The following is a 120,166-nucleotide window of genomic DNA, read 5'->3' on the forward strand; positions in this document are numbered from 1 at the left end:
TAGGTAAGAGATGAGCTCGAGCATTTGTTAGATGATGATGTGGACATGGCATTCTTGCATTTGTCAGAAAAACTCGCGTATCAAGCTTCTGTTGGCCAATCATCAAGATTTGATTTTTACAAACAACCGCCACAATCCGACGAAGAAAGGTGCAATGTGCTATATTTAATATTCTCTTTTGCTATGTTTAGTATAGTTCTAATTCTTAATATGAAAAAAGATTATGGTTGTCAAATGAAAATTGCAAATATTTTTCATCTTTAATGAATCAACGTTTATTAATATTGAAAGACTGGCAGCATTTAATTTTTTACCGTGGGCCTTATTTTTTTCTATTTTTTTTACTACTGGAACTTGTCTTAGTGACGGATCAGGCCACGACATAGAATCAGAAGTACTAACAGAAAAGGATGAAGAAAATGAGAACGAAACTGTGATTGGTTTTAGGCCAAACTTAGATGAACTGGAGATGTTATTGGAAGCCTATTTTGTCCAATCAGAAGGCATATTGAACCAATTGACTACAGTAAGTCTTTCATTGTTTTACATAAATTTAGAAATTTGCATATGCGTTATGTACTGGTATCATACCCTCTGAAACAATGTGCAAATAATTACTCCAGTGTCATACCCCAGCAATATAAAACTTTAGGCTGTTAATAATTTCACCAATGTATTAGATTTATTTGTTTGTTTTAACTTGTGAATTTGCAAAGCTTCGTGAGTACGTGGATGACACGGAGGACTACATAAACATAATGCTTGATGACAAGCAAAATCAATTGCTTCAAATGGGAGTAATGCTCAGCACTGGTACATTAATTATCTCTTACTTATGGACTTTTCCACAAAAGACCAACTGTTGAATTATTATTTGCACAAAGCACCTGACATAAGCAAATAAAGAATTATTTTTTAATTGGAGAAAGAATTTAAATTCAGAGAAAAATAGCATGCTTTCATCTCTTTGTTTTTAAAAAAAATGGTCGTGCCTTCCATTAATTTTTCATAAAATCATCATACACAGCTAATTAAAGCCACCATATATATATTGAAACAATAATTAGTCTGTTAAATTTGGAACATATACATTTCACCCAGCTCCCTAGGTCTAACTAAGAAATAGTCATTTAACAAATCAATTTGTAATGAGCTGATAAGATGGATAATTAACTAATGAAAATCTAATAATGTGAGAGCTCATCATCCGGAGTGTAGTATAATCAGATGCTTGTTTCAATAGTTGTTAATAGGCAGTGTATAGACTGGTTATAATATAAAACATTTATTGATTATAGATAATTAGCATTGCAATTGGTTGATATGAACTTATGATGACATGGCAGCTACAATGATAATAAGTATCGGCATTACGATTGTGGGATTACTCGGCATGAATATACACATCTCTCTTTTTGAAGTGCCGCCATCAGTGACGTTCTGGGAAACCGTAGGAGGAGTCATTGGGGGCAGTATTGGTCTCTTTATCATTGTCTTGGCTTACTACAAGAGGAGGAAGCTTCTTTAGAATTTCTAATGCCTGTAAAGAGAAAATTCCTATGTACTTAGTTTCAAAGGCACCGTTTGGAAGGGGATAAGGATAACTAAGGAATAGAGTTATCACCACCTCTTATATGGAATGACTTTATTCTTTAGTTATTCGTAATTTATCTGCTCTCGAACGGAACCTGGAGTTTGATTTTTTTTTTTATATGATTTCTACAATTTTCACTACTTTTTTTTTTATTTTTTTATGTGAATGTATGCAATTTGTTAATTATCTATGGACAAAAGGAACGTTGGCTAATTTCAATTTGTACTTTTTTTTTTTTTCTTTTTGACCGGAGCAGAAGGAACTTTCTTTTATTATTCAAACCTCCATTAATTCCATCATTAAATAAATAAAGAAACCATCGATCATGACATTTTATAATGGTCGTCTCTGCCTGGTATTTCCATATTTATTAGATGAAAGTGATCAATAACACCGTGTTTGTATGGAGAGTAGAGGAAGGAAGGGGATGTGAATAATAGAATGGAAGATTAATATATTTAACTTTTTTGTGTTTGGATGATTAATGAGAGAGAATAAATTTAATTTTTTTTTCTGTTTTATTTCTTGTTTGGTTGATTAAAATTTAGATTGTTAATGAGAAATTTGGTGGCTATTGTAGGTTTGTAATAAAGAAACTTGTATGAGAATTATATTGTTTAAATTTAGGGTTGGACATTTGTGTTATTTTCTATAAAACTATTTGTAACAAAATTTATTTTCATCCGTTACACTCCAAATTGGAAGGGTTATTGATTCTATTGATTACAATGATACAAGGTTAAACCATTCACCTCCTGTACCATTCACCTTCAACATAATTTTGTCAACCAAACATGATTTAATGGAAATTTCTTTCCATTCCCTCCCTTCCTCTACTCTCCATCCAAACAAGGTGTAAGGATGATGACAAAAACAAAAAATGTATTAGCAACACTAATAATATTAATACAAGGGTCGCTTGTGTTTACCAAAAGAACTTGAATTTAATTTTTTGGTCATCAAATATAGCTCAACCAACGCATCCAATTTATTCATTTTGGTTAACTACATGAGTACTGCATTTCCCTTTGAAATTATACATTTTTTCTGCTAGTTTTGCACAAGATTAAGAGGTTGATTTTTTTTTTTTAATTTGATCCTTTATTTATTTTAACAACTTTAGTATTTTGATCTTTAGGAACAAATTCAAATTTAATAAACTTGGAACGTCCATCTATAACTTATAAAATAGAAATTAAAATCCATATATGTCGTTTGACTGGCATGTACAGTAATTTACAAATTAAGTGCATCTCCTTTCTATTATTAAGCACGTTGGGTGTCCGATCCGCCAACGGCTACGATTGAAAGATGAAACTTCGGATTTAATCTCAGCTCTCCAATTACATGATTTGTCTTATTTTGATTAAATGCATATGTTTTATGTATAGAAGTCTAAATTTAGTTGAAAACATACTCATTACATGTGTTGCCACATGATACGTTACAATTAAAATTGAACAAACTATGAAATTTAGCGATATATTTCTCCGTTTCCTTATTTCTTTGTTTTTATATTTCTTATCTTCAATTGAGCAGACTTCACCTTCCATTTTTTTTATTTCTTTGTTTTCTTACTTCTTCTTTGTTTCTATACGGATCACAATGGAAATCAACTTTTTTTTTATTTTCTTATTTCTCTTTCTTTGTTTCTATACATATTGTTGTGAGCAATTTAGAATATATCAATGTGTTTGTATATATATTATAAATTGAAAACAAAGAAGAAAAATATAAATTGGAACGTGTGTGTATAAATATATTTCTCTTATAATGTGTGTGTGTATTCTATATACACACACGATAACACTTCTTTTTTTATGTTTTTCGATATCATATTATATGTCGATATTGAATTGTTGTACGATATTTGATAGATTCGAATCGAGCTATTATTTGATATCATTGGTACTTAAAAATAAAGAATCATCACATCATCAAATTATTATCAGAGATCACGATTCAAGTTAATTAAAAATACATAATCATATAAATTCTCTATTAACAATACATAATCATATAAATTCTCTATTAACATGTCTCTTAATTTTTGAATAATTATTATTTTTATTGATATATTTTTTTATAATTTTTTTTCTTCTTATAATATGTCTCCGTTGCAATGCACGGGCACAATACTAGTTTACCTTTTAATGAGCTTGGACACCCAATGCACCGAAATTTTTATTAACATCCAAAAAAAATATGAAATTTCAGAAACTATCCAGGTTTTTGCATTATTTTGAAATCTACTCAAATCGCAAAAAAAATTACGGTTTAAGACTAAATTACCGTAAATTTTTTTTGCTGTTTTGGAATTCCAAAACCGCAAAAAAAATTGTGGTTTTCTAAAGCCAAAAAAAATTTGCTTATAATTTATTTATTTTTTGTATTGAAATAGTATAAATATTTAATATATTTTTTGAAAATAGATGGAATATTATATAATTTGATTTATTAGAAAGACTACTACAAATAAGCCGGATCAACATTTTTCATGCCGGATTTTTTGTGGCTGTAAAAAAATTAATATATTTCTTTATGAGTAATTGGAAAAAAAATAAAAATGCTTGGATTCTGAGTTATTGATCCTAGTTTAAAAGTCACTTTTAGGTAATACAGAAAATATTGTGATCCTTCTAATACATTTAATTCATAAGAAGTTGTATCTATTTTGAGAATTCTTTTTAATAGCAATCATTAAGTAACTTAAATTTTTTGTTTTTTTTCAAAAATATATACAACTTTTTAAAAATTAAATGTACTAGAAGGATGATAATATTTTCTGTATTTATTTAGAAGTGACTTTGGAATCGGGATCAATAACTGAGAATCCAAACATTTTTATTTTTTTCAATAACACATAAAGAAATATATTGTTTTTTTACAGCTGCAAAAAATCCGGCATGAAAAATATTGATTCGGGTTATTTGTAGCGATCTTTCTAATAAATCAAATTATATAGTATTCCATCTATTTTCAAAGAAATATATTAAATATTTCTAATATTTCAATAAAATAAATAAATAAATTATAAATATTTCTATTTAAATAAAAAATCTGAAAAATAAAAAAATTGAAACTGCAAAAAATTCCAAGACCGCAAATTTTTTTTTGCGGTTTTAGACTGAATTTTTGCAAAAAAAAATTTGCAATTTGGATAGATTTTGAAAAAACAGAAAAACCTAAATAATTTCTTAATTTTCATATTTTTTTTATATTAATAAAAATTTCGGCCCAATGCACCCTTGAAAGATTATAAGGAGTTTGCAAATAATTTTTTTATTAATACAAAACGTTTGGTAGACTGTTAGCGACCAACCTTTAAAAAAAAGTTATAAGGAGAGTGCTATTTTGAGAGTAAAAATTGTATTATTAAGCACTGTGAGAAAAAAAAAATCCTTTGCTGTCCAATTTATTCGTGATTCTACACACTTAATACACACTAATAAAAAAAGAAAAACAAATATGCAAGAGTGAGGCTATGATACCATATATGTATATCGCATATCGGTCCGTACTTTGAATTAATATTTTCATTTATATAGTCTAAATAGTCGATTTGAACCGTTCAACACAATCATCATATGAAAATGTACTTATAAATTAAAATTTTACATCCTTCAAAAAAAAAATTTAACTATTTTTTAGATAGGTAGAAAATTACTTAGATCTAAAAATACTTATTACACTTAAGGAATTCACAAACACGTAATTGAGAAATTTTATTTAAGCTGCAAGTTTAAATTACAAAAATAGGTACAGCACTAAAACATTAGATTTTTTTAATATTAAAAACCATGAAGTGTATATTATGAATAACAATCAAATATCAAATTACTAATAAAATAGATGTAAAGAGTAGGGCTCACAAGTCAGGCTATTCTTCAGCAAGATGTTGAGTGTGGTGCTTGTTTTATTTTATTTTCTATGTTGTACCATTTTCTAGTTAATATCAATGTCTGAATGATTTAATTCTGAATATGAATTGATTGCAAGTTTAACAATTTGATTATGTTAAAGAATCATCTTTTTGTCTAGTGGCAAAATCAAATAGCTTTCATGTAAAAGATTATGGGTTCGAAATCCATAAAGTAAGAAAATCCTCTGTGATACAAATATGAGTTTGAAAGAAGCTGGTAAATTAGACCTCTATCTTTTATTTTATTTTTTTTAAATCTAATTATGTTAATTTCGTATTAAGAGATAATAATAATATTATTATTATTATTATTATTATTATTTCTCAGCAGCTCATTTTTTAGGGTTTTATTGGGTTTGATATATATAATCTCGAAGCAGCACGCGAATAGCAGGTCTTTATGTATACATGTAGCTATGATACCATATTAGTTTTTTTTGTTTTGGTTACTACTAGAGAGATTGTATATTATTTTGTTGTTCATTTCTCTTAGTCATACTCTATATAGTTAGTATCCTTTTAAAATACAGCTTCTATATATATTTTAGTTTTACCATACCCTTTGTATTTATACTAAGACACTTTGTATTTATACTACTGAAATAACATGTAATGTTACTTTTATAGTTTTATTGCATAGAGAGCGGAATAATTTGTGAATTGTGATATATAAAGATTCGTAGCTAGCAATATAATTTTCTGTCCATTCATGTAAATCAAGGGTTTTCCGGCCACGCCAGTTTTGCCGATTTTTTTTATTATATTAAATAGAAAATTATAAAAATGTTCATGTCTTTTGAGTATTTTTAAACGTGCTCAAACCGTCGACTAGAAATGCGAAGAAAATGTAAGATTGCTGATGTTATGAGTATTTTTAATTTAATAGAAGATGTTATAATTTTTGGAATCGACTAACGGTCTCTCTACTTTAGTCCTCTAAACGTCTCTCAACTGATGCATAAAGTGTGATGGGATCACTAATTATATGGGGGACTACTAACTACTTGGGGACCACTTATATTTAAAAAAATTTACAACTGTCGCGCGTATGTATGAATACTTACACGCACAAGTATTATCATATAATTTATTAAATATTCATACCTAAGACAATAAGTATTAAAAAAAAAAAACTGGTGATCAACTTTCTTTTACACACTCATCTTTTACATGTTTTTAGAAGTAGGTTTTTTTGTCCGTTTAATCTCGTCAGTATTTCTAACGATCTGTGAGTAATTTTGCGAATCTAAAACCACAAACATTTTTTATGTAATTTTCTCTTTCAAATGAGATCCATAATGAAGTACTTTCGGGTTCTTCATCGTTCAAGTATTCATACCTCAGTGTGCAAATATTCATACCTTGTCAAGTATTTTTATCTAAAATGCCGAGTATTCATACTTACTCAGTAAAATGTGAATATTTATATTGTAAAGTATTTCTGAGAAATCCACAGACGTGTCTTTAGCATTAACTACCCGGGGGATCACTACCGACTTTGGGGGACCGCAAACGTCGCTTGAAAGCGACTACGATAGGGACCACATGCAAAAAACCAAGGACAAGCGATTGCGTAATGACCATCTCAAGTGTCAGCATTGTAATTGTTGTAAACGTTCATTTTTAAAATATCAAGTATTCATACTTACACATTAAAGTGTGAATTTTTATGTTGTGAAATATTTTTTAAAAATTTCTAAATGTGCTTCGTGAAGTAACTACCTGGGGGACCACCACCGTACAATCACCAGCACAGTAGTTTTTGTAAAAATATTAATATATGAAATTTCAAGTATTCACACTTATGCATTGAAATGTGAATTGTTATGGTGTAAAGTAACTTAAATCAGTAAATCAGTTACTCTATTTGGTACTTGAATGTATTGATAGGTACTAAATAAAGTATTCATACTTATGACTAAAATATGAATTGTTTACATATGACATTTGTATTTCTAAAAAAATATATAACATATCAAGTATTCATATTTACACATTGAAATGTGAATTGTTATGTTGTAAAGTTACTTAAATTAATTAATTTGTTCGGTGCTTAAACATATTGATAGGTACTGAGAAAAATATTCATACTAATAATTGAAGTATGAATTGTTACATTGTAAAGTATCTTAATTTAATATTTTTTTTAAATTGACAATATTCAAACTATTAATATATGAAACAGTAAGTAACAATAGTTAAGACAGCAAGTATTCATATCTACTTGGTCAAATTTTTGTGTTACTACGATGCATATGTTTTACTAATAGTTAAAATATGAAGTATTTGTATCTAGTTATTTATGTTATTATTCTTTTCATGCATATTTTATCTGATTTATTGATATCTAAAACACTTAGTATTCATACTTAAGCGTGAAGATGTGTATTGTTATGAAACAATATTCGACTTTATTTTTTTGATATTTATAGATAATAGCAATCATATTAACAGGTGTATTCATACCTATGAATTTATGTACGAATATTAATTTTAAAAAGAAATTTTAATAAACCTCAACCATCTCCAATATTTATCAACAAATTTGTATATGTTGGTAATAAGCACCTGGACGCTCCCAGTTCTTTTTTTTTTCTAGTTAAAATCTATACAGGAATAATTCAATGCAATAAACAAAGTAAAGTACATAAAGTACATAGAAAATCTAGAACAATTTGAAATGCTAAAACTAAAATATAGAACACTTGAAATATTATCGAACCTAAGAATGAAAGCAAGCATGACACTTAAAAAAAAGTAACTTTGCTGAAAATGCCTCCCTTTATGTACAGGTACCAATTCTTTTGTATTGTACCGGGACACCTTCAATAATACCTCTGCCTCGGCTTCAATAATACTTCAAAAAAGTAGCACATGTTATTTCAACAAACAATTCAAGATCTAAGTTTATTGATAAATTAAAGATAACTAACGATCAGTCCAAAATCAAGATCCAAGTACCTGCTCGATCACCATGAAATTGATACCTGATTCCAAGAGTTTATTATTGTAGTCACTTTCAAGCGACATTTACAACCCCCAAAAGTCAGTAGTGATCCCCAGGTGGTTAATGCGAAAGACACGTCTGTGGGTTTCTCAGAAATACTATACAACATAAATATTCACACTTTACTGGGTAAGTATGAATACTCGGCATTTTAGAGAAGAATATTTGCACTTTGAGGTATGAATACTTGAACAATGAAGAACCCGAAAGTACTTCATCATGGATATCATTTGAAAGAAAAAATTATGTAGAAGATGTTTGTGGTTTTAGATTCGCAAAATTCCTCACATATCATTAGAAATATTGATGAGATTAAACGGACAAAAAAAATCCACTTCTAAAAACGTGTAAAAGATGGGTGTGTAAAAGAAAGTTGATGTCCATTTTTTTTTAATACTCAATATCTTAGGTATGAATACTTAATATATTATATGGTAATACTTGCGCGTATAAGTATCCATACATGCGCGCGCCAGTTGTAAATTTTTTCAATTATAAGTGGTCCCCCAAGTAGTTAGTAGTCCCCTCATATAGTTAGTGGTCCTCATCGTACTTTATGCATCAGTTAGTTAGGGGGGTAATTAGGGGACAACATCTTTACTCATAATTTTTTTTATTTTCTCTATTAAAATAGTAGAAATATTTTTTAGAGAAATTTAGATATATGCCCATCATAACTTCATCAATTAGATATTTACCCATCAAAACTTTAAATTTAGTTATTTCCCCATTCAAATCCATTCATTTTATTTATATCCCCATTTTGTGAAAAAAAAATTAAAAACACTAATTAATACTGATAAAAAGAGTAAAATGACATTTTTGTCCTTGTCCCTTCCTTCCCTTTGTTAGCAACCAGGACTATCATTTCTCAATAACGAGTGGTGAAAATTTTGATCGTTTGAATGAAGAAATGACGCTCACTTAACCCTTGTCAGCTCTTTATCTCTCACTACTGTATTTAGTTATTATGTTTTTTAATTTAATTACATGATCTCTCAGGCAATGAATGCATTAAAGTGTTTTGTACGTACCATTACAAGAACCATATATCATGAGTAAAAACAGAGAAGAATTTTTCAGCATTAAAATGCATTATATTAACATAGTAACCTGAATAGCAATATTTCTTTGATTATCAAAACATACCCTCATGGCCTCATACAGTACAGAAGACTTGTTGAATAAACAGCGCAGAAGAAGTTTTCAGCATTGTTTTAGCCTAATGTTGTAGTGTCTGTTCTGTTTAACAATTTTCATTTGATTTAATTTCATATTGTTATCATATTATATTTCTAATCATATTTTCATATAATGTAGTTATTGTACAATACCGCACTAGAGTACAATAAGATCTGAGTTGTTCCTTTCAGTTTGTCCTGAATCCCCCCCCCCCCCCCCCCCCCCCACACACACACGCACACAATGTTCTAAATAAGCACTTATGTGACTTTGATCCGGCTGAGAGTATTGCAGGGCATTCTATACTGTAGAGTATATGTACTGAATACTTGCAGAAATTTCTTCCGTATGTAACCAATCATTGTGAAATGTTGATATTGTAAACAGCGCTCTTCTCTTTTCCATCAAAGAAGTTTCCTATTGTAAATTATGGAAATTAATGTTTTTCCTCAATGACATACAACTTCCCAAGATAAGTTTTTCTTTAATGCAAAATCCAGAGTGCTAAAAAATTCAAATGTATGAAAATTGCGGCTGAATGCCTTGAAGTGTCCTTTCAAAATAACTAAGTACCATGGAGAAAAAGAGAAATGAGAAGGGTCAAGAGAGCGTCCTTTCTTCATTCAAACAATGAGAGGACCGGTAATTAGCAAACAGAATGAAGGGATGAGGGTAAAAATGTCCTTTTATTTTTTATGAGACTTAATTAATGTTTTTAATTGATTAAATCATAAAATGGGGATATAAATAAATTGAACAAGTTTGAATGGGGAAATAACTAAATTTAAACTTTTGATGGGTAAATATCTAATTGATGAAGTTATGATGGGCATATATCTAAATTTCTCTATTTTTTATATTTCTTTGAAAATAGATTGAATTTTCTAGAAAGACTGCGACAAATAATCTAGATCACCATTTTTCAGTGAGGATTTTTTACGGCTGTAAGGAAAATTAAAATATTTCTTTGTGTACTATTAGAAAAAAATAAAAATATTATATTTTCAATCTGAATTATTGATCTCGATTCAAAAGTCACTTCTGAGTAAATAAAAAATTATTGTGGTCCTTCTAGTACATTAAAATTCTAAGATACTTTATCTATTTTTCTCAAAATTATTATATATTTTAATTTTTCATAACATTAAAAATATTACATTTTCTTCTCATCTCATCAAATCAAAATGTCAAATAAAAAAAATTATATATATCCAGAACCGTCAGGATTAATGGCGTCGTATTCCTTTCAGAACTGTCAGAATTTTTGACAATACTGAAAGTGAAAGGAATAAAACCGCTAAAAATTTCAACAGTTTGGATATTTTGAAAAATACTAAAAAAAACATCGGCATTTTTATAATTTCTATTTAATGTTGAATATTAATAAAAAAAAACAATCGGCCAGTTTTGCGCACCAGTGTACAAGCCGATTTTTTTAAAAATACCCAAAATAATAAATATTTTATTTAAAATGACCAAGTTTTGAGGGAAATTTTAAAAATGCCCAGGCCGCAGATTTTTTCTGCGCTCCGGAATTTTTATTCCGGAGCGCAGAAAATATTTGCGCCCCGAAAATTTTTTTTTTTTTTTTTTTTAGAATTTTTTATCCCGAGCGCAGATTTTTTCTGCGGCCCGGATTTTTTTTTTTTTTTTTTTTTTTAGAATTTGGAGAAAAAAAATCCATGGTTTGGTATATGTATAATATGTATAATATATATATCTATAATATAATATATGTATATGTATAATATATGTAGAGTGTGGCTAATTTGCTATCGGAAGCACTTTGACCGAGGTGCTTCCGGGGCTATATTAGCATATGTGATGTTCAAACAACAAATCCAAACCGTTAGATATTTAATCTATATTAAAATCTACTTGGGGACTAAATTTTACATTTTTTGAAATTTGTTTACTATTTATTAAGATGGTTTGAAAATCGCTGTTTTTATTAAAATTCTGCACCATAAAAAACAGTGATTTTCAAACCATTTTAATAAATAGTAAAAAAATTCCAAAAAATGTAAAATTTAGTCCCCAAGTAGATTTTAATATAGATTAAATATCTAACGGTTTGGATTTGTTGTTTGAACATCACATATGCTAATATAACCCCGGAAGCACCTCGGTCGAAGTGCTTCCGGTAGCAAATTAGCCACACTCAATATATGTATATGTATATATATATATATGTATATGTATATATAATATATGTATAATATATATTACATATATTATATATACATATACATATAATGTATATATAATATATGTATAATATATATTACATGAGATAGGCTACGGTGAGTTGCGAAGTAAAACGCGTTTCTACTTCACGCCGTATTTTTATTTTGAAAGCCCAAACGACCGATCCGAACCATTAGATGTTTAATCCATATTGAAATGTGCTTGGAGACCAAATTTTACATTTTTTGGAATTTTTTTACTATTTATTAAGCATTTTTGAAAACTGCTGTTTTGCTGTGAACAGTAAAAAACAGTAAAATTTTGTGAACCCTCAGATCAGCGGCATTCAAAATTGCTTAATAAATAGTAAAAAAATTCCAAAAAATGTAAAATTTGGTCTCCAAGCACATTTCAATATGGAGAACAAGATGAACGGTTCGGATCTACGTTTTGAACTTTAAAATCACAAAATATGAGCGTGAAGTAAAATAGTCGCTTTACTTCGCAACTCACCGTAGCCCAGCTCTGTATTACATATATTATATATACATATACATATATTATACATATATTATATTATATACACATATATTGTATTATACATATATTATATTATACATATATTATATTATACATATATTATATTATATATACATATACATATACATATACATATATTATATTATATTATATTATATATAGATATACATATATTAGAGTTAGGCTACTATGACATTGGTGTTATTTGAAATTAAATAACACCAACTTTTAAACCCTTAGATCTGCCTTGAGATTCGTAATATCCGCTTTTACTGTTCAAGCACTTTATTTTGTACGAATCTCAAGGCAGATCTAAGGGTTTAAAAGTTGGTGTTATTTAATTTCAAATAACACCAATGTCATAGTAGCCTAGCCCCATATATTATATCATATATACATATACATATACATATACATATACATATACATATACATATACATATACATATACATATACATATACATATACATATACATATACATATACATATACATATACATATACATATACATATACATATATTATAGATATATATATATTATACATATACATATACATATATTATATTATAGATATATATATTATACATATACCAAACCATGGATTTTTTTCTCCAAACTCTAAAAAAAAAAAAAAAAAAAAATCCGGGCCGCAGAAAAAATCTGCGCTCAGGATAAAAAATTCTAAAAAAAAAAAAAAAAAAAAATTTTTCGGGGCGCAAATATTTTCTGCGCTCCGGAATAAAAATTCCGGAGCGCAGAAAAAATCTGCGGCCTGGGCATTTTTAAAATTTCCCTCAAAACTTGGTCATTTTAAATAAAATATTTATTATTTTGGGTATTTTTAAAAAAATCGGGTGTACAAGCACCACAGTTCTCTTTCACGGGACAAATCCAGTACTTTTGAAAACGTAGACCGGCCGCTCCAAAGTTTAGGAGACGAGCGACTAGACTACAACCTACCTCCAACAGATTTGCCAATGATATACCGACACGTGGGGTGCCCAAAAAGGAATCCTACGGTAAGCTCAACCCGCGTGACACACCACCTCTTTCTTCTTTCATTCCTCCGCAGTAAAAAAAAATTATTTAACAAAACAAAACAATTGGGCTGGGAAAGAAAAAAAAAGTAAAAAAGAGGATATTTCATATCAGGCAGAGAAATCCCCAATTCCGTGATTAAACGAAACCACTCGGACGATCGATCAACACAAAACTCTATTTAATTGCGAATTAAATTCGATCGATTAGGTTATTAGGGTGCTTCTTCGGAGCTAGTACAAATCGAGCTGAAAGCTTGAATCTTGAGATTATAACATAGCTCAACCTTGTAATTATAAAAAAGAATAGGTAATTAATACCCACATCCTAGTTTTCCACTGATGTTGTTGTTTTCTAAGATATTTTCTTTGTAGTTGGATCAAGGGCTAAAACAAATTGAGCTTGGCAATTTAAAGAAAAATAGTAACATCAAGCGGGGATTGAAGCAAAGGAGATGCAATCAAGAGAGCGGATGAGACCTGGTCCAGTGGCTCCGGGTTACTCAGGAGGTGGTGGCTCTGCTTCGCCTTACAACCGGAGCCACGCACAAGGCCACATGGGCTACAGCCGCAGTAACTCAAAGAAATTCTACTCTTCTTCTAGAAAGTACGAGATTTTACTCGAGGCCGGCCGACTCGCAACTGAGTACTTGGTCTCAAATGGAGTTCTTCCTCCAAACTCAACTCAGAGAAACTGGGCAAGTGGTAATTTGCAGGATTTTAAGGGACCTAACGGTACATTTCAAGATTACAAAGGATCAGTCAATCAAAACCCAGCTTACAACGATCCAAGGGGCCCACAGGAGCGGAGGAGGAGATTTAATGATGATCATGATAGGTGGCGGCCAAGGAAGGATGGTAGGGGGAAGAAGAAATCAGGGTATTATAAAAAAAGCTATTCTGACTGGGACCGAAATAGGGGACGGAATAGTGGTAGATTTTATTCTGATGATGAGGAAGAGGAGGAAGAGGAGTATGGGGGTCCCAGTTACCCCAGAGAGAGAAGAGGCACGAATTTTGATGAAGTTGGTAGTAGCGTATCTGGTGTTGCCGGTGAAAGTGGGTCTGTACCCATTAAGAGAGAGACCCAGCGTGAATCGGGTTCGGACTTGGAAGATACAGGATCCAAGGCAAGTTCTTGTAGTATCAGAAAGGACACACAACCAGAGCCTGGAGAGGTAAGTAATGCTGAACATGGAGAGATCAGTAATGTGGAGAAGGTGGATGCGGGTTCTGGTGATAATAGTATTAACATATCCGAGAGGGGCCTGCATGTCAGAGATGGTGAGAATGATGGTAATGATGATAAGAATTTGCTTAAATATTGTGATTATGCCAAGGCGCCAACCAAACCAAGGTCTATTCTGCCGCAAAGTAAGGCACAATTAATGGATCCAAGTGTAAATGAGGGTATTGCAGAAAATGCATCCAATAACCCAGTAGAGTGTTTGAGTAGTCAAACTGTTGTAAATAGAGAAAACCAAGATGTTGAAATGTTTGTAACAGCATCAGCACCAACACCAGTAGAAAGGGTGAAAGAGGAGGTAAATAGCTACGCACAGCCAATCATTCTAGAAGAAGAACAAGAGGTTAAGAAAGAGATTTTATCTAAAAGTGATGAAGAAATGGTTGAGGTCCCTGTTGAAGACAAAACTGGTACAGTTATAGTTTCTGATCCGATGCCGGGACCAGATGTAAAAACACAAGAAGGACAAGAAAGGGGAAAGGGGATAGAGTGTGCATCCTTTAAGACGTTGGATCTTAACCTTTCTAATAATCCGGAAATTACTGAAATACACGACGACCCAATGCCCAGTTCAGAGCCTGACATGGAGAAGATGGTCAACTTTGGAGCTTGCAGTGCAGGTGGTGAGGTAAATGTGGGCCAGTACCAGAAAAATGAGGAAAATGATGTAGTACACGTTATTCACATAGCTGATTCACCGGTGGCAGAGATGGTTGGATCTGATCAAGTTAAGCCAAAGTATGTTAATTATTTATTTGTTTACATGGCAAGTAATTTATTAATATGGAACACTATAACAAGCCTGTGCCTTCGTGTCTCTTTTGTTCTGTCATACTTTTGTAGAATGCGTATGGTTCTATGAGTGAGACTACGGTACTATGCATAGCGCATATTGGTCTGTACTATGGATCAATAATTCCATTTTTAAAGTCCAAAGAATAAAATATACTTGTAGATCAAATTTTATATTTCTTAGAATTTTTTTACTATTTTTTTAGATAGGTAGAAAATCACTTGATCTAAAGATTCTGGACCATTCTAAAGTAGTGATTTACCTATCTAAAAAAATAGTATTTTTTTTAAATGTAAAATTTAGTCTGCAAGTGTATTTCATATGAAATTTATGTTGAATGGTTCATATCAACTATTTGGACTTTGAAAACGAAAATATCGATCCATAGTATGGACCAATCCACGCTATGCATAGTATTGTAGCCTCACTCATGGTGGTACTGCAGATTAGTAATGTTTTTACTGTGATAAAGAAAACATACATGCTGAGAAACTTGAATAACCCAGTATATAAAGTATGGCTGCTATATAACGGAATTGGTGCACAAGGATTGCACGCACAAATATTGGTCTGGTAGTGTGTACACATCAGAACACTAAGTTCTGCCTCATGTGCAATCATATTAATTGCAGGTTTAGAAAATATTTTACTAAACGATCTTAATTGTTTTTTCTTTCTCATTTGGGACAGGGAAAGTGGTGAGGTATCATATGCCAACACAGAAAATATGTTAACAAACATTGGAAATGTGGATGTAATGCCCGTTATGCAAGACGGGTTTAATTTCACTATTTCGGAATATCTCGGATCAGATATTTGCTACCAACCTGATCTCCAGCCTGGTGTATGTCATGAAACTGTTCTCTTCTTTTCTATACTTGTTTTTGTTCAAGATTTGCAGATAGTTTTACGAACTTTGCAATTACTACCATCTTTTTAACATTTTAAGATAAGACTGCATATTTCTCGTATTTATAAATGACTGCCTACTTCTTGGGATATTTGCAAATAACAACCAATGTTTAGATCAGAATGATTGAATGGTCTAATGTCAAATGTTGAGAATAACAGAAGTTAAATTAAATTGGGCTAAAGAATCAACCAAAGAAGATAAAAGTTGGGTTTGAAGTTTTGGTGGAGTCAGGATAAAAAAAATTTGGCGCAACTTAGTCATTTTATATCAACTTAAATGTACTGTTAACAGTTGGGTGTTAGTTGCAAAATAACTGATGTTGGGTGTTAGTTGCAAGTATGGGAAATCACATGTGCCTTTTTGAAATACAGCCAACTGCTGTTCATGATTTGCTAAAAATTCAGTAACATGTATTATATTGTTTTTAACTTTTGCTATTCATTATACTCCAGGGTATGGCTGGTGTGGATGATTCCATCTATAGTTCACTTGGAGATATAGGTAAAGTCACCTCATCTTTTACTCGTCTTTTCTACTATTCATTTCTTGGCAGTTTTTACAATGCTGAACCATAAACTTCTTTTCCAAGTTAACTCTCAAATCAATCCTTAAAATGATTTTGATTTAGTCATTTCGCTTTTGGGTTTTATTTCTCCATTTCCACTTATTCCCTCTGAAAAATGCAAGGGACATACTTATCTTCTTTTTTAATAGTCTTAACTAATGAAAGGACTGAAGGGTATAAAAATCTCTTTTGAGTAACAGAAAGCGGGTGGTAATTGATGACTTTGAGCAGTATCAAATAATTTGGGGGAAGAAAGCATAAAAAGATCTGTACAGGGTCCAATCCTGCAATTTAGACCTTTTTTTTTGACATCTTCTATTTAGGAACTTGAACAAATGTAGAATGGTGGACAATGTTACTGTCTTATTAGCTGGAACATAACACAATCATAATTAAAATATTAATTTGTTAATAACTATATTTGTATAATACCATTTTTTTTTAATGTTGTAAAGTGAAAAGAGAAAGAGAGGGATGCAGGGAAACATGTGAAAAATCAAAACTTGGAAATTTTCAAACAATGGATGGGAACTACCCTTTTGGTTTGCAGACAACATGTGAATGTTATAACTAGGAAGTTTGCAAAACAATGAATGAAAACGTCCTTTTTTGTTTGCATGGAGTGTCTGTGAGCTATTTTGTGTCATATACAACATGTTTGTAGATATGTACAACATGTTGGCAAGCATTGTTTGCGAATAGGTTCCCACAAAATAAATCGTGAACTTTCTAGTTTTAAAAATTCTCAGTTTAGTAGGCAGTTCTTCTAACTTTTTTACTATAATCTAGTATCTACTGTAACGGCTGCAATCAATGCGTTGTGGTGCTTATTTATTCTTCTTATTCATTTGTTTTCTAATTAATGTAGGCTTCGAGGTGTGGGACCAGCAGAACCCAGAAGATTATGAGAGGTTTTTTTAGTGAAGTTAGGGTTTATGCAGCATGTGTGAGACCAACTATTTTCGGTTATCTACTGAAACCCTGAATTTATTAATTTATAGAAGGATCTTGTAATTCTCAAGTTAATCTCAAAATGTCACTTGAGAAGAAATGTCGTATCTTTTTTGTCTTTTGTTTGTCACCTTTTTTGTGATATGACAAGGGGAATAAATAACCAGCTTATTAACTCGCAACATTTACTCCTAGTGATGCACGTTATGGCAACAGTAATTGTGTTTTGTGGCTTTTCTTATGTGCTGAAAATATTATTTTTTGCTAAATGGTTTTTTAAATGTCTTGACTGAAGCCTATGTCATACCTTTATTTTCTAATTTTCTAATAATATATTTTTTTTAATTTATATGCAAAATAAAATGGTTATATGTGATCTACATTATTATTTTTACATGCATATAAAAATATCACTTTTTAATTTATTTTATATAAATCAATAAGTTAAAATATCAATGTTCAAAAATCAACTACATCAATATATTTTTACAAAGTTTTCGTGATAATTAAAGCAAAGTTAAAATATTATAATTTTTACACGTAGTAAAAAGAATGATATACATTATATCTAATAATATTTTTATTTCAGTCTTAAATTAAAGTTTTAAAAATAAAAGCACGAGTCATAATAAATGAAAGACACGTAGGGCTACTAATGAGCCAAGCCGATTCGTAAACCAATGAGTTGAACAACTCAATATTCCATCTTGAATCAGACCCTTAATTTAAAAAAAGCTCAAATTCAACTCGACTCAAATTTTAATTTAGAACGGAGCCAAATTTCGAGCCAAGCCGGAGCCGGTTCATGAACCCATCGAATTGAGTCTCCTCTTTGGCTCTTTCGTTTTGTTGTTCTGTCGCTCTTTGACTTGAGAAACACAGCTACCGCGCTATCAGTCCTTTACGAGAATGAATTACTACTCGGCGATCGTCAGCTCCAAGCATAAAACAATTAGACGAATGTAAGTCACTACTTGCTTTGTCATATGGAGGGAACAGTGCCGACGAATTTAGAGATCAAGAAAAGCTGCCCCAATAAATTGCGAGAGAAATCAGCGAAGAATTTGCAAGTTGGTACCAGTAAGGGCTTCAGTAGGGTATACAGCACCACTGTTACTAATCTTCATGGAGCACACGTACAAAAAATCAAACTATACTCGGATTTAGCCTGAAGCTGTTTTTTTTTTTAGTTCCTTCTATTAATTTTTAAAATTTTATATGGTATGAGCTGGGCCAAATATGGTATGAGACGGACCGAGTCGAGCCACGCCTGATTTTTTCTTTCAAAACTGAGCCGAACTGGAGGAGCCATTTTGCTTCTCTTTGAGCAAAACCAAGTTTGAACCAAAACTTGATCATTAGTAGCCCTAATTCCTAAAGACATGCTTCGTTGCATTGGATGTTGCACTGCAGGGACTTGTGTTTATCCTAATATGCATTTTAATGTTAAGCTGCCTTCATATATGATACCTGTTTACTTCCAATTTTGGTGACCACCTCAATGAAACCAAGTTAAATTCTAATAGAATGTGCAACAATCTGTAATTTATGAACGAGAGAAGCTGTGTTCCAATAATGTTTACAAAATTTGGAAATAATTCTGAATACAAGCAACAAAATCATTTCCTACAAATTAACAACAATTCCAAAAGGAAAGTATTGCATCAAAAAATAATGATAAAATATCAAAACTTTCTCTGGCCCTGTTAGGATATTGATTTCCCCCCACCTTTGCCAAAGTCTACATTGATTGATTTCTCTAACTCTCTCCGGACTCAGTAGCCACATCAGAATTTTCGGTGGGCTGGTCCGAAGCGGGTTCAGATTGTGTGTGGCCCGAACCATTGGAGACTTTGACTGAAGCGGGTCTAAGAAGTCGATCTTTAAGGAAAAAACCACGCTGTACTTCTTCTGAAACTATCCCTGCCTTAAATTTATCTGATTTTTCCCTTGCAACTGCCTCATGTACCTTTCAATGAAATGTAGTACATAAAGTATTAGCAAGAAGTCTCACAACACTATGGAAAATTTTTTAAGGGAAGATAACCCTAATGCCCCCTAAAAAAATTGGAACATTTATCTTCCAAGTTATAAGACATTGAACTAATGCAAATTGCTTCTGCATCTCAAGCTACTCCCCTTTCAATTTATTCATTATATGAGAACTGAGAGAAATGCAAGGAATAAGGCATAGTTGAGACTTCGCATGAAGCATGGGTGCTATGAAAACCATACTTCTGAGTTCTGATAAAAGCATTGTAAGGCATACATAAACTAGCCATATTTAATGGGGATATATTATTTGGTACTTTTTTTGTTCAGAGTTTGTAAAGTTCACTACGAGGTAAGGGCCAAGGACAAATATAATGCACTGGTTGGCAGAGAAAAATGTCTATACTATTACATGTTCATTTTGTGAATTAAGGTAAAAAGGAAAAATGTATGGAAGCATTGACTTTATTAGGCTATTTGCAATATATGATTTAATTTTTTTTCACCATCACTACATACCCGTTTTACTCCATCTATAAATAAGCTAAACCCATGTCAGACTTCAAAAAACAAAGCAAAAAATTGTAAATTGAACTTACCGCAGGATCAAAAGGCTTGCCAACAGTCTCTACAATATTCACACCGAGGCTCCTCAAAGTCTCCACAAATTGCTTATAAATCCCTTGATAACTAGTACCAATATTCATCTCTTTCTCTGTTTCCAATACCAACTCTTCCTTGATCTTCTCAAAACTGTCAACTATTGGTAACAAGCTCTGTACCACATCCAATTGAATATCTGATGACAATCTTGATTGATCTTTTTCAATTTGTTTTCTGAAATTCTGAAAATCAGCATTCAAACGGAGAAACTTGTCTTTTCCGGAAGCTATTTCAGATACCATGCTTGTAAGCTTGGATGCAAGATCATTCTTTGCATTTTCAACAGTGCAAATTAATATCTCCATTTCAGCGACAGACTGATCGTTTCCGGTCAAGATGGCATCTCTGTAGGATTCAATGATGGATTTCATGCTCGGCAAGTCTTCTAAATCAATCTCGGTTTTTTTACCTCCATTTCTTGTCTGAGGAGAAGAGCTGGAAATGTTTAGCAAATACTTTGTTGTCTAAATAAACCACATGAATGCAACAGAAACAAAATACATTATATGATATATATATGAACTGAAGCTTCAATTTCTCCAAACTAAGCAATTTGCTTTCACTGGGGTCACACTTTCAATGTACAAAGTGTAAAGTAAACACGTGAAAAGAAAAAATTGCTACCTTGCTTGAACTGAGATTTCTAGGTGATCAATTATAATACGCTAACAACAAATTCTGTCTAAATTTTGCAAGTCTAGACCCAATTTCAACATTTATTGCTTATCCTTCCCATGAAATATTAAATTATCCAGATATTAAACAAAATTTCTAGGATTCCGGCTATACAAACAACACAAAACCTAATATTGGTCCATGATTAACTATTTAACTTCTACAATTGGGCAATAACAAAACGAACAATATATCAGATAAAAAGGAATTAAACGGAAAGGGTAAAAGTGTACCGTTGGTTCAGTCTCCGCAACTTTGACTGTCGCCACGAGAGATCTCCTCCAATTCTCGGAGACCGCCAGCCGAGCACCTAACCAAACGAAGTTAGAGCTTTGGCGCGTTGGAAGGGATGCTAGGGTTAGGGTTTTATTCATCTGCGTGTTCGACCTGCTAGAGAAGGGAAGACGTCCCAAGGAGATAGTGCAGTGGCTTGTTAGAGCAGTCGACATTGTCGCAGTACAGAAGCTCCCGGTCGCTGGCTCGCTCTCTCGCCTTGTCTCCGCTCTATCTAACCAAATTTTATCGCCTCACGGGACAGCAGAGAATTAAATGGTGGACCTGGTCTATTATTTTTTTGGAAGGAAAACTAGTCACTGAAATATGGGCCCACAGGATTCCTTCATATTCAAATTCCCCAATCAGAACTCAGAAGAGTTTGTTTAGTTTAGTAAGTCGGGTTGGTTCCGTGGAACCGGTGTAGCACTGTAGGACTTGTATGGATATCTCGGATGACTGAAGGAAGATTCGAGAAAAACCTGAGAACAGAAAAATAAAAAGGGAAAGTTTCATGTATACCCTCATAAACCTTGAAATTGTGTATAAAATTTTAATATCATATTTATCCTCTTAAATTTTAAAAACTTACAAATGTATCTATTTTATTGACTATTTTATTCAAACTTATTTTAAGTTTATAAAATATCTATTTATTCCTTATTAAAATAAAAATTAGTATATTTAATAAAAAATATTCAATCTTTTAATTGCTCAATTTTAGGAGCAAATGGTTCATCTTCTAACTTATGACACATAAATATTGTGTGTATGTGTCACAAATAGAGAAACAAATTATTTGTCCTCAAATACATATTAGTTAGAAGATATTTTTCTTAAATATACTGCATATTTATTTATTTTTAATAAAGAATAAAATAGGTATTTTATAAATTTAAAAATGACTTTTGATATAAAAATCAAGAAATTAAATAACTTTGTGAGCTTTTAGATAGATAAATATATATATTATGAATTTTAGATGCAGAAATACATAATTAGAGTAGAACTAGGGTGTTCCTAAGTTCACCAAGCTTCTTTGTGAACTCAATTCTAAAATTTATTGGATTGGCTTTAAATGACTAATCTAAACTATTGAAATTCTTCTACCTTATGAGTGATGTATCTACATGTGAAAATTTTAAAGTTTCAAATTAATTTAGTATAAAGTCAAGTGGTCAAAATTAGAAGGTTTATAAATTAATTTTAATGTATTCATTTTTTGGATGTCTTTTGACCACTTGACTTTATACAAAATTAATTTAAAGTTAAATTTTTTTTTGCATGTAAATACATTATTTGTAAGGTAGAAAAATTTTAACAGTTTGAATTCGTTATTTAAAGTTAATCCGATAGATTTTAATTTTTAGAGTTGAGTTCACAAAAAAAAAATTAATGAACTTAGAAACACCCTAGTCTACTCACATATTTACGATATTTTTAGGGTATAACATGAAAATCCCGTTTTCGGATGAACCCGAGCATATACATCGGAAAAATCCTCCATTTAATCTCATCCGTTAATGCTTCATCCATCGGCTCTAATGTTAAGAGAAAGTCATTAATTTCTATCCTTACGTCCATCCAGTAGTAGAAGAAGAAGAAAGGGCTGTTGCATACTTGCATGCACATGGAGCACATGAGGTGCTAATCCGCACCACAACTCGACCGAGTAGGACTAGCATTCCTGGGTTGTTCTCTGTGAACCATGTTCTCGTAATGTTTATTTAGTAAGAAGAGAGGATCTTCTAGCCTTGTACCTTGTTATTAAGCTGTCGAAGAAGAAACCCTCCCAAATCTCCTGTTGCTATGGCGTCAGGTAACCTGATAAGTGATAACCTCCTAACTTTTGTCAATTCAAATTATTTTAGTTTACGACGACGAATTAAAGTCACCAGGTTGCAAATTGTTTTCTCCTCTCAGATGATCATTTCTCCCTTATTAGTTCGCTCTATTGATGAATTAATATTTCTCTAATATTTTCCTCCCATGAATTATAGCACCAAATTAGAGAAGATTGTTTTTGTGCAAATAAAGAAATAGCATTTTTCAGGCTTTAATTCTCTACCAGTTACTCAGCTTGCAAAAATGATACCAAATTACTGCAGATGTGTCAATAGGAGTTCCATCAGAGCTTGATCTTCTTTCTCATAAAAGAAGCATGCAATACATCATACCAGATAGGCCATGGTTAAGTAAGTGCAAATTAATAATTGAATCAATTTTGTTGCAATTTTGTTGGTTCTGTTGTTGATTACCCTCTAAAAGAAATCTGTTTGAAATTGGTCAACTTGCTTTCGTACCAGACCTCTATGGGATCAGAGTTCAGCCTATTGCACCATTTGGCAGTGCAAGCAGTCAGCCGTTTTACGATCCTGCCCTCATTCATCGAGTATTACCCGACGAATTGCTTTTCGAGGTGTGACTAAAAGTATCTGGTGATTTCCTAAGTTGGATCCTATTTTAAGCCATTTTAAGCCATGTCCTATCAGAAATATAAAAAGTATCCTTTAACAGGTTTTCTCCTGGATGAAACCATTTACACTTGGAAGGGCATCATGCGTGTGCCGCAAGTGGAAGTATACGATTCGTAACCCATGCCTATGGCGTGCTGCATGTCTCAAAACTTGGCAGGTTTAAAGCAGATAATATTTAGTATTCCTTTTTTGTTTTATTTTTATTTAGCCACACAAATTTGTCCCTGTCGTATCACGAAGTTCTCTTTTTGGCCCTTCAAGTTTTGAATTTCTGATTTTGTTACTAAACATTCAAAGTTGGTCAATTTGATCCTTCAACCATTTTTCAGTGAAACGATGCAAAAAATGCATGCACGGGAAAAAATTCCCAAATAACTTTTTGAAGACAAGCTTTGACTAAGAATTTTTCCCATTTTAATGATAATTGATAGGTACGACCAAAATTGGTGAAATTCAAATATTTAGAAATCCTAATGGGAAATTGAATCTTTGAGAACAAAATGGAAATCATTGGTACGTAAACCATTGTGTAATTTTTTTTTCCATTACTTAGTTTCTGACTCTTTGAGGACTTGAATTCTAGAATTCGGGGACAGAGATGAACTACCATATAGTGCAAACATTGTTTGATGGATCTTGGAGAAAAATGTGGGTTTATAGACCCCGCATTTGCATGGATGGTAGGTTTTCTGTGAAGACGTATATCTTTAAGTTTTGAAGGGTTATTAAATAACGTTGATTCTATTAAATTTCCAGGTTTGTATGTCAGCAGAAATACTTACATTCATACTGGGATTCCGGAGTTTAAGTTTACAAAAACTGTCCATGTGGTATGATATCATCCTTTTCTAGCCTGAACGTACCTTTTGTATTTTAAGATAAGAAAGAACTCTTCACTTATCATTTCTTAATGTTATAAGAGTTATTGATCTTGTTCAGGTCTGCTATTACCGCTATATCAGATTTTATCCAAGTGGCAAGTTCCTATACAAGGTTTGTATTTTTTCTAAGGATCTGCATGTTTCTTTATTAATGTATATGCCCATTAGACATAGGATCACCTCTTGAAATATTATACCTCGTATATATTATTATTCGGTCACCGTAGAAAGATGGAGCTGATTGTCTGTTTACAAAAGCATCCTCTGAAAGATTTGAATATGTTAAATTTAAAGAGCTGTTTTTCTTATTTCTTATTCTAGATATCTTCTTCAAAACTTAGAGAGGTTGTGAAATGCATGCATTTTCGTGCAGCCAAATCTGATTGTGTTTTCAAGGGTGATTATTTATTAACTGATGACGAGGTACTTCAAAAGTCTTTGGCTTCTATATTTGTTCAGTTCTTATTTATTAAATTTTGTTTTAATTGCTTCATTTTTCTTATTACTTAATCAGGTAGAATCTGCTCTAGTCTACCCAGGCATGCGTTATACTCTCCTTAGAATGCGTCTTAGGTATTATTTTGTTTCCAATGCTTCCCTTTGCCAAAGCTTTGACGTATTCTCTTTCAAAAAAAGAAGAAAAATGTAAGAGAAATAAATAAAAAATAAGAAAGAAGGAGGTTTTTGGTTGTGGACTAAACCTAATGAGGCCTAATTTGGTTATTTCAACTTAGGCCGACCTAAATTATTCATGTTTGGTTGATGCCTAAAGGTATACCTTAACTTAAGCTATTCCTTGTTTGGTAAGAATTTGGTGGCTTAAGTCATGACTTAATTTGTTTTTGAAATGGAACTGTAACTATTATGCCCCTTGTTTCTTAAAACCTTTACAAATTGGTTCCTGTCATTTTCAAAACCCGTACCAGTACGCCAAGCTCACTGGTATCGACCAATACTAGTAATAGTATTACTTATCAATTACAAGGGGGGCATTTGGCACAGGTACGGTGCATTTCTCACTAGGTACAAGCACAAAAAGGTAAATGAGAAGTACAAGTGGCAATCAGGTTTGAGTCCGATAAGGGCTTAATCTACGCGCAATATTATTTTGTCTTACAAAATTTATAATATAAGTAATAAAACTGTTATTCGTTTTTTTTTTATTTATTTTGATTGAAAGGAGTGGTACAAGAAAATAAGTTTTGTACTTCTGTACAAATTAATTCTTCTTAGAGATGCACATGGCATTTAGCGAATCTTGTTTAATTCTAACTTATATATATACCAATTTATTTTGTCAAAAATATGTTGGTTTGATGAACAAAAAAATTATTTATTTGTAGTACATTTTCATAAAATGCTTTATTTAGTTATTTTCTAGCTTGCATATTTTGTTAATTTAGTAAGTTATGCCTTTTTTTAATTTTTTTGGTTGATTCTATAATTGATAAAGTTATAATTCTTGTATGCATAAATGGAAGCAAAATTAATTGTTTATTTTACATTCCTTAAAGAAGTGACTGAAGATAGTAAAAATAATGAAAAGTTAGGTCCCTGGAGAGGTGGGTTTTAGGCCATCCTAAAGGTCGGCTTATTCTATCTTAGTCCGGCTCAATTAAACCACATGTGGCGAAATAATTGAGGCTTAAAGCCCTTATTCCACTATTTAGTCAACAACCAAACATCACCGAAAGGATTAGCATTTTTATCATGTTTCATAGATTTTTTTTTTTTTAATGATGTTCCACCAAACTGATGTGGAAAAAAATGATCTACCTTAGCTTGGAGTAAGCAATTTAATTCGGAGTAACTTTACTCCACAACCAAACATGACCTTTAGCCGATGGAAGTTTCCATACAAGCCTACAAGGTGAAACAAACCCGCATCACTGCTTTGCAATTGTGTAAATGAACAAGTTTAAAATTTTGCTCCAACAAAAACCCTATTATGCCCTTTCCCATTCACACCTCTGCCCCAAAGAAATGAAAATAAAATAAGTAATTATTTACTAATGGTGAATTTTGTCTTTAGATTGAGAGGGACGGTAGTTGGAGCAAACAATAGATTGGATTTGTTGAAGATTCTAACAACTGGAGTTGATAAGAACGAATTGAAGAACAGAGACAATATTCTCAGTTTAGTTGACGGATGGGAGGAGGATGAATCACACGACCCTGACGTGCCAGCTGTATCGCACAGCCGTGGCATGACCCCCTTTGTTTTTGTTCCCTTTGAGGAGGTATAGCATATAATCATATAAATATTCAGATCTAGCCTTCTTGTTTAATGCAATTTTCTTCTATACTACATCCAGCATCAATTGGTGCAAGGGGCATTTTATGTACTTGCTTAAAGAAAGAAAGTAAGAATGAGAAGAAAGAGGAAGAATTGAGGTATTTTGGTACATTGGATCTTCTGATCCGACGAGCATATAACTATGTATCGCCAAAGATTTTGGTGGGATGTACATGTTATGGTGCTTTGGGATTTTTGACATATCTTTCTTTATCTTCTTTTGCCTTGTTATTGTTTCAGGCTGAGACATCTGTGTTGAATCTCCCAGTGGAGAAGATGGACTACTACGTTCCTGGTTGATTATTGTAATGCTTTGCTGTATTGTGTACATAAACTGTTCTCTTTGTAGTTTTATCATTCTTGTCATTGGTGGCCTTATGTGACTCGGATGTTGTTTTCGTCTTAAGGTATCATGTAACATCAAGCTGCAAGGGATGATTTGATTGTATAATATGTCGTGTTTGTTAATGTTACGGAACAGCGTGTAATGTATCAGCTTTTATCAGAATGAACTAATTATTTGTGTGAGACTAATGGCAATAAATTGCTGACAAAATATCGGACCAATTTGATTGTTAGGCGTTCAAAACAGCATAATAAAGAAAGAATTTTTCCTTTTTATCGATAAAGACATGCCTTCATTATTTTAAAAATCTTTTCCAAACTTCATGCTAGCTGTAATCCTAGCATAAATTACTAAATATTTCAAACTGCTTAACGCGGTTCTGCTTTTATTATGTTAAAAACTGAAACAGCTAAAACACTTTTCTCGCATACACGAATTACAAGATAGAATCACTATCAGTCTATCACATAGATGATTTGAGTTCTTCCTTGTAAACCAGAGAGCTCCAGGCCGGGTTCTTAGGAAGATAAGTATCCTGTAAAAATTGACGAAAAGTAAAAAAGAAATTAAGATCGGTTAAGCAATTCAATGGTGAAGTAATCAATGTCAGAAACGAAATGGGGAGACGAACTCAACACGTACAGAGATGTAGGAGCAGGTGGGGATAACGGGAAGCGAGAGGCTCCGAGCGTGCACAAAGGCGGCGTCACAGAGCTTGGCCGCGATGCCCATGCCGCGCTTTGAGCGGGGAACGAAGGTGTGCGCCATGTCCATGGCGGTTTTCCCCTCTCCGATCTGCACCAGGTGGTACTGCAGAAACGCCTCCCTGTCCTCCGTCTCGAATCTCTCCGCCTTCTCGTTCCACTTTATCTCCGCTCTGCTCGCTTCCTCCTCCTTCCCCGCCATGTTTCGATTACTTATTTCTTCTCTCCTCTTTTTCTTTCCCTTTCAAGTTAATTTATACTCTTTCCCTTGAACGGTTATGGACAAGTGCTAAACCCGTAAATATTCGGATTTGCTTCCTGGGATTTGGGTAGATATGGCACGAATCTTGTCGTGAATCTTGATGCGTATCGATCGACTTTGACTTGAGATCGGACAAAATTTGATCTTATATGATATTCGGTTCGCCCCTGTTTTCTTCACAAATTCGGATTCGGTCCCTTGTGTGAGATTTTTGACTCGGTTTCTTAACAAATTGGGAAACATTCATGTGTACCTCTCTCAAAAACCTCGCACGTATTTCTCCTCCTAATTTGTTCGAGATGAATATGAGATTATTCAGGACATTGTCACCCAGCACATATTTTGAAATCAATTGTTTAATTTTTCAAGCAATATATTTTATTCAGTTAATGCTATGTGCAAATGACAACATAATACAGAGTTTTTTTGGTAGAAAAAACAAAGAGTGATTCTATGGTACTATGCATATTACGAATTGGCCCGTAATACGGTTCAATATTCGACTTTTCAAAATCCTAACGGTCGATTCAAATCATTCATCTTGTTCTTCATATTAATGTGTTTGGAGACTAAATTTTATATTTTTTGAAATATTTTTACTATTTTTTTAAATTTATTGAAAATCACTGTTTTTGGATGGTCTAGAATTTTCAGATTAAGTGATTTTTTAAATATCTAAAAATAGTAAAAAAATTTCAAAAAATGTAAAATTTGATCTCCAAACACATTAATATGAAGAACAAGATGAACGGTTCGGATCGACCATTAGAATTTTAAAAACTCGAATAATGAGTCATAGCACGAACCAACCCGTGCGTGATATGCATAGTACCATAGACTCACTCAAAAACAAAATAACATCAGCGACAAAAAGGAACGAGCAAACCAACCTACTAAACTCCAAAAGCAAGATATGCTTAGAGCATCTACATCCGTGAAACTCTTGGAGTTTCTAAATAACTGTTAACTAATTTTTAAAAATTTTATCTTTGAAAGTTTCTAAACCCCCACATCCTTGAAACTAAAATTAGAGTTTCTTAATTGCCACATCAGCAAATAAATTACAAGAGAAAAGAATTTCAGCGAATTATTTGGCCACGTCAGAGTTTATAAACGGTTTCTTATTAAGAAACTTTGGAGCAAAGTTGCTAAATAAGAAACTCATCTGCATCCCTGAAACTGATTTAGAAACTGCCACATCAGATTAGAAACTTAAAGAGTTTCAGGGATGTAGATGCTCTTAGTCCACCGAAAGCAATCCAACAAACAGCCTTAAAATAATGCTCTTGTATAAAAATAAAAAGGCCAAGCCAATAACAGATTAACAGAATAAATACATTCATTTAATTTAATCCGTCTACCGTGAAACTAAAGATCTTATTCCTCCCAAATAAACACCATAGAAGTCTTATAACCATTCGGTCTGTTCCCGGCAATAACAAAAAGCTTCAAGCTTTTGAACAGCTCATCATTGCACTCTGACAAGGCGAACAAACAATAGAATATATAGAAACACAAAACAGAAAGGTAGCATTGTACAAAAGATCATCGTTTAGTGACAACAAAAGGACCTCTTATAAATTGAGGTGAATTTTTAGTCGGCACGAGATTGGCCGGCACGGGATGAGAGGATGATGCCAACAATGAGGCCATAAAGAGCAAGCGCTTCAGCAAAGATGAGGATCAGAATCATCCCCACAAACAGTTTTGGTTGCTGTGCGTTAGCCCTAAAAATTACAGCAAATAGTTAGCAAAATAAAAATTAGAAATATATTCTCTAGTGCTAATACAAATAGAATTTGTGTTTCTATAAAAAAAATGATAACAAGTAGCCCTATTGCTTCACAAACAACCTAATTCAATTTAAACCCAATGAGTATAAATAAGTGGAATTTAGAAATTGAAAACAGTATAGGTATTCCAAATATTTTCCTGTGGTTCTATAAAATCTCATCAAAATCTGTTGTGTTATTCCAAATATTTTTATTGTGGCCCTAATAAACATTGCCCAAGATCTTAGTAACCAAATTAATGCTTACAAATGGTTCTCCTTGAGATTGTTTTATCAGTGATCAGGCACAAATTGCCCATTTACATTAAAAACTATCAAAATGTTGTATCCCAATAAAATAAGACATGGTATGGACTACGCTACAAAAAATGTACAATATCTTATGTAACACCCCCATAAACCACACTTACTTCAAAAGATACTCAAATTACACCTTACCATTGATCACTCAAGGATAAACAAATGGAAGGGAATGATCAGTATTTTAAGCATTTAGACCCTTCTTTTGTTCAATATTATATGAGTTATTATGCATCTTTCAGGAGGATATATGACATTTCCCTGATGGACACTCATTAGAAAAAGCAAACACAAATGCGAACTGATACAGACAAAGTTTAAAAAATTAGCAACCAAGATATCTGATCTTCTCATAATCATATAAATCTAGCAAAATCTGGCCAACACATCCACATTCCTAAAGCAATTTGTCGATTTCGACTTTAAAGGGTTCAAATTACATAAGAAGAGGGGGGGGAAAAAAAAATCAAACCTGACACCAGCGTCACCAACAATACCAATAGCCATACCAGCCGACAAACCAGCAAGGCCACAGGAAAGACCAGACGAGAGGTGTGCATAGCCATCAAAAAGGTAGTATGACTTGGCCTTGGGGTTAATACCGGTACTGATAATGACAGCTATGATGAGGCCATAAATACCAAGCACACCAGCCATGACAACTGGTACAATCGATTTCATCACCAGCTCGGGTCGCATCACACCCATTGAGGCCACACCGACTCCACTTTTCGCTGTACCATATGCAGCCCCCATGCCTAAAATAAAGAAAATTCTTTGTGAGAGAAGTTACAACTCATCATTGCTACTTATACATTGCCCATCTAAGTTTTCAAATATACAATATTAAATTTGACTTTCAACTGGAGCTTCATCTTCTACAAAACAGATTATTTGCATCTTTCGTTTACTTCATTAATGTTTGATCTAGTTATTCAAGTTCCACGAGATATGACAGGATAAATATTTTTTCCCCTCTGAAATCACACCATATGGACATCCACGAATTATTTTCTAACTATTACAAAATAATACTTCATCTACCAATAGATTAAATATATTAGTTTTGACAAAAACATTATACTTCCAGTAATATGCCTATAAGGAGGTCCAATGCATTTTTTTAATTACAGTACAGCCTACCAAAATTTTGGGAGAGAAATAGTAGACTTGATTATTAGAGTTCAGTCCAGAGTATATAGGTAAATACTCTGCGGAATAATGTCAACTCTACGTATTATAGCTGCCTCATTCCATCTGTTAAATGCTATGATCTGATCTGTCATGATGCTTATAAACTATTTTTCTCGACAAGGATTGCTTTGCCTTTTCAAATTAATATCTCTTGGTATATACTTCATTTCAAAAGTCGCTCTTCATGACTGCAGCTTAGGATGTATTCATACAATTAAATTGTATAGATCCGAAATTCGGCTTTCTAAGAACAAAACGACAAGAAAAAAAGAGACGAAATTAAACTAATGTGCAACCCCCCCACCTCCTCCTGAAGATAATTTCGATTCTCTGGTACAGTTCATTACTCGCGTCTACTATCCCGTCTCACGTAATTAACCAAACAAAATCACAAATTAACGAAAATTGCAAGGTTTAAAGACAGTAATAGAATAAAGTAAAGTTGAAAGAAAAAGGGAAAATACAGGAAAAGACGAGGGCAGCCGCAGCTCCGAGGAATCCAAAGAAGGGGGCAGTCTCATCTCCGCTGAAAGTAGACGACATCTTGGCAATTAGATCGAAGAAAACCTAGATCGATTTGATCCTTAAAACGTGCAACCCTAGAATTGTCAATCCAACAAATTGGGGCGAGGAAGGAGAGGCAGAGAATTTCGATTTATATTTTCTATTAGACGAAAAAAATCGCACGGCGATGGTCAAATGGGACTTGGGAAGAAAAGGACAGGATCTGAAAATTAATGGCTGACCTCCGTTTTTAACCCTGAATGGACGTCTCCTTTTCCCTAAAATCTTTTTTTTTTTAAAACTTGACAATGGCTGTCATGTATAATTTTTATTAATTAAAACATAAAATACATCCATCGTTCTACATCCAAAACATCATTCAAACTACATCAACATCTAAAAAAACATCCACATCTCACAACACAAACAACTTAAACAACAAAAGAAATAAATCATATCCTTTAGTGGTAGACGCCGATAACCTTCAGTATTGGCTGGCTAGCGACCAAAGGAAAGGAGATATTTTTTTTTTCTATTTGGGTTACGGGCGGAGAAGGCAGGGTGCCGCGGTGGTGGGAGTGCAAAGAGAGAGGAGAGCTGACGACTAGGGCCATTACCGCCAACTGTCCTTAGTTCTCCCAACAATGGTGAAGAAATAGAAGGTGCCGATAGACAAGAGAGATGACGACTAGGGCTATTATCGTCAACTTTCTCTTTTCCCGACGGATAGGTGCTGGGGTAGGGGGCAGGAACGAGTAGCGCTTGCTAGCGGCTAGGATTTTTTGAAGAGAAAACGAGATGGACGAGAGTAGAAGAGGGCGGATGAGGTAATAGAGAAGGCAGAGAGGAAGAGGAGAGGGTTGTTAGTGCGGATCCCTCGCTCCCCCTTGGAAGGCGAGGATGGGGCTAAGGAGGCTTGCTAGCGGAGAGATGGGAGGAAGGAGATGGACAGAACTGAGGAGGCTTGCGGCTCGAGTCCTTTTCCCTAAAATCAACAGCAGCAATATAAAGGAAAAATTGTGAAAATGCCACTCCAAAACCTTCAAATTGTGAAAATGTTATCCTGAACTTTGAAATTGTCAAAATGCCACTCTAAAATTCATTAATTCCTAAATTTGTCATTTATACTGTATTCTTATACTATTTTTATTTAAAAGTAGGGAAAATTGATTATTTGCCACTTCAAAACCTTCAAATTTAAAAAATGTTACTCTAAACTTTGAAATTGTAAAAATGTTGCTTTAAACTTCATTAATTTCTAATTTTGACATTTATACTATATTAGTCTTTTTTTTTCTTTTTCTTTTTTTTTAAAAATACCTAAAATACCCTTATTAGAAAAACACTCAGAACAGGGTGTTTCTCTCCAAATCCCGTGCTTCGGTCTAAAACACCCTAACCTTAGAACCTTTATCAGAAAATCCCGTCTCTATCCTGAAATATCCAACGAATCTCTTACGAATGAACCTTTGGTAGGGTTCCAAAACCATGACCAAGGAAAGCGTGCTGAGCCCGAAGTTCAGATCAGCAGTCGCCATGGCCGAATGACACAAGGAGGCACTCCTCCATGCCAGTCTTGTCGTAGATGACACTCATGTGCGTGAATCTCACCACAAAAGGCGCATCAACCCCAACTTCAAGACTCCTCATTCCTCCAATAACAGTAGATATGAGTTAATTCAATCCTCGTCGTTTTATGAATTGTTTTATCTTGAAAATATTTTATGCCCCTTTTGAATGGTAAATATTCACAACCCCCCTGACAATTTTGGTAATTTGCCAACAATTCCCTCAGTTTCTCAGCCAGGAATCAATGAAGAGGACGGGGTTTGTATGGATTAGTAATCGGAAATACATGGAGGAGAAGGCGAAGGGTATACATGAGGGTAGAATCGGAAATACAGAAATATGTATTTCAAAACAGTATTTTTAGTTAACTTTTAATAAAAATAGTATAAGAATTGAGTATAAATGACAAAATTAGAAATTAATGAAGTTTATAGTGGCATTTTTATAATTTCAAAGTTTACAGTGACATTTTTCAAATTTGAAGATTTGGAGTGACAAATAACTAATTTTCCCTTAAAAGTAATTGAAAAATACTGTTTTGGTTTTTGTATTTCTATATTTTCGATTATACCCTTCAGATTCAATTAATCCAAAAATAAACCCACGGCATGCCTCCATTTCCAAATCGCCTCCTCCTTCGATTGACCATCGCGCCTCCTCCTCCTCTCCAGACCATCACGTCAGTAACAAAGGTCATATTCTTGGAATTGTTTCAAACTTCATAGGCATTTAATCTTTGTGCAGTATTAACAAAGTAGATAGCCATGTCCCAATTTCAGAAGAATGTTTGAAATGACTCAATTCTAGTTTATACTTTATTTCTTTTCTTTTCTTTATAAAAGGCATTGAGCCCGTTAATTCTAATTTATACTATGTTGCTCTGCTTGCGGCCATTTTTATTAATATCCCTAAAAAAATCAAAATTTTAAAAATGCCCCTGTTCCCCATTTTTTTTTTAAAATGCCCTGACCGCCTGGGCCCAGGGCGGCCCAAAATTCCCCATGGGGCGCCAGCCCCTGGGGCGGCCCATAGCACAAGTGAGGCGCCAGCCCCCAGGGCGCCTCATGTGTGTGTGTGTGTGTTTTTTTTTTTTTTTTTAGAGAAATCTTAGTATTTTGATTTGAATAATTTTGTGAAAAAAGTTTAGGGTTTATGTATATGTGTATGTGTATGTCAAAAAATAAAATATTATGTGTATGGCTACCGGAAGTATTTCGGCCGAGGTGCTTCCGGGGTTACATTTTAGTGTGTATCAAACAACAAATCTAAACCGTTAGATGTTCAATCTATTATAAAATATGCTTGGAGACCAAATTTTACATTTTTTGGAATTTTTTTACTATTTATTAAGATGGTTTGAAAATCGCTGTTTTTATTAAAATTCTGCACCATTAAAAAATTCAACATAATGCGCGCCAATGTAATACAGCAGTCCCATGGTAAAAATGCTACAGTCAGAAATATATTACAATAAACAAAAAAGTTCACACAAGCAAAATAGCAAGTTTATCTGCCCCTACCACGACGTCTCAATAAACCTAACAAACGACTAGTTGTACTGGTATGAGCTGCAGGTGCGGCATTACTTGTAGAGGCTTGGCAACTAGATGATTGGCTCGGAGAAGGGGGGGTTGTGTTCTACCAGTTGCTTCAGCAACAACTCTAGCATTTTCTCTTTCGTTGTGCGCGTTTATGGCATCTGAAAATAAGAATACAATTCAGTTAGTAATATAATAAAATCATAAATGAATTTCGTACAATGCTACATACCTGCCGTGCGCCTGTCAGAAACAGAACGGCGAGCCCGATTTCCCGACGGTCGCCTACCACCCATCTCGTCCATGGTCATTACAATACGCTTGTGTCTCCTCCTCCCCTTTCTTATCCATCCTTCTGAAGGGAGTATTCTATCACCGACATATGCAGGCCACTCGTGCTGATCGGGATAAGAATGGAAAGATCCACCCCAAGTGGAAGCAAGGTAATCGGTACGGTACATGTCAGCAACATAGTGATCCTCGCAGTAGTTCCTCACTCGGCATACCGCCATCACGTGACTGCAGGGTATGTGACTTAGTTGGGGTCCCTGGCATGTATAGGTTACCGCCCTGGCATCTCCGAATTTAACCACGTACTTGCAAGCCCTCTTGAAAAATGCCATAGTCCCATCTGGTTTACGGCTAGTAGGAACGTACTCATTTGGATTTTTCACTTCGAATTCTGTTCCATCATTACCCATCGGGATAACGGTCATAGTTGCACCTTTGTCCCTGTGTCGTCTTAGTTTCTCCTCCACCCTTGTTGAAAATGACTGGTTCATCTTTATTAATTCTGCGGCCTTAGCACGCCGTTCCTGAAACCAGGCATTTAACTTGTAGAATGTGTCCTCTACAATTGCAGCCACAGGCAACATCCGGCTCTGCTTGAATACTGCATTCAGCGACTCGGACCCGTTGGTTGTCATAATTCCCCAACGCCAACCTCCATCACGGGATTGATATATTTTCTCGTATGCTGGATCTTCGTTGACATCTCGGGGATTATTTTTGCCCACCTTCATTAAGTAGAGATTTGCCTTTGGCATGTACTACATAAAAAATAAGGAAATAGAATAATGTAAGTAAACAATTGTAGTAAAAAAATTTGTTTTCTTAAAGTACAATAATATATGTAAACAATTGAAATACATGTACCTTTGCAAAACTGCTAGTCATCTCTACCACCCATCTCGGCTTTTTCTTTCTGCAATTCCATCTAAATGTATCAGTAACCCACTTGTCGCCCCCGGTTGCCTTGGAAAGGTTCTCTGCAACGTGTTGCATACACAACCTGTGCACACACTGGCCAATACGGGTTGACCAACCGTAATCTTCACGATCAAAAACATATTTTATTCCTTTGTGCTGGTCTGATATCACACAAAAAAATTTTCCTTCCCCAATCACCCGTCTTCTTAAAAACTGCATAAAGAATCCCCAGTTCTCGCCGTCCTCTTTATGAACAATTGCAAACGCCAAAGGCAACAGCTGGTTCTCAGCATCATATGCGCATGCTATGAGTAGCCTCCCCTCGTAATGGCCAGACATGAAGCATGCATCAATGCTGATAACGGGTCTGATGTATGGCACAGCTTGGATACAAGCACCAAAAGCCCATGCTATGCCCTTGAATTGTTGAGCTCCCTCTATTAGTACTCCGTCTTTATCAAAAAAAGGGCCATGCCATCGCTCATATACGGTGCCGACATTTGTACTTGCCATGGCCTGGAGCAATGGTGCCAGATAGCCATACGAATCCTTCCAACTACCGAATATCCTGCAGATAGCAAGTTCACGACCTCTCCACAGCCTGTTGTATTTTGGGATTACATATTTGTATTTGTGTCTGACGGTCATAGCCACCGCCTTGATGCTCATCGATGGATCCAACTTAATGTCCTCCTCAATTGCATCGGCAATTAGTGATGTCGTCAGCTGCGCATGGTCTGTCCTTGTGGACGCAGACTTGCATGTATGAGGTGGTTCACACTTCTTAATCATCCATGCTTCCCCTGAACCCGCAGGGGTTGCAAAAAGGCAGAACTCGCAGTGCGGGTGAGTTTTACACAGCACAACTAACCTTGTTCGGTCCCTTTTGTGTATTATACATTCCCAGTTGCCGTGAACATGAGTCTCATTTATTTTCTTTACAAGTTCGTCTATGTTGGTATAAACTTGCCCTGCGGCAAGTTCTTTATTGTATTCAACACGAGGACCGAAGAAACTAATGTCTGCCTCTTCGAAAGCTGTGGTGTCGTTGAATGTGGCGACCGGATGCTTACTTCCCCGACCTGTAATCGGGAATTTTTCTGCCCTGGATAAACCTTGTACATTTGCATCACCATCTAATAAGTCATCAGCTTCCCAAACCCCTTGGTATTCGTCCCCCATTTCCATTTCCCTTTCTGGTATGGCATCAATAGCATCAGCATCAATATCAATATCATTTCGATTAACGGGTACCGGTCCTGACTCTGGCATAGTTGGAAATCTAGGGATTATGGGTGTCTGTCTGGGTGGTGGTGGCAACTCTTCAGTATTTTCTGGGGAGTTGTGGTACCCCTGGTTGTCATAACCGAGGCTGTGGTACCTCTGGCTGTCATAAGGGGACTGCTGGTGATATCCCTGGTTGTCATAAGGGGATTGCTGGTGGTACTCCTGGTGGTCATAAGGGGAGTGCTGGTGGTACCCTTGGTTGTCATAAGGGGAGTGCTGGTGGTACCCCTGGTTGTCATAACCCGAATTGTCATAACCTGAAGGTCCGGCCCTCGTTCGGGGAACCCTCTTCGAATATATGTCCATTACCGTGACCCCACAAGCTACAAATTGAGTATACACAACTCTCCACAAATTGGCATCTGTTATTGGAAACTTAACAAAGTAAGGTCTACCCCCCCCCCCCGCGTGAGTTGTCAATCCGTGTAGCCAATTCTATTTCATACCTGTTGGGGTTTACAGATGTCTTTTCGTATATTAGCTGCTTCAGTTCCTCAAATGTGGTATTTTCATTAATCTCGAAGCCAAATGCGACTTCTTTCGTGTAATGCACACCATCTTCATCCCTTTCTAGTTTGCTGCCGACATACAGTGCAACTAACATCTCTTCTTTAACAAACTACATTTTAAAAAAAAAATTACAAGTATTAACATTATACATGACATAATAATGGGTACAGTAATAAATGACTAATTGAAAAATAATTAAAAAAATTACAATTTTGCTACAGTACGATACAGTAATTACAACAGTCAGATACAATAAATGTACAGTGCGCTACAGTAAATGTACGGTACGCTAGAGTAAATGTACAGTACGCTACAGTAATTACAACAGTCAAAATTAACTACAGTAATGACTAATTATCAACAGTAATGACTAATTATTATAATTAAAAAACATACCTATTCACTCAGTTTCTCGCCTCGAGCGAAATTCTCAAATCGGGAAGTGACAGAGGCAGAAAACGAAGGATTTAAATCAAATTAAATATGAGGCGCCCGACTGTGTGGCGCCTCACTTGGCTTATGGGGCGCCCCAGGGTGTGGCGCCTCATTTATCTTGTGGGCCGCCCCAGAGACTGGCGCCTCACATGGTTTTTGGGCCGCCCTGGGCCCAGGCGGTCAGGGCATTTTTTTTAAAAAATGAGGGACAGGGTTATTTTTAAAATTTCTATTTTTTTAGGGATATTAATAAAAATGGCCGCTCTGCTTGTGCTGCTACATTTTTTTATTCTAATTTATACTATGTTGCTCTTCTGTTATATATGCCATCACATATACACATTTATGCCAAAAATGTTAACCTAATTTATGGAACTCATCATGGATTGTTGTCAGGCATAATTTGATTGTTTTTATACTTGGTCACATATACACTTTTTAACTCATCATGCATATGCCAAAAATTTGATGCATTGTTTTTATAATTGATCAAATTAAGCTTTTTAAGTTAAGTGGATTTTTAAGTTAAGAATTTTGGCGAAATTAGGAATTGTTAATTTGGAGCAAATGAATAGGTCTTTTAAGTTAAGTGACTCTTTAGATTTTATAATTTTTGAAACAATTTGACATGTGGTTTTATTTTATTTTGCAGAAGACATTTTTGTGTAGGACTACGAGGCATATCTTCGTAACATTGGAGTTGTGAGCATGCGGAGTAACATTGGATTTGATAATGAGATTGGAAAATTGAAGAAACAAAACTCTTAAATTGTTGCATTAGCGGAAAAGATAATATTCTTTCTTGTTATAAATGCTGTTGTGATAATTAATATTTTGATTGTAATTATGTGCAAGTAGTGTACAAGTGTATTTAGGAAGATAATGGTAATGGTTAGAGAGCCGCTGGTACAAGCTTCTATTTTGATTATTTTGTGGTTATATGGTAATGTAGTACCGTGGTTAAATGGTTAAGTGGTTAAATTCATAAATGGTTAAATAGTTTAATTCAGAAATGTTGAGATAATTTTGAATTTATAATGCCTTATTATGCTATAGATGATGATGATACACAATTGCATTTGCAAGTTATTTCTCACAATTGCATTTGCAAGTTATGATTTTTTGAATGAAATTACCCTTGGCTGGAACAAAACAGCTTCGGCATTGGATAAATCTTATTTTTAGGTGATAAACAGTTATTTTTCACAATTTCATGCCTCTAAGTCTAATTGGGTTACTTATATCTTACCAACAAGATAACAAGATGAATTTGCAAAAATATACTACAATCAAAAGTAGTGTTGTAAATAACGGTATGCGGTGGTCAGATGGACAGGGTACCACCAAATGATTAATCGGGAATAATCGGCCATAATCGGGAATAATCGGTCAATTAGTCGAAAAAATCCATGACGGTTTGGTCACCGCCAACGACTAATCGACGGATTAATCGGCCTAAACGGACGTTTTTTACAACACTGATCAAAAGCTGCAACAAATAGATAAAAGTACTACAAGTGATTAGGAATTTTGGAAAATTAGAGATCTCTGACTATGACACGGTTATGGTTCACATAGTTTTGTGAGTGAGAGGGCAATTTTAATGTATGTGCTGCTAATTTTAATGTTCTGTGCTGTTATGGATTCAAAGAATACTTCCTCAAAAGAGAGCCACTGATGGGAATATATGAGAAGGGATTTGAGAGGCCTTCTCCTATTCAAGAAAAGAGTATTCCCATTGCTCTTCCTCAAAATACATAACAAGTACAATTTAGCAAAAATCTGAAACAAAAGCCCTAAAAAAAAAACACAAATTCAGTTCAAACTCGATACTAAAAACCTAACAAATATTACAATTTTGCAAAATAATCCCTTCCAACTGTTAATATCCAAAAACTCCCAAAAGCACTAAGCATTGCTTGATCTTCTTTATCTTCACTTTAGCCATATCTCACAAGCATTGAAATAGGTCGTATCAACAAACTTTGTTATCACAATTTTATTTACTAAACCACCAATTTAAGAGATGAGTGTATTTTTTTTATCAGTTGGAGCCATACAAAAATTAATAGATTTTAAAACAGTATGAGTAGCAACTAAATCATCAGTATTTGATGCTGAGCAAGTCCCTGTTAAATAGTTCTATTCAGTGTTCTAAATAGCGCGCTATAGCGGCGCTATAGCGTTTTTGGACCCAAAACGCTACGCTATACAATTAAAACACGCTATTTGAGCTACAGACGCTATAGCGGTAATAGCGGTCCGCTATAGCGCATAGCGTGTAGCGCAAATAGCGCATAGCGTGTAGCGCAAATAGCGCCCGCTATGCAACATGCTGTTTTTTTTTTCTTTTCAATTTATATGGGCTTTAAATAAAGGCTCAGATTGGATTTTAACCGTGATTTTTTTTTTTATAATTGACATACTAAGCTTTATATTAAATTATTAATTATTATTTTGATAAAAAAAATTATTAATTATTAAATGAGATCAAATAAGGAAGCTACAGCGCGTTATGCAACATGAGCTGTTTTTTTTTTTAATTTATATGGGCTTTAAATAAAGGCTCAAATTAAATATATTAAGATATTTCTTGAAGTAACAAAATGATACTTACTATATGGTAGTTTGAATATTTTGAATAGATTAAGATAATTAATTATGCCATGATGTCTAGGTTATTTTGAAATTTAAATAGAAAAAAGATAGATTATGTCATGATGCTGAACATATTTTGAATAGAAAAAGATCGATAGTTTATGATATTAGTAATACTATGGATATTTTGAGTCGCAATTTGGACTTTGTATTGGTTCAATATGAATACTATAATTTTTTAATCAATTTGATGTTATTTATTATTCTATGAGACTTAGATAATGTTGATATTTAGTACAAATATATGATATAATTTTTATAAAAATAAAAAAACGCTATGTGGCATAGCTTTCGCTATAGCTTTTTTTTTCGGCTTCCCGCTATGACGCGATAAACGCTATTTAGAACCTTGGTTCTATTAAACATGGGCCAGTCTTTTTTTATAGTAAGTATATTGCGTTCATATCTAACTATATAAGTATTTATAACTAATTAATGTAAATATGAAGTATTAATATCTAACAACATGAAGTATGCATATATAACTAATGAATGATTCATATCTAATTAATGAAGCATTCATATGTTGCACTCGGACAACCTTCGTTGAGCTACCATGGGCCCCCTCCGATTGTGCACCACGTTCTCCCCGCCGGATCTCATCGGAGACGAGGTAAGATTGTGCCAGAACGCACTGGATCTCCTCGCTGGATCTCGGTGGTGCACCACGCTCTCCTCGTCGGATCTCAACGGTGCACCACGCTCTCCTTGTCGGATCTCGACGGTGCAACACGCTCTCCTGTGGTCGGCGATGAAGGAACTTTAAGATCGGAGAGGAGATCGCAGAGGAGAACGGTGAGGCATCGATTGTTAGAAGTAGTGGTGCAAACGTGTTGGATATTATCCGACCGTATCCGACTCCGTATTTGAAAATTTAATACCGATATCCGATATCCGAATATCCGTGTGGATACGAATACGGATATGGTTTTGAATTTTAATTATCCGTATCCGAATAGTAGATATATATTATATAATTTAATATGTATTTTGAAAAAAATTATGTCATTCACTATTATAAAAAGCGGATATCTGTATCCGTATCCGGAAAATAAAAATGGATACGGATATGATTTTACCACTATCCGATCCGTTTGCACCCCTAGTCAGAAGTGATTGGGTGGGAAAGACGTGTTCTTTTTTTAAGCTACTTGTTATTTTGGATATAGATAAAGTTTCTTAGATAACTGAGTTGAAACGAGAGACTGCTAGAAGACTAGAAGTAAGAGGATAATATCTTTACTCTATTTTTAATTTGAAGTCCAACGAAATGCAAATCATTGATCATAAGCTAGTTCCTCTTTTAACTACGATCAAGTAATCGAGGTTAAATGCTCTTTAAGTACTGGGCGTATTCGCCGTCTCTAACTATTTGACCTAATAAAAGTTCCAATTTATAAAAAAAAGAAGGTCCTACCGGGATTCGAACCCAGGTCGCCAGATTCAAAGTCTGGAGTGCTAACCACTACACCATAGAACCTTTTTGTCCTCAGCACTATTTTCTAATATATATAGAAACTCTCTGGGTTGGTAAAATGATGATTTGAATTTTGAAATATTTATCCCCACGTGTACTTTAAATTAAAAGAGGGTTTCCATTTACTCCTCGTTATATTTTTTGTTTGACAATTTAATTATGGTTTAAATTAATTCATCTTAGACAGTTCAAAATATAAATTAAATTAATTTTTTTAGAAAATAAAATATTAAAAAATGATTTTTTTTTTCCTTATAGAGTGAGTTCTATAGACCAAGACCAAAGATTAGAAAATTTGCAATATTAGAAAATTGAATACTTAAATTATAAATTGTTGATAATTTTTGAATAATTAAAGACTTGATGATTAATGCAAACTTAATGAGAGGAAAAAACGTGGCATGCCACATGCCACTGTGCATGTTCACCCAGCCAACTACCCCACTGTATTTCTTAACCCATCTTTATCTCTATACAAACTCTCTCATTAAAAAAAAAAAAACCAGAATTAAACCAAAGAAAAAAAAAATACCACATATGGAAAGAAAAAGGAGAAAAGATAATAAAAGAAAACTTATCAATTGAAATTTCGATCTTGTGTTGCGGGTGATTTGTAACCGCTGTTTGTAATTCGATTGGAAAATTATGAAATTCTTGCTATCTATCAGGTATTCAGACTTTTTTATGATATGAATTTCTATTTTGATCTAATTGAATAATGAATTTTCAGGACATATATAACGGAGTAGAGGGTCTAAGAATCTGAATATGTTTTAAAATTTTTGAAAATCACCTATTTTGTAATTCTGAAACATTCCAACTATATGATAAAACCATTTTTGTTTTACGAAAATGCACTCGAGGGTGGTTTTATGTTTGCTGATTATCATTTTTTTTTTCTATAAATTTCTTAAGCTAGCAGACAATAAAACAAGAGAAAAGGTAATGTCTCCCGGGCTACAGTCCCTCAAAAATCCCCGTGTATAAAAGTCTTTCATTTTTAGCTTAGTTCTGATGCGCTTTCAACTACCACAACTATTATAATTTCAACTGCCATAATTTCAAGTACAATATGTATGTTTACAGGATAATATGTGTATGTTTACAGAATAATATGTGTATGTTTACAGGATACTATGTGTATGTTCACAGAAGGTGGTTCCCAACAGCTGTCACGCGTTTTCAACAACTGTCACGCGTTTTTAACAGCTTTCACGCGTTTTTAACAGCTGTCACGCGTTTTTATGTTCACATGATTTGTTGAATTAGTTTACAGGATTTAGTATTGATGTTTACAAAATTAGTTGAAAATATCCGGGAATTTTTGGAGGACTGGAGTTGGGGGACTGTTAGCTGCTTCCATAAAACAAAGTAATGTATGTTTTGTGTCTATATTGTTTTTTTAATCTCAATAACTAAATCATGTTAAATAAAACTAAATTAACTAAACATGGAACCAAACAACAAAATTCAAGTGCAATTGCTGAAATTACAACACCTAAAAATGAGATCTCTAATTATACAATTGAACTAAAAAATACAGAGAAACTGCTAATTATTTTTTTTCTGTTTGAAATAAATTTATGTTTCTTGTGACTGATAGAGTTTTCAACAAAATTTAATCCAAAAAAAATATAGTTGGTCAAAATACATAATTTTCATCTTAGTTACATCAAAATAGAGCAATTAAATAAATTTTACAGGTGTGGGTGTCGCTCATCGTGATTCGGTAATTTCATATAGAAGGAATCATATTATCTGTGGCAGTGGCACTGTGCTATCATGCGTGTGGTGCAACAATTAATTTGTATTGCAGCCTAAAAGAGAGCATTTTTATTTTAGTTTAAATTATGTTAAAAATAATTTGAAATTATACATTTTTTTTTATCAAACAAAAAATTATGATTACTCAGATTTTTCAGACTATTTCAATATTTCTAATATAGCCCTCTTCTTGTCGTGTAGCAAAAGTTGCTAAATCGCAATTATTTTTTGCAATTTTTACAACTAATTAAGAGTGCATTTTGATGTTACTAAAAAAATAGCAAGAAAAACTCTAACCTGATGTTAACGTTATTCTATTGTTTAGACAAAATTGAAAGCACATGATGTAAATCACAAAGTCTCAAATAGAAATTTAAATTTTCTGCAGTGATTATGTTAAGCGGATCTTACCTTATTAGTTGCTTCGTCTCCAATTCTCTTTGAATCATAACAATGTAAATCACGAGGTCTTGGAGAGAAATTTAGATTTTCTGCGGTTATTATGTCAAGCGGATCTTACGTCGTTAGTTGCTTCGCCTCTAATTTTCTTTGAATCAGAACAAAAGTATAATAAAAATTCAATTCATTTTAATAAAATAAAATTCAAATGGAATGATTTGAAATTAAAATTTAATAATCAGAATGGTTAAATAAAATGGGATACATATACCCCTCAAAAACTTCAAAATTACGTACTTTTTTCTCTAAACTTTAAAATTATGTATTGTTTTTCTTTTAAACTTTCAATACTTACAAATTTATTCATTTTATTATCTTTTATATTAAAATTTATTTATATTTATAAAATATCCATTCTATCTATTATTAAAAGTATATAACGCCACTAGACTCAAATTTTATTCTGAAGGATTTCTCGATCGTCCGATTTGCTTTAAGATCCGTGCGCATTAAATCAACATAAATTTTGAAGCAAACATGCACATATATTAAAATGACATGTATAAATCTTAATGCGATGCGCGCGAATCAAACGGTAGAAGAATCCTTCGGATTCAAATTTGATTCTAATAGCCATTTTATTTTATATTTTTAATAAAAGATAAAATGTATAGTTTATAAATTTAAAATGAGTTTTAATACAAAAGACATGAAAATAGATAAATTTGTGAAGTCCTAGAGAAAAATAAATAATTTGAAAGTTTAGAAGGACAATACTTAATTTTCAAGTTTTTGAGGGGTATACGTGAAATTCCCCCTAAACTGAGAAGAAATAAATAAAAGAGAAATTTAGATATATACCCATCATAACTTGTTCAATTAAATATTTCCCCATCTAAATTGAAAAATTAGTTATTTTCCCATCTTAACTTCACAAATTTATAAATATGCCCATGTCTGAATATTATAACTTAAAATTATAATTTAATATTAAACAAATGTTAAATGTACTATTTTGCCCCTTCTTCAATACTGTGCATTAATATTTCTCCCTCTTTTGCCGCCACTCTTTATCTTCCTCCCCTTTCAGGCCATCTTTCCCTTCATGTGATCATGTCCCTTTCCCGATACTTCTCCCTGCTGCCCAATTCTCTCTCTTCCACCTAGTTTTTTCTCTTCCTTCCAACTCTTTAGACTGTCACAATTCCAGACTGATTTTAGATAATTGAATTTGAGTTTGAAAACTCAACACTCAAATAAGAGAACTATACAGCGTCCCATTTGAAACTTCACATTACGATCAGCATTCCTCTGAAATGTGGATTCACAAAAAATTAAAATTATTTGAACAAATTATAGGAAACAAAAAATTACCCCAGAAACGAAAACAATAATGTGTCTTGAGGAAATGCAACCCAACGATAACTTCATGGGTCAAATCAACTATTAAAATTCATGAAGCATACTTAGAGCATCTACATCCCTAAAACTCAAAAGGATTTCTAAATAACTGTTAACTACTTTTTAGAAATTATGGTATTTAAAGTTTCTAACTCTCACATCCCTGAAACTCATTTTAGAGTTTCTATTAAGCCACGTCAGCAACAAATTAAAAATGAGAAACAATTTGAGCCAATCATTTGGCCAACATAGAGTTTATAAACAGTTTCTTATTAAGAAACTTTCCTGCATAGTTTCTAAATAAGAAACTCTCCCACATCCCTGAAACTGGATTAGAAACTGCCACGTCAGATTAGAAACTCTAATAGTTTCAGAAATGTAGATGCTCTTAGAATAAAAAAGATAAAGCAAGAGTTAGTTTTTAGTATTTTCTTACAATTGTCATTTCAAATTTTCACTTGTAAAATTGACACTACTTGTGTCTGATTAATGGAACTTGGAGGCTTGACCTCCATTTTGGAATGCATACAATTATTACTCAGCAAGTTTGGGAATTACAATTAAATTTAATAAATTGCAAGGAACTGAAAAGAAATTGGGGGATAGCTGTGAAGGCTAAAGCCACCTTCCATCAACTCAAGGAAAGCATGGCCTCAAATGCAGTTGCTCTAATTCCATGTCTTTGTTAAAATTAGACAACGAGACAGAATATTTACAAACTGGTCCTTCATAAATGTTGAGTATTGTGCCGACATGCCCGGACCACCAGCTACTATCATAGAAAGCCTCTACAACATCATTCACGCAAAACGTATCAACACTGGTATGGCCGCAGCACGGCCTATCATGTTGTGTATCGACAATCTCTTTGTACAAGCTCAGTGAGAAGGGAAATGGGAATGCTGGACTAGGTAGTTGTTCTTCCAAATTATCTTGTCAACTACGGCTGGAGACCAGGCAGCTACAGTTTCGGAGTCATCGTCTTTGAATCGAGCTACTTCTATTCTCAAGGATTCCTTGTAAACGGACACTGGCATTCCCTGGGAAACCAAAGGAACCATTTTGTTTATCTGTTTGTTAATTAATTTTATCAATCCTTGTTAACTCTAGATGAGGCGATGAAATCAAAGTGAAAGGAAAATAAGAGGAGAGGAGAAGAAAAAGGAAGCAGGAGAGTGGGCGGGACCCAGCTGCCAGAGAGCTACTGAATTATCCCAAATTACTCTAGCTAGGCCAGAGTATTGAAGAAGGGTAAAATAGTACATTTAACTTTTGTTTAATATTAAATTGTATTTTTAAGTTATAATATTCAAGTATGGGTATATTAATAAATTTGTGAAGTTAAGATGGGAAAATAGCTAATTTTTCAATTTAGATGGGACAATAACTAATTGACCAAGTTTTGATGGGTATATATATCTGAATTTCTCTAAATAAAAAGAGAAAAGGTTCTTGTCCACTGGCTTTTGTCCACCATCTGTCCACAACGCTATTTCTGGATAAGTCTTCTGACGGTTCTAACTGTTATCCCAAAATACCATATATAAAATCTTTCCTTCGTTACCAATTTCTCATTTAAATTGGCGATCTCTCTTCGTCCTTTCTGTTATTGAAATAATCTTTCCTTCGTTGTCAATTTTCATTTAAATTGGCAATTTCTCTCTCCGTCACTTGAAAATAGCGATCTCTCTTTCTCAATTATCTTCTCCGATTAGTCATGGCTCTCTCCAGAATTCAGATTCATCGTTTCTTTGCTCGATCCTCCTTCGAGCGACACACAGTGACGGCAGCAACGGTCGCAACGGCTTCGATTAACCTGGTTCGATTTGCTTCAATCAAGCCCTTCGCTCTTCATTTGTCTCTGTCATTCATTTGCTTCAATCAAGTACTGGTTCGATTTCGACTCGCTACTCCGAACAGTGAATGCATTGTTTCAAGCTTTGGTAAGAAATATTGTACATTTCTGATTCATTTTTCCTTTGCAATGTCGATTTTAATTGAGATTACTGACTCGATCTCGTTTTTTATACATAATCGCAATGGAACCTTCAATCATGGAGCGCGATCGAATAGAAGTTGTTTTTGGTGAAGAGCACGGCAAAATTCAAATCTAGTAAGTTATTTCTGTTGAATTTGTTGTTTTCGTTGTATGCAGTAACAGATCTAGCATTTCAAATGAAATCTGGAGAAAAGAGATGATAGAGAGGCGATATGGAGTATTGATCTGTTAATTTTACTGTATTGCCCCGTTAATTTTACAGTATTCATCTGTCATTTTACAGTATTCATCTTGTGGAAATCTGGAGGAAATAGATGATAGAGAGGCGATATGGAGTATTAATCTGTTAATTTTACAGTATTTCCTTGTTAATTTTACAGTATTCATCTTGTCATTTTACAGTATTCATCTTGTGGAAATCTGGAAGAAAGATATGATAGAGAGGCGATATGGAGTATTGATCTGTTAATTTTATAGTATTGTCCCGTTAATTTTACAATATTCATCTTGTCAATTTATAGTATTCACCTTGTGAAAATCTGGAGGAAAGAGATGATAGAAAGGCGATATGAAATATTTATTTGTTAATTTTACAGCATTTATCTTGTAATTTTACAGTATTCATTTTGTGAAAATCTGGAAAAAAAGGATGATAGAAAGGCTTCTTACTCATCCGAACAATATTCAATTGAAAATTCTACTGTATACAAGATTCAATTTTACAGTTCTGCTGATTCAATTTTACAGTATACAAGATTCAATTGTAAATTTTACTGTATAGAAGATTCAATTTTACAGTATACAAGATTCAATTGGAAATTTTACTGTATACAAGATTCAATTTTACAGTATACAATATTCAATTTTACAGTATATAATATTCAATTTTACAGTATACAATATTCAATTTTACAGTATACAAGATTCAACCCAGTGCTAATAACCGCTAATAACTAACTCTAACTGCCAATAACTTCCTATAACTGTAATTTCCGAAAGTACAGTTTGAAAGTACATTTATTTTGTTATGTTGTGCAAGTTGCAATCTTTTTCTAACTATCATGAGACCACTTCAAATAGTTGCTGGATGTTTTGTGATTAAGTGATATATTTTATGTGATATATTGTATAATTATACAACATGTAGAAGTAATTTTACAGTATTCGCGCAAGTCAAAGCTGTGGACAAATGGTGGACAAAAGGCTGTGGACAATTAGACGCTTCCAAATAAAAAAGTCATAATTTTCATGAAAAATTACGTTACATGCTATTGAAAATAAAGCTTCCCATTCGCATCAATTTCTTCCCGTCTCTCTCGCTCTCGCTCTCGCTCTCGCTCTCCCTCTCCCTCTCCAGTCTCTACTATTCCCCAGCTCCGACGCCCAGTTCAGATCTCCCTCTCCACTGCTCTCCGTCCCAACGCTCATTCCCCAGACCTTTCCCCCTCTTCACTGCTCTCCCGTCCGTCCAGATCTTTCTCCCTCGCCACGGCTCCCCCATCACAACACCCAGTTCAAGACATTTCTTTATCGGAGAAGAGAAGAGTAAAAGGAGACTTTTCACGTTGACAAACCGAATTCTCGCCAAAATACCATCATTTTTCCGGTGATTTCATCGAAATCCCGTCGAATGTTTCTGTTCTCGTTTCTCTCCGCGTTCCTATCAGTTTATTGAGAAAGAATTCTGATTCAGTTTCTCGTTTGAGCGTGAGAAGGTCATTCCGATCAGAAGATTCAAATTAGCGTGAAAAGGGGATCTTCCTATTTTGTCGTCAAGTATTCTTTTATAAGTGGCGAGTGCTAATTTAGAAGCCATGGCGTTTATGAAGTCTAGGAGGAAGGGATCGATTAGCGAGGACGATGTCTCTCTGATTCTTCAAAGGTATAGTCGATGCACTAACTGCTATCTGTTAGTGTAGATTTTCATCTTGGTTGCATTATTGTATTGTTGATTGAAGTTAGGGTTTAGGGTTTTTGGAGGAGAAACATATGGGTTGGTGTCTCTCTTTGATCATCGTTGGCTCTGTTTCTCCTGAATTTCTTCATACATTTTTGTTCTTGATTTCGAGTGGCTAAGCATTGTATGGATTATATTACTGTACAGCAAATATAATTTTGTTTTTGTGCTCTTTGCTATCTATCAGGAAAGATATAATGAAAGGTTTAGTTGGATGAAGTTCTATGAAATCCCAGATAAAAAGTTTATTGGTAGCAGGTATCACCAAAGCTTTATCAGCACGAGGCACTGGAATCCCTTTATATTTTTCCCTCAACAGGTACCCAGCAACAGCAGTTGTGGCACTCTTACAGGAAGTATCACAAGTTGCGTCTTGTGCGCCAAAAATTGACTGGAAGAAACTTGTCAAAAGAACCGCAACAGGAATTACATGTGCTCGGGAGTATCAGATGCTATGGCGACACCTGGCATATCGGGACAAGCTACCTGGAAAAATAGAAGAAAATGCAGAACCCTTGGTTTGTTCCTTGATTTCTAGTCTCTTTGACTTATGGCAGAGATAAATTTCTTACTTGACCATTCAATCCGATCCATTGTTAGTAATTTATTAAAATCAACAAATTCTTCTGAAATAACGGTAGGATGATGACAGTGATTTGGAATTTGAAGTAGAAGCTGTACCTAAACCTAATGAGGAAGGCTTATCAGAGGCCAAAGCTTGTGTCAAGGTATATATTTTCCCCAGTAGCTCATGATTTGTATAAAATTATTCCATTTTATCATTATAATTTGTTACATTGAAATCATGATTGAAATAAACTTTTTTTTATATATCTTAATGATTTACCAGATTATATTGAATCCAACTGGCACAGATCCTTCTTCAACCCACAACAACACCACAGCCAATGAGAACACGCCACGTGTCCCATTTGACAAACAACAGCCAGCATGCACCTTGCGTGGCACCTACAACAATTTTCAATCCACAGATCAAAAACCAAACCAACAATCTATTATGGGATCTTCTGTAGATGCTACTGATATAGCTGGCTCAGCTCCACCTAAGAAGAAAAGAAAACAATGGAGCAAAGAAGAGGATGCCGACCTAACAGCATTGGTTCAAAAATATGGTGAAAAGTGGGAGATTCTGAAAGATAATTTCAAATATGATAGAACACCACATCAGCTTTCTACTGTATGTCCTTCCACACCTAGACTTTCTTTTCTTTAAGTAGTAGGCAAACAGCCTACTAATTTCCATTTAATGAAAGTAAAAAAAAAAAAAAAAAAAAGAGATTTCACTGTTTAATTATAAATTTTGGGGTTACTTCTTGTTATGGATAATGGATTGAAGATTTCTGTTTTTGGATGTCAGAGATGGGTCTTGATTAAAAAGCGGCAGGGTCAAACTGGTCAGGGTACTGTGGCGAAACCAACCCCGTCAGAGGATATGAGGAAGATGAATGAGACGGTTTTAGATCAAATAGAACGACGCATTAACCCACTATTTGGTTTGTTTATAAACACTGTTTCATTTGATTTTTTGTTTTCTGGTTTGGGTGTGAAAAAACTATTGTCTGGCTTAGAACGGTGCAGTAACCCACTATTTCCTTACCGTACCTGCTGTTAATGGCTGTTCTATCGGTGATAATAGGTTGGCTGGGGTTGGGTTGGGGTCATGTTTCCATAATTTTATTATTTTGATAGACAACCAGATCTGACCTGCATTGTACTGAACCTTAGGAAAGTTTAAGTTTGTGTTTAATCCATAATTTAAATTTGCACAAAACAAATGATACCTTAGATGGTCTAGGTTGTTGGCTCCATGCTGGGGTGGCATGGGCTCAGTTCCCACCTTAAATTTCGGTTCTCTACTCTGTAGATATATGTAGTTCCAGTAGTCAAACACTAACCAATTGGGTCATGATGTGTTAACCCAAATCTGACCCGACCTGACCTGTAGAAGGTAACAAAGTTCAGAGCTGCACCTGGAACCACATCAGGTTGGGTTGGCAACTGTCAGGAGTAGGTATAATTTATTGGACTAATACCAATTCATTATAGGGAGAATTTCATGTATACCCCTCAAAAACTTCGAAATTACGGGTCGGCAACTGTCAGGGGTAGGTATAATTTATTGGACTAATACCAATTCATTATAGGGAGAATTTCATGTATACCCCTTAAAAACTTCGAAATTACGTATCTCCTTTAAACTCCATAATATTATATTTATCCTTCTAAATTTCAAAAACTCACAAATTTATCCAATTAATAGCCTTTTTGAGTAAAACCCATTTTAAATTTATAAAGTACCCATTTTACGCTTTATTAAAGAAATGAACAATTAGGAGTGGCAATGCGTCTACCACTTCATTTTACACAAGCATATACCTAAATGACAATGTTAGAGAAATGAACAATTGGCCCTCAAAAACCAACAGTTAGAAAGGGTAAATTTTTTTCATTACATTTTTTTATTTTTAAGAAAGGGTAAATTGAGAACTTTATAAATTTAAAATGAGATTTAAAAGAACAGGCAATAAATTGGGTAAATTTGTAAGTTTCTTAAATTTAGAAGGATAAATATGATATTATGAATTTTAAAGGGTAAATTACGTAATTTCAAAGTTTTGAGGGGTATAGGTGTTGTTCCCGCTTAGTTATAACCAAAACAGGTGATTTTGCTCTAATAAGAAACCCAAAGGAATATTAATTGTTAAACAAGTTAAAATAACTTGACCTCCTCTCTAATATATCACAGGAGCCAACAATGTCCGCTTAACTGCTCAGAACAATAATGGCAGCGTACCATCCAGCACGGTTTCCGATGCAAGACCCACTTCTGCTCTTATTAATCCCTCTTCCAATCCAAACCAAACCCTCAAATCTCTTCCAGCTGTCATCCCCAAACCCGCTAAACCGGCCCCGAAGAAACAAGCAATGATGGGCCCTCTACTTCAACCCCAACCTCAATCTCAGCCCCAACTCATAGGTTCAGTGGGCCCCTCGGCCCGGCCCATTTCAACACCCAGCCCTAATTCAATTCAGGCGGCAGCCTTTGCAGCTGGCGGACGCATTGCCACTCCTTCCACTGCCCGATCCCTGCTAGAGGCTGCCAAATCAAAAAATGTCGTTCACATAAGATCTAGTGTTTCTCTCTCTAACAAACCCATTGCACATACCACCATAAATCTGTCAATACGACCCTCCAGTTTGAGTGTACAGACTTTGAACCCAAATCAAAATTTAAATTCGAGCCCAGGAAGTGGCGTGGTTCAAGTTTTGGCTCACCCAAAGAAGGTTAAAAGCGTTGCTGCCAATGGTGATGAGGTTGAAATGGAGGTAACAGAGGCAGATGGCAAGAAGGATGTCTCAAAATTAAATGGAGACAATAAAACAACAATAAATAAGGAGAATTTGAAAGGTGAGGAGAAGAATGATGTGACTGGATGTCTGCTTGGTGTTGAAAAAACAAATGGAGGGGTTATTTCAAGTAATGTAAAAGCAGTAGTACCTGAGATAAATAAAAAAGAGAACCAGAGTGTGGTTCGGACAGAGAGCAAGGAGAAAACCGGTTTGTAGGGATTATGCTTTGATTAGATTGTTTATATTTATAATAGAAAAAATGTATTGGATTTTGTACCTTTGTTACCCAGAAAATTTTATTCATGGTAAATAGAAAAAAGAAAAAAATTGGAAAACAGGAAAGGTATTGAGGAATTCTGAAAAAATTGGAAGACACATTCGGTAGGGGTGTCCAACCTGGATCGCCATTCCAGACAGAGGTCTTGGCCGAAAAAAAGGAGGTGAGGACGCCATTCCAAGTGGAGGCTAAGTGAAAATAAAAATAAAAATAAAAATGTGAGGATGCCTTGTCGAGGTCCATTTCAGCTTCTTCTCTTGGCCACTTGGCCATTTATCACCTGAATGAAATTAATTGCTAAGGTTATGTAGTACAGGTATGTAGTGTCAAGTGTCTCTCATATTTACTGCCTTGATTAAATTCAGTCTATTGTTCTCTTTTGTGTTATCTCTTGCCATAAAACTCATATAACTTAATCAAATCATAATTGCATAATAATTTGTCTAAATACAAACTTTTTTTTTTTGATTGATTCATGCCCTTAGGCCATATCTTTACATCATTCCTTACTTCTGCCACTACTAGAATCTGTACTTTTTCCGTGGATAAGTTTAGCTTTTTTCAAGAGTAGGAGAGACTGTCAGAAATAAAATGGTGTTTTCTGACACACTTAAACATTTCCAACAGTAGGTCGACATAAATAGTTGCGCATGGAAATCCCTGCTGTATGTCATTGGAAATGTCTCATGTCTGTCATTGAAATATTTATGGATGACTCATAACCCGTCTAACAAATCAAATACTATTTTTTATTGATAGCCCATAGAAATAGTTGACTCCATGTCCTTGGAAATATTTTGGAAATTGTAACACGTATTATTTTCATGAGCTACTCTTGGAAATGTTTTGGTTATTATGTTTATATTATTTTATAATGAAAGATGATGCTTGCTCCTCTTTGATTGAGTTGCTTCATTAGTGAGATTAAAAATGCTTACTCCTCTTGTATTAATAAGTTTATGAGTTTTGATTGTAGTGTCATTTGTAAGATGTCATAAACAAGTTATGTAAATTTTTATGTTGCTCGTAATGTATTTGACGAAAAACCTATGTGAGAATCATTAAAACAAAAAAAATCATGTTCACTCTATATATGTACTTGTACAGATTTGTTGTTTATAGAATCGTTTTTTTATTTTAAGAAAAGATGAGATAGGGAATGTCTCTTTCTCATTAACAATCAATAAAAGATGTTTTACAATAAAAAAAAATTTAGACTTTTGGACACTGAGCTCTGATGAAACGGCTTTGAATTAGTACAAAAAATTCTCAAAAAATAAACAAGTCAATTCTACAATATTGAAATTTACAAATGAGTGGCAAAAATGCATTCATAATTGTAAGAATTTCCAATAAGCACTAACATCTATTGCATGGTCCATCCTTGTTTTAAGATAAGAACAGTAAGCTTTATAAAATCATAAGCACTAATAAAATACACTACAACTGTTTCCATATATCCGGTACACACAGTTTCTAAAGATAAGAAATGCATTTTCCGCTAATGAAATATATAACTTGCGTCATGGCTTGGTCTAATGCCGCAGTAACGATCACCAAATTTTGCATCAAGTGTTGCCAAATCAACCTTTGAGTTGATCCTCACTTCATTTTCATACAAGTAAACCAAAGCAAACATAATGAAAACCACACATTCATACCAGTATCCAATCTTCTCTTACCAGTACCCATCACTTTTACAGTAAACTAAAAAAAAAAATAATATTACCTCTTTCGAGCCAGACTGCAAATTCTCTAGAACATATTCTCAACCATAGTGTCTCTTTCTTGTGGGTTTTGCATTGTCATAACCTATAATAATGACCAATATCTGACAATCATAGGCACATTTACTAAAAGAGTGTAATGAAAAATTAACAACTCCAAAATGACCATCTGTATTTAAAAGAGAATAGAAAAGGCAGCTTCAAGTACTGACCCATACCAGAGAGGAATTTTTTTTTTTTTTTTTAAATGTTACATTTTTTTGGCCATGGTACGGTATGCCCTTGGGCTTAAAAGAAAAGAACCGCATGTTAAAAAAATGTTACTTTTAGTGTGCAATATCAAACCATCTAAGAATAGATCATGCTGATACCGTATTGGCCAACGCATCATTTTTTTTTTCTTAGATACCAAATGAACAGTCCTCATCATGAAAAGACTCCTTATATGTGCATACTATAAAGAAGCACCAACAAATTATTAGTAACCAAAGAACTAATGAGATTTATCTTTGTAATAGTAATAATTTAAAAGGATCTCAATTTTATTGTTCCCTTCATACCACTGAAAGAGGCCTCCATGACAAAAAGAAAATGTACAAATAAATATAATATACATGCAGTTTTTATCATTTAATATGTAATTACCTGGAATTCGTGTTCGACATATACACCTGGCGACAATTGAAGCGCTCTATCGCCGGCATCAGCAAAAGCCCATGTCCGAGACATGTTGTGTAGGCCTGTATATGATTTAGAAAGTTTTCATATGATCCTATCCGATGATGTTCAATTATTTTATTTTCCCAATTTATAGCAGAAGGCAATAAAAGCCCAAAAAAGGCCTTATAAATTCTGGAATTTTAGGGAGAGACTTTAGAAAGTCCGGCCCATTACCTCCACACTCCATCCTGGACCCCCTTTATATATATCCCTTTGAAATGAGTAATAAAAGCCCTCATTATATTGAACTTCAAATGATCTGAGGCGAATTGGGTTTTTCCTTCGAAACCTAGCCGAATCCGAGTTGGGCTTTTAATAAGCTAAAGTCCGCTCTGTGCTAACAGAAATTTTGTATCAAGGTTTGAGTAGTAGAGCATGTACGTTGTGCTCCAGGCGCACGCAACTTAATTTCACGCCGTCCCGGCGTTGCCTAGCTTCGCCTCCAATTCCCTCTGTGCTTCCCATCTTCTCCAAAATTGTAGCAGAACATTCAAATTAGTCGAAAAGTTAAAATGCAACCACGGATATAAGGGGGATCTTTCTATTTTGTCGTTAAGTTTTCTTTTATTAGTGGCGAGTGCTAATTTCGAAGCCATGGCGTTTATGAAGTCTAGGAGGAAGGGATCGATTAGCGAGGACGATGTCTCTCTGATTCTTCAAAGGTACAGTCGATGCACTAATTGCTACCCGTTAGTGTAGATTTTCATCTTGGTTACATTATTAAATTGTGGATTCGAGCTAGGGTTTAGGGTTTTTGGAGAAGAAACATATGGTTTGGTTGTCTCTCTTTGATCATTTGATATAGTCGGTTCTGATTCTTCTGAATTTCTCCATAACTTTTTTGTACTTGATTTTGAGGGGCTAAACATTGTATGGGTTATATTACTGTACAGCAAAGAGAATTTTGTTTTTTAGCTCTTTGCTATCTATCAGGAAATATATATTGAAAGGGGAAATTTTAGTTTGACAAAGTTCAATTAAGTCCCAGCTAATTGATAGCAGTTATCACTAAAGCTTTATCAGCACGAGGCACCAGAATCCCTTTATATTTTTTCCCTTAACAGGTACCCAGCAACAACAGTGGTGACACTCTTGCAGGAAGTATCACAAGTTGCATCTTGCGCACCAAAAATTGACTGGAAGAAACTTGTGATAAGGACCACAACAGGAATTACATGTGCTCGGGAGTATCAGATGCTATGGCGACACCTGGCATATCGGGACAAGCTACTTGAAAAAATAGAAGAAAATGCAGAACCCTTGGTTTGTTCCTTGATTTCTGGCCTCTTTGATTTATGACACAGACAACCTGACCATTCAATCTGATCCATTGTTAGTAATTTATTAAAATCTACAAATTCTTCTCAAATGACGGTAGGATGATGACAGTGATTTGGAATTTGAAGTAGAAGCTGTACCTAAACCTAATGAGGAATGCTTATTAGAGGCTAAAGCTTGTGTCAAGGTATATATTTTCCCCCAGTAGCTCATGATTTATATAAATTCTTCCATTTTATTATTATAATTTGTTGCATTGAAATGACTTCTTTTTAATCTTAATGAATTACCAGATTATATTGAATCCAACATGTGCAGACCCTTCTTCAAACCACAACAACAACACAGCCAATGAGAACATGCCGCGTGTCCCATTTGACAAACAACAGCCTGCACGCACCTCACGTGGCACCTACAACAATTTTCAATCCACAGATCAAAAACCAAACCAACAATCTATAATGGGATCTTCTGTAGATGCTACTGATATAGCTGGCTCAGCTCCACCTAAGAAGAAAAGAAAACAATGGAGCAAAGAAGAGGATGCCGACTTAACAGCATTGGTTCAAAAATATGGTGAAAAGTGGGAGATTCTGAAAGATAATTTCAAATATGATAGAACACCACATCAGCTTTCTACTGTATGTCCTTCCACACCTAGGCTTTCTTTTCTTTAAGTAGTAGGCAAATAGCCTACTAATTTCCATTTAAAGAAGTAAAAAAAAACCAGAGATTTCACTGTTTAATTATAAATTTTGGGGTTACTTCTTTTTATGGATTGAAGATTTCTGTTTTTGGATGTCAGAGATGGGTCTCGATTAAAAAGCGGCAGGGTCAAACTGGCCAGGGTACTGTGGCGAAATCACCCGTGACAGTGGTAATGGAGACAAATAAGGCGTTATTAGATGCAGTAGGAGCCTTCTCGGGTCCTTTCCTATCTGGTTTGTTTATTAACACTATGTTTAGTTTGATTTCCTGTTTTGTGGTTTGGGTGTGTGAAAACTATGGTCTGGCTTAAAACTATGTTTAGTTTGATTTCCTTACTGAACCTGCTGTTAATGGCTGTTGTATTGGTGCCAATAGGTTGGCTGGGGTTGGGTTGAGGACCCTGCATTGTACTGGACCTTATGAAAGTTTAAGTTTCATGCTTAACCCTTTATTAAAAAATAGAAAAAAGATGCAGTTTGTTTAAGAGAAATGTTTTAGTCTTCTGATTGGCTGGTTGTGAGGGCAAATGACTCATTTCCTTGTGATGCACACACAAGCATATACCTAAATGACAAAGTTAGAGCAATTAACAATTGGCCCACAAAAACTGACCAATTAGAAGACTGAACATTTTTCACTACATATTTTTATATTGTAATAAAGGGTAAACTGAGACTTTATAAATTTAAAATGAGATTTAATAGAAAATAACAATAGATTGGGTAAATTGTTAGTTTTTGAAATTTAAAAGGGTAAATATGAATATTATGAATTTTAAAGGGGGAAATTACGTAATTTCAAAGTTTTTGAGGGGTATACGTGAAATTCCCCCTTAGTTATAACCAAAACAGGTATGTTTGCTCTAATAAGAACCCCAAAGGAATACTGATTGGCAAACAAGAAGTTAAAATTACTTGACCTCCTCTCTAATATATTACAGGAGCCAACAATGTTCGCTTAGTTGCTCAGAACAATACTGGCAGCGTACCATCCAGCATGGTTTCTGATGCAAGACCCACTTCCACTCTTATTAATCCCTCTTCGAATCCAAACCAAACCCTCAAATCTCTTCCAGCTGTCATCCCAAAATCTGCTAAACCGGCCCCGAAGAAACAAGCAACGATGGGCCCTCTACTACCTCAAGCCCAACCCCAACCTCAATCTCAGCCCCAACTCATAGGTTCAGTGGGCCCCTCGGCCCGGCCCATTTCAGCAGCCAGCCCCAATTCAATTCAGGCGGCAGCCTTTGCAGCCGGCGGACGCATTGCCACCCCTTCCACTGCCCGATCCCTGCTAGAGGCTGCCAAATCAAAAAATGTTGTTCACATAAGATCTAGTGTTTCTCTCTCTAACAAACCCATTGCACATACCACCATAAATCTGTCAATACGACCCTCCAGTTTGACTTTACAAACTTTGAACCCAAATCAAAATTTAAATTCAAGCCCAGGAAGTGGCGTGGCCCAAGTTTTGACTCACCCAAAGAAGGTGAAAAGCGTTGCTGCCAATGGTGATGAGGTTGAAATGGAGGTAACGGAGGCAGATGGCAAGAAGGATGCCTCAAAATTAAATGGAGACAATAAAACAACAATAAATAAGGAGAATTTGGCAGGTGAGGAGAAGAATGATGTGACTGGATGTCTGATTGGTGTTGAAAAAATAAATGGAGGGGTTGTTTTAAGTAATGTAAAAGCAGTACCTGAGATAAATAAAAAAGAAAACCAGACTCTGGTTCAGACAGAGAGCAAGGAGAAAACTGGTTTGTAGGGATTATTGTTGGATTAGATTGTTTACATTTATTATAGAAAAGATGTATTGGTATGGTTTAGAACTTTTTTATATTTAGCTGTCTTGATATGATGATGTGTAGCTAAGTGTTAATTACTTAAGTGTAAAGCTTGTATCCTTGTTTACCTCTTGTTTAGGTTGATTTTTCTCTGTGCAAAGAGGAAATAATTCCATTTCTAAGATTTGGGTAATAATTTTTTTTTCTCACCTTGTTATTAATATTATTTCTCTTTCTTTTGGTTGTTCCCCAAGAATAGAAGAAAAAAAAAATCACCACTTCAGATCACTGGAGTAAATCTTGTTACAGAACCACTGAATTATCTGAGTAGATAAATATGTGGTGGATTATTCTACTGCATTCTATCATGCTTCAGCAGTGAGCAATCAATACAATGTCGTTCTTATCCACAAGGTTTTCATGGTTATTGTCTTTGATGATGATGTTAAAATGTATTCCTTCATCCTTTTTCTTTTCCTGGAAGTCCTGCTTCCAAGTTCTTTTTCTAGCTTCCATTATGGCGGCTCTCCGTAGGATGAAATGCATGCGTTATATATACTCTTAAGATATTTCCAGCAGATCCTATCACATACTTTTCTTCGGAGATACACTTCTTGTAGAAACTATCCAATAATTTTCACAGAATTGATCACTAGACCATTCCGCATGGACTAACCGTGCAATCCATGTGATCTTATTACGTGCAATCGAATTTGGCAGATAGATAAACTATCTTTTCAAAAAATGTTTGCTAGTTGCTACACGAACGAAGGAAAAATACTAACCGGAACTCCATAATCTATAATTGTATAGGAAATAACTTATAAACAGATAAAAACCCTTTCAAGCGGCCATTTTGTGCCATGTTACAAGATACCCAGATCCATTAGTGTACCAAAGAAATCAAGCACATGTAAAAATAAAAAAAAATATAAATAGTACTCATTTGGTGATAAGGTGGACCCTAATCTTTTTATTGGTGATAAGGTGGAGAATTTATGATTGCACATGCAAATATGATAATTAATGAAGCAACTCATTTGTCAAACACATGGGACAAATTTCAGGTCACATATAAGATATTAATAAACAGTTTAAGAAATAGGAATCATGTAATACCATGCTCCATGCATGTCGCAATTTCATGATCCGTATTTTTCTTAAAAAATAGAGAATATATATATACTTGTTATCTGTTTGGTAAATTCCTTCGACTAAAGTTTGCCTCGTCATATATTTTTATATTTCTCTATTAAATCAATATTAATTTTTGATGTTATGTATATTGTAAATTGTAGAGAGAAAAACAAGATCATACTATCGTGAATTGATTCTTTTTATTGTCCGATTTTGTCATTTGTAATATGTCTTAAATCCTCTCTCACGACTTCACATTCTCTGTAAAACTTTTTTTCTTTTCCTTTTAAAAAAAAAAAAAAAAGACTTATCTCAAATCCTGACACAATGTTTCTTGCACAACCAGAGAACTTCAATTCCTCACTTATTGCATGTGTTCTTGATAGTCAATATACACTTTGGTTCAGATTTGAGCTGAACTAACTTCATAAATATTTCACCTCGTTGTCTCTCTAAAATAAAATCAAACATTTATTATTATTAAATGAGTGAGGCAACACGTACGTATTTGATATATTTATTATTTTGAAAGTCTAAATAGTTGATCTGAACCGTTCAATATAATTTTCATATAAAAATATATTTGTAGATCAAAATTTTTATATTTTTTTTTTTACAAACTACTATTTTTGGGTAGGTAGAAAATCACTATTTTTTATGCTTTCGAATAGTCTACAATCATAAATCAAGTAATATTTTACTAATCTAAAAATAAAACAGTAAAATAATTTTAAAAAAATATATAAATTGGTTTGCATGTACATATTCACATAGAAATCGTGTTAAACAATTTAGATTTTAAAAACACATATATTGATCCGTAATATAAACTAATCCATGCTATACATAATACTACTGTAGCCTCACTCCTATTAAATTCATAAATTAGTTAAATTTTATATTATTTCCGATAAATTTCAAAAATAAAAAATCTCATAGTGGGGAAGATAAAATATTAGAGTTCACCTTGAAATTTTAACATCATGAGATATTGTATTCTACAAGGAAGATAAAATATCTACTTTAATAGACAATATCATTACTCTTCTATTCGAAGGAAGCAAATGATCCCTTTGAGCTCAATACATATCCCTATAATTCCGATCACTCCTCATATACTCACCATCACTGTGTACATGGTCAATTATGACGCTGACACTTTTTTATACAGTTTATTTTTTTCTAGATTTATGCATTCAAATTATAAAGAGTGAGGATATGCATATTACATATGTTCCGTGGATTTATATTTTGTTTTCAAATTTAGATAGTTGATTCGAATTGCTTAACATAATATTCATATGAAAATATAATTAGAGATTAAATTATATATTTTTTTATTTTTTTTACTATTTATTTAGATATGTAAATATTACTACTTTTGAGTAATCCTAATTTTAAATCAAGTATTTTCATATATTTAAAATGGTATAAAAATTATAAAAGATGTAAATTTGATCTCTGAGTAGATTTATATATATAAACAATGATATAGAACCATAGCAAGGATTGTTGTATAATATACATGCATATCACTCTAGCCTCAGTCAATTATAAATAACTCAACCATATTCATAATAACATTAATCACACGAGACGAGATGGGCTATGGTGCATTGCAATGCATGAAGGGGTTTGTGCATTGGACCATAAATATAAAATTCAAAATCCAAATGGCCGATCCAAACCGTTCATCTTGTTCTCCATATTAATATGTGCTTGGAGACCAAATTTTACATTTTTCTGAATTTTTTTACTATTTATTAAGTATTTTACAAAATTGTTGATCCAACGGTGGCTGCTGATTTTACTGTTTTGTTAAGCCACCGTTGGATCAACAATTTTGTAAAATACTTAATAAATAGTAAAAAAATTCAGAAAAAATGTAAATTTGGTCTCCAAGCACATATTAATATGGAGAACAAGATGAACGGTTTGGATCGGTCATTTGGATTTTGAATTTTAGATTTATGATCCAATGTACAAACCCCTCCATGCATTGCAATGCACCATAGCCCATCTCTTAATCACACAACATATATATATAACAACAATTTTAACAAAAAAAGTTTCCAACCAGCACAAGATATTCAAAATCAAAGATCACATCCATATCTAGGCTCTTCTTCCTCTTGCCCTACTTCAACATAATATAATTCCATAAATAAATGATCATAATTAAAATCTAAAGGAGAAATTGACACTACTTATGAACAATAATATTTGAATCATATGCCATTTCAAATAGTAAAGGATAACTTGTGCACTGAACTCGACCTCTAGCCATCTAACATCAAAAGATAAAATTGTGATACCATTTCCTACCATTTTAGTAATACAAACATCATAAGATATTCAGGGGCGGACGCAGGATTTTTGTCAGGGCGGGGTAATAATCGGATGCAAATAGCTTATTGGGTTCAAACTCAATAGCTTATCGGGTACAATTCAACATAACAAAAAAAAAATACCAATCAATATAATAAAAATCCTAAATTACTTGAAAAAAATCAACAATTCAACATTTATAGGAAATTTAAAATCAACATTTTGGTTCAACTTGGCAGCCTCTGCCTTTGAATTCAAAAAAAAATAAAAAATAAAAACATTTTGGTTCAACTAATTTTCGCTATTTGGGATCAGCGCCTATTTGGGCTCCGCTAATTTGTTTCGCTCAGAGTTTATATGGGCTTCGTTCCGTCTATTAGAATTCCAAAATGGGCTACAGGGGGGCAATTTGAATTCCAGGGAGGGGCAGAGGTCCGAAAAGCAGATTTTTAGCACTATTTTTGAAAATCCAGCGGGAGGCAGCTGACCCCTGTGCTACAGTAGATCCGCCCCTGAAGATATTTTCTCTTTACACACTCCTTGCCAAAAGAAAGAACAATCAACTTGGAGATATCCGTCTCCCATATCTAGATTTCATTATATATATCTTTCCACAATCCATTAATATTTGGATCATAATATCTTCAAGAGATCCTGCTTAACCCCTAATCCAAACAATGTCATCTGAACCAAAAGTGCCTTAGAAGAATTAGATTCAAAAGTACTTGCTTAATTCCATCAATATTAAATGGAATTTATAAAGTCAAATTTCATAATATCTGTTGACTGTTCACTACTAATTAATTCCGGCCCCATACGTGGTATGAAACTATTATGTCAGAAGTGTCTCAAATATTTATAAATAATTTGTAACATGATTTGTTTAACACAAGTGGATCGTAGACAGTAATACCATTAATTTCTAAGAAAAGAATAATATTTTTTTGTACCATTAGTTGTTGCATAAAAGTACTTTGCATTTCAATCTCCCTCTGTAATTATTTCTAACGAGCTCGTGTTGTCAATATATACCTCCTCTAGGGGTGGAAAAAAAAGCTCGTGGCTCACTTAGCTAGGCTCGGTCTGAAAACAAGCAACCACGAACCTCTCTTTTTAAACTCGAACTATTATGTTGACTCACCTGTTTTGAAAACGAACAAATCGCAAGTTAAATCTGAGTTGATTCAGCTCAGCCTCTTTATATATACATCATGTCTAAATCTCTCAAACTTCGTGAATTAATTATGATTTATATATATAACTCATCTAACGCCCTTTTTTGTTTCTCTCCTAAAAAAATTCTTTCTTTTTAAAACTAACATTTTTTGAGTTCTTGACGCTTAATCCATTAATCGTAAAGAAATATTTTACATCCACTTTTTTTTCACACAATTTTAATGTCCGTAAGCCTGAAATTCAATCTAACCATTTAATCATGAATATATATATATATATATATATATATATATAAATACGGGGTAGAAAAAGAAAACAATTTGGTAATCTAGAAATACTGCAAAATCGAATTAAGGAGCAAAGAGGGAAATCATGTGAGCCTCCATTTCATTTCTAAAGTCGGCAATGCGGCAAACATCGTATTATCTTTTGTTGCGATCCCATGAACATGGATCCCCAGTTTTGTTAAGAACCGAGGTATTAAATTGTGGCGGTCACATTCCTGATTAGTGATTGATTAGTGATTACTGCGGTTTGATATTCTAGGTGTGCTGCTCCAGGAGCAGCGACTTGTTTATATGTGAAACTGGAAACTAGGTGCCTACTCTTACATAGATGCCCTCCTCTTATTTGAAAATAGAGCTTTCTCACTGAAATTCTTTTCATATGTACTTTTTAATTTGGATAAAATATCACCTCCATTCTCCCAAGTCCCAACTTTTTAAGACTTGCAATAGAAAACAATTTTAAACTTAAAATTTTAATAATCACTTCCAAATGTAATCAATAAATAACTATAATTAACATATCATATTGTTGTTTTTGAAAAAAAATGTCACAAAAATTTGGGAGTTCCCTCGGAACAAAATAAAACTGTTCAAATTCCAACAACAAACAATGAAGAGGATAACTAGTCCAAAAACTCAATACATGATAGTTGATTTGAATTGTAAATTTCACACTAACACTATTTGTTTTTGGATATTTAGTACTTCAAATATTTGTGATGTTATAATATATAAAATTTATGTTTTTCAATTTGAAGATAAAAATTATACTTATTTTCCAAGAAGCTTTTACAACAACTTTACAACACATAACTGTCTGCAACATACTTCCACAATTAATTTTATACGTCGTTGAATTTCACAATTTCACAACATAATTTTGTAACAAAATAATGGTTTTGATTTTTAACTTTTATTTTTTTTCACAACAAAATAGAGAGTAAGTTCAATTAAATGTCTAGCACTCTTTTACAAAAAAAATCAATACTGAACAGAAATAAGGTATTGTGCTTATTTCTCTTTACAAATGTCAATGGTAAATGATACTAATTAAATTACAAGCTGACGGCTAATTATCACAAATTAAAAGTTTGTAGTAGCAATTATTAGAATTAGATATATGACATTTGTTTTTGTCACGAGGAAAAAAATTGTGAGAATGCTGAAATATTTTTATTATATGTTTAAAATTTTAGATCTAAAATTACTACTACACATGAATAATAAAATTTCAAAGGAAACATCTTTTTAGATAGATCAAAAGTGTTAAAACATAAAATGCATTCATTAATTAAATTTAAATAAGTCTACAATTTTATTCTGTGAAGTAAATTTTGAAATGCTTCCGTGATCAGTGTCTAAACATTTTGCAGTGTTATAACATGTCTTCATAGATCTTTGAAAGTTCAGCTTTTATCATTTTAACTAACAATAAGAGGGGAATTCTTTTATTTCAGAATGTATTTTAAAAATATATATAATGACTAGTGGTTATATATGAACAATAAGAGTGAAACAGTTTAATTTTTCAGAAATATATGAAGAACCATTCAAATTTGGAGTTCTGATCGTTATATTCCAACTTCTCATATTAAATCAAATCATACATTATAAATTGACATAAATTTGGAAGTTGCCACGCTTCTTATTAATCATCTCTATAAATTTCGAGAAGATCTGAATTCTTCAACTGATTTAAATTTAGACAACCTCATCCCTCATAGAATACTCACTATCAAATTCTTTCAAGTTCCAAGGGTAAAACTGAAAAATGTTTTACTTATTATTAAGAAATAGATGGAATTAGACATTTGCTAACGGGTAACGGGTAGGACGGGTAAAGAGGTAGGTCGGGTATGGGTAAAATCCGTAACGGGTATACGGGTAATTGGGCCAAAACCTATATCCGGTCCGTTTATTACCCGTACCTGTTGCGGGTTGACGGGTACGGGTATCCGGGTACGGGTCCGGTCCGCACGTTTTTTTTTTTTTTTTTTTTCCTGTTTTTTTCAAAAAAATTCAAATTTTTTTGAAGTGAAACGGGTCGGGTACGGGTAACGGGTACGGGTATGCGGGTAGATGGGTACGGGTAACGGGTACGGGTAGGCGGGTAGATGGGTACGGGTAGGCGGATACGGATTGGCGGGTAGACGGGTACGAGTACAACGGGTTATTTTTTAAATCATGTTATCCGGTCCGTTTATTACCCGTACCTAGGGGTGAGTAAATCGCTCATAACTCGTGAGCCGCTCATAACTCGCTCATTAAAAGCTCGTCTAAACTCGCTCATTTATCCGCTCATTCAAACTCGCTCATTAACAACTCGCTCATTTACTTAATGAGCGAGCATGAGCATGATCCAACTCGCTCATAACTCGCTCATTAAGCATTTGCCATATCTAATCCTTGCCACATTTAATCCTATGTAATTATGTCTCATTAAGATTGATAAATAGTAAGCATAGTTTCATATTTGATCTTGTGTAATATAGTGAGCACAATGTAACATTTAATCGTGTGTAATATACTAATATTCATAGTTTCATATTCATTTTTTTTTGTAAATCGGCAGAACCAAAACCTCCGCCTAAATCTCAAAACAAGTAATAGTCATAACAACTCACTCATTTAAATGAATTATGACAATTTGTTGGATTTTGTTATGATGACTTTTAACAAATTTTGTTATGCTTGGGCACACTATATAATTTTGTTATGAGTGATAAGTCATAACTCGTGAGCCGCTCATAACTCGCTCATTAAAAGCTCGCTCATTTAAACTCGCTCATTAACAACTCGCTCATTTACTTAATGAGCGAGCATGAGCATACCCTAACTCGCTCATGCTCGCTCATTAATCACCCCTACCCGTACCCGTCTACCCGTCTACCCGTTTGTACCCGGGCAACGGATACGGGTACCACGGGTAACGGATACGGGCCGGACAAAACGGGTTCTACCCGTTCCGGGTTTAGCAAATGCCTAGATGGAATCAAATCCCATGGGACCCACACGACCACACTTCTTTTTAATTATATAAAAGGAGAACACTCTTCGTGGTCTACTTAGTCAAAGCTTCAAGTCTACGTATTCTCCTCCTCCGTCTCTCCTCCTCGCTACTCCCTACACCTCCTTGCATCTTTCACTGTTGCTCCCTCCCAAAACCTCAAATTACCCTCTGGTCTCTTATAAATTTCATCGATTTAGAACTAAAGAGGTACCCATGGAGAAGTACGAGCTATTGAAGGACATCGGCTCAGGCAACTTCGGTGTTGCGAGGCTAATGCGCAACAATGAGACCAAAGAGCTCATTGCGATGAAGTATATTCCCAGGGGCCAGAAGGTAATTAATTTTCTTCAAATTTTCCCATATATTTCCTTTCATTATTATTATTTGCATGCATCTGATTTTATTGATAATCTCTCTCTCACACACACACTCACTCTCTCGGCGCAGATAGATGAAAACGTGGCAAGAGAGATCACAAATCACCGTTCATTAAGGCATCCAAATATAATCCGCTTTAAAGAGGTTACTACTTAAAATTTCAATTTGTACCATTACCATACAATTATCACTTTGAAAGTTTAAACTTTAAAAAGCATAATTATTCTTTGTTCTTTTTTTTTTTTTTTTTAATTCTAGGTCGTGCTAACACCGACACATCTAGCAATTGCAATGGAGTATGCGGCCGGTGGTGAACTTTTCGATCGAATATGCACCGCTGGACGATTTAGCGAAGACGAGGTTTTCATAAATTTTTATTTATTTTATATTTTTATATTTTTTTTTTCTGAATTACAGTATTTTATGAAAATTTATTGTTTCTATCCAGTCTAGGTATTTCTTTCAGCAGTTGATTTGTGGTGTCAGCTACTGCCATTTCATGGTAAGTAAGACTGAAATTAATTAAAGAGCAAAACAAAAAATGTGTTGCTATAAAAAATTGATTACGCAAATATAATAAGTACCTGGGTTTCTCAGAAAATTTGCCACAGAGATTTAAAGCTTGAGAACACGCTGTTGGACGGGAGCCCAGCGCCACACCTCAAGATATGCGACTTCGGCTACTCAAAGGTTAGTTATTTTCCAATTATAACCTCGTAATGTCGTGTGAAATTATTTAATTAGATAATCCGTATCAAATGGTGCATGCACCTGGCTTCATTGTTTTTTTTTTTTTCCTCTCGTCTTTTTTGTAATAGTCGTCTCTTCTACACTCCAAGCCGAAATCAACGGTGGGTACGCCCGCATATATCGCGCCGGAGGTACTATCTCGACGCGAATACGATGGAAAGGTTAGTTTCGTAATTTTACCATGCTCCTCTTATCTTCTTTGCACTTTAGTTTCTCTCTTTCTCTGCGTGCGCGTTCGGATCTGTTTGTGGGGTCCGATTGAGTTTGATTGCCGGGTCCGTTAAGTCTTGTATCGTTGGGCTTTGGCTGTTCACACGTGTGGTGCTCTTAAGTTTGCACCAAGAACACGTGGATGTTGGAGAGGTTTCAGGTTGGTGGGTTCCACATATAGATGACGTAATGCTATAGTACACTGTACACTTGGATTGCCACGTCATCCAATGGTCAGAAATTGAGGCCCTTCTGACCTGGGATTTTGGTTGATGCCTGGTGGCAAATGAAAAAATGTATACTTAAAATGAAAAAGAAAAATCTATTGATAGGTTTTCTACAGAATTTTTTTTTTCTTTTTCCCCTCTTGAAGTTAGTCCGATTTAGACCCAAAAATTTCCAGCAATTGATGTAGTTCGCCCCCTTTAAACTTTTTTTTTGGTTTAATCAATGCGTAAGATTACTGCATTTGCATTTGATTAAGTTGATTTTTAATTTGGTTCAATTAGGTCCGATGAATATTTTGTAATTTCCAATTGGTCGCATGTGCATGCTGACTTGTCTTGTGCAAAGAAGGGGATATTGTTAAAGGCCATATTGAATTGCATACTGAAATTCCATGGGCTTATTTATTAACCCGATAAAAACTACGAGCAATGTACAATGTTAAGGGGATGATTGAAGTCAGAAAAATAAAAATAAAAACGAAGAAAAATGTTTGACAATGTAAATGGACCAAGTGCAATAATTTTAGCAAAATATCATTTTTCTCTGATTTTTTATGCAAGGGTAGTTTCTGTTATCTTTAGAAAGGGTTCACATCTATTGGAATGATTTTATTTCTGGCTAATTTTGAAAATATGATATGCCACAGCCCACAAGTATCATGCATAACCAAAACTCCCAGATTATTCTTCTCTGTTTTCTTTTTTGTAAGAATATAGTAGGGAAAATCTCATCAATTTACGTAAGTAAAGATCATTTGAACCAAAAAGTTATATAAAAATGCAATATATATATTTGATGATAATGCCTAGACTATTTACTAAATCATCATACTACCTTCATTTTTTTTTCCTCTTGTTTGCGTTGCACACAAGAAAATCTTTAACACCCTAATTCAAAATATATTTTTTTGTTTTGTTTTTATATAGATATGTAGATGCAGTGTAAAATGCTGTGTGCAGGTCTAAAAATTAGATTTGAAGTAATTGAAAGCTGTTGGTACCTCCATACCACTTGTTCCCAAAAAAATTAAGTTTCTGTTTTGCTTTACATAGAATAATCAAAATTTATAAAATTTCAACTAATAAAACAAGTGTTTGGGAGATAAATTGAAGGGCTCTAATTGAATTTTCAAAAGCACAAATGATTGTGGGGGTAGAAATTGAGTCGTGGGGAACTTGAAGGTTAGCTGTGTTTCCATTTGAAGTGTCATTTTCAAACTGTCTTTATCAAATATGAAATTTTCATTCTTCTGGAATGCATGAATCTACCTTGTATTTTCTATTTGTCTGCGTTAATTAGCACACATTGATTTCGCAAAATCATGATAAGGTGATAATGTGTGAATATTTCCATTAAAAGCTTGTGTCATCTAGTAGCATCCTTATCATGTGTGTCATTTCAGGTTTTTATTGCACCTGGTTTATTAGCCTACCGTTTTCCAGGAAATTCACTAGTTTGTGTATCATTATATTTCGTTAATATGGTGCATTTATTCAAAGAAAAGAACTGTTTGTTTGTCCTTTTGCCAGTAGGTGATCAATGGTGAGCATCTTAGCTAGTTCCTGTTGAGTTGATAGTTATTTATTCCTAAAATGCACCATAATTTTTTTTCTTTCCTTGTTACTTTATTTGTGACCTCATGCATGATATGTTTATCGTTCATGAATAGATGGCAGATGTGTGGTCATGTGGTGTAACCCTTTACGTGATGCTTGTCGGAGCATACCCATTTGAGGATCCAGATGACCCGAGGAATTTCAGGAAAACAATCGGGGTATGTAATGCATCTGACATTATTATTCTTGTTCTTTTCACTCTTTTTGTTATGTTGATCGGGTACGATTTCATAATTGTCTTATAATTTCCAAATCTTATTGCACGTGTATATATTGCATTTACAGAGGATAATGTCAGTTCAGTATGCAATTCCTGAGTATGTCCACATTTCGCAAGATTGCAGGCAACTCCTTGGTCAAATATTTGTTTCAAAACCCACAAAGGTACTGCATGATTTAATTAAACCTTTATTCATCAATAATTCCTCGATGATCCTGTTGTAAAATTGTTTGGAGTTATTTATTTTCTCCATTTGACAGAGAATAACAATAAGAGAAATAAGAAATCATCCCTGGTTTCTGAAGAACCTTCCAAGAGAACTGACTGAGCCGGTACAAGCAGTGTACTACAAGCAAGACATTGGGGCGCCAACCTACTCACTCCAAAGTGTAGACGAAATCATGAAGATCATCGAGGAAGCAAAAGAGGTGCTGCATTTGTCAACCCGCTTATCAGGATTTGGGATCATTGAAGAAGGGGAAGAGGAAGAAAATCAACAAGGGAATAAGGAGGAGGAAGAAGAAGAAGTAGAAGAGGATGAGTATACTAAGACTGTTAGAGAGGTGCATGCTAGTGGAGACTATTCAATTATGTGATGTGCTCTTGAAGGAAAGGTGTCTTGAGAATTAGACTAGTGGTGAAAATTGCAAGTTGGGTACCTTTTTTTCCTTTTCTCGTTATTTTTTTTTGTTTATTTTATGGGAAGTATGAAAATGTGTGCTTGTGTTAATAGATTTTTTTAAAAAAAAAAAAAAAAAATTAAGAATCTTATTGTTCAGCTGGTTTGGATTACTATCTACTTCGAGCACAACTAATTCGAAGGACATGTAGATTTTCCATGAGAATTTCAATTTAATGACCATCTGTAAAACAGAAATATTATCAATCCATGACAAAAAAGTATTATGTCGAAACAAAACTATTTCCACAAAACTGAAGTTATATTGTAAGTAAATTACCACACTTTTCATATTCTTCAACATGTGACCATGGATCACATTATGAGATTAACAAAACAACATGTGGCACTGAAACCTCTATTCAAATTAGCACTAATAAATTTCAAATAAATCTATTAGTGATATTCGAGAAAAAAAAATTCGTACAAAAGATCGAGTCGAGGGCTCGAGGCCCATTCACAGCCCAATTTATGAATAGATTATTAGGAATATTATTGCATCTTCATAACTTCTAAATTTGAAAGGGAGGCATATAATTAATTCCAAGTTGGTCTATTAAGAACTCTGATACGGTGAGTAACTTTATATTTTTTATTTAAAAAAAAATATGATTTCAATTTATTTCTAGCATAATTTAGACTAAAATTATAAACTTAAAATGAAATTTGCTCTGTCATGCTAGTCGCATCACACACAGGATCCACAGTGCCACAGGTAATCTGATTCCTTCTAAATGGAACCATCGAAACAGAACAAGCCGCACCCCACAGATGTAATTTAGATTGAAAAAAAATATATATGTTTTTGACCAACTAAAGAAAGATGCTATTGAACGGATTTTGGAAAATGAACATATATAGTATATGCGATTGGAAAAGAATAGAATACAATCAGGGACTGATATGCTTTACATATTGAATATACATATTGAGTCTAGTGTTCAGCTAGATTTCTCGTTAATGTGGCATACTAGAGGTGTTTTGCGGCCATGAATTTAATCCTAAATTTTTTTAGGCTTTTGCTATTATGGCGACCACCATGTCTAAGTTGCTTGAGTTTCGCTCTTGAGATGACAATCGTTAGTAGAGGAAAATGAAAATGTGAAATGAAAAGGAAAAAAAAAATGTTTTTGAATAAATAACTAAATTGGCGCATTATTGGATAGACATCAATATTATCAGTCATTGATAAAAAGTATGTGTGAGAGATAGAATGATAGCACAGTTAGTTAGAAAAAAAAGTCATAAAATTATGATTTTATCCAAAGATCGAGAGTTTGAGATTTTGCTCATGACTTCCAAGCTTATGTGAAAAAAAAATTTAAGAAAAAAAAAGTATGCGTGGAAACAAAATATAAGATTGACAATTTCAATAACTTAAATTAACTTTAGATAAAGTACACTTTTCATATTTATTCAACACAAACTCATTCCGGTCATCGGCAACATGTGACATTGACACCTCTAATCAAATTTGCACTAATTAATTTCAAATAAATCTATTTTAGTGAGAATTTAGAAAGAAATAAAATATAACTGGGATAATCAATTATCGATTTCTTTGTTCCAGAAGAAATGCATAAAATAGAAAGAATCATTCATTCAACAATTATTTTCACAAAATAATATTACAATAATAAATTGAAAACCAATTTACAAGACTCAACTTTCTTAAATGCACCTTTAATTGAAAACCATTTATTATTACATCTACATGAATATTTCGATATAAACATTCTTTTGAGTGAGACTAATATTCACTTAGAACATCTACATCTCTAAAACTCTTGGAGTTTCTAATATGACGTAACAGTTTCTAAATCAGTTCCAGGGATACAAATATGTTTCTTATTTAGCAACTTTGCTCTAAAGTTTTTTTTAATAAGAAATCATTTATAAACTCTGACGTGGCCAATAATTCGCTAAAATTCTTTTCTCCTGTAATTTATTTGCTGATGTGGCAATTAAGAAACTCTAATTTTAATTTTAGGGATGTAGAGGTTTAGAAACTTTCAGAGACAAAAATTTTAAAAATTAGTTAACAGTTATTTAGAAACTCCAAGAATTTTAGGGACGTAGATGCTATGTAGAAATTGAGTTTGAGAAATCTCTTAATAACTTACTAATTTTAAAAGGGGGCCTGTTAAGAGCTCCGCTCCTGTGAGTAACTTTATTTTTTATTTAAAAAATAATAATTTCAATTTATTTCTAACATAATTTTAACTATATATTTTTTTTAAATTTGCTCTCTTTAAGGCTAAAATTAATATCGCGCCTATGTGTTGCAATGGAAACATATTATAAGTAAACACAATAAAAATTCTTATAGAAAATACCATATTTTCATGAAAAAATATAGACCAATAAAAGCCATAATTATTCATCAATATCTATAAATGATATTAAAATAGATTGAAACAAAGACATACTATAAGAGAGAAATATGTTCAAAATTCAGAATTCATAGAAAGTAAGTTGGAAGACTTTTAATACATACATACGTTGATTTTGTGTGGTATTTTCTGTTACAACAAATACTACAATTTGTTATTTTACTATTTTAACAATCTATTATTTTACTATTTTAACAATCTATTATAATCTTATTGTATGAAAATTTATATAATTTTTGCTATTGTTGTAATCCTTATTGCTATTAATGTGGATCAGTAAGAGGTGAAGTAAACTCCTTATTCCACACGTAAGTCCCAAACAAGAAGTAGAAGAGAAGGAGTAAGGTGGAGTAAGAAGTGAGTTAATCTGGAGTAAGTTATTCCACCTCTTTAGATAGATTAACTTACTCTACACTTACTCTGCCTATAGGGCCCACAATCATAGAAAAAATTTCATTTTCCAACATCTTACTCTTTTAGGCAGATTAATTTAAACTATGAATTAAACTATCAAATGAGGTGTAAAATACAAGAAGTTAGATGGAGTAAGCAATTTAATTCTCATTAACTTTACTCCATAACTAAACATGACCTATTGCTTTACGCGTGGCTTTGTATCCTAAAATGACATACAACGAAATCAAGAATTGCAATGAATATTGTGGATATGTATCCTTAAATGACATTATAATAATGGAAATAAATAAGAACCAATAAGAAAATTGAGTATTGACAATTAAATAAGGGGATACAAAGAATGTTTTCGAAACAAAAATAGAGAAATAATGACATCTACATGTGATACATGTGGCGAGTATGTGTCTAAATAAATTTAGACTTTTACTCGTAAAAAACATAAAAATATACATAGAATAATAAAAAAATAAAAATAAAAACTATTTGATTGGCTGATATTAAAACTAGAAATTTATCTTTAAATCACAATCATTGGCTGATCATTCAGGACATCTAGGTGCTTAATATACTGTTTTTCTCACCACACACAGTATCATACAGTGCCACAGAAAATCCTATTAATTCTAAATGGATGTACTGAATCAGCATGATCCGCACCCACACCAGCCCAGAGCCCAGTAGCCCACATCTCTCCTCTCCTCCCATCGCCTTCTCCCCCCTCCTCCCGTGCAAATCGCAACTATTCTCCTCTCTTTTCTCTTCGGAAAATCGCAACTCAAGTAAGTAATCTTCTGACTTTCCGCCGCTACTGGTTGCCTGACTTTTGCATTTATGTATTACTTTCAGTTAACACAGGATTTAGAAATTGAGAAGTTAGATGTAAAACTAGAAATTAGGTCAATTAAGTTGTTATCTCAAGAGGTAGATTTAGAGATCTTTTATATCAGGATAAGCCTTCAAATGAGCACATAAAATAATTTACTCCGCTGGTACAGATCCTGGACACAGTTTACTTCATGAATAGCCCCAAGAGTTAATGGAAGTACATTATTACATAGTCTATATTATGGCTTAGGAGAAAATAAGTTCATACCAGTGTATTCTTGAAGTGTTAAATAGATTCAAACTCAAATCCATTAAACTTTTTGCAATTTCATACACAAAAGATACCATGCTCGATCAGTGAAGACTTATGGTAGCATCATACTGTTACCATGTTGATCAATGAAGACTTATGGTAGCATCATACTGTTACCATGTTGATCAATGAAGACTTATGGTAGCATCATACTGTTACCATGTTGATCAGACTTACCATAGCCGCATGTGAAAAAACTAATGCTCATAATTGAATTTGTTCATAATAGTTCACTATTTCTGTAACATGAGCTTAGAGGAGGGATGACTTTTTTCTGCTTCAATTTTTCTGCCTGAATTTTTTTTTTTCTTTATATTTTTCTTTTTAATTTGCATTTATAGAATATTAATTACTTCATTGTATAATTGAGAAAAGGAGTACTTATGTTGTTAATTATTTTCTCAGTAATTACAGCAATGACCAAGGCCATTGACATTGAAGAACCAACTGGAAATCAAATGATAATTGAAGAAGAGAGGAATGGAGAAGATAATCAGCCAGCAGAGGATGCAATTGAAGAGACTGCTCAAGAGGCCGAAAGAGATGAAAGTACAAGCCAAGATACAGCTGAGAAAGGTAATGAGACCCCACCAAGAGAAGAAGCCATACCGATCGAACAAAAGGATGAACCTGCAACACCTATTCATGCCCCAAAAGAATCAGATGAAAATGATATGATGAACAAATTAGTGAAAAGCGAAGAAGAGGCTCATAGGCTATATTGTGAATATGGCCACAAAATGGGATTTAGTGTCCGCAAAGGAAAGCAATACTACTATGTTGGTACGAAAAATATCTGTACCAAGGATTACTACTGCTCAAAGGAAGGGGTAAGAGATGGTGACAAGTTAACTGAGGCTGATTATAAAGACCCCCATACCCGTACCAATTGCAAGGCTATGGTACGATTTCGGGTAGATGAAGAAGGGAATTGGCGAGTGGTACACATGGTGAAAGAGCACAATCATCCCTTGGTTAAACCTGAAGAAAGGCATTTGTTAAGGTCTGCCAGGTCCCACACAGCAGGCCGGCAACGGCTAATAGACTTGATGACAAGCCCTTTTTTCCAGGCTATTAATTACGGGTCGTCTCCATCATACTCTGTGCAACAACCGACCCAACAAGAGGTGAAGCAAATTGTAAAGCCGGTTTTCATTGAAGGGTCTGAGTCACAAAGTGTGGTGAATGTGTTTAAAACCAAAGCAAATGAAGATGGCATGTTCTTTTGGGATGTACAGTTAGACCAAGGTGGCCGCATGTGTAATTTCTTCTGGAGAGATGGTAGGAGTAGGATCGATTACGATTCTTTTGGTGATGTAGTCGTTTTTGATACCAGTTTGAGGCTTAATAAGTATAACATGATATGTGCGCCTTTTATCGGGGTTAATCACCATTGGCAAAACATAATGTTTGGCTGTGCGCTACTATTGGATGACAAAGTTGAGTCATTTGCTTGGTTATTTAGGTCGTTTTTGGAGTCGATGGGGGGTCGTGCACCGAAGTCAATATTTACTGATCAAAATCTGAACATGGGGAAGGCTATAGAAGAGGTGCTTCCCAACACCCGGCACCGGATATACCAGCGGTACATACACAAAAACCTCATGCCTCGTCTTGGTTCTCTAAATCTAAACGACTCGAAATCTTTTCACAAAATGTTTAACAAGTGTTTGCATGGGTGTGACTCTGAGGCTGAACTTGAAGAGACTTGGTCCACCATGCTCAAGGAGTTCAAATTACAAGATCACAAGTGGCTTAACAACTTGTACAAGATGCGAGCCAAGTGGTGCACAGCTCTTAACAAAGATGCATACGATGGAGGCATTGAATGGGACCAGCGCACTGAGACCATGAACAATGTGTTAGATGGAATTACTGACAAGGCAGGCCCACTGGAGAAGTGTGTTCTCTCTGTTGACAAATTGACCGATGACTGGAGAGAGAAGGAATATGAAGAGGACTTGCACAATGCTCAGAAACCTATAGTGTGCGCAATTCGGCATAGTGATGTATTAAACCATGCTGCTAAGGAGTATACCTACAAGATATATAAACTGTTTGAACTTGAGTTTCTGGATGGTTGTGGCGCCACATTTTTCAAGGAGACACCACTTGGTGGTACATTGTATCGGTTTGAGTGTACCAACCAGGGACGGGGGTCGAAATCGTACACTGTCATGCTTGACATCTCAGAGCTGGTAGAAGTGTCATGTGACTGTAAGAAATTTGAGACCATGGGTATACTCTGCTCACACTCTCTCAAGGCCATGAGTGTGAAAAATGTACGTCACATCCCGCAGAGGTATATCATAAAGCGATGGTCGAAATCTGCAAGAAAAAGGAATTACAGCCAGATGCTATTTGAAGAGAGTGAAGGGGAAGGTGAGGTGGCATATGCTAGCAAGGTGATGAGGTATGCATATGATCTAGTGCTGAAGAGTCAGGGACATGCAGAATTGAGAGATCAGCTCTGGACTGCACTGGAGGGAGGGGAGCAGGCACTGGAGAAGTTTGGTGAAATAACAAATCTGCAGGCGCATTCCTTGGCGATCAGATAGATATCATGAAACTGGTAATATTTTTATTTTGGGAAGAAAATTTTGAGTTTCAACCCCTAAAATAATAGCACTTCTAGCTTTCACATTTTGCAGGGAAAAATGTCTGTAATGCTCCCCAGTATTTATTTTTTAAAGAAAAAATAGATTTCTGATTTCAATGCCTATATAGTTTGGAATCGAGTACATGTATTTATGTTGTTTAATTTGTTAGTTATCAATCCAATTATTATTTTCTTTGTTTCTTTTTAATTTGAATAATAAAATTAGCTTCAGAAATATGGATGCTATGTTTTATCTCTATACAAGTATGGTGTAATGTTGTCACAGAGCATAGTGTGTTAGCTGTTGATTGCTTGTCAGCATACTGTCTGATAAAAAATTGATGGCAATATCACATATTTATTTGAATGGAAGGTGTAAAATGTCATGGTTAATAACTACTATAGTTTTTCTCAGGTAGAAATTTTTGTTTATTTGAATATGGGTCGAAATTTTTGTCTTTTCATTTGTATTGTATATTATCATTGAAAGCCTTTTGTTTTCTTAACACAGGACTGTTAAGATGTTGAGGGCCACCTGCATCTTTCAACAAAAATGGGGCTAGAAAGAAGATCATGTAGTGATGTTTGTGTTACTGTTTATATAATGTAGTAGTGGGGATATCTGTCTGTTTAGTGTTGTGAACTCTCTATGTATGTGCGGGTCTTGTATCACATGGTTGATTTATGTGTTTGGATAGCACATTATCTAAGCTAATCTTAAGTGTCTACTGATTATCTAGGACCTTTACCATGAACAATCGATTAGTTGTTGATATTTAGTTAATTTTTGCATGGGGCAACATTACTTCTAGTACTGTTTAAAATATTGTTCACTATGCCATATTTTTTTAGTGTTGTTGCCAGAGTCTAATGAGTGATAATTATGTAACTTGGTGTCAAACTTTGGTTCCATGACCAGAATATATTAGACCTATCCTTGTAAAAGAAGTATCAGTTGTAAAATGGCCTTATGATTGTTACTCGGTACAAAATAGAACAGATTGTTGAGGCGATTAATTTTAATATGAAGGCAGTCGATTTGACAGCATGATTAGTTAAAGTAAATTGAAACACTTGAGACGTAATAGGTCTAGTCTAAGCTTTTCTCAGCAATTGTTCTTATATGGAACGCTCCTTCCCGGGTGATTTAAGTGTGAAAAAAACAGATATTACTTGAAGTAATTACTTTTTCAAATAAAAAGGTACTTTGATGTGAAAATCTGGTTCCAATGTGAAGAGAGTAACAAGTTCAAAATCTTAGTACTATCTGAAATTTGGTTTTAGTTTTGTATTATTTTTTCTTTTGTTACTGGAGGGTAGGATTGATTAATAATTAAACTTAACAACCAGATAGGAAATAAATGGAAAGAAAGACAGGCAACCTAGAGACGGTACCACTCATGGTACCGGTGGAAATTTGCTGCCGCTCACTGCCAATTGAAGCTAAATTTACCTTAAGACGTTTACACAAGAAGATGTTCCTTCTGCAAGTGCATGAATTATAAAAGTATAGGGGATTAAGTGAGTAATGCAGAAACTGCTTACCGGATCGGATATTTTCTTGGGCGTAACATTTATTATTTGTTTCGTCTTCTTGGGTGAATGCAAGCGGGGGGCTTAAATTATTGTTCCTTCAATCATATAAATACCCAGTGAATAAATAATAAACTTCGCACCAGTTTGGACAGAAATAAGGTCTTTAATTGATAATTTTGCTTTGTTTTCCTTTTTTAACAGAATCCAATAGAAATAAAAATTACACTATCTTGATTCTTGAGTATTCTATCAGAAACTGTGCAAATTACACACCTGCTGACCACACGATGAAAAGAGCTAATCTGTAAGTAGAATTAAACCCCCAAAAATAAACAAATTGTCAATCAATTGATGTACAGAAAAACCAACAGATACAAAATACCGTCTTTTTTATTATTTTTTGTGTGCATTTTATCTGCAACCTTACATATTTTGAGTGACTCCTGTGGCCAGTACCCCCACCTGCGGCATATTATATTCATCACTGTGCCGTGTTGTGTCATACAGCTCGCCGTCTCCCCACAATGCATACGCCTCCTCACCATGCACCGCATCGTCTCCAATCATGAGCTCTTCATCAGGTATTCTCAGAGGAATAACTAGAGAGATAACAATGCATATGATAGACGTGACAACAACATTCCATCCAATGATAAAACTGGCACCGACCATCTGTTTGACAAGCTGGTACCAACCGACTCCGCCATAAATGACACCCCTGGAATTGGTGACAGGGAGGAAGAGGTTGCACAACACAGGCTCAGCAAAGAGGCCGGTGGTGATACCACCTAACACGCCCGCAACCGCGTGGGTGTGGATTACGCCAAGCGTGTCATCAATTTTTTGCAATGGGCTCCATTTTTTGTGTACAACCATCATGGTGTACCAGGGAATGCTTCCTGACAGGACCCCCATCACTATCGCCGCCCATCCTTGCACGACACCTGCATTCAGATGTCAAGATATGAATTTTCATATTTTCATGTATTTTGTTAGTATAACTGTATAAGTTGAGAGAACACACTTCTTCGACACTAAGCTATATATGCATAGCTATGTAATTCACATGTAATATATGATCAAGTCTAAATAACTGCAATATATTATTTGAGAGTCCTGTACACAACATTGAGACATGATCTATTTGTAAAACTTGGTTAGTCATTGGAAGTGATATATAGCTGCTATTCAAAAGCAAGCTTTCAATATGATTGTGCTATGAACAGTTTGGATAGCTTGTCCAGGTTTCAAATTGTGTGATTTGTGTTATTAATATTTTATATGCTCATTGTACTGACAATATATATTCTAATTGCTTAATCTGATGGATCAGAACTCAGAAGGCCTTTATTATACAATACTTAATTTAATGGGAAAAGACAAACATATTTTTTTCTCCATGATTTGAGGACTTGTTCGAAATTCGAATGCAAGTGGATTGATCAAATAAATTACTGCTACTTATGATCATTATTCAAGCAATTTGACAAATCGTGTAAGGAAGCTAGCTTCAAATTAATTATAACCGACAAGTAATTAAAGTGTTAACATGTTCATACATGTATAATTGCTTAGATGTGTACTTTTTGCTTGAAGCTAAATTTACCCCATTTTCTCATCCTCAGAGTGTACTTTAGTCAAACTTCAAAAGAGATATTAAATGTATACTTCGGTAGGTCCAAAGAACATTTGGAAATCACCCATAATATATTTAGTCAAGGACTTACTTGTCAGAGAAAAATGATCTGTTAAGGTTATAAAATGGGTTTGAGATAAGATTCTTTGACTTCCAATTTCTAGCTACGTACTGTTAATTTTCCACCATAAATTGTTAAAGAAAAGGTCAAGACTGACTCGATAATTGTTGCTTTAAGAAACCGTTCTACACAGAATCTCGTACATGTCATCAGAACAATATTTGACTCAACGGGGGTAAATTTACCAATCAGGTATTTAGGTTTGCCGCTCACAGTTAAGAAACCGAGAAAGGTAGATTTTCAACCAATGTTGGAGGCGGTACAACGAAGAATTGAAGGATGGACTTCAAAATTCTTATCTTATGGAGGTAGAATCACTCTAGTAAAGGCAGTTCTGTCAGCAATGCCGCTACATTATATGCAGGCCTTTAAAATACCGGTGGGGGTAATGAAGCACATCGACAGAATGAGAAGAGGCTTTCTCTGGAAGGGCACGGAGACCTGCAAGGGTATTAATTGCTTGGTCAATTGGGACAGGGTTTGTGCCCTAAAAGAAAATGGAGGACTGGGCATAATTAATCTTGCATGTCAGAATGAGGCCTTATTGGCAAAATGGATATGGCAACTCGAAGGAGGACAACAGGGGCTGTGGACCAATACAATGCGATCACTGCATGGCATAACAGCAGCGGCACATCTAAGACAAAGAAGCGCCGAAGGATCATTTCTGCTCAAAGATCTAATACCAATTTTACCTTTCTGTTCAGTATCGACTGAGACGACAGGGGAAGCAGGAGGAGCTAAGACCTGGAAATGGACGACATCAGGTTCCTTCTCATGTGCATCGGCATACCATATGATGCACAACTCTGGTATAATCTCACCGATATACAAGAGATTGTGGATAATTAGGGTACCGATGAAAGTGAGAATTTTTATATGGCTAATGTTGGATAACAAGATATTAACACAACAGGTTCTAACAACAAGGGGATGCGCGATACAGAGGGGCTGTCATTTGTGCTCAGAAGATACGAGGGAAACAAGGAACCATATCATGTGGGGATGCACGTATGCAACCAGATTCTGGGTAGGCATGCAGGCACAACAGAATATACAACCAGCAGGGGCCTCTAATGCCCTAGAACTATGGATAAAAACAGGACTGCCAATGACACGCACGCAGAGAGGTAGGTGGGACGTAATATGGGCCTCAGGGGCATGGGCACTTTGGAGAGAGCGGAATCGAAGATGCTTCTCTAACAAAGAAAAGACGGTGGGTCATCTCATCAATGACACATCACTAGAGATAGACAAGTGGTTAGGCAATAGCTAGCGATATCAAAGAGGAGTTAGGAATTAGGAATGGCATAGAGTTACTTCGTTAGATGTGAATAGTGTGGGAGAACTCTTCGCCACAAAAACGATCTTTGTAATTATTTTTTCTTATTCAATATATCTGTTGTCGGCTTTGCCGTCAACCATCAAAAAAAAAAGAAACCGTTCTAGAAGCAAAGCTAGGCAAGGTTTTTTTTTTTAAATAACAAAATTTTTTTATAAAAAATTCAGAACATAGATCAGTGGAAAGGTTAGAATACTGATGCTTAATTTGTCAGTATATATTATCATATCTATATTATTTTTCGTCGTGTTTACCCTGTCCGATATTATATCCAGGTGCACTTATTCTTCCAGAAATGTATAACATCTGGCTTTACTCACTATTAATTATAGGTTTATTATTTGCACTACGCCTAATTAATTATTTATTCCTGCAGCTATTCTGATTAAAAATAGTGTTACCTTATAAAGAGTGACCAGGAAGCATGATCAAAGATATGATTTAGTTAAACAACATTAGTTTATTTAGGCTTAACAACTGGGAATCCCAGAGGGCCTAGTGTACAATGTATGCATCTCTTAATTAATTTAAATATCTTTTCATTTGATTTCTGTTGGTACACTTTGCTTATTTTAAAAAGAAGTTGAAGTTGTAATGAAAAAAAAAAGATTAAATATTGACAGAATCTTCCCTATAAGTTTATGTCAACATAGACTTGATTTATTTTAAAGAAATTCAACTTGATACTTAAAAAAAATGTCTAAATTAAATTGATGGAAGCTGGTATCCACAATATTGAATATATATTGGTGCGATAAACGTGCAGCCAAGAGATGAATTTTCCCCAGATGAAGGTATAGAAAACAAAACTTTTAATACACACACAAATTTTCTCTGGACCACCCAATATATACAAAATAGAAGATGTAATCTACAAAATGAAGTAATAAAATTATTTTACTTGAAAAAGTTTTAACACTCCTAATTTTTTTTCAAGATAAGTTTGAAGGTAACAAAATTCATGCACTTTGACCTGTGAATAGAAATATATTCTTAATGAAGCTTGATGATCGAAGTTGTTTAGAAAGATAGGACTTGAATTATATATTAAAGCCTGAAAAAAGTTAAATGAAAAGCCAGTTTTTGAAGGGAGCATATGCAAAATGGCCATTTGTGTGTTAATTCTCCCTTGATGGAAGCAATGTCGCACTGTGGTGATAATAAAATATAATTAAGTACTTGTACTTGTTGCATATATTAAATTAAACAAGATAATGAAGCTTCCTGTCGTCAGCTTTGTGCGATCCAAGTAGTGTACAAACAAAAGATACCTTTAATGATTCTTACAATATGTACTACTTCAAAGTAAAACAAAATGATTATTTCCATCTCAATTAGATATATGTTTTTAAGAAAGATTTTAAATTATGTCTATAATTATTACTTTTTTTACTTTTAAATCATTTGTCTACAAGAACAACAACAAAAGCATAGCAAGGGAAACGAGTAAAAATGACAGAATCTGTATTTTACATTTCAAATATTTTTCCTTCAGGATTTAGATACCAAACTGAAAATTTTGATTAAAATTAAGTTTCCGCAAAATTATGTGAAAAACTTCTTACTAAAAAAATTAAGAGAACTGTAATTAATGTTAAATAATGTTTAAATTTCTACTAATTAGTTCTCTATGATATGAGAGAGAAGGGGAGGGTATTGTCTTTTTTTATTGTTCTTACCTGCGCCAGGGGTGATGCAGACAAGGCCGGTCATCATGCCTTGCACAGCTCCGATGACTGACGGTTTGCCAAAGAAAATAGCATCAAGAGTAGTCCACGTCAGCAGGCTGGTCGACGCGCAAATATGTGTGTTAAGCACAGCCATCGATGAGATGACATTTGCCGAGTACGGTCCGCCCCCGTTGAATCCTGACCATCCCAACCAAAGAAGACCTGCTCCAGCCAGTACTAGTAGCACGTTGTTCGGGGGAAATCTATTCCTATCTACCTGTGCTCTGGGTCCCACCTAAACAGATCATATGCACTTGTTCAATATCAAAGAAAACAGACATGCAATAAGAGTACCAGCATGACCCCTTAGGTTCATCAAAATGAATTACATTGACTCAAAGAAGAATAAAGGGCAGATGCATTTTTTCATTGGCAAGTAACATAAATTATAATAATTTATACTTTTTTTAGGAAAAGATAAATAATATGTACTTGAAAATTCAGACATATAGAAGACTTAGATAAATAAGAAAACAGAAATGACGACATTAAGCATTAATTGTTAAATATATACCCAATATGCTGCAGTAAAGCCGGAGACGCCAGATGCGACATGAATGACATAACCGCCACAGAAATCAATGACACCCCAGTGGAAAAGGAACCCGCCACCCCAAAGCGAGAATGCACCAACAGTGTATGAAAAAGTGAGCCAGAGCGGCACAAAGGCCATCCAGGCCTTGATATTCATTCGACCAAGCAGCGCACCTGCTAGCAGGATGACGGTGATGGCAGCAAAGACGCACTGGAAATAGACCATCGTGGCCAGGGGGAAGAACGGGGACACCATCGGCGTCTCCACTACATCTCCTCCTTTGAAGTAGTGCGTGGTCGCTGGCAGTGTCGATTGCGCGATCAGGTCACTCTACAATGATCCAGAGAAAAAAAATTAATTAAATCAATACTTGAATGAAATCATTTTATCTGCTGCTATAAATGGTACGTACCTGACCGAGAGCGGGCTTCGCTTTGCCCCAGATGGGCAGCAACTTTTCGCCGAAGGACATGTTGTATGCCCAAGCAACCCAGCATATCCAAACTGCAGCGAAGGAGTAGAGCGCCATGAAGGCCGAGTTGATAGCCCACTTTTTCTTGACAATGCTTCCATAAAGGATGACCATGCCCGGCACGCTCTGCAACCCTACCACTGTGGCTGATACCATTTGCCATGCATTGTCGCCTTTGTTCAACCAGTCCGGCGAACTCGTTGAGTTTCGGTATGCAGATGGCACAAAATCAGCCATCTTGCTTGCTGCTTTCTGGTGTGCGTGTGTGTTTGTTTGAGTGCTCTGCTTTCTTATTTGTTTCTTGGTAATTCAAGGGTTTAAGAGGTGATATATAAAAAGAGAGACATAGAGGATGTTCAATATATAATCTGGTAATCCCGTTGAAGAACAGAAACGACAAACAAAATGATTATAAATTAGATGCATTTAATGCATTAACTATTACCGTTGAATTGGTTTAATTAGAGGCCTTAAAAGTCGGATGCTTTGGTCTTATTGCGACCGTTAGGTAGCGACAAGGGATAAACTGACAGATGGGTCCCCTGTTATGATTGGTTTTGCTAACTTATTATGAATTAATAATTAGTACCAATGTATGTATGACATGTCCATTAAAGAATATTCATTGGTGGAATTTGCCAGTTTGGTGATTCAAAATATAAATTTGCATCATGTCAGATAGATAATAGATACAGAGGACTTCCATCTGGCATAGACGACTAATTAATAGCAAAAGTAAACGGCACAAAGTATCTTTGAAGTGTTGCCTCCTGAATAACATCCTGTATCCATTTAAATTTAAATGCACAGACCAAAACAAATATTAATTATTATATTAAAGATAAAGGGAAAACTTGATAATGATTACTTTAATAATTTTAACAACGATTTTTCAGATAAATGTAAATAAATTTAAAATTTAAAAATTAATTAAATTTATAAGTATGTTATTGCACATGAGCGAATAAAAAAGATTAAAAAAATGTAAAATCTAGTCTTTATTATACTTAATGCACCACTAATACTTAAAATTGAAAAATAATTGCAATTAAAAGTAAATATATGAGTTCAGAGAAATTTGACACGCAGAGTGTTAACGGAGTTCGGCAAAAAGGCCTATGTTTCTAGGGCATCGCAACCTCTTCTAGGTGCGTTTTTCTATTACCCAACGAGAAAAATTTACAACTTGTAAACCGGTGAGCCCTTACAACCAACCAGAAGTTACACGGCTAACTCAAGAAGAGAACAAAGTCTCTAAGTCAATGTTCGCAAGGAAAACACTCAAAAACTCACTCTAAGATAATTTTAACTCAATATTAGTGAAGTGAATTTGAGGTTATTTGAGGGATTTAAAGTTCTAAGCTCTCACAACAATTGAGGAACTCTAGCTCACAGAAAAATAACTTTTTGAAAGTTAGGAGCGGCTAAAAGTTACTTTGGAGAGAAGCCCAAAGGTCTATTTATAGTGGCAGCTCCAAAATGAGCTTTATGCCATAAAACGTTACAACGTTTGTCACAAATGTTAAATGGTTAGTTCAAATCACGAATTAGGATTTTCTTTTTTTGTGCAGCTTATGATAAACGTCACCAACGTTTGTCAATTATTACCAACGATTGGTCCTTGGAACCACTTGATCAAAACATGAATTTTTGAGGTTTGAATTTATTTAAAACGTTGCAACGTTTTCACAAACGTTTGCTTCATGTAAACAACATCAAAAACACTTTATCAAGTTTATAATTTTACAATTTAAATTCTTGATAAATGTTTTAATGATTTCTTCGATTTAACCAATCCTATGTTGCATGGATACGGGTACGGGTATTGTGTCGGACATGACACGGGTACGGCGATACGGCAATTCTCAAAAATAGAGGATACGACACGGCTATTATATATATTATTTTTCTATTTTAATTATGATATTTAGATTAATATTAAATTTAAACTAAACTTGTACAAAGACTTACTCAACTATGAATTAAATATCATACCTACTATAGTGTAACACATGACATAGTCTATTACAATGGGAAAGTATTTTAGCTCTTAACGGGAAAGCTTGGGTTCGAATCACGCGCAGAGCAAAAAATAATCTAATTATTACATGTAGGGGTGTTCAAATGGTTCGGTTTATTTGGTATCAGTGTTCAAATGTAATTTACATGTTGGCGGGGTGTATTGGACCAGGTCCAGGATAAAAAAAAGAATTATATATGCTGTGAAAGCTTAGGACCACGAGCAAAAGTGTCCCGACTGTGTCCAACCGTATTGACGCATTCAACGAGGTGTCGGAGACCGTATCAGGAGGGTAGGGACACGCCAGCTGGCGTATCTGACACGTATCGTGACCGTGTCAGAGGGTTAGGGTAGCATAGAACCAATACACCCCGTCCCCCTTGACGGGTAGGGACACGCCAGCTGGCGTATCTGACACGTATCTGACACGTATCGTGACCGTGTCGGTGTCGGATACGCGTTGGACACGGATACGGTGACCTTCTAGGAGTGTTAGGGTAGCATAGAACCAATCTATATTATAATTTCAATTGTTGTAAACCTGCATAATTTATAAATTAGAAGAAATTGTAAAATTCAATAATTGTATGTTTTACAAATTAATTAAATAGATGAAAAAAGAGTATTGCTTGAAACAACAATCTTCTAGTACATTTTCAATAGAAATAATGTTGAATGATTCAAATAGACTATTTGGAGCTTAAAAGTGAAGATATTGATTCATGGTACAGGTTTGTACTATGCATAGTAACATAGTAATATTCGTAAAAAAAAAAAAATCTGAGCCATTTGATAAGACTAAGAAGAACAAAATCTGTAGCAAAACAACTTTGTAACGTTCTTTCTAATTGGAAATCTGGACCGTCAGATGAAAATCAGACGTGAGAAATGCAGGAATTTTTTTTTTTTTATGTAAAGAAATGCATGAAATTTTGTTAAAACAAATCTAAATTTATAGTAAGTACAGATCCCACGCAACATGGGAAGAGATGCAGGATACACATGCTTCATGTGATGCCTGGAGGTGCTTCATGACATATCTCAGAGGGAAACAGAGTAGGTCCGATGGGCATCGGACCTACTTTGGTTCCAACGGGTTCAATCACCATCAGATTAGCTTTAGGATTTGCGTCATAACTTTCACGTCTGTTTTAATATTCGTGCGCACAAATCCTGAAGCAAATTAGACGGTATATCTGCTCATCGGAACCAAACTAGGTCCGATGGGCATCGGACCTACACCTTTCTCATCTCAGAGGATGCGAATTCCTTCCTGAGGCCAGGGAATTAATTAAATTTTTTATCCATAGAAATTTTTAAATTCAAACGTACGAAAATGGAAATAGCGTCTTGTTTTCAATAAATATAGAAAGATCTGACTCACTGAGTCCAGTCCAAAATATATGGATCTGCCTTAATGATACATATTCAAGTATTATATTTTTCTATGATCATCTATGGATCAGAACTTAATTCTTCTCTAATCAGACGATTCAGACCAAACTAAAAAAAAATTAAAAAATAACATGGATCTAAATCATTGAGTCCGATCCATAATATTTGGGTTAGACTCAATAAATCAGATCTTTCTATATTTTTTAAAAGCGAGACACTCTTTCTATTTTCGTACGTCTGAATTTAATCATTTCTACGGATAAAAGAATTCCACGGAATAATGTACCCGGGCCCACTACACCACATCTTAACCATTTTCAACATCTCATCCGAAAATGCAACAAATTTTTTTTTTGAGGAAGAAAATGCAACGTGTTTTGAACCGGAGTAACCCAAATTTTGAATTTTAATCCGGACCGTCCGATCAGAAATTCCTGCCAATCCGACCGGGCCTTTAATATACTGTTAGAGCATATCGGACGGTTTGGATCAAAATTAAAAAAATGGGTTATCTTAGGGATCCGAATTCTTTTGAACCGTGTAGCCCGTAGCCGTAGCCCGTAGCAGCTCTCTGGAGCCTCCGCAGATTTTTATAAATTTGAAAGAAAATTAATAACGATGACATAATTATAATATTGCAAAAACAAAAGTCTCATTCATGGGTGCATGAGCGCATATTGGTTTCTATAAATTTAAATATTATAATGAATGTTCATATTTTTCATGTAGGATGAATTTGGAACAAATTGAAAATTCTAAAGATTATAATAGTGAGTAAAATTTGAGTTGGACTATTGTGTTTTATAAAGTAAAGAGTATGTTTTACTTTACGTTTATATTTTCATTTTGAAAATCTAAAAAGTTGATTCAGATCATGCAACATGATCTCCATAATAAAAATATATTTGTAGACCAAATTTTGCATTTTTTTTAAAATGTTTTTACTATTTTTTTAGAATTTTTTAAAATTGTTATTTTTCGGAAAAATTTGGACCATAGAAACAATAACTTTCAAAAATTACAAAAAGATAATAAATAATTTCCAAAAAATATAAAATTTAGTCTCCCAACACAATTTAATATTAAGATCATGTTAAATGGTTTTAATTGACTATTAGAACTTTAAATTCACAAAATATGAATGTAAAGTAAAACATATTGTTTACTTTACAAAGCATAATAATCCAACTCGTAAAACATATTGTTTACTTTGTGCAATGTATTAAGTAATACCATGTTATATCTCTTATATTAATTGAGTAAACCGACAATTCTATTGTCCTTACTAATGGAATTTCGAGTTCTTTAAAATAAGGAATATCTAATGGAATTTCGGATTTTATAAGCTATGATACTATGCATAGTGGCGATTGATTCGTATTACAGATTAATATTTTTTTTCAAAATTATAACATTCTATTTGAACCGTTCAATATGGTTTTATGTGAATATGTATAAATTAAATTTTATATTTTTTTGAATTTGTATTCGATTTTCTAGATAGGTAGAAAAATATTGTTTTTTAATAGTCGAAATTTTTTAGATTAAGTGATTTTCTACTAATTTAAAAAATAATAAAAATAGTAAAATATTTTAGTTTATAAATATATATTTATATGGAATAGTTCGAATCAATCATTATGACTCTCAAACTAAATATTTGAGTCCATGGCGAGCCAATATGCGCTCTCCATAGTACCAGAACCTCACTCATAAAGAATTGTTATCGTTAATTATGCTTTCAAATTTAACATAAATTACTAAATAAGCAACATGATGTCAATCATTGATCTGACTCAACGGGACGATCCGATCTAACGACTTAATGAATCAAGTTCGAATCTGCATTGTCTGATCCGATGCAATTGGATCGGGTTGGTCATGATCCCTTTAACCCGACTCATTTTTTTTTTTTAATTTTTATATTATATTAAATTAAAACCTGACAGATCCGGTAAAATGGGAGTTCTAGAATTCAAAACGCAGCATTTACTTACTGAAACTCTGAATTTTGAAAGCAACACCTTTGACCAATATATATATATATATATATAGGCTGTGGCTAAATTGCTGCCGGCAGCATTTCAACCGGAGGTGCTGTCGGGGCTTTTTTTTATTTTCTGATGTCCAAACAACAAATCCAAACCGTTAGATGTTTAATCTATATTATAATCTACTTGGAGACCAAATTTTACATTTTTTGGAATTTTTTTACTATTTATTAAGCTGGTTTAAAAACTGCTGATTTCAATGCTGCAGAAATTTACTGAAATCAGCGGTTTTCAAACCAGCTTAATAAATAGTAAAAAAATTCCAAAAAATGTAAAATTTGGTCTCCAAGTAGATTATAATATAGATTAAACATCTAACGGTTTGAATTTGTTGTTTGGACATCATAAAATAAAAAATATGGTGATAGCACCTCCAGCTAAAATGCTGCCGGCAGCAAATTAGCCGGACCCTATATATATATAGAGAGAGATGGGCTACGGTGAGTTGCGAAGTAAAGCGACTATTTTACTTCACGCTCATATTTTGCGATTTTTAAGTTCAAAACGTCGATCCGAACCGTTCATCTTGTTCTCCATATTGAAATGTGCTTGGAGACCAAATTTTACATTTTTTTGGAATTTTTTACTATTTATTAAGCAATTTTGAAAGTCGCTGATCTGATGGTCCAGAAAATTTTACTGTTTTTACTGTTCACATCAAAACAGCAATTTAAAAAAAATGCAAAATAAATAGTAAAAAAATTCCAAAAAAAATGTAAAATTTGGTCTCCAAGCACATTTCAATATGGATTAAACATCTAACGGTTCGGATCAGTCGTTTGGACTTTCAAAATAAAAATACGGCGTGAAGTAGAAACACGTTTTACTTTGCAACTCACCGTAGCCCAGCTCATATATATATATATATATAGAGAGAGAGAGAGAGAGAGATGGGCTATGGTGCATTGCAATGCATAGGCCATGGTGTGCATTGGACCATAAATCACCGATTCAAAGTCCAAATGACCGATCCAAACCGTTCATCTTGTTCTCCATATTAATATGTGCTTGGAGACCAAATTTTACATTTTTTGGAATTTTTTTACTATTTATTAAGCCACTTTGAAAATCGCTGATCCAACGGTGACTGTTTGGAACAGTAAAATCAGAAGCCACCGTTGGATCAGCAATTTTCAAAGTGGCTTAATATATAGTAAAAAAATTCCAAAAAATGTAAAATTTGATCTCCAAGCACATATTAATATGGAGAACAAGATGAACGGTTTGGATCCGTCATTTGAACTTTGAATCGGTGATTTATGATCCAATGCACACCATGGCCTATGCATTGCAATGCACCATAGCCCATCTATATATATATATATATATATATATATATATTATCTATCATTAATTGGTTCAGACAGGATTAGATTGGATTTGAATTATGAAGGACTTGTCAAATTTTGAAACTTCAGTAAAGTAGCATGCACCTAATCCGTAAAAAATATACATATTTCTTTAGGTAACTTTCAATTACACTCGAGGTATATTTTACGATTTATGGTCTAATAATAATGATATATAGTGTTATATAATAAATCTTGAACTTAAATTTTATTTGAGATTGGACTGAAATTTAAATGGCAAGAAATTTATGATCAGAAAAAGGAGAAAAAACAATGTATTTTTAAGCAATCATTTTTCATCATTGTCCCTTATTTTTTTCCCTTAATTTTGGTTTCATTATCCAAAAGTTAAAATGGAAAGCAATACATCAATATGGTTGACATTTTTAAATTCTATCTACATGAAGAACTGTCACACCCTGGGGCAACCCGCCACGTATTTCTACGTAAGGCGTATGCACATCACATACATTATCAATAAAGAGATGAATGAAGCCACATTTATTTCAATATCAAACGAGTTAAACAAACGATCATGGCGGACATGGCTAGTAACACAAGCACTGCCATGCCTGCTCAATGTATCAATTATTGAATGAAAAACAAAACTAAACAACATGTGGCAATTTATTAATCATAAGCCTTCCCGCTTAGTCTCTCTCTTGTCCTTGCTCGAATCCTTCTGCTTCATTACCTGGAACCCACATAAAAGTGGAACGGGTGAGAGATCGAACCTTCTCTCAGTGCGGGATTCAGTTCCAGCCTAAAACTTATAAAACATTTACTTATATTCACAAATATGAAAATACATAAATAAAATGCTTATGCTTCTTCCAATGCAATGCATATCCTATTGTTACTTCATTCATTTACTTTCATTTATTTAAAGAAAAATCCGTTAATCTTGTTCGTTTGCCTCACTAGGCGGTGAATTCATATGCCGCTAGGTCTTGGCGTGATAGGATCGCTTCCGCCTACAATCACGTCCGTGAAAGGACCGCTTGCGCCTACGATCACGTCCGTGAAGGGACCGCGTCAGCCTACAATCACATCTGTGACAGGACCGCTTTCGCGTATAGTCACGTTAACGAGGGGTCCAGTCGAAACTAAACCCAATGTATACATCCCAATATGCAAGCATATTGGCCCCTGTTCAATTACCACATTCATTCTTTTTCAAAAACACATTTATTCAATCACACAGTTCATGCCATGCTCAACACATCCTATCCATGCAAGTCCATTGGTCAATATATTAATCATATTATTTCATGCAAGTTATTTGTGTCTACTCAAGTCATACGAATGGTTCGACAACAACATGCATAAATCCGACTAATGCAATAATAATAAATAGTTTAATGACAATAGGAAAGTAAAATAGTTTTATAAAGTCTAGGAAACCCGCAGCTGTTGTCGTAGTAAATTCTTGATCATTATCTACGTCTCTTTGTTCCTCAAAAGTCGAACCTAATAAATAAACATACCCCTTATTAACACTGTTTGATTTAACGCTTTCTCATTTATGTTAAGGTTCATTAGTACTACTTATTATAGTTACATGTTAACTCCTACGTTTAAATCAATTTACTAGTTTGGTATTGTAGACAAATAAATAAATAAAAGAAAGTACGAAGCATCAAGCAAATTCGAAGAATAAACAAATCAATCAGAGAAGAAAAGAAGAAAAATATATCCGAAGCTTAATTTACTTAATTTAATATGTGAAGGATCAAATTAAGTACAAATATATATTAAAGAGGTAAATTAGAAATTTTAATTTAGTTACATGTCACTATATTCCTAATTACTAACTTTAGTCAATTTAATCATTTAATATTTATAGAGAGTTTAATTCGGTTAAGACTAACCAGACAAACGAGAAGAAAATAAATCCGATATTTTCTTGAAGAATATATATATAATTCAAAGCTTAGCTCTTAAATTATATGTTGGAAATGGTAGTCTAGAATAAAATAAGAGAGTACGAAATCAATGATAAAATCTTTTAGTTTGCTTTTATTCTATTACAATAAATAACCAGGAAATTCTACACTTTATATTCTGATATTTAATTTTAATCTAGGAAGATAACAGTATGCAAATAAGGAAATTGAATCTTTAATAAAATAATCCATAAACTTTATATGTAGTTCATAATTCAAAAGCATAAACAAAATAAACGAAACAAAATTAAAAGAATAAGTAGAATTAATATAATAAAAATACTTCTCATTACCATTAATTTAATTAGTTCTAACAATTTAAACTACACTGCGTATAATTTATATTTATCATTCGAGTTAGGATTAATTAAATCACTACTCAAATTAACTAAAACATTTGAATCTAATTAGTAGTCTTGATTTACCTAATGAGCTTGGAGAAAAGACAGTGGTGGGTTGTGTATAATGGTGCAGCTCTTGGTGGCAATGAATGGAGTGGAACGACATACAGAACTGCGGTGGCTGCCGGGACATCAATGGTGCGCCCTAGATTGTACATGGAACGGCTGCTGCCTTGATTTGAAGTGGCTGCCGTAATTACCCCTTTTTTTGTGCTCTCTTCTTGTCTTATTTATTTTCATTGAGTTTTAGTTTTTCCTCTCAACAGAGATAGCCTTTGCCCTTTTTAATGGACTTGATTAGGTCGGTTAGGGATTGTTTCCATTTAATGAGATTTAAAAGTGATTTAATACATTAAATTGCTTATCAAAATGTGCTCAGATTCTGTATAAAACTTTTTAATGCAATTCCATAATTAAATAACACAAGAAAGGAAACACAAAAACGCTCACTTAAATGAGCAATTAAATTTAATTTTCAAGAAAGGAAATGATAGATATAAATTTCACGGCCAATAGGGGTGGTTCAATACAATTAAATGAGCAACTTAATGACAACTTTATTTCCATATCTTTTTGTCTTTTAATTTAATCCTCCATATCTATTTCCGTTAGAAAAAAACTTAAAAAGAATAAACATAAATTATGTCATAAAAGTTAAAACTTATATTATGAAAAAGTCTTGTAAATATAGTTATAAAAGCTGTAGGTCTCATAATTATTTTTCATATAATTATTTATTTATTACTTTCAATATCATTTGTATCTTAGGTTTTATATATAAAGTTTAAACATTATTCGCCAGCTTTTAGATTTATCAATAAATAATAATAAATAAATAAAAATTAACTTGACGGAATATTACAAGAACTAATCTTTCCTTTAAGTCTAGTGCATGGCAAAGGTACATGATCTTTGATATGAAAGATCATAAATTCAAAACTTGAATGGGATAAATCTTTTACTTTAATAACATGAGTATGAAATTGGAGGCTCATTTGACCTTCATCTTTCTTTCACAAAAAAAAAAAAAACAATGTATCTAAAATGGGTTAATAAAAGCTTCTCTGACCTTGGATAGATTCTTGGAGAGATCCCCATTTTACATTTAAAAACATAATTAAATTGCACCATTTATTTTTTATATTTATTTTTTTCTTACAAAAAAAAATTACCAACAAAACAAATTAAGGAATAAAAGGAAACAGTTGTAAGGTCATCCGTTGAATAAAATAACAAATCAGTAATATAAAATTTATTATATATTGCTCATTATATTCCAGTCCAAAATATAGTCATGATGCATCTGTTGCTTGTAAGACCTCACAATTATTCACATTAATTGGATGATCATGACTAATATTCAAGGTATTTTATTTTTTTCAGAATTGAGAAATTAGAAGACAACCTCAAGTTGCTTGTAAGACTTCACAATTATTCACGTTAATCGGAGATTCTACTAAATTTATGATTAAAAACATACTATTGAAGGTTCTAGGAAAAAGTCAACTTCTTAATTTAGATACATGAGCCATTTAAAATTCATATACATTATCAATTGAATTCAAAATTTTGTACTCATTGTGTTATGAAGAAGGAAGGAAATTAAGGGGTTGAAGTACGTAGCTAGCGTACCATGTCATGTGTAGACTTAAAATTTCTCTTGGACCCAAGTTCCAAAAAAGTTACTAAGTTTCCTTCACTGCATGTTTTCTGCATGCAGATTTTTTATAAGATAATTATAGTATGCATTTAAATTTTAATGATGAATTTAAAGAGAAGGCATGTAGAAGTATCCCATTGTTTGAAAGGGCTTAAATTGCACACAATGTAAGAAATATATAGCTTGTCAAAGAAGAAATTTTAGGAGGATATAGTAATCAGTTTATCATTATCTTTAATTTCTTAATTTGAGTTCTTAAGGGTTCTTTAGATTTCTTAGCTCTTTAATTCCACCGAGCAACTTCTTTTTAGTCCGAATTAAGTTTTGTTTATTTAATTTGTCGGGATCAAGCTTCCTAAGCACTTTTTGTCCGAATTCTTAAAACACCAATTCTATTAAATTAAGCCTCCTTAGTACCTTTTGTTATCTCTTTAACACATTTTTCTAAATCCGACTCTACCAAATAAGTGTTTCTTAGCTCCACTTAAAATTTAAACTCACCCGTTGTACCGAACAGCCCCCATAATAAAGAACAATTCAAAAGGAAAAAAGAAGAAGATATATAAGCCCCGCACATGCAACAATAGAAAATCATTGTAATTTATTCGTTAATAAATTAAACTGAGACGGCAATTTTCAGTATATATATGATATATGCAATTTTCATCATTTATACGCGTCGGTTGTGGCAAAACAATATAAACTAATTAGCTGGAATCTTTAGCAGCAGTGTTTTTTTAGTGCTTTTGAGCCGAAAGAAAACAGAGATAAGGATGGAGAGAGAGAGCACAAATATTTATTTTGACTAATTAAAGCATTGACAATCCAAATTGTGTTGTTAGATCACATCAGAAGTTAACTTCCCCAAGTAATCAATGTACGTAGTTATGATTAGTAAAATTAAAAAGAAAATTGTTGGTTCATGCATGCATGATTGTGAATACGTATATATGCCGTAGGTTCCGTGAAGGTACGAAAATTCTTTGGATCAATTTCCATTTGAGGTTGCTTAAGAGACAAATACATAATGCTTCTTCTTAAAGCTAATGAGGCGACTTTAACAAAAATAACTTAAAAATTCCAATTTAAGTAACTTACACACCCACTGGCATCTACCAATTAATTAACTGGCATCTACCAATTAATTAATAACTGATATATATATAGTAATAAGTTTCAATAATGGACAGTCAGGGGACAAAAAAAATGTTCAGATGATGTATTTATAGATATCATCGATCATTGTTCTAATTGAACTGAACTGTTTTATGGTAAATCATTTAAATTAGCTGAATACTTAAGTCATTTAACTGAATTATGACTTCATTATGTAAAATTCATATTGTTTGATAATCAAGCTGTTATGAAACTTACAGATATAAATATACATAAAGAAAACTTAAATCATGCACACAGAGAATAACACACTCCCAAGAACTCCCTTTCCACCCTGATTTATTTATCAATTGAATTAAGCATTACAATGATTTTTCTTTATCTTGTTCTATATCTTTCTGCTGTTACAATACAGCCTCTCTTATATAATTACAAATAGATCTTCTTCCTTTTTATTTTTTATATTTTCTATATTTAACATATATTTCTATCTATACAAAATAAGAAATAACTTAAGCCATCTAAGTAAAGAAATCAAGAAGTATCGCCTCCTCCATGAGCCTTCTCCATGAGTCATGACAGAATCCTTCATGAGTCATGGCCGAATCCTTCATGGATCATGAGCTGGCTAGATTCACCTCCACTAGTTGCCTTCTTTGTTTTATCATTCCTTCTTTGATTAGATTTATTCTGATTCTATGACGTGTCAGAATGCTAATTTTAACAATTACACATGTTTCTTTTGATTAAAATAGAAAATATGAAAACCTATACATTGAGCTACTTGTAAAATCATCTAATTTGCTATGTCAGAAAATAACAGATATGTAAAGCCAGAGAATGCGAATTGGTCTATTTGTGCCCGATTGGTAAGTGGGCCTTCCGATTTTCTTCTATGAGAATGTAGACACAGCAGTAATTTTTCGAGTTGCATGGCTGACAGAGTACGCCGTATTGAGTCCTTCCTTGAGGATGAAACATCTTCTTCTTTCCAAAATCGACGCCACCCAAAGGAATGCACAGCCGAGAGTCATTGAATCAAACCGGACCAAGACAGACACCACTTAGAGAGGAGGAAGAGAAGGGCACTAAATCTAATCGGACTGGGACAATTACCACTCAGCCGAGAAGGCACTGAATCAAATCAGATCGGAAACTAAATCAACCGGTCCAGGACAATCACCACTCAGAGAGGTGGAAGAAGAAGGAGGGAAAGAAGAAGAGAGGAGGAAGGAGACAACTCTTTGCAATCTCGTCATCAGCAACAACCATAAAAATGCGTACCTTATTCATATATATAGTTATAGTAGATACTACGAGGGTGGAAACGAATACACAAAATCCTCAGTCGAACCCGAAAAATAGAGACGAACGGACGAGGCGTTAAGCTCCAACGCGATCGGTTAGAAATTAGGGACCGAGGGGAATATTAGTCTTTTGGCCGTTAAATGTGATGTTAAAATAGAAACACCATCGCCTCTGGGTGTTATTAGCCGTTAGCAAAATTGTATTACACAATCGGATGTGTATGAGTTGGCGTTTGCATGTCGTAGTTTGCCATCTGTTATTACTTTGAACCATTGGTGATTTTTTTTTATATATTTCATTATATATGCCCGTATTAGGGGCTAGCCTCCATTTATATATCGCAACATATATATGGGACTGTCTAATTTGCTGCCGGCAGTACTTCGGCGAGGTGATTACAGGGTCATATTAGCGTATTTGATGTTCAAACAACTAATCCAAACCGTTAGATGTTCAATCTATATAAAATCTACTTAGAGACCAAATTTTACATTTTTTGAAATTTTTTTACTATTTATTAAGCTGGTTTGAAAACTGCTGTTTTCAGTAAATTTCTGCAACATTAAAAACAACGATTTTCAAACAAACTTAATAAATAGTAAAAAAATTCCAAAAAATGTAAAATTTGGTCTCTAAGTAGATTTTATATAGATTGAACATTTAACGATTTGGATTTGTTGTTTGAACATCACATAATAAAATATAGCCCTGTAAGCACCTCGGTCGAAGTGCTTCCGGTAGCAAATTAGCCAGACTATATATATATATATATATATGAGTAGGGTTAAAATACACCATTGGGTTTTGTGCCCCAACCATATATATATATATATATATATATATATGAGTAGGGTTAAAATACACCATTGGGTTTTGTGCCCCAACCATACCCCACGTCTCTATCACCGTTTACAAAGTTCAAATAGTCGATCCAAACCGTTCATATTGTTCTACATATTAAAATGTGCTTAGAGACCAAATTTTACATTTTTTGGAATTTGTTTACTATTTATTTAGATAGGTACAAAATCACTATTTTTGGATGGTCCAGATGCACTGATTTTATACCTATCTAAATAAATAGTAAAAAAATTCCAAAAAATGTAAAATTTGGTCTCTAAGTACATTTTAATATGTAGAACAAGATGAACGGTTTGGATCGTCTGTTTGAACTTTATAATATATTTTGCGAAGTAAAGCGACTATTTTACTTCACGCTCATATTTTGCGATTTTAAATTTCAAAATATCGATCCGAACCGCTCAACATGATCTCCATATTGAAATGTGTGGAGACTAAATTTTATATTTTTTGGAATTTTTTTACTATTTATTAAGCCACTTTGAAAATCACTGATCGAGCGGTCCAAATTTTTTTACTGTTTTTTACTGTTCAATCGGATTTTCAGATTTTCAAAGTGGCTTAATAAATAGTAAAAAAATTCCAAAAAATATAAAATTTAGTTTCCAAGCATATTTTAATATAGATTAAACATCTAACGGTTTGGATCGGCTATTTGAACTTTGAAAATAAAGATATTGTGTGAAGTAAAAATGTATTTTACTTCACAACTCACCGTAGCCTTACTCTCTCTCTCTTTATATATATATATATATATATATATATTGCTATATATATATAACACCAAATCAAATACAATTAACATGCAACAAATTAAGCAAGATAATATAGAAGACCAACACACACACACATATATAGAACAATGCATCCAGCACTAAATTAACCAACATAATTAATTTGTAGCACTAAATTAATCCAAATACCATCATTAATTAACCTATATGTTCTGTTGCAATAAATTAGAACCACCCCCAAGACATACCAGATCAATCACACACCGGTCCCCTCCACCTGTATGACTAAACTAAAGCCAGCAATGGATCTTTCAAAAATGACACCCCCACTAGTTGTACTTAGACCAAAAAACCACCAGCATTGTACTTATATCAGTTAATAGCAAAACACAGCCATTAATTTAGTGCTTACACAAGATACATCACAATTACGTTACCTAAAGTTTTTAATTTTTCTCCTCAGAAAGTTGTAGTGGTAGAATATACTCCAACATGTATCAACACCACTGATCACAAATTGAAGCTAGTTCTTCGAGAGGATATGGATGCTGTGGTAGGTGAGACTGCATGATAGAAACAAATTGACATACTTGATGTGGAAATCGTTTTGCATAGTGACGGATGATGAAATGCATATTTTTCATCACATAGTATCCGCACTCCCAGTTGGATACTTACATGTGGATATATATAGGAATTGCTAGTTTTGCCGACAAGACTCCCAAAATTTGATAACTTGAAGGTTTTAATTGTTTCCATTTGTACATTTACTTTTTTACAAATGGAAAGTTGAATCATAAAGAGCTGCCCCAACCTGACAAGGCACACAATAGTACAACATGAGAATTGTGTAAGTATATATATATATATATATAGAGAGAGAGAGAGAGAGAGAGGGGCTAATGTGCTTTCGATAGCATATGGGCCGAAATACACACGGTCAAAATTTGAAATTTCAAAATCCAAAAAAGTCGATCTGAATCGTTCATCTTGTTCTCCATATTAATATGTGCTTGGAGACCAAATTTTACATTTTTCTGAATTTTTTTACTATTTATTAAGCCACTTTGAAAATCGTTGATCCAATGGTTTTACTGTTTTGTTAAGCCACCGTTGGATCAGCAATTTTCAAAGTGACTTAATAAATAGTAAAACAATTCAGAAAAATGTAAAATTTGGTCTTCAAGCACATATTAATATGGAGAACAAGATGAACGATTCAGATCGACTTTTTAAATTTTGAAATTTCAAATTTGGACCGTGTGTATTTTGGCCTATATGCTACCGAAAGCATATTAGCCTATTTCTCTCTCTCTCAATCTCTCTCTCTCTCTCTCTCTATATATATATATAGGACTTGGCTACAGTGCTATGGGTTGCATAGAGGCCTCCCATGCTACGGCTCTATATTCGAGTTTTCAAATCTTAACGGTCGATCCGAACCGTTCATCTTGTTCTCCATATTAATATGTGTTTGGAGACCAAATTTTATATTTTTTGGAAATTTTTTACTATTTTTTTAGATTTATTGAAAATCGTTGTTTTTAGACAAATCTGGACCATAAAAAACAGCGATATTCAATAAATCTAAAAAAATAGTAAAAAATTTCCAAAAAATGTAAAATTTGGTCTCCAAGCACATATTAATATGGAGAACAAGATGAACGGTTCGAATCGATCGTTAGGATTTTGAAAACTCGAATATTGAGCCGTAGCACGGGAGACCTCTATGCAACCCATAGCATATTAGTCAAATCCTATATATATATATATATATATAGAGAGAGAGAGAGAGAGAGAGTTAGGCTGGGGTGCTATGGATAGCATAGTGGCCTCTATGCTACGGCTCAATATTCGAGTTTTCAAAATTCAAACGGTCGATCCGAACCGTTCATCTTATTCTCCATATTAATATCTGCTTGGAGACCAAATTTTATAATTTTCTGAATTTTTTTACTATTTATTAAGCCACTTTGAAAATCGCTAATCCAACGGTTTTACTGTTTTGTGCAGCCACCGTTGGATCAACAATTTTGTAAAATACTTAATAAATAGTAAAAAAATTCAGAAAAATGTAAAATTTGGTCTCCAAGCAGATATTAATATGGAGAATAAGATGAACGGTTCGGATCGACCGTTTGGATTTTGAAAACTCGAATATTGAGCCGTAGCATAGAGGCCACTATGCTATCCATAGCACCCCAGCCTAATTCTATATATATATAATTACTTCTAAAAAAAAATATTAATTACCCTTTTGAACATCTCCATCAGTTCAAAAAAAGAATAGAGTTGGTATTGATCAAACTAATACTGACGGCATCACGGATGGTAAAGATCACCACATCGACACCATCTGTTTAATAGCTCAACCGATGTGAAAGATTCAATCAAAACCAACGGTTCGTTAAAAATAAACCGATGGCAAAGAGGTGGGCATCAACGCTATCGGTTTTTTGAACGCCAACCGATGGTACAAAGTTCAACATAATTACAACGCTGTCACTCGTGACGAGCGCTATTTATGCGGAAGCACATCCGATGGTAAATGAGCGATGGAAAAAATATTTTTTGTAGTAGCGTAATCATCTGCTTGAAAAAAAAACGAGACGAGATGGACTAGATAAACGAAAAGGGATGAAGGTAAGGCGAAGCAGAGCGACCAAACTACTGTTGCAACTCTCAAAACGGCAAATCTTGGATCGCCTTGCGGAGCTTACGAAGAGACCTGTTGGTTTACGAAGTACGCGCTAGATATTTAATTTCATCTATATTGATTTTTCTGGTTCAACAATAGACTGATAACTATTCAATAATATACGAGAATCTGATCCCTTTTCTATATGTTGATTATTAGTTGTACGTTCTTAATGAATTAACATTTGTGCATTACCAGATTGTTACCTGCCTGCATCTTATTGAGTCACAACATTATTTTTGTGTTGATAATTAATTATATATGAAGGTATGAAAATTAAATTATATACCTTCTTTTTGACGGTTGACTTATACTAAATTAATTTATAAATTTTGCATATAAATGTATCACTTGTGAAGTAGATCGGTTTCAACTAATTGTAACAGAATCTAGTGAATCTATTCATTTCAAAAAAAAAAATATACTCATGCATGATTTTTTATATAGTTTAAAGTAAAATGCTTTGGTACTATAAAGTTGACTTCTATACATAGTATGAAAATTTTATATAATTAATCTTTATTTACATTTGATCATAACTTGAAAGTTTAACTTTACCCCAAATATGTGCTATTTGTTTAGCTGTTTCTTTTTCCCAAAAAAAAATTACTGGTAGCTTTATATATTTTATGAACCTGAAAATTTCCTGATCAATAACCCTGTTGAACATTTATGTGGGCAAATTATAGAATGATTTGACTTCCTCGACTTAATTCGAATTTATTAGGTGGAAATAGATCTATGTACGGCAATGACGTCTCATCTGAATAATAATATATAGATGGAAATAGATGTATAGTAATGGGAATAAATCTGCTGCGATTCGAATTAGATGAAGCGTACTTTGAAATCCCTATTTTTTTAAATCTAATCTTTCAACTTTTTCTATTTACGCATGTCGAAAAAGCTAATTTGTCTTTGCACGCATCTCAAAACAAATCGACAGTTAAATTTGAAAAAGCAGAGATTTCAGAGTAGTGTTCGTCTATTTCGAATCGCAGCAGATTTATTCTCGTATAGTAATAGTACGATATACATGTACGGAACCCTATGGATTGTAGGCTATCAGCAAGGAGATTTGCACTTTTAAATTTATTTCCTTGGTTATAACTAATCGGAAGAATTTTTTAAATAGCTTGCATGATCGATAAACTCATAAACATAATTAATAGGATGATAGCAGTAGTAAGTTATGTGATTAATTATTTGAGTTGCATACAAATAAGACCTTAAATCGTGGATTGCCCAACACTGCATGATGTAATGTGTAATTAATTAATACCTTCCACCTCATTAGATCAAGCATGACTAAAATACTATATATTTGTCAGTACCTAGCCCAAGTGTGTCAGGTGGCGCCACCACCGGCCTCTTTCCACGAGTAAAATATTTTTCTACAATTGAGGGACACGGCCTTATACTTTGTAATTTAATTTTGTGAAATTCTTACAATAAATGTTCAACTCATTCTACGTCACATTGACAGTAGCTAAATTTGTAGTGGAATAGATGGGTTCAGGTGCTGTGGAGGCAAAAGAAAGGGACAACTGGTCGTCGGTACCAGTTAGAGAATAAAGTTTAATCTCTGAGCTAAATAGCTTGCAAAAAGACACGGAGTTGCTGATATACTCCAGGGCCATTTTGCTGTTTCAATTTTTATTTTGGGTCACTAGTACAGAATAGTTAATAAGTGACGGGTTGTAAATTGACATCAATGATCGATGGTTATGAGTCCGTCAGTGATCGATGGTACCATCGATGATGATAATGAACATTGGTAACAGTTGCAAACTATCAGTGATGAATCATAGTAGCACTTTTATTAATTATAGATGGATTGAAGTTGAATGTATGAAAGACATACTATTACTGGATGCAGCTTCTGCCATGATTCCCCAAAAAAAAAAAAATAGCTATTATTGGATATGTGGATATGGAGTTAATGAATTTATTAAACTCAAGATCTGGTGCAAACTGTCCAATTTGAGCTCCATTCAAGCACCAAATTCACTCCCATCTCAAATAGCCACTTGTTCTAGGCCCAATATTCTTTTAGCCCAATTTCTTTTATACTATGTCGAACGCAGCATTTTTTTTAAGCAAGGAACAGGTTGTATAGGGCCAGCAAAAAATGATCTTAACTCGTGGATCGATCGGGATCAGTCCGTAACTTGATCACTAGCAGCTCCTTTGTTACTGGCTCAAGCCGTTAACGAGTTAGTTCATTACTGTTTGGTTAACGAGCTATGTCGAACGAGTTAGTTCATACTGTTCGGTTAATGAGCTATGTCGAACACATCATTTCTTTTAAGCAAGGAATGGGTTGTATAGGGCCGGCAAAAAAAAGATAGTAGCTCATGGATTGATCGGAATCAGCCTGTGACTTGATCACTAGCAGCTCCTTCGTTAAGAGCCATTAACGAGTTATTTCATTACTGTTCGGTTCAGATTAAATGAGTCTGAACTGGGTCTAGTTAATTCTAAAGATGAAACATATATATCACCTCCATTGAGTTCATGTAGAGAAAAATTGTGTGCAACTTGCTTAAGTCACTACTGATATTAATCTCTTATAGTTTATCAAGTATATATTCTTCCGGATACTTCGAAAGTAATTAATGTGGAAGAAGAGTTGCGAGAGGGAGAAGAGAGCACCGGAGGGAAGAGGTGAATGGCACGGCGGAGAATGAGAGGAGGTCAGGGCCAGAGGGGTCGTACAATGGAGGAGAAGATGTGTTAGAGGAAGAGGGGAGAGGAGGAGAGGCAGCGGCCAAATGGAGATGTGAGAGGGGAGGTCAAAATGGACAAGGACTAATTAAAAGTCAAAGGAAAGTTGGGGAATTAGACAGGGGATCGGAATTAGGAGGGCTAAATAATTTCTCTAAATTTTAATTCAGTTAAATTTAATCAAAAAGAAGGAATTAACAGTTCATAGCAAGGGAAAATCGTTAAAGGTAGGTGAGTAAAAGATGGACGACTCGAATTTAATTATTCTTGTATGGGAACTAATCAACTCCAGTTTACTGCATCTACAGATCATCAAAATTTAATTAAGAAATACTTACACTACAAAAGTATGTAAATTAAACAACTGCCGAAGCATGTCCGATCATGGATTCTTCAGTTGCCTCTTGGTCTACCCTCGACTGACAAATCGGGCAAGTCTTGTGCAGTCGCAACCACCGGTCGATGCACATCTCATGGAACAAATGGGAACAAGATTCAATCTTCGCCACCATCTCACCTTGCTGCAACTGGCCCAGACACACAGCACAATCATTCCCCTCAGCCCTTCCGTCCCTTCGGTACATATACGTTACAAGAAAATAATCAATACTCGGATTGTATGCAACAATAGTGCGAGGCGGTTCCCACGCGCGGTTCAGGAGTAATCATTCTTTCTAAAATCATGCTTGATAGAGGTTCATTACTTGGTCGATGTCGATGACTATCCCGATACATACTTCTTGCAAGAGAGAAGAAAAATTATCATCGGAAATCCTCCGACAAACAGGATTACCAGCGCCTGCCTGGCTGATCTACTAAAATCATCTCGATATACGACAAATATGCAAATGAGCCAAATGATGCATGCCCAGCACCAAAACTTTTGAACTCCTGTCAAATATTCCACCATAATTTTTCTTTTCTTTTGCTGTATCTAGATATCTAATGTAGACGACACAATTGAGGCAGGGTACATGGGAAGTATGCATTCGTTGCAATGATTTTTGTTTCAGAACAGACACAGACCAGTTCAAGTACGAAGAAACGTACCACAGAATTAATTTTTTTTTTTTTTTTTTTAATGATTGGAAAGGTCAAAGATAAGTATGTCCTATTTGTTTAACTGATTCTTTTTTTTTTTTGTTTGACCAGCAAATTACAGGTTGTTTTATATATTTTATGAACCTACTGTCAATTTCCTGATAGATGTATGAGCAAATACATGTAGAAATTTGACTTAATTTGGAGAGTTCCAATTTATTAGGTGGAAAAAGATGTACGGCAATGACGTCTCATCTGTATATAAAATAATAAATATACATTTGGAAATATATGTATAATATGATCTGTACGGCTCACCGGTTATAGGCTATCAGAATTCAGAACGGAGACTTGAGTATTTTAATCTTGCTATGTTATTTTCGTACATCTACAATGTTTTGTTTTGAGAAAGAGTAAGGTAAAAACTTCTCATTGTTTCGGTACTCTAATCATAGCCCACATTCTTTTAAGTTCAAGTAGTCAAATCATGCCGTTCAAAATGATCTCCATATTGAGTAGGATTTTTTAACCGAAATTTTTATTTTCTGAAACTTTATATTATTTTTATTAGATAGATACAAAATCACTATTTTTCAAAAAATTCTAGGCTATCCAAAAACAAAGATTTAAATAGTGGGGTTAGTGATATTAATAAAAAAATATTTTTCATTCCTCTCAATTAGAGTAAATTTAAATATTAAATTAGTATTAAATAAATATAATATTAGATTAGATTAGTATATATAAAATATTAAATCAAATATTAAATGTAATTTAATATTAATTTAAATAATATATTAGTATTAAGTAAATATTATATCAAATTAGATTAATATTAAATAAATGTTAGATTAAATATAATATAACATTAAATGTAATATAATATTAGTTTAAATATTAGATTAGTATTAAATAAATATAATATCATATATGATTAGTATTAAATAAAATTTAGATTAAATATAATATAATATTAGTTTAAATATCAAATGTAATATAATATTAGTTTAAATGTTAAATGTAATATAATATTAGTTAAATATTAGATTAGTATTAAATATAATATTATATTAGATTAGTATTAAATAAAATATTAGTCTAAATACTAAATGTAATATAATATTACTTTAAATATTATATTTGTATTAAATAAATATAATATCAAATTAGATTAATATTAAATAAAATATTAGATTAAATATAATATAATATTAGTTTAAATATTCTATTAGTATTAAATAAATATAATATCAGATGAGATGAGATTAGTATTAAATAAAATATTATATTATATAATATTAGTTTAAATATTAAATATAATATAATATTAATTTAAATGTTAAATGTAATATAATATTAATTTAAATGTTAAATGTAATATAATATTAATTTAAATGTTAAATGTAATATAATATTAATTTAAATGTTAAATGTAATATAATATTTATTTAAATGTTAAATGTAATATAATATTTATTTAAATGTTAAATGTAATATAATATTTATTTAAATGTTAAATGTAATATAATATTACTTTAAAATTAGATCAGTATTAAATAAAATATTATATTAAAATAATATAATATTAGTTTAAATATTAGATTAGTATTAAAAATATTAATTAATTGTAATATAATATTAGTTTAAATATTAAATGCCATATAATTTTAGTGTAATAATTATTTTATTCATTTCCTTCATCGTTATTCCAAATACACAATTCAAACGACATTCTTACTAATCCGAATAGTTCAAAGTTAGTACTATTTTCAAAGCACTCGGATTAGCGCTATTTTGAACTAGTAACTCAAAAATCGCTATTCTTGCACTAATCACTTATACTTGCACAATCCAAACGTAAACAGATTCTAAGTTGGGGATGGGTCAGCAGTACCGGCTCTTTAAATTAGTTCGCGTAGTGGTTGTTATCTCTTCTTTGGACTTTGGTATCTTTTTTTATTCTTAGTCTAGTTTTACAACTTGGTTAACTCATTTAATAAAACCGGCAGCAATTGTTTTTTTTTTATTTAAAAAAAAAATAGATGAACGATAATACGATAAACACATGACCTCGCCTAGCTATCCGTTATATGTGGTCCGAGATTTAAAACAAAATTTGATGGCAAGCACAAATTTTTGAGTTTCAATTATTTACAAGGTCTAGGTAACAAACATGAACAAAAAGAAGTCTTTTTTGAAGTACATATATGTCAATTTCTAATTGTTATTCAATTTTTGGGCATGCTATATCTAGGGCCGACCCGGCATAGAACAGCGGGGGGCAGCCACCTCCCTTGGATTTCGAGTTTTAGTGGTGATTTATCGATACCGATCAACTTTATTCCCCTCTGGAAATTTTTTTGCCCCCCCTCTAAATATTTGATTTGTAATTCGGATTAAATTTAGTGTTAAAATCAAAATAAATTTTATGAATTATGATTGGTAATTAGAATTATAAGTTAAAGCATCAAAAATTACAAGTCAGAGAGCATTGAAAAATATAAGTCAAAGCATTGTTTTTTTTTTTTATCGAGTACCCAATTAGTTAATGGGTTTAAATCCGATAAGCTATTTAAACCCGATTTGATTTTTTTTGCCGCCCCTCCCTGATGAAAATCCTAGATCCGCCCCTGGCTATAGCATCCGTATGCCTGGGGCTTTGGATCAGACGGTCTCAAGTTGATAAGGAATTTGATCAATAATAGCCACTGATCATTCTAAATCAAATTATAAAGTAGCCTTGCAGTGGACCAAAAGTGGGTCCAGGTGCTGCGGAGGCAGAAGAAAGGAAGAACTGGTTCTTGGTACCAGTTAAGAGGATGTAGTTCAATCTCTGAGCCCGAGCATGCAAAAGCATGGTGTTGGTGCAGTCTGTGTATAGCTTTCTGGTATAATTGTGTGAGATGTTTAGTAGTACACTGTTACCAGTGCCTCAGTGTTGATGTTGCTGAGGATTTTTACTAGGTACCATTTTTACTAAAAAGAAAAGAGGAAGTTCCTCCAAATCAATAAGCCAAAACTCTTAAATAATTAACATAAAAGGAGCTTTGGTTCCTACTTACTCGTCAATAAAATAAATAAATAAATGCAAAACAAGAACCATGTCCAATTTGAGCTCCATTCAATAACTAAGTTCGAGCCCATCTCAAATAGCCACCTGTTCTAGGCCCAATATAATTTTAGCCCAATTTCTTTTAAGCCCATACTGTCCTTGGATCAAATTCGGATTAAATTCAATCCAATGTTCAATAAGGGAAGCAGAGGGATTTGATTGATATTGGATCAAATTCAGACCATTCAATTAATGCCAATTTTTTTTGTGTTTGTTTAGATTTAGAATGTGGTTTAAGTATTGAAGTTTTATAGTTTGCATCTTTATGTTTTATAGTATGTATAGTTTTAATTTATAGAATATAGATGCATATATAAATATTAATAATTGAAGAAAAAAATTATGAATTTTTTTCAAAAAAATTAAAATTAATTTTAATTTTGAAAAATAAAATTTGATTCAAACAAATTAATTTTGATGCAAAAAAATTAATTTTGTATAATTTCGGAATTATTTTGAAAAACTGCAAGTTTGAGAAGTAGTTCAATTTTAAAATGTTCTTAACTGTCATTAACGGTAAGTTAGAGAAGTACATAAAGTAGTCCTGCATCAAGTACAGTTAGTTTGGCAAGTTGTGCAAGTTGTAAGTATACAAAGTGGTCATGCTAAATGTTAGAAATTTAAAGTGTGCTTTTTATAAGATTTGTTATACAAGTTACAACATTGAATTAGTAATTTTATAGGATTGACGCAAGTTAAATGACAATTTTTTTGTAGACAAACTGTGAACAATAAGCCGTGGACAATTAGACGCTTTATAATAAAGGGGTTACTTGAGATATATTGAGATCCCGACAGCACTATCTTCAAGCTTATTTTATTCACATTTGGTCGAGAATTTCACACCATGTTCAACAAAGTCATGTCCTTTTTTATACAAAATATATTTTGTTAAATTTAAAACGCATAACCTTTTTGATTTCACAAGTTACTTTTACAAAGATTTGTTCCTTTCATACTTGTATCCTTCACGCACGATACCTTTCATAAAGAATAATTGCTGTTACATGTTAGAAGTTTAGCATAAAACCTTGGCAAATTGTGGTATTTCCTTTGAGGAGGGTTCAAATGCCTCCATGTTTTTGTGCCTCCATCTCTCTCCATCATTTTCAAAGTTCAAACAGTCGATCCGAACCGCTCAACCTAATCTCCATACTAAAATATGTTTGGAGACCAAATTTTATATTTTTAGGAATTTTTTTACTATTTTCTTAGATAGGTACAAAATCAGTAAATCTGAACCATCTAAAAACAGTATTTTTGTACCTATCTAAAAAAATAGTAAAAAAATTCCTAAAAATATAAAATTTGGTCTCCAAACATATTTTAGTATGGAGGTTAGGTTGAGCGGTTCGGATCGACTGTTTGAACTTTGAAAATAATAGAGAGAGATGGAGGCATGATGGAGGCACAAAAACATGGAGGCATTTGAACTCTCCTCATTTCCTTTTCACATCCCCTCAAAAGTAGTTGCCTCTAACCAGTATACCTTAAAAGGAATTAATTTTGCACGAAGAACTTGGAAAATTTGACTTTGATTCTAAGCTAGACATTAGCCAACACGGTAAGACCCAGAGAAAAGAAAAAATAGAAACAAATTTTTAGATGGTAAAGTGCAAGAGCTGAATTAAAGATATATTAAAGGTTTAAACGTAAAAGATATAATGTGTGTCTATTGAGATTTCAACTCAAGTTTTCATGATTATAAAGTAAAATTTAAACTGCTAAATTAGAAGTACGTATATTTAATATTTGATGAGAAGGATATACTATATGAAATCTTTAAAAAAAAAATCAATATATATAATAAAAAAGGTTAGAACTGTGAAAGTGGTTAAACATCTCTGACATGAATGTAGATCAGCCCACACCAAGACTGATTCCAGGATGTGTGTGTAAAAAGCATCTAGACATAATCCTTCGGCTGATTTATTATGTCGGAGCACGTGTTTTATTTTGTCAGATAATATGTAATTTTCGTTGGAATTTCGGTGCATAAAAGGAAGTTTGTGCCTATCGTTTTCATTACTTTATTAAAAGTAACGGTTCGTTAACCGTCACAACTCACAACCTCATGTGTCTAAACAAGTACAATTGTAAAGGAAGGCTAAAGGATTGGGATAAGGAAGGAACTAGCCTATTGGATCCTGCAATTTCGAATGTAGGATAGAAAATAGGGAAGTAGAATGTGGACCTACGGGTCATGTAAGAAACCAAAAAAAAAGTACAATTGTAAAGGAATAATTAGTGATTTTGATCTCAAAATAGAGGTATTCTTTTTTAGCATAAATTGAGGGCCAAAGCTTTTCACATCACCTCAAGTGTTTTTTCTTATTGTGTTTTTTTTTTTTTTTTTTTTTTTGGTATATTTTGAGACGAAGGTAAATTACAGCGATCCAGGGATCTTTAAGTATGACGGAATTGTACCCTTTTCAATAATTTATGTGGGTTATTGTTTTTTTTCTTTTCCTTTTGTGGTATCAGAAATATATTTGGTGATTTGTGTACAAAGAGACGGAATAAAAAAAAAAAATTAAAACTGAGGGGCTGGATAAACAAATGTTGTGTAATTTCTTCAAGGACGACAAATAGTATTAAATTTTTGTAAAAAATAAAAAAATTAAGGGGCAAAAACTTCCTCCTTTTAAAACATAATTAATTCAGTGAATCAGTATCAATAAGTTAGGTCTGTTGGGGCTACCAATTAATTAAGACTTTCAACCCTCTGCTTTTGTCAGGACTCCTTAACCTCTTATGTTAACCTAGTTGCTCAAGTCAGATAATAATAATTTTATATTCTAAAACATTATCAACAATCAAATCAAGGAGAGAAGAATCTTCCACAAACGAAGTCAAAATTCTCATGCCACAATTGTTTTTTCTGTGGCAATTGGCAAAAGCTTAAAATAAGTGGATTTGCTTTTCACAACTTTTATCAAGAATATATAACAAGTTATTGATTTAATACAAAAAAATATATTTGATTAATATAAGAGATCGTAGATTTGAAATTTGAATAAAATATATCTTATAAATACTTAACAATTACATAATTTGAATTTCAACTTCTCATATTAAAAAAAGAAGACAGAAAAGCTAGTCAAGGCAGAATCCGTTTTCTGATCATGCGTTTTCACATGATTAAGGATATAGTAATGATGAACAAATCTAGCCATTTTAACTATAATATAAAATTTGAAGGATAATTTAGCAAGAAAAAAAGAAAAGGATAAATCTAAAAGTATGAAAAGTGCTAATTCTGCAGGCGGCATTTTGTCTAGATTTTATCCAAGATTCAACTCCACAATTTTAGTTGCAATATTTACTCTGTTAACATTTTTATCAATAATTTAAGTTCTAAAAATTTTATGGAAACAAAATTTACATTCGTTTTCATTTGACTAGGTTCAAAGATTTTATAAATAATTGATAAGCCTAAATTTCATATATATTTTTGGTAGAATTTGGTCTCTAAAACTATCCCCTTTTTATTAGTTTAAAGTCGTTTTGTTTAGATATCGCACCAAGTTCGAGATACTGCTATATTTTAATATGTTTTCAGGTATTAGAAGCAAAGGGGAACAATTTGGAGCAAGCCCGGACGCGATCGGAACCTAGACGACATGAAGAGGCAAGAATCAGAGGAAAATTGCGACCCGCAATCTCTTAAATTTCGACCTGGAATTCCAGAAATACTTGGAGCAACTCACTGCCATAATTCTGCACTGAAATTGCGACCCGCAATTTCCAAAATTGCGACCCGCAATTTCTGCACAGTCTCTGATTTTTGAGTTGTTATGGGCCCAGAACGATATGTATAGCCCATCTCTCCCTCCCCAAAGGGGGAGGCCGCCATTTTCACACCACACAACAGCTGGGAACGACTCAAGAAGCTAGGTTTTCAGATCTAGGGCGATTTGGAGAGGAAAAGCTTGAGGGAGAAGAGATTTGTGCTTGGATTTGTATTCTCTACTCTATTTTCCTTTCTTTAGGCTTTGGTAACAACTTATTTGTCCCCTTTGTAACTGTTTATGCCCCTATGAGAGGCTAATCTCCTCTCTAGGGGCGATGGCATGTAAAACTCGAAACTAGGTGCACTCTATTTTACTCGATTTGTGGTTTTTATTGACTATTAGCAATTTACTCTTTTAATGCTTGATTTATACATGGATTGGGTGGTTTCACCTTACTCCTCCGATACATGAATTTAGGGATTTATCCAATGAGTAAAGAATAGGTAATTAGGACGAAGTACTTAACCGAGAAGTCCTAAGTATCCTAAAAGTACGATAATAGCCCGCGAAGTACTTAACCGTGAAGTGTACGCTATTATCAATGACTAAAAATCACTTGTGTTAACTCCCCGATCAAAAAGAGTAAAGAATAGGTTATTAGGATGAAGTACTTAACCGAGAAGTCCGAAGTAACCTAAAGGTAAGATAATAGCCCGCGAAGTACTTAACCGTGAAGTGTACGCTATTATCACCTTAAACAGGATGCCCACGTATGCTTTAGAGACATGAATCGAGTAGATTGAGACCCTAGCGGATAGGAATGCCAAAGCCCCTAGAACTCCTACACTTGAATCAGACCCCAGACATTTATTATTTGCTCCTTTCAATTTAATTAGATTTAAAAACCAACCCAAACTCCGGTAGTCTAGCTTAGTGAATTGGCGAGAACCAGTACTTTACGAGTTGTCCCTGTGGATTCGACACCCGAACTACTACTTGACAAGGTTGTATGCTTGCAACCAAATTAGGTGTATTAGGGTTCATAAATAGCTATAGAAAAATACTCATCAAGCTTTTGGCGTCGTTGCCGGGGACAACGGTAAATATTGGTTGTAGCTTTAGTAATTAAGACTAGACATTTTTTTTTTATTCTATATTTTTTATTTCATTGTGTCACCTTCTTTTTCTCTTGCAGGATTCACTCTGGCCGATAATCTCAATCTTATTGTCTACCAAAGGAAAAGACTACGAGGAACTAGAAGGGTGACTTCCCCTACCCCAATCACACCTCAGCAACCAGCTTTCGAGGAGCCGAGAATGGCGGGGAATGTTGACAACCGTCCGCTTCGGGACTTCTCGGCACCTAAAGCCACAGAAGTTCGAATGGGTTACACAGTACCCAACGTAGCCGCAAATGACTTTGAGCTCAAACCGGCCCTGATAAACATGGTTTCTCAGAACCAATTCTCCGGTCTAGCACATGAAGATCCGAACCAACATTTAGCGACTTTTGAAGAAATTTGCAATACTCTTAAGATGAATGGTGTTTCTAATGATGCAATCAAACTTAGGGTTTTTCCATTTTCACTTAGAGATAAAGCAAAAAATTGGTTGAGGTCTTTAGCACCCACAATAGTCGCCACATGGCCCCAAATGTCTACTTTATTTCTCTCTAAGTACTTCCCTCCCTCCAAAACAGCTGCTTTGAGAAATCAAATTACAAATTTTAAACAAAGGGAGGGAGAGTCGCTTAGTGAGGCATGGGATAGATATCAGGAACTTTTGCGTCTATGCCCTCACCATGGTCTTGAGCAATGGCTTATTTTGCAAACTTTTTACGAAGGGTCAACATATAACACTAGGATGAATATTGATGCAGCAGCAGGTGGGAGTTTGATGAATAGGAGCCAAACAGACGCATTCAATCTCATCGAAGAGATGGCTCTCAACCAACTCCAATGGTCATCTGAGAGGGGAACTATCCGAGCACCGGGCCGATATGAAACTGATGCCTTAACTAAGCTTGGTGCGCAAATGGATGCAATGCAAAGGAAGTTCGATCAAATGAATGTCTCTGCGGTAAGTCAATTCAATCCTTGTGCCATTTGTGGTGGAACGGACCATTTGCCTATTAATTGCATTTTGGGAATGTCGAGTGAGGGGGAAAAAGAGCAAGTGCATGCTTTGAATAATGACTTTAGGCCCCAAAACAACCCTTACTCGAATACTTACAACCCCGGTTGGAGGAACCACCCGAATTTCTCATGGAGAAATGACCAAGATGCACCGAACCAGAATCAAACTCGACCAAATCAAGGTTTTGGTCAGCATCAGTTTGAGTACGGGGGGCCTCAAAAATCAAATTTGGAAAAAATAATGGAAAATTTTATTGAGGCCCAAGGTAAAAAGAATGATGAGCTAACCCAGCAAATGAGTAATATGGGTGCCAAAGTAGACATGCTTGCAACTCAAACCAAGTTGTTGGAGAACCAAATAGCTCAACTGGCCGCGTCATTTTCGCGCCAGCAAGGGCGTCTTCCGCCTAAGCTCGAAGATAATCCAATAGAACATGTCAAAGCCATAACTCTTAGGAGTGGGCTCACGTACAAGGAACCAGAAATGCCCAAGGAAGATGAGCCCGAGAAGCAGGAAGAACAAGCACAGCCGCAGACAACACCGTTGAAGGATGACAATGTAGAAATTTCGGGTCGCAAAGACTCTTCGCGAGCCGCAAAAGACGGTGCAGATCAACAAAAACAGGTAAAGGAGGCCGTACCCAAGTACGTACCTCCTCACAGGTTTGTTCCTTTTCCTGAGAGACTTGCCAAGCCCAAGTTGGACAAACAATACGGTAAATTTGTAGAATTGTTGAAACAATTGTATGTCAATGTACCATTTACCGATGTTGTGACTCAAATTCCTACTTATGCAAAATTCTTTAAAGAAATTTTGTCCAATCGGAGACAGCTTGAGGAAGTACAAACGGTGGCTTTGACCGAGAAAGTTAGTGCCATTATGTTGAATAAATTTCCCCCTAAGCTAAGAGACCCAGGTAGTTTTTCTATACCTTGCTCCATCGGTAATGCCAAATTCGACCAAGCTCTATGTGATCTTGGAGCAAGCGTAAGTCTTATGCCAAAGTCTGTGTATGATAGAATTGGAGTAGGTGAATTGAAACCGACCCGCATATCTTTGCAACTTGCCGATAGGTCGGTTAGGTCACCTTTGGGTATTGTTGAGGATTTACCAATCCAAGTCGGTAAGTTTTATATTCCCGTAGATTTTGTGGTGATAGAAATGGAGGAGGATACCCAAATTCCACTTTTGTTGGGTCGTCCTTTCTTAGCAACTGCGGGAGCACTAATTGATGTTAAAAACGGTAAACTTACTTTTGAGGTTGGAGAGGAAAAACTTACTTTTGATGTAGACAAGTCTATGAAATATCCATCTAAAGGAGATGTTATTTGCAGGGTTGATGTAATCGACTCCATGGTGGCGGGAGAACTTGAGAAGATTGTAATCGATGATCTGTTGTGCAATGTGATAACTAATCCTGAGGGAGAAAGAGAAATCACCAGCTTGGAATATTGCGGGTCGCAAAAAGAGAGTTTTCAAGCAAAAACTAAACCTTCTAAGCCAAATTCCGAAGCACCAAAGGAGTACAATGAAACCCAGGACCGGCTCTTGTACGAGACGTGGTCCCTCACCCGCCGCATGCATGCTTGGCATTTGGAACGAGGTGACTACAAGGAGGAGGAGATGCCAGCTCAACCGCCTCGTTGTCGCAGCCGCACTCAACAGCACGACCCACAGACGCCTCATGCGCCCCTGCCACACGGGGGGTCAGATTGATTCAACATCCGCAACATTACCATCACCCATTGTAAGATAATCATGTCTCATTTCTTTTCTTCATGACTAGAATTGGAGCATTGAGGGCAATGCTCGGTTTAAGTTTGGGGGAGGGAAATTGAGATTGTATCTGCATCTGCATGTAGGGTTTGCATGACTTTCATTTGTTTTCTTTTATTTTCTTTTATGTTTTGGTGGACAATTTTGAAAAATCTGAAAAATTTTAAGGAAAAATTTCAAAGGAATTGATCTTGTTTGGGAATAAGGGAAAGTAACAAGGGAAATTGATCGACCATTTCTAAACTAACCCACGGTGAATGGAATTGGAGTTAAGGTTTGGTACTTTATGATATTCTTGGGATTAAAGGTTTTTGAATTTGGACTTGTCCTACAATTGGAACCGAACCCGCAAAAATCCAAAAATCAATGTGACTAATCAAGAGAGAGTGGTGTAGTAGCCGGTGGATCCAAAAATCTATAAATCAATGAATTCATTATTAGGATCCCACTTGGTTGCGTGTTGCACGCGAAGCTACACGCTCGACACACACACACACACACAAAAAGTGAACTCTAAGCCTTAATAAGTGCTAGGACTTAGTCCACGGGCAAATATACCACATACGGCACGAGGCAGCCTCAAGAGCGCAGAAATTTGCAAATTTCAAAGGAATTCGAAGTCAATTCGAAGTCAATTCGAAGTAAAAAGCGCGAGGTTCAGGATTAACATGAACTTTCTTTCAAACTTGGATAAATTTTTGAGTGACAGGTTCCATTTGTAGGGGGAGAATTAAGAAACTTACAATCTTTTCGAAAATCATAAAGTGCGGGGCAATGTGGAAAGAATGGATGGAAAGAATGGATAGAAAGACACGCGTGGAGTGAATCGGAAATAATTGAGCATTGCTCTTTTTGTTAGAATTCCCAAAAATCCGAGCAAATGTCATGTGAATTTGAGAGCTTTTCCTTTAAAAGTTTATCATGACTTTTCAAAGCAAACACTACCTTTTGCATGTAGGATTAGGACTTTTCTTTAGAACTTGATTAGTTGAGAGGCCAGCCCTTGGCTCTCGAGCTAAGACTTGCTTAGGGACAAGCAAGAACTAAGCTTGGGGGAATTTGATAAGCCTAAATTTCATATACATTTTTGGTAGAATTTGGTCTCTAAAACTATCCCCTTTTTATTAGTTTAAAGTCGTTTTGTTTAGATATCGCACCAAGTTCGAGATACTGCTATATTTTAATATGTTTTCAGGTATTAGAAGCAAAGGGGAACAATTTGGAGCAAGCCCGGACGCGATCGGAACCTAGACGACATGAAGAGGCAAGAATCAGAGGAAAATTGCGACCCGCAATCTCTTAAATTTCGACCTGGAATTCCAGAAATACTTGGAGCAACTCACTGCCATAATTCTGCACTGAAATTGCGACCCGCAATTTCCAAAATTGCGACCCGCAATTTCTGCACAGTCTCTGATTTTTGAGTTGTTATGGGCCCAGAACGATATGTATAGCCCATCTCTCCCTCCCCAAAGGGGGAGGCCGCCATTTTCACACCACACAACAGCTGGGAACGACTCAAGAAGCTAGGTTTTCAGATCTAGGGCGATTTGGAGAGGAAAAGCTTGAGGGAGAAGAGATTTGTGCTTGGATTTGTATTCTCTACTCTATTTTCCTTTCTTTAGGCTTTGGTAACAACTTATTTGTCCCCTTTGTAACTGTTTATGCCCCTATGAGAGGCTAATCTCCTCTCTAGGGGCGATGGCATGTAAAACTCGAAACTAGGTGCACTCTATTTTACTCGATTTGTGGTTTTTATTGACTATTAGCAATTTACTCTTTTAATGCTTGAT

General features: G+C 34.0%; 11 protein-coding genes, 1 long non-coding RNA gene and 2 other non-coding genes across 18 annotated transcripts in view; 7 read left to right on the top strand and 7 right to left on the bottom strand.

The window, feature by feature from the left end:
• Positions 1 to 1,833, top strand: part of LOC144566412 (magnesium transporter MRS2-F-like) — a 3,486-nt gene extending 1,653 nt beyond the window's left edge. Inside the window, exons 3-6 of one of the 3 annotated variants that reach the window (XM_078316428.1) lie at positions 4 to 149; positions 364 to 526; positions 717 to 813; positions 1,347 to 1,833. In XM_078316428.1, the coding sequence (XP_078172554.1) occupies positions 4 to 149; positions 364 to 526; positions 717 to 813; positions 1,347 to 1,528 (588 nt within the window). In that variant the 3' untranslated portion in view covers positions 1,529 to 1,833. Of the gene's footprint in view, positions 1 to 3; positions 150 to 363; positions 527 to 716; positions 814 to 1,298 lie in introns of all 3 variants that reach the window. The other 2 variants (XM_078316427.1, XM_078316429.1) reach the window with 2 other exon arrangements.
• An 11,639-nt stretch (positions 1,834 to 13,472) lies between these two features.
• Positions 13,473 to 18,177, top strand: LOC144566532 (uncharacterized). 2 transcript variants are annotated; one of them, XM_078316567.1, is made up of 5 exons: positions 13,477 to 13,782; positions 13,848 to 15,456; positions 16,202 to 16,355; positions 16,877 to 16,925; positions 17,858 to 18,177. In XM_078316567.1, exons 2-5 carry the CDS (start codon positions 13,928 to 13,930, stop codon positions 17,908 to 17,910), a joined length of 1,785 nt encoding a protein of 594 aa, XP_078172693.1. In that variant the 5' UTR covers positions 13,477 to 13,782; positions 13,848 to 13,927; the 3' UTR covers positions 17,911 to 18,177. The 2 variants fall into 2 exon arrangements, with proteins under 2 accessions (XP_078172692.1, XP_078172693.1); XM_078316566.1 differs by having other exon boundaries at positions 13,473 to 15,456.
• Positions 18,178 to 19,465: 1,288 nt separating this feature from the next.
• LOC144566385 (uncharacterized) lies at positions 19,466 to 21,900 on the bottom strand. Of its 2 annotated transcripts, none has more exons than XM_078316403.1 (3): positions 21,504 to 21,900; positions 20,532 to 21,059; positions 19,466 to 19,909 (listed from the first exon to the last, which is right to left on the bottom strand). In XM_078316403.1, exons 1-3 carry the CDS (start codon positions 21,717 to 21,719, stop codon positions 19,700 to 19,702), a joined length of 954 nt encoding a protein of 317 aa, XP_078172529.1. In that variant the 5' UTR covers positions 21,720 to 21,900; the 3' UTR covers positions 19,466 to 19,699. The 2 variants fall into 2 exon arrangements, with proteins under 2 accessions (XP_078172529.1, XP_078172530.1); XM_078316404.1 differs by having other exon boundaries at positions 20,532 to 21,017; positions 21,504 to 21,892.
• Positions 21,901 to 23,134: 1,234 nt separating this feature from the next.
• FBP7 (F-box protein 7) lies at positions 23,135 to 27,725 on the top strand. Its single transcript, XM_078316568.1, has 11 exons — positions 23,135 to 23,362; positions 23,652 to 23,738; positions 23,850 to 23,962; positions 24,061 to 24,177; positions 24,604 to 24,700; positions 24,777 to 24,850; positions 24,960 to 25,013; positions 25,223 to 25,324; positions 25,416 to 25,474; positions 26,934 to 27,141; positions 27,438 to 27,725. The coding sequence occupies exons 1-11, from the start codon at positions 23,353 to 23,355 to the stop codon at positions 27,495 to 27,497; spliced, it is 981 nt and encodes a 326-aa protein (XP_078172694.1). The 5' UTR covers positions 23,135 to 23,352; the 3' UTR covers positions 27,498 to 27,725.
• Positions 27,726 to 27,867: 142 nt separating this feature from the next.
• LOC144566535 (acetyltransferase At1g77540-like) lies at positions 27,868 to 28,513 on the bottom strand. The gene is made up of 2 exons (XM_078316571.1): positions 28,186 to 28,513; positions 27,868 to 28,078 (listed from the first exon to the last, which is right to left on the bottom strand). The coding sequence occupies exons 1-2, from the start codon at positions 28,447 to 28,449 to the stop codon at positions 28,007 to 28,009; spliced, it is 336 nt and encodes a 111-aa protein (XP_078172697.1). The 5' UTR covers positions 28,450 to 28,513; the 3' UTR covers positions 27,868 to 28,006.
• A 1,268-nt stretch (positions 28,514 to 29,781) lies between these two features.
• LOC144566534 (V-type proton ATPase 16 kDa proteolipid subunit-like) lies at positions 29,782 to 32,512 on the bottom strand. The gene is made up of 3 exons (XM_078316570.1): positions 32,260 to 32,512; positions 31,074 to 31,359; positions 29,782 to 30,236 (listed from the first exon to the last, which is right to left on the bottom strand). Exons 1-3 carry the CDS (start codon positions 32,336 to 32,338, stop codon positions 30,104 to 30,106), a joined length of 498 nt encoding a protein of 165 aa, XP_078172696.1. The 5' UTR covers positions 32,339 to 32,512; the 3' UTR covers positions 29,782 to 30,103.
• A 10,401-nt stretch (positions 32,513 to 42,913) lies between these two features.
• Positions 42,914 to 42,985, bottom strand: TRNAQ-UUG (transfer RNA glutamine (anticodon UUG)). The gene has a single exon. It is a non-coding gene; the product is annotated as a tRNA-Gln (tRNA).
• A 7,279-nt stretch (positions 42,986 to 50,264) lies between these two features.
• Positions 50,265 to 54,184, top strand: LOC144566346 (uncharacterized). Its single transcript, XM_078316358.1, has 6 exons — positions 50,265 to 50,427; positions 50,822 to 51,020; positions 51,144 to 51,230; positions 51,353 to 51,700; positions 51,881 to 52,016; positions 53,270 to 54,184. Exons 1-6 carry the CDS (start codon positions 50,360 to 50,362, stop codon positions 54,088 to 54,090), a joined length of 1,659 nt encoding a protein of 552 aa, XP_078172484.1. The 5' UTR covers positions 50,265 to 50,359; the 3' UTR covers positions 54,091 to 54,184.
• A 1,297-nt stretch (positions 54,185 to 55,481) lies between these two features.
• Positions 55,482 to 56,699, bottom strand: LOC144566619 (uncharacterized). The gene is made up of 2 exons (XR_013515236.1): positions 56,524 to 56,699; positions 55,482 to 56,332 (listed from the first exon to the last, which is right to left on the bottom strand). It is a non-coding gene; the product is annotated as an uncharacterized LOC144566619 (long non-coding RNA).
• A 300-nt stretch (positions 56,700 to 56,999) lies between these two features.
• LOC144566345 (uncharacterized) lies at positions 57,000 to 60,579 on the top strand. Its single transcript, XM_078316357.1, has 6 exons — positions 57,000 to 57,260; positions 57,663 to 57,861; positions 57,977 to 58,063; positions 58,170 to 58,517; positions 58,682 to 58,817; positions 59,525 to 60,579. The coding sequence occupies exons 1-6, from the start codon at positions 57,193 to 57,195 to the stop codon at positions 60,349 to 60,351; spliced, it is 1,665 nt and encodes a 554-aa protein (XP_078172483.1). The 5' UTR covers positions 57,000 to 57,192; the 3' UTR covers positions 60,352 to 60,579.
• Positions 60,580 to 68,356: 7,777 nt separating this feature from the next.
• LOC144566422 (serine/threonine-protein kinase SAPK7-like) lies at positions 68,357 to 72,486 on the top strand. The gene is made up of 9 exons (XM_078316437.1): positions 68,357 to 68,641; positions 68,756 to 68,830; positions 68,945 to 69,046; positions 69,135 to 69,188; positions 69,284 to 69,376; positions 69,505 to 69,597; positions 71,544 to 71,648; positions 71,776 to 71,874; positions 71,971 to 72,486. Exons 1-9 carry the CDS (start codon positions 68,522 to 68,524, stop codon positions 72,304 to 72,306), a joined length of 1,077 nt encoding a protein of 358 aa, XP_078172563.1. The 5' UTR covers positions 68,357 to 68,521; the 3' UTR covers positions 72,307 to 72,486.
• Positions 72,487 to 75,866: 3,380 nt separating this feature from the next.
• Positions 75,867 to 79,741, top strand: LOC144566152 (protein FAR1-RELATED SEQUENCE 9-like). Its single transcript, XM_078316061.1, has 3 exons — positions 75,867 to 75,978; positions 76,752 to 78,909; positions 79,448 to 79,741. Exon 2 carries the CDS (start codon positions 76,754 to 76,756, stop codon positions 78,893 to 78,895), a length of 2,142 nt encoding a protein of 713 aa, XP_078172187.1. The 5' UTR covers positions 75,867 to 75,978; positions 76,752 to 76,753; the 3' UTR covers positions 78,896 to 78,909; positions 79,448 to 79,741.
• Positions 79,742 to 80,646: 905 nt separating this feature from the next.
• Positions 80,647 to 86,780, bottom strand: LOC144566153 (ammonium transporter 3 member 3-like). Its single transcript, XM_078316062.1, has 4 exons — positions 86,249 to 86,780; positions 85,816 to 86,166; positions 85,251 to 85,536; positions 80,647 to 81,416 (listed from the first exon to the last, which is right to left on the bottom strand). Exons 1-4 carry the CDS (start codon positions 86,543 to 86,545, stop codon positions 80,896 to 80,898), a joined length of 1,455 nt encoding a protein of 484 aa, XP_078172188.1. The 5' UTR covers positions 86,546 to 86,780; the 3' UTR covers positions 80,647 to 80,895.
• Positions 86,781 to 116,162: 29,382 nt separating this feature from the next.
• Positions 116,163 to 116,269, bottom strand: LOC144566941 (small nucleolar RNA R71). Its single transcript, XR_013515315.1, has one exon. It is a non-coding gene; the product is annotated as a small nucleolar RNA R71 (small nucleolar RNA).
• Positions 116,270 to 120,166: the final 3,897 nt, after the last annotated feature.

This window comes from Carex rostrata, chromosome 15 (genome assembly GCF_964058835.1).
Source record: "Carex rostrata chromosome 15, lpCarRost1.2, whole genome shotgun sequence".
Lineage (NCBI taxonomy): Eukaryota > Viridiplantae > Streptophyta > Magnoliopsida > Poales > Cyperaceae > Carex > Carex rostrata.

Coding starts and splice junctions, on each gene's coding strand:
- LOC144566345 (XM_078316357.1), top strand. CDS start 57,193: ATGGCGTTTATGAAGTCTAGGAGGAAGGGATCGATTAGCGAGGACGAT. Junction 57,261..57,662: donor GTCTCTCTGATTCTTCAAAG/GTACAGTCGATG, acceptor TTCCCTTAACAG/GTACCCAGCAACAACAGTGG. Junction 58,064..58,169: donor AGGCTAAAGCTTGTGTCAAG/GTATATATTTTC, acceptor ATGAATTACCAG/ATTATATTGAATCCAACATG.
- LOC144566532 (XM_078316566.1), top strand. CDS start 13,928: ATGCAATCAAGAGAGCGGATGAGACCTGGTCCAGTGGCTCCGGGTTAC. Junction 15,457..16,201: donor TCTGATCAAGTTAAGCCAAA/GTATGTTAATTA, acceptor CATTTGGGACAG/GGAAAGTGGTGAGGTATCAT. Junction 16,356..16,876: donor AACCTGATCTCCAGCCTGGT/GTATGTCATGAA, acceptor ATTATACTCCAG/GGTATGGCTGGTGTGGATGA.
- LOC144566153 (XM_078316062.1), bottom strand. CDS start 86,545: ATGGCTGATTTTGTGCCATCTGCATACCGAAACTCAACGAGTTCGCCG. Junction 85,537..85,815: donor GCTTTACTGCAGCATATTGG/GTATATATTTAA, acceptor TGATCTGTTTAG/GTGGGACCCAGAGCACAGGT. Junction 81,417..85,250: donor CTGCATCACCCCTGGCGCAG/GTAAGAACAATA, acceptor ATCTGAATGCAG/GTGTCGTGCAAGGATGGGCG.
- LOC144566534 (XM_078316570.1), bottom strand. CDS start 32,338: ATGTCGTCTACTTTCAGCGGAGATGAGACTGCCCCCTTCTTTGGATTC. Junction 31,360..32,259: donor GGCTGCCCTCGTCTTTTCCT/GTATTTTCCCTT, acceptor TCTTTATTTTAG/GCATGGGGGCTGCATATGGT. Junction 30,237..31,073: donor GTTGGTGACGCTGGTGTCAG/GTTTGATTTTTT, acceptor TGTAATTTTTAG/GGCTAACGCACAGCAACCAA.
- LOC144566152 (XM_078316061.1), top strand. CDS start 76,754: ATGACCAAGGCCATTGACATTGAAGAACCAACTGGAAATCAAATGATA.
- LOC144566346 (XM_078316358.1), top strand. CDS start 50,360: ATGGCGTTTATGAAGTCTAGGAGGAAGGGATCGATTAGCGAGGACGAT. Junction 51,021..51,143: donor AAGAAAATGCAGAACCCTTG/GTTTGTTCCTTG, acceptor AAATAACGGTAG/GATGATGACAGTGATTTGGA. Junction 51,231..51,352: donor AGGCCAAAGCTTGTGTCAAG/GTATATATTTTC, acceptor ATGATTTACCAG/ATTATATTGAATCCAACTGG.
- FBP7 (XM_078316568.1), top strand. Junction 23,963..24,060: donor CCGACGAATTGCTTTTCGAG/GTGTGACTAAAA, acceptor ATCCTTTAACAG/GTTTTCTCCTGGATGAAACC. Junction 24,701..24,776: donor ACCCCGCATTTGCATGGATG/GTAGGTTTTCTG, acceptor TTAAATTTCCAG/GTTTGTATGTCAGCAGAAAT.
- LOC144566535 (XM_078316571.1), bottom strand. CDS start 28,449: ATGGCGGGGAAGGAGGAGGAAGCGAGCAGAGCGGAGATAAAGTGGAAC. Junction 28,079..28,185: donor CCACCTGCTCCTACATCTCT/GTACGTGTTGAG, acceptor CAATTTTTACAG/GATACTTATCTTCCTAAGAA.
- LOC144566385 (XM_078316403.1), bottom strand. CDS start 21,719: ATGTCGACTGCTCTAACAAGCCACTGCACTATCTCCTTGGGACGTCTT. Junction 21,060..21,503: donor TTGCGGAGACTGAACCAACG/GTACACTTTTAC, acceptor TGGTTTATTTAG/ACAACAAAGTATTTGCTAAA. Junction 19,910..20,531: donor GCAAGCCTTTTGATCCTGCG/GTAAGTTCAATT, acceptor TTTCATTGAAAG/GTACATGAGGCAGTTGCAAG.
- LOC144566422 (XM_078316437.1), top strand. CDS start 68,522: ATGGAGAAGTACGAGCTATTGAAGGACATCGGCTCAGGCAACTTCGGT. Junction 68,831..68,944: donor ATATAATCCGCTTTAAAGAG/GTTACTACTTAA, acceptor TTTTAATTCTAG/GTCGTGCTAACACCGACACA. Junction 71,649..71,775: donor ATTTCAGGAAAACAATCGGG/GTATGTAATGCA, acceptor TTGCATTTACAG/AGGATAATGTCAGTTCAGTA.